The 143,769-nt window shown below is 44.5% G+C and overlaps 3 protein-coding genes and 2 long non-coding RNA genes across 13 annotated transcripts; 1 reads left to right on the top strand and 4 right to left on the bottom strand.

Annotated features, from left to right (window-relative positions):
- Nucleotides 1-38,972: 38,972 nt before the first annotated feature.
- PPM1A (protein phosphatase, Mg2+/Mn2+ dependent 1A) lies at nucleotides 38,973-79,217 on the bottom strand. Of its 3 annotated transcripts, none has more exons than XM_081864464.1 (6): nucleotides 78,631-79,213; nucleotides 56,462-57,315; nucleotides 55,368-55,485; nucleotides 48,519-48,627; nucleotides 46,495-46,552; nucleotides 38,973-41,818 (listed from the first exon to the last, which is right to left on the bottom strand). In XM_081864464.1, exons 2-6 carry the CDS (start codon nucleotides 57,293-57,295, stop codon nucleotides 41,771-41,773), a joined length of 1,167 nt encoding a protein of 388 aa, XP_081720590.1. In that variant the 5' UTR covers nucleotides 57,296-57,315; nucleotides 78,631-79,213; the 3' UTR covers nucleotides 38,973-41,770. The 3 variants fall into 3 exon arrangements, with proteins under 3 accessions (XP_081720590.1, XP_081720591.1, XP_081720592.1); XM_081864465.1 differs by having other exon boundaries at nucleotides 38,973-41,746; nucleotides 78,631-79,207; XM_081864466.1 differs by lacking the exons at nucleotides 38,973-41,818; nucleotides 46,495-46,552; nucleotides 48,519-48,627 and adding an exon at nucleotides 50,463-50,939 and having other exon boundaries at nucleotides 78,631-79,217.
- A 9,061-nt stretch (nucleotides 79,218-88,278) lies between these two features.
- On the bottom strand, nucleotides 88,279-90,357 carry LOC309345074. The gene is made up of 3 exons (XR_014157991.1): nucleotides 90,311-90,357; nucleotides 89,139-89,218; nucleotides 88,279-88,894 (listed from the first exon to the last, which is right to left on the bottom strand). It is a non-coding gene; the product is annotated as an uncharacterized lncRNA (long non-coding RNA).
- Nucleotides 90,358-92,071: 1,714 nt separating this feature from the next.
- DHRS7 (dehydrogenase/reductase 7) lies at nucleotides 92,072-116,192 on the top strand. The gene is made up of 7 exons (XM_081865104.1): nucleotides 92,072-92,249; nucleotides 102,214-102,366; nucleotides 105,474-105,580; nucleotides 106,535-106,774; nucleotides 110,280-110,402; nucleotides 112,969-113,184; nucleotides 114,344-116,192. The coding sequence occupies exons 1-7, from the start codon at nucleotides 92,114-92,116 to the stop codon at nucleotides 114,377-114,379; spliced, it is 1,011 nt and encodes a 336-aa protein (XP_081721230.1). The 5' UTR covers nucleotides 92,072-92,113; the 3' UTR covers nucleotides 114,380-116,192.
- Nucleotides 116,112-141,557, bottom strand: PCNX4 (pecanex 4). 7 transcript variants are annotated; one of them, XM_081858893.1, is made up of 12 exons: nucleotides 141,538-141,557; nucleotides 139,828-139,911; nucleotides 134,955-135,683; nucleotides 134,056-134,235; nucleotides 132,073-132,587; nucleotides 130,613-130,713; nucleotides 128,487-128,609; nucleotides 127,135-127,498; nucleotides 125,491-125,594; nucleotides 121,704-122,749; nucleotides 119,851-120,037; nucleotides 116,112-116,861 (listed from the first exon to the last, which is right to left on the bottom strand). In XM_081858893.1, the coding sequence occupies exons 3-12, from the start codon at nucleotides 135,650-135,652 to the stop codon at nucleotides 116,610-116,612; spliced, it is 3,570 nt and encodes a 1,189-aa protein (XP_081715019.1). In that variant the 5' UTR covers nucleotides 135,653-135,683; nucleotides 139,828-139,911; nucleotides 141,538-141,557; the 3' UTR covers nucleotides 116,112-116,609. The 7 variants fall into 7 exon arrangements, with proteins under 7 accessions (XP_081715019.1, XP_081715020.1, XP_081715014.1 ...); XM_081858894.1 differs by lacking the exon at nucleotides 141,538-141,557 and adding an exon at nucleotides 141,215-141,350 and having other exon boundaries at nucleotides 125,545-125,594; XM_081858888.1 differs by lacking the exon at nucleotides 141,538-141,557 and adding an exon at nucleotides 141,215-141,349.
- Nucleotides 136,265-138,576, bottom strand: LOC309337262. Its single transcript, XR_014154145.1, has 3 exons — nucleotides 138,242-138,576; nucleotides 137,422-137,890; nucleotides 136,265-137,226 (listed from the first exon to the last, which is right to left on the bottom strand). It is a non-coding gene; the product is annotated as an uncharacterized lncRNA (long non-coding RNA).
- Nucleotides 141,558-143,769: the final 2,212 nt, after the last annotated feature.

The following is a 143,769-nucleotide window of genomic DNA, read 5'->3' as shown; positions in this document are numbered from 1 at the left end:
GTTAGGGCCAAACAGCTTAAAAGTGTCAGGATGGCATGATAAGTGAGGGGCAGGGTTCCTAATCCTGACATCCATGTTCTATCTCCACTGTTGGAGGGAGTTATGCTTCTGAATACCAGCTGTCAGAAACTGCAGGAGGTGAGAGTGCTGCTGCCCTCAGGTCGTGCTTGCAGGCTTCCCACAGGCATCTGGTTGGCGACTGAGAAGAGAACACTGGGCTAGATGGGCCACTGGCCTGATCCAGCAAAGGCTCTTCTTACATAGGGTGCTTAAATGCTGGGGAGGGAGGGATGATGGCAGTAGACCACTCAAAAGCACAAGGTCTCCTCCGGTTGCATCTCTGGTGCCTCTAGCAAGAAAGAAGCCAAGTTGCAAGGATGGGGAAGATTTCTGCCTGAGACCCTGTCAGAAGAAACAAGAAGGCAGCTTCCTGTGTTCCTAAGTCTCCCCTGCCACATCTGCCTTTCCATTTGCTTTCCTCCTAGCGCTTACAGACATGTACCTAGAAGACCTAGCTGGGGGAAACGCCCCTGGACGATGGGGATACAGGAAAGATTCCAAACAGGACATAGTTTACAGTACGATGTGCAGTAAACTGTGGAGTTTGCTACAAGATGTAGTGATGACCACTAGTTTGGATGGTTTTAAAAGAGAGGAAGGGTGGTCAGAGAGTGTTAGGGACTGATGAGTGTGCCCTGGGGGAAAGGGGGCTGGAGTCTGACTCAGGAGAAGGGGCAATGGTTTATGGGGACCTGTATCAGCCAGGAGGTGAGAATCAGAGGCAGGGGAAGCTTCAGAGCTGGAGGAAGAGGCAGACCAGGTATGTGAAAGACTAAGTACTTCCCCAGCCTCTCCTGCACCACTGTCTCCCAGAACCAGGAGGGGATTGAAAAGGGAGGAGCAGAGGGAGTTTCCATGCAGGCCCAGTCTCTGGCTCCATGCTTGCAGACCGTTGGAGGAAGGTACATAAACCAGAGCATGGACCTGGGAATAGCTGCCTAGCCATTAGATTGGTGTGTGTAGATATCCAGAGCTGTAGAAGGGACGGTAAGCATTATCTTTGACAATAAATACTGTTATCAGGTAAAGGTAAAGGGACCCGTGACCGTTAAATTCAGTCACGGATGACTCTGGGGTTGCGGCGCTCATCTCGCTTTATTGGTCGAGGGAGCCGGCGTACAGCTTCCAGGTCATGTGGCCAGCATGACTAAGCCGCTTCTGGCGAACCAGAGCAGCGCACGGAAACGCTGTTTACCTTCCCGCTGGAGTGGTACCTATTTATCTACTTGCATTTTGACATGCCTTTGAACTGCTAGGTTGGCAGGAGCAGGGACCGAGCAACGGGAGCTCACCCGTCGCGGGGATTCGAACCGCTGACCTTCTGATCGACAAGTCCTAGGCTCTGTGGTTTAACCCACAGTGCCACCCGCGTCCCAAATACTGTTATAGATTTGACAAAAAATATATACTAAAAAATAGTAAATGGTAGGATTTTGATTAAACAGTATTGAAAAGAAGATTGCAGACCAGTGGGAAAATACAGGCTAAGCTTCCTTTCCAAGCCAGGGCTTCACCTGAAAAAATAGAGGTATTAACATGACAAAAGGTATTGATGAATTCTTGGGCCTGGGGTGGGTGTTTGAGGTGTCAGGAAAAGAGAGTCTTTAGAGCAAGGTGTGCTGTGAAGAAGAAAAAGAGGAAAGGGACAGATCCATCTTGGGCAGGCTGGTTGAAGGCCGGCTGGGAGAGACAGGGTGTAGTGGGGGCGGGGGCAGAGAGGCCAAAGTCTTGGGGGGAGCAAACCAGGTGCACCCTCCATGCCTGCCTCTGCCCCCACTGGTGCTTGCATGGAGACAGAGCGTGGAGCAAGCTCATCTCCTTCCATGTCCCACCCCACCCCCACTGACATGCTTGGGGGGGGGGGACTGGGCACAGAGAGTGCTGTTCACCCTCCTCGATCTGCCCTGCCTCAGCAGTGGCAGTGGCCTCTGTCCCACAGGGTGTGTGTGTATGTGTGTGCATGGCAGCAGCTTCCGTCCCTGCGGGGGGAGCACACAGCAGTATCCTTCGCCCCCCCCCCCCGTGGGGAAGCACAGCAAGAGCCTCTGTCCCCACTGGGGAGAGAAGCCTTCTTCCATTGCTGAGGGGAACAAGCCCTGTTTAAAATGACCATGTTGTAAGATCTGGACTCCCTCCATGGAGACTGAAGGTGTCAATATGTGCGTAAATCATATTTTTAAAAGCTACGGCAGTCTCCGCCGCGTCTCCAATCCACCAGTGGAGCCCAATCCCTGGGTGAGTGCCTGGAACCCCCCTGGGATCTTGATGGGAGGGGTGCCCAACTTCTGTAACACCTTTTAACTCTCCGCTATGTTCATTCATTTGGCTGGGAAGCGTCCTTGACAGACTGATTCATAGGTGAATAAATAAACCATGGCTATCATTTTGGTTGATTGTGTCCTTCCTTCCGTGGCAGGAGGCCTCTGAATACCAGTAGCTGAGAATCGCAGAGTGTTGGTGCACTTGAGTCCGGCTTGTGGGCTTCCCATCAGGATGTCTGGTTCGCCAGTGTAAGAGCAGGACTGGGCGGGCCTGATCCAGCAGCGCTGCTCTTCTCGTGTCGATAACTTTTATCATAACTTTACTTACATTTGGAATGGAAAACGGCAAAGTAAAACTACCGGGTGCTGTTTGCTGCAGGAACAACACTGCCTCTCCCTTGTGGGACACTGAAAAGAATATGGCGCTTAAGCAGAATCTCTCATTAGATCCTCTTCTGGTGGAGGATTCACAAGAGGCATGAAGCCTCCAAAGCTAATCATACTGATTTTCTCCTCATCTTCTATTGATCCTAAAAACTCTCAGATGGGAGGCAGTGAGATTCGAACGCTAATCCACTTGGATAACAGACATCCCCATATGGTTACTCACCAGCTTTGCCTTAAGCTAATCAATAATTACTCTGATGAAGAAAAACAATCTATTTTACTTTTAAAAAAACACAGAAAACAAAAAAAAACTAGGCTGGAAGGTTAGCGGTCGATCACTAGATCTTTGACAAATGCTGTTTGTGTGGTGAGCGGGTGCTTAATATTTCCCATTTATTGGAGTTTGGAATTGGAGTCTTTAGTACAGAATTCTCTTCCTCCTCCATCTCCATCATGGAGTTTTTGAGAGTGGGGTGGGATGAACACGGCTATGCCCCAAAACAGCTACTTTAAAATCTTTGATTTCCAATGCCTATGGAGCAATCTCTTGTTTCCATCCCTGGGCAGGACTGGCAAACAGAAGCAATTGGCTCAGGCTGTGGGTGAGCAAGATAATGAATCAGAATCCTCCTCGTGGGCCCACTGTTTGCTGGCCCTGGTGCTAGTGCCAGCCCTGCCTACCTGGCATGCCTCTCTGCCTCTTTCTCCACCTCCTCCCTCTAAATGTAATCCCCTTGTGGTTCATTGTATTTGCAGTGCCTGATGTTTTTATGTAAGTTTAGGCAGCATTTTTTGCCAGCTCAGCAAACCATGGGGCTGGTGCAAGTGCTCTCATGGCCCTGCTGCACAGAATGGCTTACTCTCGGGAAGGGCCATGACCCGCTTCAAATGCGGCAGGGAAGGAGGAGAGGTCCCTACCAACTCTACACTTCTATGATCCTACAATTCTGTGAGAGTCTTGCTGCTGCTGAAGCAGTGACGAGACCAAGCAAATTAGAATCAGGGAAAGGTGTGCGTGCGTACGTGCATGTGTCTATGTCTGTGTCAGTGTGTCAGTGGCATAGCATGGCTTGTCAGTGCTTGGGGCCATGGAGAGATCACTTCCTGGTTTGCATGGAGAAGCCGTTTTCACCGGAGCCCAGCAACAGAAGCGTGCACCTGTATTGAGGCAGCACTGGGTGTTGAAATTTTGCACCCCTAACAATTTTGTACCTGGGGCAACTGCCCCTGTAACTGCCCCTCCACACGCCATGCTATGCCACTGGTGAATGTGAGTGAGTGAGTGAGTGAGTGAGTGGAGAAAGGATGTTTCCACCAGCAGGGAGGATAAAAGTTGGCAAGCTCTTCAACTGACCCTGCTGACGTTTTAAACTTGCTTGTCAGTGTGAAGCAGGAAATGACCTCTCCAGACGATGAGATGGTTTGTTTTACAGGGCGGTATCCAATCATCATCAACTTTATTGCACTAGCCAAAGGCCATGGCATCATTCACAAAGGAAACCAAAAGAAAAACAACAATAACCATAAAAACATCAGACAGTGCAAATACAATGAACCATGGTCACGTCTCCTAGAAATTATTTGTTGCAGACGATATAATAGCAGGGGTTCTCAGATAGAATGTGCCAGCTTAAATGTCCGAATCACCTTTGCAATTGACCACTATTTTATCTAGTTCTTTTCTCCTGATCTTCTTAGGTGCCAATGCAATGCATATAGTGCTACTTTATAAGTTACGAAGTCATCGGTATCACTCAGCAGCCATTTCACGCCCTGTTCGAGTGTGTTCCATTCTTGAGCAGGGGTTTTATAAATCGGTCTCTTGGTTCTATATGTAGCGGGCATTGCAATAAATAGTGGTACAGGTCCTCTACACAAGGTTGCCCACACAGACAAAGTCTCTCCTTGGACTGTACTTTGCCGTACCAATGTGTCATGGAAGTGCAATCGTTTCTGCTTTCACAGCAGGACTTCCCCTGCTCTCTTTTCCTGCAAGAACCCCACACCCACCCAGTGGTGGAGGAAGCCTCTCTGGAACCCAGGGCGGGGCGCCAAGAGACAGGGCAAACCAGCCAGTGGCGCATGTGCAGCACCCATACAGACTGCACATGCGCGGTGCTCGAGCGGCAGCCCATACAGGCGCCGTGGGGGCGCCCTGGGTCACTCTACAGCTGGGGGGAGGCAGCGGGCCATTGTGGCACCCGGGGTGGAACCCCACCCCACCCCTTCATACGCCCCTGCACAAACCCCAGGTCTGCTTCACAGGTTCAGGGGAACCCTAGAACAGATTTCGCAGATGTATTCCATGAGAGCAGTTCTTATGTTGTGCAGCTTTCTGGTATCGCTACTGGATTTTGTACCGAATGCCAGGGTTTGCATGCTTGACTGCACCTTGCCTAGAGCATCTTTATTTGAGAACTGACATAACCTGGGGATTTTCAAGGTTGGCATTTGTGCCCACTGTGCCAACCAGACCCTGCCTTCTATTTCATGTCCCTTGTCGTGGAACGGTCTCTCTCGGGAGGTTCCTTCCGTGGAGGTTTTTAAGCAGAGTTTGGGTGGCCACCTGTCATGGACGCTTTAGCTGAGATCTCTGTGTTGCAGGGAGTGATGCCAGTGTGGGGTTTGTACAGCTTTCAGATACCTACCTTGTGCAGCCGCATGCGTGGAAATGTAAGCAGTGGAAGCCAGACAATAATCACAGAACTGTAGAGTTGGAAGTCCAACCCCCTTGCAATGCAGGAATCTCAAGGTTTTTGCAACAAGATGCCTTGCGCAATAGAATGCGCTTATTCTGTCTTGGTGAAGTTCTGGAACAGGAGACGGATGCACTCTCCACAGTTCCTAATTATCTAAATTCTGTTTTTTAAAAAGATGGAAAATGTAGATTTAATAGGATGCCAGTAGACAAGGAGTATCAACTAATTGGCCCATTACACAATAAATGTGTCATCATCATTAGCCAGAGGGGAAAGAAGTCTAATTGAATGAAGACTCTTGATGGCTTCATTATGTTTCTGCTAAGCCTGGCTCCCTTTCTGGGTCTTGACCAAAGAATGGATGTTTTGCAGAAGGTTTTCCCTCCCCTTTCAAAAGACAATTAAGACTGTCAGCTGTTTGCTTAGCTGACACTGAAATGATTATTGATAAGCTATTGGCTAGTCTGCTGCCTTTTAAGTGACTAATCAATTATATGTAAATAAACCTGCATATTACCAGAACCTCAGTGTAGGTGCTTTTTAAAAATATACTGAAATGGCTTAAAGTTTAAATCTTACAGTTTAAGAAACAAAAACAGACACTTTCCAGTAGAAGGAAAGACCCGTAACAAAATAACCTTAAAAAAAATAAACAAATGTCACATTTTCCTCTTTTTGCTATTAATTATCTTCAAATGCTTTAAATAGTTAATTTGGTTTTTTTAAAAATATTTTTAGTATTTCACTACTTGGAGCTTTTACTACAATCAAGTGGTATATCATTTTTGTTAATTACCGTATTTTTCGCTCTATAAAATGCACCAGACCACAAGACGCCCCTAATTTTTGGAGGAGGAAAACAAGGGAAAACATATTCTGAATCCCAGAAGCCAGAACAGCAAGAGGGATCACTGTGCAGCAAAAGCAGCGATCCCTCTTGCTGTTCTGGCTTCCGGGATAGCTGCACAGCACACACATTTCTCCTTACTTTTTAGGAGAGAAAAGGTGAGTCTTATAGAGCAAAAAATACGGTAAATGAATAGTAATAAAACTTTTATTGAAGTATCTAAATACATTTTATTAAAATTAAATGTTGTCCATGAACTCACAGCTCCACTAAATAAAACTGGGCATCAATGATTCGATTCATCTTCACCCATTATTAACTTCATTTGCCTCCCACCCATCCTCCAAGGAGACCAGGGTGACATAGATCAGGGGTCTCCAAACTAAGGCCCATGGGCCGAATAACACCCGAGGGATTTGTTTGTCCTGCCCGCAGTGACCCCAGCTGCCCGCTACCACCGCCCGCTTTTATCGGCACTGCTCTGCACGACTGCCCACTTCCAAGTTGGAGGAGCACCAGAAATAGCTTGTGTGCATGCACAAGCGTTATTTGTGCATGCGCAAACGTTATTTCCCGTGCACATCCAGGTTGGAGGAGGCCCGTGCACATGCACACAAGCTATTTCTGGTGCTCCTCTGACCTGGAAGTGCGTCGGAAATAGGGTGTGCGCACTTGTATGGGCACACGCTGCCCTGCCGCGCGATTGGCGCTGGAGACACCGGCCCGAGGCGGAGTAAGTTTGCTGACCCCTGACATAGATGGTCCTTCCTTGCCCAATTTTCTCTTCACAAGAACCTTGCAAGGTGGATTGGGCTGAGAGTGAGGGACTGGCCCAAGGTCACCCAGTGAACTTCACAGCTCAGTGGGAATTTGAACCAGCAACACTGTGCAGAACAATACCACATGCATCTGTTTCCTTCACACACACACACACACACACAGAGAGAGAGAGAGAGAGAGAGAGAGAGAGGAATTCCCCACATACTCTTTGAGAAACCAACTTGTCTAGGGTTGCATATTTCAAAAAGTAAAAACCAGGAAGACCCCAAAAAACGCCCCCAAATGCAATTTTTTGATTGACTTGCCTAAGATCCAAAGCGTCGACTTTTGGAAATTCCCCCCGTACTTCAATTCCACCTTTTTAATCCCAGTAATGTCTGGGGAAATCTGGATGTATGGCAGCCCTATACTTGTCTAAAACAGCATTGTCATTATCTAGTTTTTTTAAAAAATGTATCATTTTGCTCTGTTCTTTCAGCTATGTTTCCTGGAAAGAACCACATAGGAATTTATTTCTGGCTACTTTCGAATAACTATAGTCAGGAGGTGGGTTGTTTTTTTTAGCAGGAACTCGGGGGAACTGAGTTCACATACCTTTTAAAAATTAAATAATATATATATATTGTCTGTTGGGGCTAGGACAGATATACTCACAATGCCTGGGCCAAAGATCCACCTGTATCTGTAATCAATAAAGTTGGGGCCATTTCTACTCCAGATCATTGTCTGCTTGAGTTTATTAATCACGTCGTACATTTAGCCACCCCACCGCGACTGGGCCTGCAACAAGCGAACAAACTCTGTGGTGAGATCCTCCAGCTTTTTTCCAGAAAAAAAGCACTGACTATAGTTCAATGTTACTTTTAATCACAGAATAGATTTTTTGTGTTCTGGAAGACAAGGTGCAACCAAGAAGTGCATCAGCGAGGGCGTCCAAAATCACAAGAACACCACAAGGAGGCTGTAAATGTAAGCAGTTCATCCAAAACTTGAGCTAAACCCTAACAAAACAGTTATGACTGCAGACAAAATTTTCCTTTCCAATTACGGTTTCATACAACTTATATCCACATTTGCTAAGGGCAAAGGTCTCCTCTTGAAAGCTGAAACACTCCTCCTCTCTAATCTTAATTCCTAGGGAAACACCCAATTACTTGCTCTGTGTGTGTTTTATTACCTGTTTTCTCAGGTGGAATTTAATCACACTTCTTGACCTACCTAGTTATTTTAAAGGGGAGTTGGCCTGGGCGATAATTATCATCTTGGAGTCTTCAGTGTTTAACCTTTTGTATGCCTTAGGTGAACAGAAAATAACGCAAATGTTTTGAAGAGGTTGTGCTTCTTTTTACATTTTTATTTTAGCCAATATAGATAATGTATAAACACATAAAGCATTAAATAGACTATAGCGGGCTTCAGATTTTTAACTGGGTGCTCCTTTGGTTCTTCGCCTGGGTGCAATGTCTTGCAAAGAGCCACAACGTGTTGTGTGCACCATAGAATCTGTGGGACACTTAACGGCAAAATTCCCTGGCTCACGTTTCCCCAAACCAGCCACCCCCTGAAATTTTCACCTCTCTGAGCTTCACAATGCCATTCCATACCCTCCAACATACCACGGACCCAAAGTGGGATGTCCGTTTTTGGGTCCCAAGCTCTTGCGGGAGGAAGCCAGCTGACTCGCAACAGAGCACCGGACCCAAAAACGAGACGTGCTGGGATTCAGTCAGAAGGCAGGATGGTGCCTGCAATTCTGGGATGCCCCACTTAAATCAGGACAATTGAGGGGTATGCAGTTCTCCAGCCAAGCAGCGTGTACAAAAACACATAATCCAGGGGGAAGGGTGCATAAATGTTATGTACTGAAGTTCTCACCCTGGGCCAGCAGGGGGATACTGTAGATAGTTTTCACTCAGGTCCACATATGTAAATAAGGGATTGAAAGTGACATTCAGTGATTGGATAGTTACAGAATGTGGTTACTGTTGCATTGTAGTGGAGCTCTATATAAGCAGGCTGGCTGAACCCTTCAGCTCATTTCTGTTCTGGCCTGTGAATAAACAAGAGCTGTTTGAAGAATCGCTGTGTCGTCTGATATGTTCACCCACAACTTAACAATAAATATGGATATATCTGTGAAAACAGCAAACCCAGATGTGTTCTGTTAGTGGAAAATTGCTTTGTGAAAACTTCTAGATTAGGAAAAACTGCATGCCAAAACGTGTGTATTAGAATTCATGCTAAAATGCAGGTGGACTGTTTTATTTTACCAGTTGAAATTGATGTGGAAGTATGCAGAAATGAACATAAGATTGGAAAATCAAGAGGAACTAAAGTGCAGAGATTTGCCGATTTGTTAGTGGGGTGGGGGGTTACCTTTGCCCACCCCCTACCTGTTTTCCATTTGTGACTTGTTTGGAATTACAATCCATGCCCCTGATCTGTAAGGCCATGCAAACTATATTTTCACAGGCATGGTCTTATTTTCAGGAATCCAGTAAACGTCCGGCAGGAGGGAGTGAACAGGTGTGAGCTCACTACCTGGCATGTGTTGGTTACCCTCGACATTGCCAATGTGTGAATAGGACTTGTGATTCTAATTAGATTTTAGGGTGGAACAACTTACAGAAAAGCTACCGTGGATTATTGGAAAGGCGGTGATTAACAGGGCAGCGAGATCTTTAGCAGACACAAGGGGCATATTGCGACAATCCTATTAGGGCCTCCTCCTCATTAGATATACTTATGTCAATTAGCTGAGCAATGTAGCAGAAAGGTGAATGCAAGACTTGCTTTTTCCGTCTTTTTCTTTTTAATCAGCATAGATTTCCAGCTTTGGCCAACCACCAAGCATCAGGGACCATTAATGAACATTATCTGACACTAATATGGTGTAATTATATTAAGATGTCCAAACTGATTTAATAGTCATAAGCGCTCCCTAGTTCAGAAGCGAAATACCAGTTTTGATTTGTCTCGTTTGGTTGAAAAAAAGAGTGGGCGATTCCAAAGAAACGAGGGCCGGGACTTTAGAGAGCCGAAAGCAGCGTGAAAAAACTTTCACTTCTTGTTGGAGAACGTCAAAGGGTGGGGAGCAGGTGGCCCTCGAAACGTTGCTGAATGGCCCTTCCCTGCTGCTGCTCCACTTTGCTTTGACATAAAAATGGGCTTTGCGTGAGTCGGCGGCGTGCTCTGCCCTCTGTGTGTTGGGTTCAGAGCTCTGCTTTGAAGCGTGTGCACATGAAGCAGCTCAGCGCTGCCCCATCAACGTTTGGAAGGCAGGGAGGTCAACAGCAGATGGCGCCAGAGCCACGGATAGATGGAGCCAAAAGAATCTCTTTCTGTTCCATTTCCTTGCTGAGTTCTGTAAGCGCAACCCTGGAACTAAAGAGGAGGAGGAAGCAGGGCCAGCAGGGCCAGCCCCTAGGCTAGTTGTAAGTTGGCAGGTAGAAGGTTTGCTGAGGTTGACGAGGTTTGGGGTAGAGGTCCGCGGTTTGGCGTAGAGGTTCCTGAGCTGCTAAAGTGAGTCCCACTAGCATCTAGATCAAGGGAAGTAATAGTGCCACTGTATTCTGCTCTGGTCAGACCTCACCTGGAGTACTGTGTCCAGTTCTGGGCACCACAGTTCAAGAAGGACACGGACAAACTGGAACGGGTCCAGAGGAGGGCAACCAAAATGGTCAAAGGCCCGGAAACGATGCCTTATGAGGAACGGCTAAGGGAGCTGGGCATGTTTAGCCTGGAGAAGAGGAGGTTAAGGGGTGATATGATAGCCATGTTCAAATATATAAAAGGATGTCACATAGAGGAGGGAGAAAGGTTGTTTTCTGCTGCTCCAGAGAAGCAGACACGGAGCAATGGATCCAAACTACAAGAAAGAAGATTCCACCTAAACATTAGGAGGAACTTCCTGACAGTAAGAGCTGTTCGACAGTGGAATTTGCTGCCAAGGAGTGTGGTGGAGTCTCCTTCTTTGGAGGTCTTTAAGCAGAGGCTTGACAACCATATGTCAGGAGTGCTCTGATGGTGTTTCCTGCTTGGCAGGGGGTTGGACTCGATGGCCCTTGTGGTCTCTTCCAACTCTATGATTCTGTGATTCTATAACAAAAGGGTACAAATCTACATATACTACTTGTTAAGCCCAGAGAGGAGAAGACTGAAAGGCCCTGTGACAGCCATCTTCAAATATTTCAAGGGCCGTCACATGGAGAATGGTGCAAGCCCATTTTCTCCTGCTCTGGAGGGTAGGACCCAAACCAATGTATCCATGCTCTACCGACTGTGCTATCCACTGGATTTACATTACAAGAAAAGGAGATTCCAGCAAAACATCAGGAAAGATTTTCTGATGGTAAGAGCTGCTTGACAATGGAATGGGCGAACTCTGAAGGTGGTGGGCTCTCCTTCATGAGGGGTTTTAAGTAGAGGTTGGGTGGCCATTTGTCATGGATGCTTTAGCTGAGATTCCTGGAAGTTGGACTAGTAATAATAATAATTTATTGTTTATACCCCGCCCATCTGGCTGGGCCTCAGGGTCCCTTCCAACTCTACAATTCTATGATTTGCAACCAATCAACTTCCACCACCAAGTGTGCACCTGATCAAGCCCCTGGCTCTGTCTAGGATTCATCCTGGCCCCTTTTTTAACCACAGCTGTCAAAACTGGAAACATTTCCTTTAATTCTCACGTCGCAAAGCTTTTCGGAAGAGTTGATTGTTTTATGCCTATGTATGAGAGAGAGTCCATTCTGAAGGAAATCAGCCCTGAGTGCTCACTGGAAGGACAGATCCTGAAGCTGAGACTCCAATACTTTGGCCACCTCATGAGAAGAGAAGACTCCGTGGAAAAGACCCTGATGTTGGGAAAGATGGAGGGCACAAGGAGAAGGGGACGACAGAGGATAAGATGGTTGGACAGTGTTCTTGAAGCTACCAGCATGAGTTTGACCAAACTGAGGGGGGCAGTGGAAGACAGGAGTGCCTGGCGTGCTCTGGTCCAGGGGGTCACGAAGAGTCGGACACAACTAAACGACTAAACAACAACAAATGAGAGAGAGAGAGAGAATTTGTCTATTCCCTATTCTCCTCACTTTGCCATAAAACAAAGTTAATTACAAATGGAGGCAGAAAGGCACCCAGTTAGAGCGAACCGATGCCTGTGCTTGAGGCCATAATATATTATTCCATGATATATAGATGTCTGGAGGACTGCCTGCTGAAGGCCTGAAGGGCCCTGCCCTTGCCTCTCTCCACCTAGCTTGGGATGGGGCCTGACAGGCTTCACAAGGACTGCGGATGCTGCTCAGCAAAGAGGGCTCCTCTTTTAAATTGTTTTTCATTTTTATCTGCATCATTTTAAATGAGACCATCTTGGCTGTGAGCTCTGGAAGACCTGCACCCTGCCTTGCTGCCCCTTTCCCATCCGGCCTGGGAGAGTGGAGTTTGGACTGACTCCAGCTACAAAAACTGAGGCTGTCGAACAGATTTTTGGGCTGGAGTATTGTTTATGGGTGGGGTGAGAGAGCTTGTTGCTGTTATTGATATTATTGTTGTATCTTTACTGATACTGATACGATACGGTAATCTTTATTGTCATTGTCCCTTACTGTTATGTACTGAGTTGAATAGGATCCAAACTGCAGCAGTCTGATTGGTCCTAGAACAATAGGATCCAAAAGGCAGCAGCCTGATTGGTCCTAGAACAATAGGATTCAGAATGCAGCAGTCTGATTGGTCCTAGAACAATGCAGCAGTATGATTGGTTGGCAGGAACCACCCAATCATGCTCCAGATTGAAGGGAATCCACAACCTGATTGGCTTACAGTAGAATTCCGGAATTAGCCAATCATGTGCAGCCCATTGTGTAAATAATGTATATAAAGCAGATACTTTGAGGGGACATTCATTCATTCCTCCTCACCACTATGAGCTGAATAAAGAGCATGAAATCAACGAAATTGAAAAAAATCTACATCAGACATTCAAAAACCAACAAGCCTGCTGTCCCAGCTATCCCAGCCTGGTTAAACCCCTAAAAACTCTGATACCCCATAATTAAATACAATATACTCCCATAGAGACTACCTTAAAGGTAAAGGTAAAGGGACTCCTGACCATTAGGTCCAGTTGTGACCAACTCTGGGGTTGCGGTGCTCATCTCGCTTTATTGGCCGAGGGAGCCGGCGTACAGCTTCTGGGTCATGTGGCCAGCGTGACTAAGCCGCTTCTGACGAACCAGAGCAGTGCACGGAAACGCCGTTTACCTTCCCGCTGGAGCGGTACCTATTTATCTACTTGCACTTTGACGTGCTTTCAAACTGCTAGGTTGGCAGGAGCAGGGACCGAGCAACGGGAGATCACCCCGTCGCAGGGATTCGAACCACCAACCTTCTGATTGGCAAGTCCTAGGCTCTGTGGTTTAGCCCACAACGCCACCCGCGTCCCTAGAGACTACCTTACACTGCGTTTAAAAGCTTTAGTTTTAGATCTTATGATTTACGTGGAAATTGTTTCCATTTGTTTGTGTACTTTTGATGTGTTTTGTTTATTGTTTATGACTTCTGTTATGTTTGTAATTATGTAAATCTTGTCATGCTGTAAGCCGCCTTGAGCGTAGTTTCAACTGGCAAGGCGGCATAAAAATAAAATGATGATGATGATGATTGAGGAGAAGGAGGAATCCCTCCTTAACAGTGAGGCCTCTTCCTTAATCCCTGGTTGTGCCAGAGACAACCTCCATGCTGTTATCTGCATCTTACAGCCCTCATTCCCACTGCTTCGTTCTGCTAACTGGAGGAAGCAGGGACATCTATCCCACACAACTCCAAGTACTAATGGCCACGGAGTGGCAAAGCAATTTCTGAGTGGGCACGACCTAGTTAAAGGAATCTATAGCAGAAGAGGGCGGCAGACACCGTACGCCTGCCTGTGCAATTTTTGTCCCATAAATAATGCAGCATTCTTGTTTGCAGCTTCTATCCCCAGTACATTAAATTTACATCACCCGTCTCAAGAACTGCAGTCACACATCGGATGAGTTATTTAACTGTGGGGAGGGAGGAGGAAAAGATGACATATTTCCCTTCCCGGCTGTTGCCCCCCCCCCCTACATGAGCACAATATCATTTTACAAACATCATCAATTGACATCCTCCTCCTCATTTTTTTGTTATTGTTTCGATTTCTACTGCTTTTGCAGTGTGATCAGCACTTTATACAGTGGTAGCTCTGTTTACAGATGCTTCAGGTTACATACGCTTCAGGTTACAGACTCTGCTAACCCAGAAATAGTACCTCGGGTTAAGAACTTCGCTTCAGGATGAGAACAGAAATAGCGTGGTGGCGGCAGCGGGAGGCCCCATTAGCTAAAGTAGTACCTCAGATTAAGAACAGTTTCAGGTTAAGAACGGACCTCCAGAACGAATTAAGTTCTAAACCCGAGGTACCACTATACACTTTTTAAAGACCTCCTTCCTCCATCTTTTAGTGTGGTAGGCCCCTCTCTTTGGAACTACCCGCCTTTTGACGTCATGCAGGTAGGTGCCTTCACTGTGCAGTATCTGATGACTTCCAAAAACATTTTTGTTTGGACAAGCATACCCAGATACTGACAGGTCATAGTGGAGAGTTTTAACCAAATGTGATCCACCTGGAGCAGGAACCGGCGAGCCACTCCAGTATCCCTGCCAAGAAAACTCCATGGACAAAGACAACAGGCGTATAAAAGTTATGACGCTGGAAGATGAGCCCCTCAGGTCGGAAGGCATCCAACATGCTACTGCGGAAGAGCAGAGGACAAGTACAAGTAGATTCAGAGCTGATGAAGCGGCTGGGCCAAAGCCGAAAGGACGCTCAGTTGCGGATATGCCTGGAAGCGAAAGGAAAGTCCAATGCTGTAAAGAAGAAATGGAGGCAGTGAGAGGTTTTACTTTCTTGGGCTCCATGATCACTGCAGATGGTGACAGCAGCCACGAAATTAAAAGACACCTGCTTCTTGGGAGAAAAGCAATGACAAACCTAGACAGCATCTTAAAAAGCAGAGACATCACCTTGCCAACAAAGGTCCGTATAGTTAAAGCTATGGTTTTCCCAGTAGTGATGTATGGAAGTGAGAGCTGGACCTTAAAGAAGGCTGATCGCTGAAGAATTGATGCTTTTGAATTATTGTGCTTGAGGAGACTCTTGAGAGTCCCATGGACTGCAAGAAGATCAAACCTATCCATTCTGAAGGAAATCAGCCCTGAGTGTTCACTGGAAGGACAGATCGTGAAGCTGAGGCTCCAATACTCTGGCCTCCTCATGAGAAGAGAAGACTCCCTGATGTTGGGAAAGATGGAGGGCACAAAGAGAAGGGGACGACAGAGGACGAGATGGTTGGACAGTGTTCTTGAAGCTACTAGCATGAGTTTCACCAAACTGAGGGGGGCAGTGGAAGACAGAAATGCCTGGCGTGCTCTGGTCCATGGGGTCACGAAGAGTCGGACACGACTAAACAACTAAACAACAACAACACCCAGATGCAGTGGCGGAGGAAGGGGGCGGTCCTCCCTGGGTGTCATCTTTGAGGGGGTTGACATCGCCCCCCTGCTCCCCTGGGATGCTCGCCACTGGCAACTAGCCCTGCCCACGGGTGCACAGGATATGCACCGCTCCGGGTGCTGGAGCAGCTAGCTCCTCCTCTGCCCAGATGTTTAGAAAGCTGATGCGAGTTTTAATCTGTTTTTTTTAATCATTTTTATTGATTTTCCAACAAAAAACATCCAATTAATAAATCCAATCATAGTAATCCAATTAAAATAAAAAACTAAAATAAAAAAGACCAATTTATAATCCAAATTATAATTATCAATTTTTCAGAGCTCCCCACAGTCTGGACCTCTGAAACATATCTCCACATCTCAGTTCTGCCGCCTTTCCTCGTTGTTTCCATATTTTCCACATCTCAATTTGAACGCTTTAAAATTCTCCGTCCCTGGTTCCACGATTCTCAATCATGTCAAACATCATATATCCTTTCATCCGTCGAATACAGCTTTATTTGTGTGTGTGTGTGTGTGTGTGTGTGTGTGTGTGTACACTGTATTTTTCGCTCTATAAGACTCACTTTTTCCCTCCTAAAAAGTAAGGGGAAATGTGTGTGCGTCTTATGGAGCGAATGCAGGCTGCGCAGCTATCCCAGAAGCCAGAACAGCAAGAGGGATTGCTGCTTTCACTGCGCAGAGATCCCTCTTGCTGTTCTGGCTTCTGGGATTCAGAATATTTTTTTTCTTGTTTTCCTCCTCCAAAAACTAGGTGCGTCTTATGGTCTGGTGCATCTTATAGAGTGGAAAATACGGTATATATTTCCAACTGCCTTTTTACCAGCGCAGCTTCCTCTGACTCCATTCCAATCCGGGATGTCATCCAAGTCTGTTATCTGAAGTTTAATGACGCAGCAACTCCCAATCATTAATTGTCCAAACCTTCCTTTCGAGCTTTAATGAACCAGTACCTTCCAAGTTAATTGTTAGGCAAAACAATTGCCTTTAAGCAGAGGCTTGACGACCATATGTCAGGAGTGCTCTGATGGTGTTTCCTGCCTGGCAGGGGGTTGGACTCGATGGCCCTTGTGGTCTCTTCCAACTCTATGATTCTATGATTCTATGAAAACTGTTTGCAATATTGCAGTGTAAATAAACTGTATTCCACAAATATCAGTCATTTGGCGACTGATCAGTTTTAATCTGTTTTTAAGCTGATTGTTAGTTTAACATTAATAAACTCCAGTCATATTAACGCCTCCCTTGTTCTCTTAGGATGGCAATGGCGCCCACCGGAGAGGTGCCGGAACTGAGTTCTGGCGGGGGGGGGGGGAGCCTTGATAAACTCTTAATTTAGACTTGCTAATTTTCCTTATTAATAATGTTATTGCTTTATTTTTAAAAAACAACAACCACTTTGATAGTTGGTTTGTTTTCTCAACAAGAGGTGAATAAATTTTATGAAATAAATAAACGTTCTTGTTCCCTAAAGCAGGCATGTGCAACCCCTAGATGTTGTTGGACTCTAAATCCCATTATATCGCATTGCCAGCCTGGCATGATAGGAGTTGTAGTCAATCCACACCTGCAAGGCTGCGTGTTCCCCATCTCTGCCCTAACTCACCCCCCTCACAAGTTCTTGGGATCCTGGTCGTTGCCAGTACCCAAACAGACATGACAAATGGTTGACCACATTGTTTGACCTATAAAGACTTATTTATTTTATTCAGTAAATTTGCACACTGTCCTTCATCTGTAGATCTCTTGGGCAGTCCACAGCACAGAAATACAATGTGGGTCAGGACCTAAAAACCTCAAGGACCTCCTCTCCCCACGTGAACCAACCTGGACCCAGTGTTTGTCACCTGAGGCCCTCATATGAGTGGTCTCTCTGAGGAAGCTGAGAAGAGCGGCAACAGGAAAACGGGCCTTTTCCGTGGTGGCTCCGGACAACTGGAGTGTTATCCTCAGGGAAAGGCACACGATGACATCCATGACTGCTTTTAAGTGCCAGGAAAAAAATGTTTCTCTTCAGCCAGGCTTCTGGCCTTTAGCTCGGTTTTAGACATCGTAACCTCTTTTTAGTAGGTGGGATGTGTTAGACTGTTTTTTTCTTTTTGTTTTTAGTATACAAATGTTTGCAGCTTTTGGATCTTTTTAGTCTTATGTTGGTTTTAATAGATTTAAAGAACATGGGTGTATGCAAGGAAATTGTCCTCTCCAGATTTTAGAAGACTTCTGAAGGCAGCCCTCTTTAGGGAAGCTTTTAATGCTTAATAGGTTATTGTATTTTAGTGTTCTGTTGGAAGCCGCCCAGAGTGGCTGGGGAAACCCAGCCAGATGGGCGGGGTATAAATAATTTTTTTTTTAATTTACTATTATTTTTATTATCCTCATCAGGACTTTTGCTCGTACCAATCAATTTCCCCTCCTTCTTCTTGCATCCAACCCCATTAAAAATCTGGAGGGAGGTGAAGGGATTACTGGTAATTGAAATTGTTAAATATTGGTATAGTATTTAAGAGATTTAAATTTTTATAAAGATTCTATAAGGAAAGCAGAAAGCAGCAAGAAATATCAAGTAAAGGTATTGGAGAGGGGATCAGTGTAAATGAAAACATGAGACTTATGGTTTTGTTACATATGATTTTATTTTGGAGTTGTCTGTTGTAAAGAATGTATATTATGTGAATAAAAATAAAAATAAAAATAAATAAAAATTTGGAGGTTTGGGGGAACCCCCGGGACACATTTGGGAGTTGAACAGGGGCAGGAGAAGGAGGGAGGAGACGCAGTTGCACAAACAGCCCAATTTCACCAGGTGCAACCCTATATGTCCCTCTGCGTGTTTTGAAGATCGCTCCCCGGGGCACCCGGTGAAGTGGGCTCTAATCCACGAAAGCTTATGGCACCGCAGCTTATACCTAGTAGAAGTACAGGAAAACACAGCTGTCCTCCTTCAGCCAGAGACAGCTGCGTGCGTCTGTGCGTGTTTGTGTGTGTGAGGGACAGCCAGAACCCAGGCTGGAGTGTTTCCAGTGTTTACGCCTCTTCGCGACGGGGGATGCGTGCCGGGTGCTGGGAGACCGAGAAAGAGTGGGGAAGAAAGAGCGGCCTCAATCAGGCAGCGTTTTAAAAAAGAACATCCTTTTCACTGCGTCGTCAAACTCAATTAGAAGCAAAGGTTTTCTCTGTCAAGCTTCCTCTGCCCAGCACCACCCGAGCCGGTCCAGGCCTCCATGCGGCCTTCCCTTTTGTGGCAGAGAAAGGCGCGGAGCAGGCCGTCCGTGGGGAGCAGGGCACTGTGTACAGTGGATTCCTGTCTCCTCCATTCTGCCGGCATAATGCGTTTTGTCAGGAGAACAGGACAACATCCTGAGCAGATTTGGCGAATTAAAGAGCGCAGCAGGGGAAGGAAACTTGTTGCTAGGTGACTGACAACCGCTGCATGTCACTCCATTTTGACGCTGCCGGAGGTTCTCCTCCCCCCGCCTCCCCCTGCTTTTATCCTCTTGCTCTCCCAGCTAAGGCCTGGCCTTTTCATCGCCCTCCATAATTAACTCTGTTCAGACGATTTCTCCATTTGTCTCCCCTGTCCGCCAAGCTCAGAGGGCTTCCCAGTCGCCGTTACCTCCACCCGGAGATGCAAAAGACGTGCTCCGAGGCCTGCCGTTCTTGCACGCCCTCGCAAATGAAGACAGGGAGGCAAATTCATGGAGGAAAACAACAACAACAACAACAACAACAACAACAACAACAACAAATAATAATAATAATAATAATAATTTATTATCTATACCCCGCCCATCTGGCTGGGTCCAACCAGCCACTCTGGGCGGCTTCCAACAAAACACTAAAATACAATAACCTATTAAACATTAAAAGCTTCCCTAAACAGGGCTGCCTTCAGATGTCTTCTAAAAGTTTGGTAGTTATTTTTCTCTTTGACATCTGATGGGAGGGCGTTCCACAGGGCGGGCGCCACTACCAAGAAGGCCCTCTTCCTGGTTCCCTGTAACTTGGCTTCTTGCAGTAAGGGAACCGCCAGAAGGCCCTCGGTGCTGGATCTCAGTGTCCGGGCAGAACGATGGAGGTGGAGACGTTCCTTCAGGTATACTGGGCCAAGGCCATTTAGGGCTTTAAAGGTCAGCACCAACACTTTGAATTATGCTCGGAAACGTACTGGGAGCCAATGTAGGTCTTTCAAGACCGGTGTTATATGGTCTTGGCAGCGGCTCCCAGTCACCAGTCTAGCTGCTGCATTCTGGATTAATTGTAGTTTCCAGGTCACCTTCAAAGGTAGCCCCACATAGAGCACATTGCAGTAGTCCAAGCGGGAGATAACCAGAGCATGCACCATTCTGGCGAGACAGTCTGCAGGCAGGTAGGGTCTCAGCCTGCGTACCAGTACCAGGTGGAGTTGGTAGACAGCTGCCCTGGACACAGAATTGACCTGAGCCTCCATGGACAGCTGTGAGTCCAGAATGACTCCCAGGCTGCGCACCTGGTCCTTCAGGGGCACACTTACCCCATTCAGGACCAGGGAGTCTTCTACACCTGTCTGCCTAAGGTAAAGGTAAAGGTAAAGGTACCCCTGCCCGTACGGGCCAGTCTTGCCAGACTCAGGTTGCACCCCCATCTCGTTTAAGAGGCTGGGGGCCAGCGCTGTCCGAAGACACTTCCGGGTCACGTGGCCAGCGTGACAAGCTGCATCTGGCGAGCCAGCGCAGCACACAGAATGCCGTTTACCTTCCCGCTGGTAAGCGGTCCCTATTTATCTACTTGCACCCGGAGGTGCTTTCGAACTGCTAGGTTGGCAGGTGCTGGGACCGAACGACAGGAGTGCACCCCGCCGTGGGGATTCAAACCGCCGACCATGCGATCGGCAAGTCCTAGGCGCTGAGGTTTTACCCACAGCGCCACCCGCGTCCTGCCTGCCTACTGTCCCCCCAAAACAGTACTTCTGTCTTGTCAGGATTCAACCTCAATCTGTTAGCCGCCATCGATGGCTGGGCTCGGCCTCCACAGTAGGAGTGGAGTTGAATAACAGTTGCTGGCAAACACAGGTTTAGGGTGCTTACCTGTTCAGTGGATTCTTTTAAGTCAGAGGGTGAGGAATGCTTTCCGGACCTTGGCAACCTTCCGGGGGCCACAGCCCTGTGTTGGAGGGGGCCAGAGGCAAAGTAGGCGGAGCGACAAATGTTAATTTTAAACTTTAGCCGAAACGGACATGTTTCAGCCAGGCAAGAACCCCTCAAAGAAGGAGGAAAGTGGGGCTGGTGAGGCGTGTGGCCCGAGGCAAGAGTCCCAGAGGCCTGGCAGAGAGACTTGGAGGCCACATCTGTGTTCCGCTGTCCTCTTTTATAGCTTCGCCACATACCACCTTGGTCACTACAGATAATTAGACTAGATGATCCTTGGGATCTCTTCCAACTCTACAATTCTAAGATTTATGGCTTAATAGTGGTTTATAGATGCTCTGATTATAGTTCGGACAGATCGTGAAGCTGAGGCTCCAATACTTTGGCCACCTCATGAGAAGAGAAGACTCCCTGGAAAAGACCCTGATGTTGGGAAAGATGGAGGGCACAAGGAGAAGGGGACGACAGAGGATGAGATGGTGGGACAGTGTTCTCGAAGCTACAAACATGAGTCTGACCAAACTGCGGGAGGCAGTGGAAGACAGGAGGGCCTGGCGTGCTCTGGTCCATGGGGTCACAAAGAGTCGGACATGACTAAACAACTAAACAACAACAACAAATTTTATTAGTTTTTTAACACACCATTTTCAACAATAATTAAACATACTTTTACATCTTATTCATTTTTTTTACTTCCATCAGTCCTGTCTGAAAATTTTCCAATCTAATCTCTTAGTATGCATTTCTTATTTTCCCTATTACATTTCAAACTCATAACCAATATCTCTATCTTTTTCTACTTTGTAACACTTTGTGTATTTCTCCTTACAAAACTTCTTGTAGTCCTACTAGCGTAATTTATTGATTGCAGTTGCTCTTCAAATAATTCATATACTTCTTCCAATCTTCTGTAAATCTCTGGTCCCGCAGATTTCGAATCCTTCCTGTCATTTTGTCCAATTCTGCATAGTCCATTAATTTCGTCTGCCATTCCTCTTTCGTCGGAATTTCTTCTTGCTTCCATTTCTGGGCTAACAGTACTCTTGCCGCTGTTGTCGCATATAAGAACAATTTAACATCTTGCCTATTAATGCCTTAGCCTATAATACCAAGTAAAAATGCTTCTGGTTTTTTTTTAAGAATGTATATTTCAACATGCTCTGATCATAGCTCGGTTGGTTTGGGCGTGGTGCTGATAATGCAGAGGTTGCAGGTTCGATTCCCGTATGGGACAGCTGCGTATTCCTGCATCGCAAGGGGTTGAGCTAGATTGACTCACAGGACCCCTTTCCAATTCTACAATTGTATAATTCTAAGAAATAAATTGTCGACTTCCTTAGATGCTCCCATTTGATTTTTTTTAAAAAATAAAATAACTTGTGGAACTTTTAATTAGCGCATTGCCGCTCCGACCCCCCCCCCCGGCCCCACCCTGCGATGAGGTTTCTCAGGGGAGGATTAGCCGACGTTCAATTTTCACCAGTTTTGCTGAAAAGGTTAATAGTTCAGGGAGTGAAGTTAGTAGCAAACAGAATTCCCCATGGCTAATCCCCCCGCCTTGAAAGGCGAGGGGGCTTTTGTGCTGACAACCGAGGGGGAGGTAATGAGACTCTAGTACATTCTTAAAGCTCACTTCATTCACTCCTCCCTGAACGAGGCCAAGCAAAAATTAGAGCCTATAGGTGTTTTCCGTGGCTCTTTCACAAGCAGGCCTCCTGACACCAATTAAAGAGATTATGTCATCCGCTGAAAAGAAAAGCCATAACTTTTGTGTGCTAAAGCCCCGATTAGGGTAGACGGGGTCACCGGGCCCAACAGAATAGTGGGTGACCTTAGCTAAATTAACTTCAGAGCTCAATTCCTAATTAACTGTTTTCAATGAAAGAATGTGTAATTTCAGGCAATTGGCCACAACATTAACTGTTTTTCCAAGAAGTTGAGTAACTAGGCAAGCAGGTGGCACTTTGTTTGGACTTCCACGCAATGCAAAAGCTGCAGTCAAGGAGACGGGCAAGACAGGGGGAGCCAAAACAAATGGTTGGGGGAGGTGGGGTGGGGGAACAGCACAGGGAACAATTGGGAACGGCGGAACTCCCTGCCACTGGAAGGTAGCCGATTTTAAAAATATTCACCAGGGAAGTAGGTGACCCTGTCTAAATTACGCCCCACGAAACATTACTCACACCAAAATTGTACTTCTCCGAATTTTGCAGCGCCGTTCTGGAGACATGTGCAGAAATGCACAGGTAACACGGGTAAATAAATCGATAGATTAGTTAAAATAGCACACAAGATGTATTATAATGGGGGGGGTAGCTTTACAAAAATGTGCACGTTAGGCAAAATGGCAAAGAAATATGTGTGTATTGGGGGGATTTCGTGCTGAAATGCCCTTGAATTTTCACGAGGGCTTTTAAAAAAAATAATGCAAACTTGTGTGGAAATGTGGAGAGTGGAAGATTAGAAAATGATAAACTGAAATGGCTAGCTGCACCCCAACCTACAGGGGAGTCAGGGCTCAGCGGTATAGAAGTTGTTTTGTGTGGATAAAGCCCCAGTTTCAAACTTCCTGCACCACCCTGGATGGAACTATCAAGGCCTATGATGTTTCTTGGAAGCGAACCAGCCATATTGAATCACAATAATATCCTGCTCTATTCTTTTATTATTACATTTTTTTAAAAAAAAAAATATTTGCTTATCACATTTTAATCCATAAACATGTCTGCCTCGCCCTTCACTGCCAGTGAATCCCAAGGCTAGGTCCACCATAAGCAGATAATAAAATCACTGAGATAATGTCAAATCCCCCACGGAACAACCTGAGAGCTTTCGCTCGCTTAATCTGCTCCATCCTAATAATACAACATGATCTCATATAGTTCCACATTATTCTGCACTTGTCAGACCTCACCTGGAATTCTGTGTCCAGTTAGGGGCATCACACTATTAGAAGGGTACAGTCAAATTGGAATGGATTTAGAGGTTTACCTGGACCCTGAGATCATCGTCTGAGGCCCTCCTTCGTGTGCCTCCTGCATGTGAGGTCCAGAGGGTGGCAACATGAGAACGGGGCCTTCTCTGCAGTGGCTCCCTGTCTGAGGAATGCTCTCCCCAGGGAAGTTCGCCTGGTGCCTTCATTATACACCTTTAAGCACCAGGCAAAAGCGTTCCTCTTCCATCAGGCCTTGGGCTGCTTAACATCTTATAACCTTTTAAATGTATTCGTGGGGGAGGTTATTGGTTTGTGGGGGGAGGGTTGTTCTTGGTTTTTTTTAATGTATTTTGTGTTTTTTATCTTGTATTTTTATGTGAACCACCCTGAGATCTATGGATGAAGGGCGATATACAAAGTTAATAATCATTTTGAAAGACAGTCAGGGTATCTATGTATACGTAGGTGTACATAGATGGCTAAATGGAACCTGCATGTACAGGAGAAGGCTACCTCAGAATATCAGGTACTGGGAAGCTCCCAGAGGCACCAGACTGGCCTTTGTTTCCAACAGATTTCAGGAGCATCTGAAACGATGACCTGTGCACACCTTTGAAATGTTAGAAAGGTCAGACGTTAGTGAGTGAATTGCAAGAGAAGTTTTTTCAAGGTGTGCATCTCCTCCGACCCAGTTCCATTTCTCTAGTTGCTGGAGTATGAATTCCAAGCAGAGCTTCGTACAACTTAACTCTACAAAGGTATTTAATTTCAGAGCCATTTTTCCAAGTCCCTGAGACAAGGTATGGGAGCCTCCTAGTGTTCAGTTGCAGTTCAGTATATTAAAACACCATTCAGATGCTTATAAGCATCATTCCCCATCAATATTCCTACACAGAGAACTGGCAAATTCAGTGTTACGGGAGTTTCGAGATCATCAAAGGAAGTGTTATGCCACTCTTTCCAGTGCATTGCATCAGCGTTTTCCTTGTCACAAAAAGTCCAGCCTTTCGCAAAAGCAGGTTTGTTGCACAAAAGTTGTGGCAAGAGGTCCTATAGGCTGAATGAGCAAAAGAGCATAGGACTGGGTTCTTGTGCTAGATGTGATCTTGCTCAATACATGATTTGATAAGAAGGAGATCCTTGGGGTGGATAATTCCCCTCCCCCTCCCCCGTTTGCATTTTGCACTTCCGAAATCAAATCTGCACTTCTGAAACCAAGATGCAAACTCCAGCCCTCTAAAAATGCCACAAACCTAGACAGAAGAGTTTGCTGGGTGGATTAGCACCACCATGCTGGCTTCCTAGCAGGTGAGTCACAATTGCTTACCGGGAAATGGAGGGATGAAGTGGCAGAGAGGTAGGCAGGGTGCAAAAGCCAATTCAGTGTTATGCTAGGGCTTTTGCACCATGCTGACCTCCCTGCCTCCTGCTAAGAAAAAGGTTGCACAGTGGCTCCACCCCACCTGCTAAGCTGTTTCTGGCTAAATTAATGGAGGAGGGAGTAAACCAGGGTCGCAAGGTGATTTTGGACTACAACTCCCATCATCCCTAGCTAGCAGGACCAGTGGTCAGGGATGATAGGAACTGTAGTCCAAAAAGCAGCTGGAGACCCAAGTTTGGGAAACCCTGCTTCAAATGGATAAAACAACCCCATTACTTCTATTTTTTATGCATAATAATAATAATAATAATAATAATAATAATAATAATGGCTGTTATTGAAATATTTATCCTCTGCCTTTCCATTTTTTAAAAAAAGTGTTCCAGGTGGCTTTAAAAGTGCTAGTTTATAGCTATGCACATACATTCAGATCTCTCTTGAGGTCATTATCACAGTCATCATAACCTATTGCAGATAAAAGACACATCTTTGACTCTATAACAAACATGTGAGCAGACAAGGTCCTTGCCTTGAACGCGGCACAGTCTAACTCACAGAGACACAATATTGTCTTCGGCGTGGGAACACAGGGAGATGCTCCCACTCTCTGCCCCTGGGACATAGGCAACCAAAATCTTCACAGAGATATGCAGAGAGGTGCTGACGTGAGATCAGAATCGGTGGCATCATCAGGGCAGGAAGTCCAGGGCCCTAATCAGCAATGGGCCTCTTAAAGCACCAGAGCAGCTGACCACATTTTGGATAGCTCCGTTGGTTAGAGCAGGCTGGCGCTGATAATGCCAAGGTTGAATATTCCTGCATTGCAGGGGGTGGAACTCAACCACTCAGGGTCCCTTCCAACTCTATGAAGAAAGTGAAGCCATAAACATTCTTCTTCTTCCTCCTCCTCCTCCTCCTCCTCCTCTTCTTCTCTTCTTCGGCGATCTGTAGCTGAGTAAGATTGTCTTCCATAAACACGGTTTTAACAAGGAGTCTGTAAGTGACTGTGGAGGCCAATTCTGGATCCACACATCCTTCCACAGTGGGGACATTGGTTTCCAGGCGGGAGTTGGTCACGGTGTGGATTTTCCAAGCGTGCCTTTCTCTTAGCACTTTTCTCCCTTTTGTCCTGAGTTCGAGTGTCTTCAAAGCCCATGACAGCTTTGGTAAAGGCTGTTCTCCAACTGGAGCGCTCACAGGCCAGTGTTTCCCAATTGTTGATGTTTATACTACGTTTTTTTAGATTTGCCTTGAGACAGTCTTTAAACCTCTTTTGTTGACCACCAGCATTACACTTTCCATTTTTAAGTTCGGAATAGAGTAGTTGCTTTGGAAGACGATGATCAGGCATCCGCACAACATGACCAGAGTAAAAAAAATCACTTAACTGCAGCACTGATCCAAATCAAAGAGCTGAGACAATCCTGCATGATGCCAAGCTAATTTTTTTTTTTTTTTTTTTAAGTTGAGCATTTTCACCTACTAGGAAATTGTCTTGCCTGCTCCACGAGGCATCATCAGGGGGCAAGAATTAGAAAAATCCCAACCTATTGGGTCAAAATAATTGAAAGTGCATCTTGGAATTCCCCCTTTCTGCACTGAATTATGGGCACATAGGAAACCGTACCAGATCAGGCAAAAGAAGAAGAAGAAAAAGAAAAAGAGCAAAGATCCCAGTCCTTGGGGGACTCCACTTCCTATTTCTCTCCATTTTGAGATTTCTACTCTCCAACCTCTCCGGCCACCCATCTAATTGCCGCAGACCAGATAGCCCCAAGCAGATGACGTCGACTCCTAGGCACTAGAATCCTCCGCTGCCTGGGCTGCCAAGTGCCTCAGATGCTCAGCGACATAATGCATTGGGTCCAATTGCCACAATGGCACAGCTGAGTCGGAAGTAATAGTTGCTGATCGCGCCTCCGACTGAGCCAGAATCCCTAATAACACATGAAACAACAGCCGTGCGCACGGAAGATGCAGAGGTCAGACAGAGCCAAGGAGATGGGGGCTGGGGAGGCTCATGACAGAAAGCATTATTCTAATGGCCCTTCCTGATTAGAGTAGAACAACTGTGTCGCAGTGGCTGTTATTGCGGTTACCTGCATTGGGCCGCTCCATTTGCAACGTGTAACAGGCCCTATTTGTGCTCGCTACGGTTTGCGACAAGCTCGCACGGCCAGCTTACAACACATTTCCATTTACCCCATTGAGTCTAAACACAGCAAGCCTGCTCCCCTGGCGGCTACCTGGTAGGCCTCTTGGAAATCGCAAGCACGGCACTGACAAGGTTTACCTCTTAGGAGCATCTTCGGAACAAAAGCATTTCTAGCTCGGCCTGGAATAAAAACACCGCCGCCTTGACAAAAGAGTGTTCAGAGCAGAGGGTTGTTAGGCACAAATGGGTGTCGTTCAGCACTGGTGCGTGAGGATCGGGGGCGGGGGGGGCAAAAACACAGAAACAGACATGGATGCGCAAGTAAACTGTCCCCTTGCCCATCTTCAGTACTCACTGTTTCCTGCTCTTTAGCAGCAGGCGGAACCTTCGACTGTGACGGAAGGTCTTTCCATGCCTTCATAATAGCCAGCCCTACTCTCTCCATTAATCACAGAGTTAAGGCAATAATAATAATAATATACCACCCTTATCAAAAGTTCCCAGGGCATGATAAAAGTCTGAAAATTTATCAGGACAGGTTATTTTTTTTTGTAAATAATTTTTTATTTGGTTTTCAAAAATATAAACATATAGCAAAACCCCATTCAAAATCCAAATATCGAGATTGCTCTGAATCTCCTGGCTTCACCCCATCCCTTCCATGGGTCCTATTGGTAATATTTTCAACTGTATATCAATACTTCTCCGATTGTTTGTCTTTCTAAATTATCCATACGTTCAGTTATATTACAAGTGTGGTTAAAATCCTGCCAATGTTTCAACCTGCTTACAATGATCTCGTGTATAAATTACAAACTTTTCCCATTCTTTTTTAAAGTTGTTGTCTTCTTGATTTCTGAGCTTCCCTGTTAGTTTTGCCATTTAAGCATAGTCTCTTCCTAAGTTATTTGTTGTTTACTGTTGTAATAATTCTTTTCTCAAAATTTATCTTCTGCACCTTGAAAATAAAAACTCTATCTATATCTATCTATCATCTACAGTGGTGCCTCGCAAGACGAAATTAATCCGTTCCGTGAGGCTCTTCGTATAGCGGTTTTTTCGTCTTGCGAAGCAAGCCCATTGACAGCTTAGCGGATTAGCGCTATTAGCGGTTTAGCGGCTTTTAGCGATCAGCTGTTAAGCGGCTTATCAGCGGATCAGCTGATAAGCGGCTTAGCGGCTTAGGAAAAGGGGGGGGAGGGGAAAAAACCCGCAGGAACTCACAAGACATTTTCGTCTTGCGAAGCAAGCCCATAGGGAAATTCATTTTGCGAAGCGCCTCCAAAACGGAAAACCCTTTCGTCTAGCGGGTTTTCCGTCTTGCGAGGCATTCGTCTTGCGGGGCACCACTGTCTCTATCTATCTATCTATCTATCTCAGGGCAGTTCACAGAATAAAATACAAGATAAAACACCAGTAAATTATTAAACCAAGGCAACAAAACAATACCCCCTTCCCACAGATAAACTTAAAAGGCTGTAGGATATTAATGAGCCCAAGGCCTGGTTAAAGAGAAAAGTTTTTGCCTGGCACCTAAAAATATATAAAGGCACCAGGCGAACTCCCTGGAACTCCATAGACGAGGAGTCACTGCAGAGAAGGCCCTGTTCTTGTGTTGAAACCCTCCGGAACTCACATGGAAGAGGCACACAAAGAAGGACCTCAGAGGATGCAGGCAGAATATGGGATGTTTACACAGGGAGAGGCATAACACCAGAGTGGCCCAAGCACTCATCAGCAACAAGATGCAAACTGAGCAATTCCTGCTGGAGATGGGCAGAATCTGTTGGGATGTGAAAATGCTAAAGGAGGATGTATTTATTACAGCCGTACCTCTAGTTACGAACTTAATTCATTCCGGAGATCCGTTCTTAACCTGAAACTGTTCTTAACTGTTCTTAACTAGAGGTGTGCTCTCACTAATGGAGTCTCTTGCTGCTGCTGGGGCAAAGTTCTCAACTTGAGGTAACTCTTCCAGGTTAGCGGAGTTTGTAACCTGAAGCGTTTGTAACCTGAGGCATTTGTAATTCGAGGTACCACTGTATTGACCTTCCTTCCTCATGTTTGTGGGTTCAGCAGAGTGCCACCCCTTTGCAGCTTAAAGAGAAGCACAGATAGGCCAGTTTTAGCCTTTTACTTTAAGTAATCCAGGATGCTTTCAAGCAGACTGGGTTTTCCTCATATTTCCCCCTTAAAATAACAGTCACACAAAAGGTCTTGTAAAAAGAACATTTACCCATTCAGAATGCTTGTTGAAGAGTAACAGATACAGCACCTTTTTCAGGCAGGCTTCAAATGGTAATTCAGCCACAAAGATACTAAAGTCCAGCTTAAAATGGAAATGGAAAGAGACGGAAAGAGTAAGAGTGTGCCCAGGCAGGTAGAAGAATATATAGCTATGCCTTCCCCCATCAGGGCACAGTGGGAACGTCTCTCACAGAGTCCTCTCTAGCAGGTTTACAGGAAAACTCTGTGAGCTTCCGCTCCTATCATGTGCCTATCTGGCAAAACATAACTTGTTGGTTTGACTGCATTAAATATCCCACAGAATACCTCAAGGACTGCCTCTCCACATATGAACCAACCTGGACTTTGCAATTATCACCTGAGGCCCTCCTTTGTGTGCCTGCTCCACCAGAGGTCCAGAGGGCGGCAACACGAAAATAGGCCTTTTCTGTGTTGGCTCCCTGTTTGTGGAATGCTCTCCCCAGGGAGATTCGCCTGGTGCCTTCATTACATCTATTTCAGTGCCAGGCAAAAACGTTTCTCTTCAACCAGGCGTTCGGCTGATTAACATTCTATGGTCCTTGAAATGTATTTGTGGGAGGTGGGGTTATTGGTTTGTTTCTGGTTTAATACAGATTTTGTATTCTCATTTTGTATTTTTCTGTTGTGAATCACTCTGGGCTCTTCGGATGAAGGGCGGTATACAAATTCTGACAGCAGCAACAACAAAACAACAACAACAGGGTCAAAGCTCTAGGATAGCCGCAAGTGCTGCTGATAACAACAACAACAGCAATTCATTTATCACTTTATTTGTGAAAAGTCTTAAAGTTATCGAAGATATTTTTAAATACATGAACGTAACATTAATTAAAAGCAAAGCAAAGCAAAACAAAACATACAATGACAAGAAGTAGGGCAAGTCCTACACCATCCCACTAAAAGTTCAGCATCACAACAGAGGCTACCCATCCCTCAAAGTCCGGGTTAATAAAAAAATTATTGGACGGGCACCTAAAAATGGACAACGATGGCACCTAGCCCATTTCCCTGGGAAGAGCCTCTGCAAGTAGGGGGCCACCACCGAAAAAGCCCATTATTGTATAACTACCCTCCACACCTTCTTTGGATGAGGCAAACATGGAAGGGCCTCTGAGGAAGACTGCAGATTATAAACCATGAGTGCAGAGGGCAAGAACCCCTTGCCTTTGCGTGTCAAGACCCCACAACCACCCCCTCGTTGAAATGAAACACACAGGACACCAATATTAGGTTAATGTTATTGGGCAAATTTTGGCCACAACTTTATTGATTACAGAATGTGAGCGGTATTGGCTTAGGTATTGAATGGACCCGACTATATCTGACTCCTGCTCATTGTGCAGGGAGTCCAGTAAGAGTAAACCACCAGAAGGGTAAACCACCAACACAAGCTCCCCCAGGTGTTCCCCACGGGGTCATGTCATGGTTCTAGCCCCGCCCCGGGCTTTGGACAAGATCCACACCCCCGGATTCCTTTAATGGAATACCCTTAAGCTTGGAGGGGCAGGTGATGGCCACGCCTCCCCTCCCCTATCATAAGGTCCAACAATGCCTAACCGCAACACCTTACAAAGTTGTGACGGTTGCTACGAGGTAGGCGAAAACCCAATGGCCCCATGCCAATTTTGCCAAGTGGAAAAATTTCTACCAGGCCCCTCAATTGCAACCAACTGAGGTTCATAGCAAGGCCAAGAAGAAAAACCTGCAAAATAGGGAGGGAGGGAGATCGAAGAGGCTCCCACCTTGGCATAAATGGTCCCAACCATGCTCCCACGGATTGGCTGGCTGGTCGCTGACACGGCCGGGATCCCCCGGGCCACACGGGACTTCGTCCCCGCCCCTGGAGGAGAGTAGGTGGCCACGCGGTCCACCGCAACTCCTCCCCACGGTGTAGTGGAGCAGACTTCCTTGTCTCTAGGGTTATCCTGCTGCGGTTCAGAGAAATATCTCCATTTCTGAAGAGCTTGGTGTTTCCACTGTCGCTCAGCTGCACCCGAATTATTTAGTGGGCTGTATTTAAAGGGCTCCCCAAGCGTGTTAGCAAAACCAAACACTTCTTAGCAATAAATCAGACGCGGGCAATCCGACTTCACCACCGTTAAGTGGTGCTGCAAAGATAAGGTTCTTTAAAGGTCACGTTTTGAGAACCTCTTTTTCTTCTCCCTCCTCTTGTCAGCGGTGGTTGTTGCTCAGAAAGATCAGCGGTTCCTGACCTTGACAACAATGCCCCCGAGGGTTAGCGACAACCCCTTCTGTATCAATGCACATGGCGAGAGCCTCGTGGGGGCTGTACGCTTTTGATAGCAGGCAGCCTGGCTTTTCTTGACAACTCTCCGAGCAAAAAGATTTAATCCATCTCTCCCAATGTGAACTGGATCGCACTCCGCTGACATTAGATCCCATGCCCCAGGGAGAACCAAGCTGTGTGCTGTGTGGTTGTATTAGTGTGACTTTAATGGCTAAGCAGGGCAACCGGGCTTGACAAGAACTAAATAATACAAGCAGGGCGGGGGGGGGGAGAGTAACATGCCAAAGTCTATGGATTTCCTGGCATGCTAAAATATTGAAAGCCAACAAGACCAAAAGCTATGGGTGAGCTAGGTTTCAGCTCCTTGTTAGGATGTAAACAAGAGAAGATCTCCCCCAACCAACTCTTAGTACTGGAGGTGGTTCGCAGACACCAGGAATTATCTTATCCTCCAATAACTGCAATTTGCATTTCAAATGTGAAATGTGATTTCAGTCTGAGCACTTTAGACATCTCCTGCTTAGTTTGGAAGCGTGAAATCTCCTAAGCTGTCTAAAATTGGCTAGGAAAATATACCTTGCATGGCATCGATCAGATGCCATCAGATCAGAGTGGCTGCAGAAACCCAGCCAGAGAGGCAGGGTAGTAATAATAATAATAATAATAATAATAATAATAATAATAATAATAATTGTTATTATTATTGCTTGTTAAGTATGCCATTCCATCGCATATGCCAGATATCCAATGCCAACCACTGTACAAATACTGAATCTCCAATGGTTATTCAAGGATTTGAGAATTCAGAGGGAATTTTAAGGAGTAGATTTGGGAGCAGATTCTGGGTTGCAGCGTACAGATGGGGAAAAAAAGAGTAGTCTAAAAAGGGAGGGGGGAGAGGGAGCAGCCTGCTCAAAAGCACAGCATTGATGGAAGCAAAGTTTTCAGGGGGGTGGAGGGGCTTCTGTTCTTCATCTTCCAACACCCACCAGGTGCAACGCTAAAAAACTGGACAAAAGCAAGGAGATTTCTCAGGAAAGAAGCCAAAAGCCAAATAGTGCTAGTTCAATCAAAAGGAGACTCCCGGGTGGAATCTTTGTTCCTGCTGCATCAGATCTCGTTCCACCGCAGTCATGAATAATCACCTGGATTTTCTGCCCATCTTCGGCTCCCCTTCCCACCGACCCCATTTCAAGGAGGCAATTAATAGCACCAGGTGCAACTCTTCTGCCTCATCTCCCAGGACTTCCCCATTGTACACGGCCGAGGTCCCCACCTCCAGAATTTCTTTGCAGAAGCCTCTTTCCCTTGGTGTGGCACTTCATCTCAGAGGACCCCAGCACAATGGGAAAGGAAATTGAATGTGGCCACGCTCACAAAGGAGTTACGCTCTCCTGCCTCAGGTTCCCCCTCCCCACCCAGTGGCCCGAGGGCATGATTTGCTTCATCTAGTTGTGCCACAAAGCTGGAGTTCTTTGCTTGTTTATTTAAAAGAAAGCTGCAGTGAGAGAAAAGCACAGTGTAAACTTGCAGTCGGGTTTAATTCTTGCACAGTTAGGTTCGCCAGCAATGACCACAGCGACTAACAGCTAAATTAAGAAATCAATTTCTTATGTTGAAGATGTGCCCAGCCAGCTCGGCCAAAGGTGGTCCTTTTCGTGGTAAGGCATCTAAAACAGCACACAGCATTCCCAGTGTGGTCTCAACCATATATTTGTATAATGGCCTTACGGTATTGGCAGATTTTCCTTTCCCAATGATCCCTCGCATGGGATTCTTCTTCTTCACAGGTGCCACAGTGGATCAACATTTTCATCAAATGATCCACTACCCAGTACGTTTCCAAGCACAGTTCTAAGTGTTGGTGCTGACCGTTAAAGCCCTAAACGGCCTCGGTCCAGTATACCTGAAGGAGCATCTCCACCCTCATCGTTCTGCCAGGACACTGAGGTCCAGCGCCGAGGGCCTTCTGGCGGTTCCCTCCCTGCGAGAAGTGAGGTTACAGGGAACCAGGCAGAGGGCCTTCTCAGTGGTGGCTCCTGCCCTGTGGAACACCCTCCCATCAGATGTCAAAGAGATAAACAACTACCTGACATTTAGCAGACATTTGAAGGCAGCGCTGTATTGGGAAGTTTTTAATGTTCAACGTTTTATTGTGTTGTTAATGTTTTGTTGGGAGCCATGAGATGGGAGGATGGAAAAGGCTGTCATTATGTCTCAAGCGCTACAGGACTGCAGTGACAGCCTCCTTTGGCAAACTGACCCTTGCCACCCACTCCTCAATTATAAAAATGACATGTAGCTGCCATCATCTAATCATGCTAACCACAAGACTGCCTCACTCTTACTGAAAGAATCCCAGTATCTAGGGAAGAAGCAACATTTTAGTATTGCGTATGTCTGAGCTGGCACAGGTTGGTCAAGTGTGAATGAAACAAAGGAACGGATTCTGAATGAAAAATGAAATTTATTTCAGGAAAGCGCAGCTTACTTGGAACTAAAATTTAAAAGACCACTTTTAAAAACTGTAACAGAGAGGCATAAAAACAGAATTCTAAAACATTCCTTAGGCCAGTTTTCACCAAACTGGGACCATCCAGATGTTTTTGACTACAACTCCATCCATCCTAGGCAGTTGTGTTATATTCCTAAACCTCAGGAGGACACCAGGTTTGCAAAAGCTGCTACAGGCATTTTTCCTTCCCGTGTCCATACTTAAATCCTAGTACCTTCACAAAATTCCCAGCATGTTCCCATCTTATTTTATATTTCCCTCCCGTCTTTGAAGTGACCGCACTGGAGATGGGGAATATGGGCTCAGAAATCACACACCCTTCGATACATACCATATTTTTTGCTCTATAAGACTCACTTTTTCCCTCCTAAAAAGTAAGGGGAAATGTGTGTGCGTCTTACGGAGCGAATGCAGGCTGCGCAGCTATCCCAGAAGCCAGAACAGCAAGAGGGATTGCTGCTTTCACTGAGCAGCGATCCCTCTTGCTGTTCTGGCTTCTGAGATTCAGAATATATTTTTTCTTGTTTTCCTCCTCCAAAAACTAGGTGCATCTTGTGGTCTGGTGTGTCTTATAGAGCGAAAAATATGGTAATCTCTGAGCCCAGACCCTTCCCCTAATGGTTGTTTAACAGATGAAAGAAAGGCTGAGTCTCCTCTTTGCCCCCGAGGACTCGGGGGAAAAACTTTTCCCAAGACCTAGTCCCTCCACTCTATTCCAGAATCAATACACTGGAGAGAAAAATGCAGCCACCTGGGTTATCCAATGCATAAGATACCTTATGAAACTTACCAGTGTCCCTACAAAGATGGTTTAGGGTTCTAAACAGCACTTTGTGCTCATAGCTTTGCTTGAAAGTGGTGGATTTAAGTGGGGAAAATGACCGTTAAAGGCAAAGCATAAAAAGTGCAACAGGACTGCAGGAGAAGGGAGAAGTTGCAGCCAGATGTTCACCCGGCACACTTGCAAGTTTTTCATAACATAAAATAACCTGGAGGTCATCTTTTTTCAAATTAAAGCAAAGGCACATACAGGTAGGGAGAAAACCTAAATAATGTAACCTGCGGATGCAAAGCAAAGCAATTTGTGGTGTACAGAGCTTTACGAGAAAAAGAAGTTTATATACTGGAACTGTAAATAGAAAAGGTAAAGCAGTGCAGGTGTGCAGCTGCAGTACAGGTGTGGAAAACCTGTGTTGAATTACAACTCCCATTGTCTCTGCCCACTGACCATGCTTGCTGGGGCTGATGGGAAGTACAGCTCAGAAACAACTAAAGGTTTCCCACACCTGCCATAGTGTGCTTGGACTTGATGCTTAAGACAAATCATGCTCCTCTGGGATGCTGCTCACATGCAAAGCAGGAACAAGTGTGCTAAGCTCTCTCGTCTCCACCTCTACGAGTCTTTCAGGTGCCACAAGACCTAAGCAGACCCAAAACTAAAACAAAACCACCAGACAAGAGTATAACAAAGTTGGCTTTGGATCGCTGAAATTAAACAGGGCTTTGATGAAACTGCATGCTTTCTGACAAGCCGGAAACTGGGTAAGGGGCATGGCTACCAGGAAACAAAACTAACCAGAACACAAGAAAGAATACGGTTGTGAGATGGAGATTACATGTTAATAGCAATGATTAACCAACATTAAGGGGGGAAGTATATAGATCACAACTTAAAAAGAGCCAGTCAGGCATTAGGGCAGCCTTTGCAAATCTTGCGTGTTTTGGACTACAACTACCATCAGCAACAGGCAGCATGGTTGTAGTCCAACAAAACATCTGGAGAGCATCAGGTCAGCAAAGGATGGATTAGGGAAAGGTGGAAGTGCTAAATTGTCTGCCTCTTCCCCTCTTTCTGGAAAGCGGCAGCAGATTATGACTCACAGAGCAGAATGATGCATTTTTCTCTGCGTACCTTTTTAAAAAGTATGTTTCTCTGAATGCTGAAAATCCAGGCAAGTGGTCTATAATATCCCTAGCGTGAAACAAGGCCTTGGTCAACTAGAACAGGGGTCAGCAAACTTTTTAAGCAGGGGGCCGGTCCACTGTCCGTCAGACCTTGTGGGGTGCCGGACTATAGTTTTTTGGGGGGGAAAGAGAGAACGAATTCCTATGCCCCACAAATAACCCAGAGATGCATTTTAAATAAAAGGACACATTCTACTCATGTAAAAACACGCTGATTCCCAGACCGTCTGCGGGCTGGAATTAGGTGGTGATTGGGCCGGATCCGGCCCCTGGGCCTTAGTTTGCCTACCCATGCACTAGAAGTCTTTCTCAACCTTGGGTGCTCGGATGTTGTTGGACTACAACTCCCATCACCCCCAGATGGCAGGAACCAGTGGTCAGGGATGATGGGAGTTGTAGTCCAACATCATCTGGGGACCCAAGGTTAAGAAAGGCTGCACTAGAAGGAAGCACTACAGCCAGCTCTATAGCACCCCACAGACATGCCTGGAAACAGCTACAGCCATTTGGGCCAATGCCCTGTGGAATTAGAAAAAACAAACAAACTACTGTTTGTGGGCAGTTTTGCAGAAACGCTGATATTTGCTGATTTGCCGTTCCTGTTTTAAAGGCTTGGCTGAGAAAAAGAGTAGAGTGCATTCTGCTAGGGCATTTTAAATGGCCATCTCAGCAACATTATTTGACAGCTTCCTTAAGAGTGCATCTTGCAGGACAAATTGTTTCCCCCACCTATACCCTCTAACACCAGCCATTTCACATCATTTAGCCTTCCTCCACAGAGTGAAACCATCTCATGCCACCACTGTGGGAGAAATCATGGGGCTGTTTGATCTTAATCCACCAGATGTCCCTTTTTAAATATCTCCCTGCCCAGGGCAGTCTGCAAGCCAGTCTCTTGGCAGGCTTAGAATGCAGCACAACTGCTTCTTCCAAGGGAAGACTGGACGAAGGGCTACCAAAAAATAATTCCCTGCAGAGATCTAAAAGGGGCTTCTAATGTTTTAATGTTGTATTTTAATCTTTTTTAAATTGTATTTTAATCAACTTGTTTTTATTATTGGTTGTTAGCCGTCTTGGCTGGGGAGGGCGGAGTATAAATAAAAAAAAAATATTATTATTCAAAAAGGATTCACCTATTGCGGGAACTTCTCTCCTGCTTGATCAGTTATTACTCCAAACAATAGCCTGAGATGCGGGTTTTTTATTTTCCCCTATGTGAGGATGATGTCTTTTAAACTGAATACAAATCCACCACTGCAAATATAAAAATGCATGAAAAGACAGGGACAAGGGAGAATAACACAGGCCACACCTTGCAGTATATAGATCCTCGGGATGCCTCAGCAAACAAAATGCTGTGGCTGAAAAGCTGATTTGGAGAGGCATGCCAATCAGCAATCTTTGTGATGCAGGATCCTTCCTTTAGATCAGGTACTGAAGGTTAGCTTTCGAAAATGGTCATGATGCATAAATTTGTACTTGCACCAGCTTATTCCATGCACCACAGAATCTCAAGTCTAACATGGACTAAGAGAAATCGTAACAGCAGCCCAGTGCAGTAAACTGGACTGAGTGTGAAATCTCGGACGAGGCAGATTGGAGTTCAAGCTCCATTCTGCCATGAAGTTTGATGGGTAACTCTGGATAACTGTCATCTGTCCAAAGCTGTTCAAGAAAGAGTAAGATACAAATATTAGAATTGTGCAACGTAAGCTATGTTGCTTGGGACGCGGGTGGCGCTGTGGGTAAAACCTCAGCGCCTAGGGCTTGCTGATCGCATGGTCGGCGGTTCAAATCCCCGCAGCGGGGTGAGCTCCCGTTGTTCGGTCCCAGCTCCTGCCCACCTAGCAGTTCGAAAGCACCCCTAAGTGCAAGTAGATAAATAGGTACCACTTTATAGCGGGAAGGTAAACGGCGTTTCCATGTGCTGCGCTGGTGCCGGCTCACCAGAACAGCTTCATCATGCTGGCCACGTGACCCGGAAGTGTCGGCGGACAGCGCTGGCCCCCGGCCTCTTAAGTGAGATGGGCGCACAACCCTAGAGTCGGACACGACTGGCCCGCACAGGCAGGGGTACATTTAAGCTATGTTGCTACCCTGTACTTTGAATTCTATGAAGGAAGCACAGAACACGCTGATGACACATGGATGAAATTTTCTCCAATTCGGATTTCCAGATTGATTAAAATGACAAAAAGGAAAACCAGGCTACTGCTCTGAGCCAGTTGCATTTCTGTATTAAGCAGATATAACACTGAGTTATACCTTGGTTTTTACAGAGGGTTCTAACTCCTGAGGTTAGAAATATCTAATTCTTCTACATTTAAGTGCCTGGCTGCATGGAGCCTCCTCGCATGATGAAACTACGAATTTCAGGCACTGAACTATTTCAGTAGCTGAAACTCATTGTATACTTTTTTTTTTTTAACTGCTTAGGTGCACGTCTGAACAAACATTAACCACAGGGGGGAAATGATACCTGTAGAAATGAATGAAAGCTTGTGTTTCCAGCCCAATTTTGTTTAATGAATAGGTGGAATTGTGTAAAAAGCTACAATATAATAGGAGCTTGATATAGGCCAATGGCATAGGTCAGAACCTACGTTCTGCAAACCACAAGATGTGGAACCAACTCTAACGCATACTGAATTCAACAATGCGGCCTACTGTAAGTGTGACTTGGTATTATTAATGTTCAGAACTCACCGATAGATCTAAACTGTAATGGTCAAAGTTAAGAAAAATATACAGAGCAGTATGGACGTGAAGCAAAAAGCAGAGGAACAAAATATTAACACCTTACAGGTAAATTTGGGACCATCATATTACTTTATTTTGTCAGCAGAGGCATCCACTCCTCCCCTCCAAGTTAGGGAAATAAATAGCACACAATTCTTCAAAACTTTGCTGCATTGCCCCTGAGGTGTTATAAATTTTTTTAAAGCATTTTTTAAAAGTTGCAAAAACGAAAAGTGCCTTTTTTGCCCTTTTTTGCAGATGAATGAACAAGAGTGAGCAAGCGCCTTTGCTAGAATATGTGGTGCATTGATTATATGGATTTAATCTCATTTTGGTATACATAGAATAGCAGTGTATTTAGCAGGCATAACTAACACAGTGCTTTGACCCCTTCAAAGTGCCAAATGTAAGGGAGGGGGGCTCCACAACTGCTGTGCCTCTTTTTTACCCTGCCTCCCCCCCTTTCAACCCCTTTCTTAGCACTAGTAGAAACAGCAGAAGAATTGTGTTTTTGTATGTTTAAAGGGTACACCTGCCGTATGTTTTAAACATACGCTATGTCATTATGACATTTAAATTATTGTTTTAACATATGGCTTTCCACTTGTGATTTATAAAATATTTTAAACTTTTCAGTTTCCACAGCCTGAAGTTCTGCAAAAAAAAAAGAAAAAGAAAAAAGAACTGCACTTCAGTTTGCACAGAAAAGGGAGCAGTTATCTTACTAATCCTGGAACCACTTTAACATTCTTTACTAGCTGACCTTGTTGTATTTTAAATACAGGTCTCTGAAATAGGTTCTCGTGATCCTATACGTTTGACATCTTTATAGTCTGAACTCAACAAAACTGTACATTTTAACCATTTATTTGTATGTAGGGGGAAGGATTGGTTCTTTAACCCAAAATCGCTATAAATTTATAAATACAAATAGTGCTTAAGGTTTTTCTTCATGCTTTAACAGGGTACAAACTGGTTACAATGATGTCAAGGTTAAGCACCTCACACAAACAAGAGGAATAAAATAAAAGTGTTTGCTGGTATAATGCTATCCTTAGTTGAGACATTATTAAGTTACTTTTTCACTGTTCAACACTGTTCAACACTCCCTAACTCTGCAACAGTTTTAAGGCTATATATACACACAAATGTATATTTCCAAGTTAGGGGGGGGGGAGACAGATATAGAAAAACGCATTGTACATTGCTTCCTATAAAAAGGTATATTTTACACCTTTTTAAAAAAATTTCTAGCTACATTGCTACAACCTATTTATATATTTTGTTGATTTTCCTTTGGAGGGGGAATCTGTTGACTGAAAGGTTAAAGAAAGCTACATATTGATCATACAATATTCTCAACATAAAAAGGGACAAAATACAAGGTGCACGAAACAGTAGTTCTGCAAACACGGCTGATTTGAAAAGTTATCTTTGAATGTTCAATAGGAGAAAAGTCAAATTAGTTTTATTACTTTTATGATTTTTTTAAGAATTAAAATTTAAACTCAACAGTTAAATATTCTGAACATGCTGTATTTCAAATCTCACATACTGTTAAAACACTAGTTTTTGTTCTAAGTCAATGGGGCCATATAAAACATACCATAAAAAGTAAGATTGTCAGACTCTGACAAATGAGTTTTCATTAACAAGAGGCAAGTATAACTTCACATGATTCTCTCAAAGCAAAAATCTTGAAAGAAACTCATGGGGGGAAAATTTTCATTTCTGAAACCATATTACTCCTGCTAACTGGGGGGAAATATCCACCTGTGCCTTGGGCAACAGTCAAGAGTTTTTCCCATTTCATAAATGGGCAATTAGTTAATAAAAAATATTTATCCACATGACATCTCATTTACAAGCATTTCAAAAGACAAGGGAGAAAGTAGTTACACATATATTGTTAAATTTTGTTGTTTGTTAAATCAATCTTTATTGATATAATGGAATTCAAAGTATTTTACTTGGAACAGCAGCCAACCCAGCCAATCAGGATGATAAGAATGCTGCAGGCTTATACTAAATAAAGACATAGCCTCTTACACAACTGAAAATTAACTGAAGGTAAAGATTTTTTTAAAGGTGCAAATAATCAAGGCATTTTGACCCCCATGATCTATATTTCACTGCCATGTTGCAAGGCTGGCAAACATGTCCCATTTGTTCACTGAACTTCCCATATATTTCAATAGGATTTTTAGATCCCGCAGGAATTATTATTTTTTTAAATCGAACAACTAAAAGTTCGATGGAGAATGAACTGTTTTATCAGTTATTTTCCATACTAGAATTGCAATGATCTGCCTTTATATAAAATAGCCTTTACACAATTTCTATGTACCTCCTGAGCGCTTAGCTGGCGAGGTTGCTGCTCCCAGCAATCCAGAACCACAAATGTGAATGGAAAAGGGCTAGATTACTGTTGTTCAAAGCAACAAACCAAGCATTTAATCTAACCTTAATTGATGTAAAGCAGTTCATCATTAAATAAGCATTTTGTACAACCACAATTGCACTTTACAAAACAAAAATCATACAACATAAAATTGCTTAGAGTCCAATTTACAACATATTGGTTTCAATATCACTTTTACAGAAGTCTGTTTTGCAATAGAAAACGTAAAGGGGAAAAAAAGATCATCAGTTCCTGGGCTAGGTGTTGGGACTGCTGGTTCCAGGTGTAGTCACTTTCGCCAACACATCTTTTCCCCTTCAAGTAAGGTGGAAGATGGATGTTAGGAAGGGTCACTGTGGGTAGGGTGCAATTTCCATCAGGATGGATGTAAACTCCACAGCTTAGATGGCAGTTTTACCACATATCATCGGTTGATGCAGAGTCCTTAAAGAAAAGAGAAGGAACCCTTTAAAGTCTGGAGCGCCCAAAATTACAGCAGTTTCTGGATAATCCAGACTGAAAAGGGTAGATACGGCGATAATTTTAGGATTCGGGTGTTCTTTACATTCTGAAGAGCTTTACTCTGGGAATAGTAACTTATGAGCGTTTAACAATATAAGATACCTAGTACACAAAAGCTATTTATGTCAGCCATCCCTTGTAAATTGTTTAACATAAAAGCAGACTATTTTCAGGTGTCAAGAGTTAAACTTTCAGCTTCTGCCTTAAACTAAAAGTTATTCACACATGTTCTCCTACAGTTTTTCAGTTTTCCTACCCCATAAGGCAAGCTAGAAAGCAGGTTGCAGTGAAATCATCCTTAGAATTTAAAATCTTGGTACTCTAGACTCACATCATTAGAAGTATCTTTTTAGATGCTATTAATATAAAACAGATATTGTCCAACTGTCATTCACCTCTTTTCCTTAGTCATGTTTAAATGCTGAACAAGGCATTTCTGTGCCACATGCCAGTTCTGTGGAGATGAAGAATGGCTTGACTCACCAGATGCAAGACATCACCTGGGTACTAAAGCAAGCAGCAGCTTCAGGTGTTCAGTATCTGATGTAACTCAGCACTTCATAATCACAGTACTGATATGCAGTACTACTGCACCCTTTATTTCTGCAGATAAAGATGGATTTTTCTACTCCTCTGGCATTAAGAGATTTAAGATTTCTAGAAATGTTGAAAGTAGCTAGGGGAAATGCAAATTAAAAAATAAAGGCAAGAAATGCTTATTTTCATATAACTTTTAGTATGTTTTATGTATAACTATGCAAATTAAATTGCAGGGTTTGATATGTTTACTGAACCCAAAGGCACCTAAACATCTTGGGTTTTGTGAAAACAGGGACTCTGGCTTTAATCTCCCCCACCCCGAAATCTTCAGCTGTGCAGGACTTCAACTGTGTTTAGCTTCCCTGAACCCTAATTTTGGCTTGTCATTGTGTTGAAACCACAGTTAATAACAAACTTCGGCTAATTTAACAAACCAGCTTCATAATTTGTGGTTTGAAGTTGGCTGGATGTTCAAGCCAGTTTGCTACAAATCACGTGGTCAAGTTAAAGGCCAAAGCCTTCTTGCCTGTCCACTCAAGGAGGTGGTGTGACATGAAAACACTATCACTGTAACCACCAACTTCAAAATTACCGTATTTTTCGCCCTATAGGATGCACTTTTCCCCCTCCAAAAATGAAGGGGAAATGTGTGTGCGTCCTATGGGGCGAATGCAGGCTTTCGCTGAAGCCTGGAGAGCGAGAGGGGTCGGTGCGCACCAACCCCTCTCGCTCTCCACGCTTCAGGAAGCTCTCCGCTAGCCATGGGAGACCCAGCTCTCCCACGGCTAGCGGAGAGCTTGCCTGCACCCAGAAGCTTGGGGCGCGCTGAGCTCAGCACGCCCCAAGCTTCGGGCTTCGTGCAGCGCTCCGCTAGCTGTGGGAGAGCTGCGCGAAGTCGTGTGGCTCTCCCACGGCTAGCGGAGACCTTGCCGGCACTCAGAAGCTTGGGGTGCGCTGAGCTCAGCACGCCCCAAGCTTCGTGCAGCACTCCACTAGGCGTGGGAGAGCCGCGCGATTTACGGCTAACGGATAGCAGCCTGTTCTGTGGGCTGGGGTCGGGGGAAGCTCGGGCTTCCCCCGCCCCAGCCCCGCACCTGGGGGGGAAATAAAAATGTTTTTCTTTATTCCCCCCCCCCCAAAAAAACTAGGTGCGTCCTATGGGCTGGTGCATCCTATGGGGCGAAAAATACGGTAGTTTTTTCCCTACTCCTTGCCTTCTCTCACACAGCTGGGGGAGAGTTAACAGATTTTGCTTTCCATTTGGACCAATGTGGGATTGTTAAGCCTTCTAGCATGACAAATTGTGTTTGGCACTAGCTATGGTGGATTTCAGACAAGCAAAGTTCAAACGAGTGTTTCTAAAACAGGCTCATTTAGACGGATCACGTTGGTATGAACCACATATTTGTCTCCAAATGACATAGAAAACATTAGCTGGCTTCTGTGGTCATCTTCCCAGTCACATGGGACAGGGAGAGGAGAGTGCATGTTCCTAAATCATGTCCCTCTAAACCAGATATGGGGAACCTTTTGGCCTCCAAAGGTCACTGAATTACAACTTTCATCAACCCTGGCCATTCTTGCTAGGGCTGGTAGGAGTTGCAGTTCAGCGCTATCTGGAGGACCAAAGATTCACCATTCCTGCATACTGCACCCCAATGCAGTCAGCAACTAAGGAAGGGTGGCTATAAGAATCGCCTGGGGCACCCAGCTGCCACTTTCTAAAGAACTAAAGAACATGACTTTCTAAAGAACTAAAGAACATGACTTTGAACATGCCACTTTCTAAAGAACAAGACTTAGGCTCTTAAATCAGGTGGCATTTTTGTGTTGGTAAAATACGGCATTCTTAGTATTTTGCACGCATCTACATTTGTCAAGATGTCCTGGCTGAATAATTGTAAGCAATCATTTTGAATGTTGCTGACCTAGAAAAAGGTTATGCTATCATTCCAATTATTAACAGGATTTTCTTTACGCTTCTGAATCTTGAGGTTGCTCACTTTTGATGCTTCTGTACACAGTATACTGATGTTCAAGAGAAGCCAACTGGGAAACTGGAGATTATCTTGCACAGCAGTCAAGTCATTTCAGTTTGGTTGGCATCCTCCATACCAGAAATGACAGAAATATATCTATTTCACCTTTTAAGATATTTAAAAACCTTGTGTTGGAAGGTGGCAAATTAGAAAGGCTTCTACTATGCATAAAAAGCCCTCCAGTAGCAGACCATCCACCAAGAATCTTCTAGTGGTTTTAAGATGAGTTCTCCAAAATGGCATGTCACTCAAAAGCACAACGCATGACCAGCCCAAGCAACCTAATTTCCTCCACTGACTCCATTTTGTCTACCCAGTTACATTTAGCCTGGTGCAAAATGCAGTGAGGTTGCGCTCACCCGTGTAGTCTGAATTCAAGTACTTAATCTAGGACCCTCGTACCTATGGGACCGCCTCTCCTGGTATGCCCCGTGGAAGACCTTAAGGTCCATAAATAGCAACACTCTACAGGTCCCAGGCCCTAAGGAAGTCAGAATAGCCTCAACCAGGGCCAGGGCCTTCTCAGCACTGGCTCCGGCCTGGTGGAACACTCTGTCTCATGAGACCAGGGCCCTGCAGGATCTGATTTCTTTCCACAGGGCCTGTAAGACAGAGTTATTGCGCCTGGCCTTTGGCTTGGAATCAGCCTGATCCCCTCCCCCTCTTTCCTTTTCCTTCTGTGATGGAACCCCTATTTGGGGACTTCCCTGACTTTTTTCTGGCTCATGTAGGACCAGTCTGGATAGTTGGCCTTGGTGAAGATTTGACATTTTCTCCCCCCAAACAGTTTTTGATCAGGGCTTCCACTGAAATGAGGCTGCATTTTAAGTTGTATTTTAATCCTGTTTTTAAGTTGTATTTTAATCTATTGTTTTTATACCTGATGTTAGCCGCCCTGAGCCCAGTCTTGGCCAGGGAGAGTGGGGTATAAATAAAATTTATTATTATTGTTATTGTTATCAACATCATCATCACCATCCTGGATTTGGTTTCTCTCCTGGCTGCCAGCCTCACACCATAAGCTTGTTTCTATTGCTCTGCCCTTTATTCTCCCTTTTCTGCTTTTTCTAGCCTCTGCAACGTGCACCAAATACAGGGTGATAAGCTACCTTAGTCATACTCAAAGCAGTCTCACTGAAATCAGTGGATTTAAGTAACTGAACCCATCCATTTCAGTGGTTCTATTCCTTGTACAGCTTAGCTGAGCATCACCACTGCCATGATACAAAGAAAACCCTTCTGTAGAATTATGTACGAAAGTTATGCACTGCATTAGAAATGTGCTCCTTTGATGTAAAATAAATGAGGACTTTGATGAGACCATGCGTGGCCACAAAAATGAGTAAAAAAAACATAGTAGTTCTGAGTATTAGAGACTTCTCAACCTGTCCCCACTACCAGACAAAACAGGCACAAAAAGTCAACAGTGAAAGGTTAATGATTGTGTAGATGCCACCCATATGCATGAATGCAGAGCTAAAAATGTTTTCCTTTCAACTCCCCAAGAACCTTTCTACAAGTGGGAAGGGTAGTGTGCATGGTGAGGTGTGTTATGTGCCAAGGAAATAGCAAAAAAAGTGCAAGCACATGTTTGAGACAGAAGATGGGGTGCGTGTGAAAATGAAGCAGAAGAGTTGTGAAAATTAAGTGGTGAAACAAAAATGCCAAGATTTTCAGTGTATTAGTCACATAGCACTGCACACGGAATAATTCAATTATGAGATGGGGGGAAGCTAATGGCTTGTCCACCAATGCTGAAGCCACAGCAAGAACAAACTGGGTAGCCCAACTTGACACAACAGGCACCAATTCCACTTCTGACAGCCAAAATACATTGCCATTCACATGCAACAAAATGTTTCTTTCTGCAAGCATTTTTACAGCTACAATTCAAATGGAAGACAGCTGTGCATTGGGACTCCTAATGTCAGTGATAAACAGGTCTCACAAATCTGGATTTCTTTTTTTTGCTTTAATGAACATAATACATTTTAAGCACTGAAAAAGCAATCTTTCCATCAACTAAACTTGTGAAAATGGTCAGTAAGGACAGGCTGACGGGATGACAGGCTGGACAGCACTAATACTCACAGCATCATCATTTCTATAAGGATTCAGTCTGTTATAAACTGCTTCAATCACACTCCGTCTAAAGCAAGCAAGAAAAAAAAAAGGTTTTAAAGATCAGCATTTTCCAAAGGACAATTGTCATCTGAAAACAGATTCTCAAAACAGAAATACCTTTTAAAAAGGAAAAAAGGAAAGGAAACCCTTATTTATATATATAAAAATATGTGCCATCTTTCTGCAAACTGACATTCAAGGTAGTTTACCAGAATTCCATAAGACCGTCAACACTCATAACAGAACACACATCATTATACAGAAATAGATAAAAGCAGCAGCTTAACCATTTTAGTAGTAGCCAGTTGACTATCGACAGACCAAACTAGGTAGGACAAGCACAGCGAAACAAAACAAACACTACAGCAAATTGAACCAAATTACTGGAACTACTTACCAAAATCCCAAATAAGGAAAGCAACATTTATTTTAAAAGAATTAATCAAGTACCAGAGAATGTCAGCAGAATGAGAGGGCCAAGGACCAAAGAATAGCACAACTAGTTATCTGCACCCAGTAGGGCTTGAATTCCCAGCAGCCCCAATACAATTATTCCACTTGAAAATCCCATGCTCAAGCAACTGGGCATGTCTTGAACCAGGGTTTGAATCCCAGTACAGATGTGGATGAAATTCCCAGTAATACCCTTCAGTACAGGAAAAACTGGGGCTTCACTAAAGGCTCATCCAGACAGAAAATTCCCACAGATGGTTTGGAACTTTACTGCCAAACTAAGATGAACAGAAAGAACCCCTAACAGAGATGCAAGATTTAACACTCTCAGTTCATCTCTGGTTCAACTGTAGTCAAAATATCCTGTATCTCCGTGCCCAATAGCCTAACATCTAAAATTGTCAGAATGAAGAAAGATTTGACATTATAGCCTTGATTATGTTGTACTACTAGACCTTTTTATTTAATTATATTTTAATCCACTTTTCTACCAAAAGATAAATTCAAGAAAACTTAAGAATTAAAGACGCCTTGATTTTCTTCAAAATATTAACAGGTTAGGTTCAAAGCTACCAAATTACAAAAAAACCTAAAATTGCAACAGTTCAAAATGGAGCAGACAATAGCATTTAAACCCCATTTTGAGAAGCAGTGTCTAAGCCGCAGCCTTTCTCAACCTGTGGGTCCCCAGATGTTGTTGAACTACAACTCCCATCACCCCTAGCTAGCAAGGCCAGAGCTCAGGGATGATGGGAGTTGTAGTCCAACAACATCTGGGGACCCACAGGTTGAGAACCACTGGGAGAGATAGCTGCTTACTGAAAGGCAAACTTCCTTAGGCAGGCCTTCCATGGCCTCAGTACCAGTACAAAAAAGACCCCCACCATTTGACAGTGGATGGACAAAGGGCACAGTCTCATCAAATGATCTTATGGATGCAATGGCTTCATGTGAGAAGAAGCAATTCTTAAAGATACTCTGGTCCCAAACCATTTAGTCATAAAGCAGTGTTTGAATTGACCCCGGAAGCAGATTGGCAACTGGTGGAGCCTGCATGGTATCAGAAGTTTTGATGCGTTACCATCCGAGAAATGCAACTATGACCTTGGTGAAAATGCAATACCATAAAAACCAGCATTATACATATCAAATGAAAACTAATTTGTTTAAGCCAGTCAAAACATATAAACATAAATACCTAAACCATTAGAATCATACACTTAGAAAGATTTAAAAGCGGTAAATATTTAAGAACTTCAGTTAAAGGATGAGGCCACTCTTAAAAATAGCCTGACCTTTCTTCAGCTGTGGTATGACATAGGTTTACTTTTAATTTTAGAATCCACCTCCCAGTCTGCCACAGGGTATCACGCATGCCTTCATTTCCATGTTTAATATAATTCCAAATTTGAAAGAAAAGGTTAGGGCTAATAGTCGTAATGCCCCTTTAAAATTATTTTGGTGCCCCTCCCTTTTTAAGAGTGGCCTTATTTAAAGAATATTAAATCAACAGCAGATTTACGCAGGTGTAAACTCACTTGCTTGCCAATTCACCCCCTGGTGGAAGGTTTGGGATGCTCTCTGTTTGTAAAGTACGCATGACGTGGACTAAGTCTGGCACTCCTTCGCCCTGCTTCTTTATGATCTCTGGGAATCAGAAGTACTTTCTTTGTAAATTCAGTCCAAATGCAATTGAAAAGATTTCAACATTTTACTTTATATAAGACAGACTAAGATTTCAAAACCTTTGTCATATTGAGTATTGTATTTAGAGTGTCTCTTGTACCATAACAAAATAAGCAGGCTGGATAAAACAGTTCTACCTTGGCATCTTTGCCATGTATTTCCTACAATAAAACTTTTGGAAGCATACAATATATTAATCTCATTAGATCATTATCTAAAAATATCAATGATACTCTTGTAGTACATTGTAAGGGAGCTTGCTCTAAAAGAGCACTGAGATCTTAAGTGCTTATACTGCCTGAGAAGAAAACAAATTAGTTATAAATTGATTTCACAGAAAAATGTAACAACCATTTTTAGTAAATGAAAATGATACACTCCAACAGACCAATTTAAGAGTTTTATAAACTGAAATATGAAAACATGAGTGACATGATAGGAAACATACTATCTTGAATAAAAATAAGAGTTGTGAAACAACAAAAGATGAACTGCACAGTCTCTGTAGGGAAACAATGCTCAAACTAATTTGTGCAATACTTAAACCCCATTGTATGAATTGTTGAAATAATCAAGAATCTGATTTCAGCTGCAGCATCATTTACTTTCAAGCAGTATTTGAACACCGAATATTTGAACACTTCAAACTTCTCAATCCATCTTCAAATCAATTAACAGATAACGTGCATTATTCAGAGAACATCAGGTGCCAAGATTTTAAAATCTCATTAATGTAACAAATCATAGGTCAGATTTTCAAAAGTGTTTTAGACCACCAACTTAGGTTGTTTGTTGATTTATAAAATAGAACTATTAAAACTGACAATATTAGGATATGAATATTTGCCTTTGAACAAGTCACACCACTGGTCCATCTAACCCAGCAGCATTCTTCACTGAAAGTGGCTCTTCAAGGTCTCAAGCTCAGGTTTTTTCTACTTTCTTCCTGATAGCATTTAACTGACGACATTAGAGGGATCAAGCTTGGAAAGATTTCATTTTGCAATCCAGTAAACACCTATTATTATAATGGATGCTTTATTAGGCATACAATAGCTTTAATTAAAGTAGCAGTTTGGTATATTGGCCAGCACACTTGAGACTTCATGAAAACACCTGTAAAATGAGCTTGATGAGAAGTGCAGTTTTCTCAAAACTGCATGTAGTATCAATGTAGCACCAAAAATAAAATAAGGAATGTTGTGCTACCAAATTTAACTTTTTCAGTTTATAACAGCAGGCCACATGCAGACAATATGACACAAGAACACAGCTAGTGGAATAGGAGCACAAAAACAGATTTTCAGTAACCTTTCAGTCCCTGCAAGTTTTAGCTCAATTTGTAGGCTTAATATATAGTAGCCGATAGCAAATAGTCGGGGGAAAATCTTGACAGCTGTCAAAGTACATAGATATCAAATTTAATTCCCTATAAATGCTTCTCTCTTTTTTCCCTTTAAAGAAAGATTAGTGAATAGTGGCCAGGATCTGAAGAGCTGCTTAGGCAAAAGCAAGGGGCTTGGCACTAACCCACTGAAACCATCTATTCTCTTCTCCAAGGCCCACACGTCCATCACAAAAGCAGACTACTTGGGGAGGGGGGACAAGTTCCCTTGATATCACATTGATAGCTGCACAGTTCTATGGATCCTGGACAGTATTTCAAAGCAAATACTTTACTTTTTGTTTTGGCTAAACATTTTGAAGGTGAAGTACTAAGGTCAGAATCTGTATTTTACCACCAACTATTTATGACAAAGGCTTCTAATACTGAAACTGAATAAAGAGCAAAGATATCAGAATTATTTTGCCAAGTTCTTTTATTGTGAATTGTGAACATCTAGTATAGTCTACATCATTCTAATGCTATGTTATGTTTTGTACAAAAATAAAGGGATTAAAATTTATCTGAACTACACAGTTCAATAACCTAAAGCTACAGTACATTTAAAATACATTCTCCACTAAAATACATTTATACTCAATAGAAATATATGTACAATCCACAAATTATTTATGGCACAAATGGAACCAATCCGTTGGCCTTCATCTTGCAATATCTTTTTGTGTCCATGCATATTGTAGCTTCTCATTAACTTAAAACACTTTCTCAAACTGCAGCACAAGAAGATTAATGAAAGACAGATGAATAGTGTTGACTTCAACTGCTCTTCTCTAAAAGGAGGCTGTGGTTTTAGAAGTCTGAGAAACACTGTATTTCTATACTTGTGGGAACATGTTCTTGCATCCAAAGATCTACTTACTTCCGTCTTCTAAATGAGAGAAAATATCTATACTGAAACATGTGTTTTACTAAAGATATATAGTCTACACCGAGGTGATCACACTCAATTAATTCATTGAAACACAGACATTTAAATAGTTATAATAGTAGACATACACCTATTACAAAACGTATTTCAAAACAGTTTCCCCGACCAATCCTTAAAAGTGCTGCATCTGTGCAAGCTCCACAAAAAATAACAATAGCTTGCACCGATGGAGCAGCTTAAGGATCTTAGTAATGGAAAGTTGAGGGTTTTTGTTTTGAAGAGCTGGGCTAGTCCCACAGGGTTGGATCCAGACCTGCTGTTCCATGAAATGAAGAGCTCCCTTTCATTTGCAGAAGTGAGTTGGGTCCAGTGGAGGATCCTACTCAACAAACTGGACACTCCAATGGGGAGACAGTGGGAAGAAATTTCCATCAATTACCCCCCCCCGGCCCCATGCGGCCCCACACACTCTATTGTAGTTTTTTTGTGGCATACCAGAATGCCAATGGGGGGGGGGAGGTGAAGATCACCTCTATCTTTTTCTGCCTGCAGGAGCATACAGTGTATGGAACTGAACTCTGTGCAACTCCAGATCCAACTCGTATTTTTTGGAATAAACTTTTCAAATATGTAGTTTATATTGCAAGTTGCAGGTCGGATTAGTATTATTTACTACACAATTACAGCTGAAATTGTTTGACACTGATATAAAATAGATTAGAACAGACAGCAGAATTCAGAACTGCCGTATTTTTTTTTTCTAAACTAGTCACCAACATAGCTCCTTCGCAAAAAGAAACAAAATTGAATGGTGAAATGTAGTATTTTTCCTAGTACGTTGGGTCAAAAGTACAAGCTCTTAAGCCTGGTCGGGCTGTAAATTAAAATGTGTCCAATCTTCTCACGTGATTTACACCATTTCAGTAGCCATATAATGGTACTACTGTTTTCAGCTACCATTTTTTAAATTTCAATTTGATCTGTACAATGCAAAATTGCTTACAGACAGGCCTGTGCACAGCTTTTCTGAGGCCTGGGGCTGAAGTCTTGTTAGAATAAAGTTATAAACTCAAACAAAAAAGCAGTCAGTCCCTGGTGGGGGCCCCTGGCCAGCTTAGCTCTTACCCAGGGTCTCCCTCCCCCCCGCCCCGCCGCCGCCTTTGCATGGGCCTGCTTACAGATCTTCATTATACAGGTCCATTTTAAAATTATAATTCAAATTCCAAAAACACTAACTTAGGGCATTTTAGGGAGATTGCAGTAACAGATTATTAAGCACATTTTGAATTATTCAACAGTTACATAGTCAGTTCTATTTTCCCGTGAATTTATTCAACCAAGTAGTTCCGTTAGCGCAAGAACTGTGCAATAGAACTAGCCCCCGTGTCCCCTTCACAGCATGTTCACCTCAACCCTCCAAAACAGTTTGGGAGTCAGTACAGAGGGAGGAGTAGGGGGAAGTTCTTTTGTGCAATCAGAAAATCTTACATATACGGAACTACTTTGTTGGATGTTGCACATAACCAGAAGACACTGGGTTGTAATCCAAAACTGTATCAGAGGAAGGAAACTTGTGCCACGGATCATTCCCTCCCGCCCAAGAGCCTCAACTTGAAGGCTGGAGGACCTATCAAATTTTGCAGGCTGTGTCGTGTCCAGGGCAGCAGTATTTGAGGAAGGGGGGAATTGCCCGAAAGCTGATTCCTTTCACTGCAGCTCCAGATACAGTCTATCAAAGAGGCTTTCTGGGGGAAGAGGGTACAAGGGGCTGCAGGGGGGAAGAGGTAAAGAAAAAGATACAACTACAGTGGTGCCCCGCAAGACGAACGCCTCGCAAGACGGAAAACCCGCTAGAAGAAAGGGTTTTCCGTTTTGGAGGCGCTTCGCTAAACAAATTTCTCTATGGGGTTGCTTCGCAAGACAAAAAAATCTTGCAAGTTCCCACGGTTTTTTTTCATTCCCCCCCCTTTCCTAAGCCGCTAAGCCGCTTATCAGCTGTTCCGCTGATAAGCCGCTTAACAGCTGATCGCTAAAAGCCGCTAGACCGCTAATAGCGCTAATCCACTAAGCTGTCAATGGGCTTGCTTCGCAAGACGAAAAAACCGCTAGATGAAGAGAATCGCGGAACGGATTCTTTTCATCTTACGAGGCACCACTGTATAGAGTTGGCAGGAGACTCAAAGTTAGTTTATTCAACACTGATACCGGAAACCCATTACCAGAGAACAATGGGACATGTTGCCTTCCACTCCCAGCACACTGAATAGAAACAGGCATGTCTGAAACTTTGACAGCTTCCAGTTCAGAACCGGTCCCAAGAATGCCTAAACTGATCTTTGACACACCTCAGTTTTTAAAAGTAGGATAGGGAAATAATGCAAGAAAGCATAAATGACAACACTGTATTAACTGGCAGCTCCCTTTAAGACTGATCTTGTGGCAAATCCCCAAACTGCTTTTTGAACTCAGGAAAATTCAAATAGCAATTCAAGAGTTCCAAAGGGGACTAAACAGAAAATCTTCAAAATGCTGAGGTATATTCACACTGCCCTTTGGATCGCAGCTATGGCATCTATTCACAAATTAAAGTCTAGCTAATTCCACTTACCCAAAGAAAGAACTGTAAGGTCAAGTTTCAATTATAAACATGGATTTTGTTACACACACACACTCATCAGTGAAATGGTTTCAGTCATATGGGATGATATCAAAATAAGCTTATGCATACAAAGTGCTTCCACACTTATAGATGAGGACAGATGATTTTCCTTTCTTGCTGTAGCTCCTCCTATCTATCAAATACTGCTTGGATGCCCAAACCTTCCTAAGCAACTTTTCAGGAGGGGCAAAGAGCTGCAGTAGAACAAGCCTTTTTTTGCAAAATTCTGGTGCAGTTTTGCCACACTTTACTTTGGTTCCCAAGGATGAAAAAGTGTGGACAAACAAGAAAACACAAGTATTATTTTCTAATGCCTCTTCTCATTTAATCTATTAAATATTGATGAACATCTTACTAGGTCATTACAAACGTTAACATTCCTTGCCCCAAGTTACCTTCTGAATACTACATATGCCACAATTTGTAACATTCATGGAAAGTGACTCCAAAACATGAATATCAGTGGCCACTAACTGCAATTCTCCCAGTGTAAAGAGAATGTGCTATAATAGGAGCATAATAAAATTACATCACTACCACTACTGAGGATTTGAATAAAACTTTCAAGAGTTCAAAGTGCTTAACATTCATAATCTTGCTGTATTTCTTACAACCACCCCAAAATATTGTTCAATATTATGATCCCTCTAGTTAAAATGTAAGGGAAAGGGGGTCAAGAGTAGTAAGTTCATGGCCAAAATGAGATTGAATCAGAGACTTCCTAATATGTAGCTCAGTCTCTTAGGTACTACATGACACCAACTCTCAGTAAACAAGCCACTGAATCAATTCAAGATGACAAAATATTAAATAAACAACATTTATGTTCAGGACAATTAAGCGTCTACAGAATAAAAAAATAAAGTGCAAGAGATTTTTTAAAACTCATTCATTAATATGGCAGGCGTAAAAATATTTCATGTTAGTGCATGGGACTTATGACTTCAGAGCCTTTAAGGTGTAATCACCTTATGTTTAGGTCCATTACACTATATTATTATTATTATTATTATTATTATTATTATTATTATTATTATTACCACCACCACCACCACCATAATCAAATTTATTGGTCACTTTTTTGCCACAGGCACTCAGCAAATTCAGTTTTTTTAAATCTAATTTTTACTTAACTCAACATTCACAATAAAAAGGTTTCTTTATTTTGGAAATAAACATATATTACAACTTATAGTTTCAATACATACTTACTAAGTCCTGTTGAACATACTGGAACATCTAAGGAAACATGCACAGGATTGCACTGCACATGTTCAAAGGCACTATAATACAGTGTGAAACACCTTTCAAATTCATGCTTTAAACCAGAAACAGTTTTGAACCATATGGCACAAAATTATATGAAACGCAAAATACCAGATTAAATTATCTATGACAGTACTGATTTCAAATTTACTATTACACAAGCATAACAGATATTAATAAACTATTAATTTAAATTTGATCGTATTATTATGGCTAACTGTCTTCTCAGCAACCAGGATCAAAACTTGCTTGCAGTCTAGAATTATTGCTGGCAAAATAAATGTTATACTCAAATCTTTCTCCAGTGTAAGAAGAATTGTCAAGGACACCTATTTTGACAGGACATACTACACATATCCAAAAAGGCAAGAAAAGTACCTTTTTGAGAGGTGTAATGCTGAATGGCACTTAAGAATTTAAGAAAATGCTCATAGATGTTTAGGACTTAGCTGTTGGGCATTTGTTTAGAAATAAAATTACTTATTTTTTTTTAAAAGAGCCACCTTCTACTCTGCTTTCCAGGAACTTGTCCAGCTCTGCTTCTCTCTTCACTGCCTCTGGTAATACCTTTGGTGCATTTGGGAAACAGATCAATATCACACTCATGTTGTCTCGGCTTCCCTGGAGTGGGAGGGGTGGAGAAAAAGAAAAGAGTTTGATGAAGTTCTATTTTCCAGCATAATATTCACACAAGTCTGACAACTTTCTTTACATTAATACAAGAAAATGCTAGTAATCATAACTTTCACCAATTTCTCACTCCAACACTGAACGTAAGCAAGTATCCATTTGCTTCTATAACTCTTGTTCAACAAAGTCACTTTGTTCAAAGCTTACATGAGTTATTCTGGCTCCCCTTTTGGCAACATACAGATTGTAACTGCAATACTAGTAACACAACAAAGCACACTGAGTGATAATATTAAAGGCATAGCCTCCAACTTCTTGCATACTTTTTATGAAAGTGAAGGTTAAGGAAACAAAAGAGGAATGGGTAGTTTAGCTAAGCTACAAAATTGGCCTAAACTAGATACAACAGCTGTTGCATGTATCTTTCTTTTGACCTGCTCCCACCAAACCTCCATGATACTAATTTTAAGAAAAGTGTGGTGGTGGAGAAATATTAGTAAGTAAAGTTAGAGCTGATGTCCAATTTGGCTATGTGAGATTATTAGCTTAAAATAATTTACCAATGCACATGTTTTTCTGCAAAGAATGTGGAAAGCTGCCTTATATAATCAGATGACTGGTCCATCTCGCCTAGTATTGTTCACACTGACTGGCAGCAGCTTTCCAGGTTTTCAGACAGGAGTCTTTTCCAGCCGTACCTGGAGATGCTGAAGATTGAACCTTTGGATTGCAACATGTTAACTGCCAATGAGCTACAGTCTCTTCCCTACATACAAAATCCAGCAACCTAGTAGCAAAGCAAGTTAGATATAAGCATGTGTGTTCAATATTGGTCCCAGAGAGTCAAAAGCCAGCTAAAATTGTGAATGACAAGGTACCACTTTCAACACCAGCTGTATCCATTGTTTGCCAACACTACAACTAATCATACACATTTCAATATATCCCACATAAAACGTCTGGCTACCTTATACAAGCAGGTGTCGACTATCTCATTGCAAACTCTTTCAAGGTCATCAGTGACTTCAAGCCTTGATCTGACAAATTCACACAGCTCTTCATTTCCCATAACATCCCAGATGCCATCACAGGCCAGTATGATGAACTGATCATCATCTTCTGATCTCTCAATTTCATAAACCTCAGGCTCAGGTGAGACAAGCTGCTCTGTAGGGCCTTTCCCATGGACGCATTTGTAATCAAAGTCTCCAAGTGCTCTAGACACAGCGAGGGAGCCATTCACGCGCTGAATCATGACTGAACCACCTGCATTCTGTATACGTTCCTTCTCCAGTGGATTATTTGGTTTGTGATCTTGCGTAAAGAAATAAACCTTTCTGTTTCTACAAAGTAATCCTCTAGAATCTCCACAGTTGATAAAATAAGTGTGCTGAGGAGAAATGAGGACTCCCACAGCTGTTGACCCGCTTCTGTCCGCACCATGCTTCTTCTCAGAAAGTAGCCTCATTTGTTCATCAATTTGCAGAAAACCTGTTCTGATTCCTGTCTTTACACTCTCCACGGATGGCGAAGCTCCACGGCCTTTAAAATCATGATTGCTTGTGATGTGATCTAATAAATGCTCACAGCAGTATTTGGCAACTTGGGATCCAGCGTGTCCATCATACACAGCAAAAAAAGACCACCCGTCAAGTCCATTTGGTAAGCCAATTACAGCTGTATGCGCATCCTCCATCTCAACTCGCCAACCTTGCATGCTACTTAGCCCATAACGTAGTCCATTGCCCTGCCCTTGGGCATTGTGCTTCTCCATCTTTGGCTTATCTAAAAATGCTCCCATGATGTCTTGTCCTTTAAGATCTGCAGAGACAAAAAGATCTGCTGTTAAGCTATTTTTAAGACAGTTAGCAGTTTAATCATATGCTGAACGAACATGTTGCTTAAAGAAAACACGAACCTGAACTGCAGTGCTTACTGTACAAAACAGACAGAATATGTTTAATTAACGGGCAGCTGAACTGTTCAGCTTGTGGCTTTGTGAACTTCACTCTTGGGAATAGTTTGTGTATTATTATAAATATTTAAATTGTTACTATGCAAGAGAATGGCTTGCGCTTTATTAATGTGGCTTTTATCAAAACATCTGCAGTAAGTGTAAATAAATCAAACCACAGCTCAGACTCTTAAGAAATAAACAAAGCTCAGTGGATTCTTGGTTGCACTGTACAGTAATATTTTCAGTCACCCATTTGTATACCAACACACCAAACCCAGATTTAACTAGATCCATCTTGTCATGCACTTGGCCAGTAACCGTCATGGAAGCTACCTGGAATGGAACATCCCCAACTGGAAAGCAAAGTGTGTGTGTGTGTGTGTGTGTGTGTGTGTGTGTGTGTGTGTAGTGGTGATGGTGACTATACTGGACCAAAATCAATTTCAAGACTGTTACATTTTGCCCTGTTCCGAGATTTTTAATGAAAAGCATGCTATAAGACCCCTAAATAAATGAATACATCCATTTATTGCCCATCTATGGTGTAAAGTAATCAGTAAATACTGGGAAATCTACATAAATAATTTTCTCTTATCTTTCAGTGAGTAGATTTCAAGGCTGCTTGTCAATATCCTTCTTAAACTGTGGTACCTGGAACTGGACCAAGGCAGAATAGAGTGGTACTATTACCACCCTTGATCTGGACACTATATTTTCTGTTGATGCAACCTAGAATAGCATTAGCCTTTATTGCTGCTGCTTCACACTGTTGACTTATGTTGAACTTGTGGGTTACTAAGAACCCCTAGATCCTTTTCACATGTAAGCTAGGTATCCCTCGTCTTCTATTTGTGCAGCTGGTTATTCCTGCCTAATTTGTACTGCTACATCAACAACTGATGTGCTCCAATGGGAAAATAAGAGGAGAAAATTGACTGAACTGGGCTATGGACATAGTTGTGACAGAAGACTGTAAATCATACTTGCATCTGCTTAGCATCATTAATTTTTAGGTTTTTGTGGGTTTTGTTTGAAAGAGCACAGCTTGTACTAATCACAACAGGTAGATGGTAATGGCACACTGTTCCAGTATATCATACATCTTTAAGTGATGTTTTTCTTCGTAGATTCTCATTGTTTATTCTACCTGAATCCATTTTAGAAACAAAATCTGTATTCATGCCATAGTTACTGAAGATGAATAGTTATTGAAGAAGTTTTCCAAAGAAATCTTACATCTATTTAAAAAAGAATATATCTTATTCTTAACACATAAAGAAGTCTTTAAGCAATCATACAAATTCCACATTATATACAACACCCTAAAGTGCTATAGTGAAATAAAAGTATCCAACTATATTTCAGTCATCTGCAAATGGGGATGTGCATACAATTTCAACTAACAACTGTACTGGATTGCTTTGAAACCTCTAACATATTCTGAGTAAAGTTCACACCTTTTAGAAAAGTAAGTGTTTCGTACAAGATGGCAAAATCTGTAGCTCTCCCCTCAGAAAAAAAACAACCCTGAATGCAATGCATCATATATTCAATCAACCAGGCCGCCAAACATCTGCAAAGCCACAATATACAGTACGCTGCATTCAGCCTTAAGATCATATGTTGTGCATGCCTGGCATGGCATGGTCTCCCACACAGTGAAATATGAATGATCTTCGGATTTAACCATTCTATATAGATTCCAGGCCAGTTGTCTACATAATTAGGAAGTAACCCTGCTTGCTGGACAGAGGTAAGAACCAGAGGAATAATTGGCCACAGACCTGGGTTTGGGGATGAGAACATAGAAGAGCCCTGCTGGAGCAGAGCAAAGGCCTGTCTAGTCCAGCATCCTATTCTCACAGTGGCTAACCAGCTGTGTATGTAAAGCCTTATTTGCAACAGGAAACACTGGCTGTAGCACAGTGAGGGTAATTAAGGGACACCATTGTCATAAAGATGGAAGAACAGGAAATAGAAGAGAGAGATGAAGCAGAAATCTCTGGGGACAACAGGTTTAGACAGGGGAACGAACAAGTACCAGAGCAGGAAATGCTGCCTGAATATGCTGTTTCATGTGTCTTTTTTATTATTATTCCTGTGTTAGATCTCAGAGTGATTCTATTTGAAGAATCTTTTGTAAGCAGCTTTGGAGAGCTTCTCAGCGCTATAAAGCAGGATGTAACTATTCTGAATAATGAATATATAATACCAGGGAAATACATATGATTCTTAAGACCTGAATTTATCTATTCTGAATTGTGGAGCAAAAAAAGTATGTAATTGCTCACAGACTGTTGAAGAAATAATAATAATAATAATAATAATAATAATAATAATAATAATACCCCACCCATCTGGCTGGGTAAAAGATTTTTGATAGGTTCTTATCAAGACCCCTTTCTTTTATACCCCTCTGCTTTTTAAGGAGTCAGCAAACATATTTTAATCCCTAAGAACCAAGCCTAGACAAGGCTGATAAAGCACCAGAAATTGCAGAATTTTGGAGATGCACAAGCCACCAAGCCTAGCACTTCACTGTTCAGAGACAAGACTGCAACTTCCAAGCAAAGCATTCACTCAATATTCCCTCATATCAACTCTTTCTCATACCCAAGATTGAAACATGGCTCCATAACTAGATCTTGTATATCGTGATAGCCAGGAACATGAGCTGTGAACAGTCTCAGCTGAATTATCACCTACCTTAGAAAAGTTTTAAGCATTACCAAAATATGAGAAGAGCAGTGAATACTTGAAAGAAACCATATAAACATTCATATAACCACAGAGCACAAAGGGAAATCTTATAAAAATATGCCTCAATCCCCTATTAGCTAATATATTTATCTGTATTTTAGGTAAACAAATATGTTGAAACTGTCATTGCATTGCCGTTCACTTCCTTCCCAAAAGTCTAAAGAGGTTATCATATGAATGCAATTCCTCCAAATATAAGGGCTGGGATGCAGGTCAAATAATACATGAATGCATACTTGGCAGTCTCTTTTTATATCATCATGGGATTATTCAATAATGAAGGCCTTGTACTTCACAGACCTGCAAGACCCAGGGAGAAAGTCAGGTCTGTGCATACACAAGCCCACACACTCCTCATTTTGCAACAGGCACCCTGCAATTCTTGGGTGAATCTGCTCTGCTCCTCTGCCCCAAATCACTTAGATGTCCTAGTTTCTCCTATGGGTTACACACTGTACTTACATGAGGTTCAAGTGGAAACGAGGCAAACACATAAACGGCCAACACAATGGCACAATTCACTTGTTTCCAGGAGTCACAACTGCAACCAAGTCCACTGCATATATTTTAAGAAAGAGGGGCTTCCATCTGACCTGGTATGGTGTTCCAGAAAAGAATGATGTCATCTAGAGATTTATTTATTTGCAGGATTTTCTGTAACACTTCAATAAATGTTTCTAGTTTACAGGAGATGAGTTAGTTGCTGCACTCCTCAGGGTGGCTATTCTCCAGTCTTGGGGCCAAAAATATTTGAATTAGCAAACTATGGTTTACACTTGCCATGCAAACGAAGTGTGTAAACAAGAATCTGACCTGGTCTGCTGGGCAAACAAACCACACCTTGCTGTTCAGATTTAACAGAAAGCTATGATTTCCCACAAACCAAGACGCAGCAAATGAAGTGGAACATTGAGGAATATACGTTTGTGTGAGCAGAGGACCAGTTCCAATTAACACAAGGCTAGGGAATCTTTCCTCCTGGGACGGCTGCATCCGTTCAGGCATAAAATGTGTCAGGGGCCACATACCAGTGATGAAAGGGAGTGCCACTCCGCAGCCACACGCCCCATTCCATCAAGTCATGCTCACATGCAAGCACACCCATTCATTCATTCATTCTCTTTCACACATACCATCTATTCAATTCACACATAAGCCCCTCACTACAATTTGCACTGAGAAATAGGCTCCTATTCGTTCCAATGGATTCTCTCCCCCCCCCCCAACAAGCAGGGGGTTGATCCAGATATAAAGCCTTGCTGGGGGAGTGTAAGAGGGACTTTTATCTTTTGCCCCTTACTATGTCACAATGTAATCCAACATGGTCCCAACATTCACTCCAATGGATCATTTCTTGACAAAGCAAACAGCAAATACCAATCCTGATTAAAGCCACATCAAGGTGCATAGAGTTAAAGCCCCACTACATCCCCATGCCAGAGTCCCAATCCAAATTGGCCCACTGTGCTCAGTATTTGCTACTTTTTTGTTGCTGGTTGAGGATGAAAAGAGAGCAGTAGGGATCTCAAGGAGCGGAACCACTGTCAGGCACTATACATACTGTCTCCACAGTATATTGCTTTTTACCTTCAACAATATTTTTTCATATTTTATCATAGGTTTTTGAACTTTGTGTATCTAACAGATTGTATAGTAGTGATCCTCCTACTATCATGTTTTGTTATATATTGGGGTCAGTTATTCTGCATGTAAGTTAGTCTGAATATTATATATTATCACCAGCTAAACCAGAGCGGCTCAACTTTTCAAACCAAGTGGTTGCAAGAGTACTTCGGCATGGAACCTGGAGGCTGCACACAACTTGTTTTTTTGGGGGGGCAGGCTGAAATCTGACGTCCCCCCCAAGCCCTCACGCTGCCTTCCGAAGTTCCGAAGTGTAGATACAAGAAATGCCGTTCTTTGGGAATGATGTGCAAGGCTCTGGCAGGTTCTTAGAGCCCTCCAACCTCCTTCCAAAAGCTGGAAAAGTGCGAACTAGGCTTTGGAGAGGTAGGACGACTCTAGGACCCTGTCAAAGCTTCCATGCCTCCTTCTCAAAGCCCAGCACCTCACTTACCCACAAGGCTTTGGGATAACAACACAGGGGCTGGGGGTCAAATGTTGTTGAGGGCCATCAAAAAGGCCTTGAGGGCTGCATGTGGACCTTGGGCCATGAGTTGAACCAACCATGGCTAAACTATGACTGTTGCCTACTGCCTGCCCATAGGCAACCACCATATTACTCTTAATATTTCGAGTATATGTGGAATAGTACCAGAGTATATGGGGGGTTGCAGACAGATTGCTTGCCTTAGGGGGCTTACATTAAAAATATTTATTGTGGGGAAGATAGCAAAGGAATGGAAAAGAGAGACAAGTTTCAGAAGGGATGATGCGAACAATGGAGTTATTCAGTATTTTTAAGACTCAAAAGGGTTTATAAACTTATCTTGATACATGTTGCAAGAAAATTCTGTGATGATTTCAGAGTGTTTATATGGATTGTTTGTATTTGTATATAATGATATTCATTACTTTAGTATTTTATATAAGTAGGCGGTAAAGTTAAAACTGCTTTCACGAAATTAGTCATTAAACAAGAACTTGTAATTATAGGCAAGGAATGTTTGACCTGTGTAGCGAGGTGGGCTAATCTTTTATGTGCAGACTAGTAACTTTTTTGCCAAGGTGATTTGCAAGGCTAGGGTAAGTCAAAGGCATCATACTATCCACAAGTCACCGATAGTTTCTGCTCAACTTGACCAAACAGAAATGATATATTAAAGTGCATCACCTCTAATTATCATTAGTACTATCATGAAAATGCATCTCATTCTACTGTTGTGGTAGCAAGGTGGACTAAGTGCTTTGGGTCTATGTTCTCAGATCAAAGAACTCCTGTTCCACATATCAGAATAATACTGACTTTCCCAGCAGTTGCCTTTCAGCTAAGAAGTGTACACCAAGTTCTTCACAAGAAAGTGCACATGTACCCTTCCAAAACAATTTACTGCTTATTTCTGGGTAAACGCCAAACAAGTGGGTACATGACATGAATGAGAAATACTTTCTGGATATACAGCAGTGAGAAAAGCTTTCAAAGTAGCAGAGTCTGTTTTCAGAAACCATGTTTCCCCCATGACAAACCACATAACGTTTCCAAAGTTAACATCTGTTTGTTTATGACAACAGTTCACATGCTCTTTTAATGTAGTGCTAATTATGTCAGCGCTCAGCATTTCGACTCATACACAAATCTCCAGAAATTATTCCAGAGAGCAGGCCTCTTGAATACAGAAAAATAACCATGTTTTGCTAATTTATGAGCACTCTCATGATGTGTGATGAGATATGGGGCTACTTGTGTGTGAGCGCTTACACTCTCAGAGTCTTGTAATCAGTTTCAAAACTGTCCCTCTCCGCGCAGCCATCGGTGCATGGCTGCCTTAATCGCTGGCAGAATCCGTCAGTGGGCGTTTCCGCAATTTCCTCCAACATAAGAGTTCTTTGACAGACACTCTACGCCTTGATTTTCTACGTGACAGCTTCTTGCGCAAAGTAGGCGTCCCAAGGGGAGGTCCTGAGCTCTCCCCGCTGTTCTCACTGGAAGCGTCTCGGAGCCGTTCCTCCGACTCTGTTTCCGCTGAAACTCTCCCTCTCCCCCTGCTGGTTCCCTCCTCAGCATCCGAGGGTCTCCTAGCATCCTGGAGCCCCTCCACCACTTGGAGCTCCGATGGCAGTTCCCTGACATCCACCTCCCCTCCAGGACCCCCCCCACCCCCGTTCTCCCCCTTTCTCTGGGTGGTGAAGCTGGGAACCCCCGGAAAGAATCTCCCCCATCTTCGGATGACTCGAAAACTGCTCTCCACCTACTACTATCCCTTCTTCCCGAATAATCTTCCCCATCTGATTCTTCTTCCTCTTCCTGTCCTGATTCCGGGAACCCCTCAAACTCCTCTTCCTCGTCAGTGGTGCCGAATTGCTCCTCCCAGAACCTAGCTACGGGCTGGGGCCTCCTTGGGAACCTGCGGTGAAACTCTCCTACAATAACCTCATCCTGGACGGTTTCTGCGGGTACCCAAGCATTCTCCGACTCTGGTTCCCCTTCCCATGCCACTAAGTACTCCACCTGTGTACCCTTCCACCGAGAGTCAAGTATTTCTGCTACATGACTGCTGCACTCCCTCTCTTCTACTTGTGGTGCCGCGGGAACTTCCCCTTCTCTTCCCGCCCTTCCCTGTGTGGTGACAGTAATGACCTATGAAATACTGGATGTAGTTTCATGTTGTCTGGCAGCCTGAGCCTGATAGCCACTGGATTGACCTGTTGTGTAACTTCGAAGGGTCCCAGTCGCCTTGGCCTTAGTTTCTTGCAACCTCCCTTGAATGGTAACCCTTGTGTTGACAACCACACCCGGTCCCCCACCCTTATAGTCTCTCCTTCCCTTCTGCTCCTATCTGCCTGCCTCTTGTATTCTTCCTTAGCCCTATCTAAATTCAATTTCAGCTGTTGATGTATTGCTTCCATTTCTTCCACAAAATGTTCCGCCGCCGGTACGCTCCATCTGTCCTCCCCTTCCCCGGGAAAGGCCTTAGGGTGACACCCATAATTGGCCATGAATGGACTCATGCCCGTGGACACATTTTCTGCGTTATTGTAGGCGAACTCGGCCAGGGCTAATTTCTCTACCCAATAATTCTCTCGGTCATTTACATAACACCTCAGATATTGTTGCAAAAATACTGTTTGCCCTTTCCGCCTGCCCATTGGTTTCTGGGTGCCTGGCAGTCGAGAAATTGACCTCCACGTGCAGTAGGCTCATGAGCTTCCTCCAGAACCGGGACGTAAATTGTTTTCCTCTATCAGAGACTACCCTCAAGGGGGCGCCATGCAACCTAAAAATGTGTTTTACAAACAACCTGGTGGTTTCTTCCGCCGTTACCGCATGTGAGCAAGCTATAAAGTGGCACATCTTGGTTAACAAGTCCACTACTACCATGACCGCCGTCTTACCCTTGGATTTGGGCAAATCCGTCATAAAATCGATGGACACTGCCTGCCATGGCCGTTCTGGTGTGGGTAATGGTTCCAGCAACCCCGCCGGTGCCGCCCTCTCCCTTTTGGCTCTCTGGCAGCGGTCACACCCCCTTATATATTCTCGTACATCTTCCCTCACCTTTGGCCACCAGAACTGCCTGGTGACTAACAACATCGTCTTGTGTTGCCCAAAGTGCCCAGTGGTGGGGCTGTCGTGCAGTTGTTTGAGTACCCTACTCCTCAATTCCCCCTCTGGTATGTACAAAGCCCCCTTGTAGTACAGTGCCCCGTTTCTTTCCTCAAACCCCCTGGGGTTCTCCCCTGCTCTCCGGAGCTCTCTGAGCTTATTTTGGGCGTATTCATTGCTCTCAGTCCCCTCTACCAGTTCTCGTTGTCCCACCAGTGCTGCCCCACACACCCAGTGGTCCTCGGGTATCACATGTCTTTCTTCCGGCGCTCCCTCCCCCTCCATATATTCTGGTTTCCGGGAGAGAGCGTCCGCCCTTACGTTTTCTTCCCCCGGTACGTAGCGAATCTCAAAATGGAACTTGGAAAACTCCTGTGCCCATCGCACTTGTCTCTGGTTCAATACCCTGGCCGTTCTCCAATACTCCAGGTTCTTGTGGTCAGTGCACACCTGGACCTTGTGTTGCGCTCCTATTAGTAGATGCTGCCAGCGTCGAAATGCTTCATAGATGGCCAGCAGTTCCCTGTCGTATACCATGTAATTCCTTTCGGACTTATTCAACTTCCGCGAGAAGAAGGCACACGGCTCCAGTCGGAGGGATCCTTTCCCGGCTGGAGCAGCACCGCCCCTACCGCTCGGTCTGATGCATCGGTCTCCACCCTCATTGGTTTCTGCAGATCCACATGCAAGAGCTGTTCTTCCGAAGAGAACGCCTTCTTTAGGTGGTCAAACGCTTGCTGCGCCTCTTCCGTCCACACAAATTTCTTCTTACTGCTGAGGCAATCGGTGATGGGTGCCGTTAAATGGACAAAGTTTTTGATGAACTTCCGATAGAAATTTCCAAACCCCAAGAATCTCTGCACATCCTTCCTGGTTTGAGGTGTCTTCCATTCCAGTACCTCCTGTACTTTGCTCGGATCCATTGATAATCCCTGGTCTGACAAACGGTACCCCAGGAATTCCACCTCTCTTGTATGGAACTGGCACTTATCCAGTTTGACCCATAGCTGGTTTGCTTGTAACCGGCTTAGTACTTCCCGGACATCTCTGACATGCTGCTCCTCGTCCTCTGAGTAGACCAGCACGTCGTCTAAGAAGGCTACACAGTTCTTGTACAGCAAGGGTCCTAGAACGTGGTGCATGAAGGATTGAAAGCATGCTGAGCCCCCTTGTAATCCAAAGGGCATAACGAGATACTCGAAGGCCCCCAGTGGGGTGAACATGGTGGTTTTCCATTCGTCCCCTTCCCTCATTCGTATCAGGTTGTACGCCCCCCTTAGGTCCAGCTTGGTAAAAATCTTTCCCTTCCTAACCCTGGTCAAAATGTCGTCAATTCTGGGCATGGGAAAGGCTACTGGTTCCGACACTGAGTTGACGGCCCTAAAGTCCACTACAAGCCTGGGCTTATTAGTGTCTTTTTTGTCCACAAAAAACACTGGACTGCCCCCCACCGCTCTCGACTCCCTTATGAAACCTCTCTTTAGGTTTTTGTCTATGAATTCCCTTAACTCCTGCAGCTCTCTGTCCGACATGGTGTACAGTTCGCCCACTGGTAGCTGGGCTCCTGGGAGTAGGTTGATTTGACAGTCAAAGGGTCTATGAGGGGGTAGTCTATCTGCTTCCTTCTCACTGAAGACGTCACTCAGGTCGGCGTATTGCCGTGGTATTTCTCCCTTTTCCCCCACCTCCATCCCTGCCAGACTTGCCATGTCCAACCCAGGGTTTCCTCTTCCCTTGCAGTGCTCCAAGCAATGAGCTGACCCGAAAGAGACCGTCCGCTGGTGCCATCCCACTAGCGGGTCATGTAGCGCCAGCCAGCTCATTCCCAAGATGATGGGAGGTCCCGCTAGTGTGGCTACATGAAATGCAATGACTTCCACGTGCCTTGCCACCCTCATTGTCATAGGCACCGTCTGTTGGGTTACTTCTCCTCCCAGAAGTTCCCTCCCATCAATCGTCGTGACCTGCAAAGGACTCCGGACGGGGCGCGCGGGAAAGTTCATCTTTCACCGCTGGGGCTAGGCCTTCTTCAAACATTTGTATCGGGTCCGAAGCCAGGTCCCAACCCAGTTTGTGTATGAGCATGGTAAATTGCGCCCAATACTCTCGGACTGATTGATTTCCCTGTTTGCACGCCATCAACTGCCTGCGTACCACGCCCTATTCAATCTGGCTGGAAAACATCAAATCCATCGCGATAAAGAATTTCCTCAAGTCTTTCAAGGCGTCATTATTTGATGCCATCAGGGGTCGAACCCAGTCTCTAGCCCCTCCCTCGAGGTGTCCAATCACAAAAGCCACTCTCGCCTCCTCATCGGCAAAGTCATCATACTGCAGGTTCAGGGCATACTGCATCTCTGTCTTAAAGGCTTGGTAATTCCTTGGGTCCCCCCCAAATTTCAGCACCAACCCCGGTACCTTCCTTGCAATGGGGGTGGGTTTCCCCTGTGCATCCGGAGCTCTCCTTTCATCGAGCCGCGCCGTTAGCAGAGCCAGCTGGCGTTCCAAATCTCTGTTTCTCTCCTCCAGAGTTGGTCCTCCTCCAGCTCCTCCCGCTCCTCCGGCTCCTGTTGGGTTGCTCATGACGCCTTCCTTCGCACAAGTAGCGTCAGGGACTGACGGATTGCTGTGATGAGATATGGGGCTACTTGTGTGTGAGCGCTTACACTCTCAGAGTCTTGTAATCAGTTTCAAAACTGTCCCTCTCCGCGCAGCCATCGGTGCATGGCTGCCTTAATCGCTGGCAGAATCCGTCAGTGGGCGTTTCCGCAATTTCCTCCAACATAAGAGTTCTTTGACAGACACTCTACGCCTTGATTTTCTACGTGACAGCTTCCTGTGCAAAGTAGGCATCCCAAGGGGAGGTCCTGAGCTCTCCCCGCTGTTCTCACTGGAAGCGTCTCGGAGCCGTTCCTCCGACTCTGTTTCCGCTGAAACTCTCCCTCTCCCCCTGCTGGTTCCCTCCTCAGCATCCGAGGGTCTCCTAGCATCCTGGAGCCCCTCCACCACTTGGAGCTCCGATGGCAGTTCCCTGACATGATGGATAAAGTGTTGGGATACTGCCAGGGAGACAAAGGCCATCATGGCCCCCAAGCCGCCTCCGGACGTCCATCGATCTCCCGTAGACAACGCTCTATCAGCAGATAATGCACAGCGAAAAATGCACGCAGGAGAGCATTATTTACAACTTTATTCAGCGTTGGTCAGAAGAGAAAACATGACTGCCTGCTTCAATGTCTCAGGCACAGAGAGAAATGAAAGCAAAGACACAACAGAAACATCCTGTGAACAGGAATTACGCAGGCTGTGACACAAACATCCTGCTCCCTTTTAAGGTGGAACGGAAATATCCTAACATAAAGTACCCAACAAGTACCACCAATGGTACTGAAATGTATATGACAGAGACCCAAATATTTTCAGTGTTGCACACCATGCTATAAAGTGAAGTGATGACAAATTGTTATAAAGGGTATAGCAATGACTGCATGCATGCTTTCGGGAGGCACCCAACATCAAAAGAATAAATATAGCCTTCTAAAAGCATACTAAGACAGGAAAGCATAGGAATAGATTGTTAATGTCATCACAGTACAAGATCAACAGGACGTCTTAACAACTTTGTTCAAGTGCAAAAGTGTAAGTATATAACAAACACCTAGATAAGTGGCCAATAAAGTGGCAAAAGTTAGATTCTGAACTAGCTAGTAAGTTCTGGAAACTCAAATGTCAGTTGACTATCTGAAGCAAACATATATTCTGTGTATGTGGTAGTCATGTTTGTAGCCCCTGAAGGCTTGAGGCTCAGGTGGCCTTGGTGGCATGGAGTGCCTTCCATCAGCTTCAACTGGTGCCCAACTGCACCCCTATCTGAACAGGGAAAGCCTAACTTCTATCATCTATGCTCTAGTAACCTCTAGGTTAGATTACTGCAATGTGTTATACGTGGGGCTGCCTCTAATGATGGTTTGGAAACTAGGTGGTGCAAAATTCAGTGGCCAAGCTGCTCACCAGGGAAAGTCAAATTGAGCATATAACATCAATTCTGGCCCAACTGCATTGGCTGCCAATTAGTGACCATTAGTTTCTGGGCCCAATTCAGAGTGCTGGTTTTGACCTATAAAACCTTAAATGGCTGAGGACCACAATACCTCAAAGACTGCCTCTTCCCATTTGAACCAACCTGGACACTGTGATCATCATCTGAGGCCCTCCATCACGAGGTCATGAAGGTGGCAACATGAGAGCCAGCCTTTTCTGCAGTGGCTCCCTGCTTGTGGAAGCCTCTCCCCAGGGAGGCTTGCTTGGCATTTTCATTACGTATATTTAGGCACTAGGCAAAAATGCATTTTTAAATTGTAAACCACTCTGTGATCCTCAGATGAAGGGTGGCATAGAAATTTAGTGAGTAGGTAAGTAGCCTCCCTAGCCTCCAGGGGTGGGGATGGTAGAAATTAATTGATTGATTGACTGACTGACAGTCTGTGTTGGGAAACATGTCCTGATGCTCTATAGATTTTTAAAAAGCAAGGGCTCCAATGTTTTCTTCCTACCTCAAGCATGGTAAATCCAAGCCATTCACCTTAGGATAGGGGGAACTTAATGTATTCTTCCCAAAGTTCTGGTGGTTTCCTGCCTCTTAGAATGGAAGAATGGTGCTTCTTGCCCTGACATTATCATGTTCTAATACCCCTTACAGAGTCCTGCATGCTTTCCTAACGGCAGCCCCTTTCCCCCTTTGCTTACAAATAGAAGGGACTTGAATCATGAAATAACATACCTACTCCCACCAGGGCACCTAGCAAAGGAATAGAATTTAAATGTGTAGATGCAGATACCAAGGATAAACAAATGAAGAAGGCCTTCTCTTCTGGATATACGCTTCTTCAAGTTTGGATATACACTTCTTCAAGTTCTCTTCAACATTCTGGTTTTTGCTATCTGCATCATAAGGCCTGCTGTCAATTTTAGATTGTTCACCCACTGCATGGGTGGCCATCACCTAGATTTTTTTTAAATTGTATGGTCTGCAGTCGCACTCCTCTGTTCCATCAGCCTGAGCAATCTTTCAGCACATGTCCTGCAGATGTGCCTTTTAACTTCAGACTTCTATGATTGTTTTTTGTCCCAAGCATAATCTTCAACCTGCTCTGTTTCTCTAACTTGTCTTAGCTAAATTCATCTTCAGTCTTACTTCTTTTATTCTTAATTTAGTTTAGTTAATTTAGTGGGCACCGGTCCTGCCCCTGGGGCATAGGGCAGATCGGACTGAACCCAAGGGGGCGCTAAGTTGTTGTTTTTTCCTGAAAAGGGGGTGGTAGGCCAAATAAGTTTGGGAACCTCTGGTTTAGTTCTTCCAGGATTTATTTTAGCTATTATGACTGTATCATCAACATATCGTAGATCCTCTGTTAACATTAATTCCCCTTTCTGGCCAATAAAGCTTTTAAAACACATCTTTCAAGGCAAGTGTAAATTAGCTCAGGTGATAAGTTATCTCCTTGTCTTATGCCTCCTTTCAAATGTACTGGATTGGTATTTATATGGAAATGATAAGTTGCTGCTGCCTTGTCTGCTATTTCTTGTAGTAGCTGGTTGCATCTGATTATCAATTCTGCAATTTTGTAATGGCCACTGTAATGCCCAGGTTTCAATAGTATCAAAGTCTTTTTCCTAGTCAATGAATCCAACATATATAGGTATAGTCGTCACATTTTTCTATCAACATTTTCATGGTTAATAGATTATCTGCTGTAGAATATGCTGCCAAACTCAGTGTTCAAAACTCCCATTGTTCTAGGCCAGGCATAGGCAAACCTGGCCCTCCAGACGTTTTGGGACTATAACTCCCATCATCCCTGACCACTGGTCCTGTTAGATAGGGATGATGGGAGTTGTAGTCCCAAAACTTCTGGAGGGCCGAGTTTGGGGATGCCTGTTCTAAGGCACATTTTGCAACAGGGAATTTTTTTTGGGGGGGGGTCACCTTGAAACAAATATAACATTCTGATATAAAAGTGAATCACTGTGTTTTATAGTTATTGATCCAGAAAGGCATATAATACCAGTCTTTTGTGTACTTAAGTCAGTGCAACTTCACACATGTGTAACAGTTAAAATATGTGCAGCAATACTTGGATGAAAGCCAAAGCTGCTTATGTAAAAGCATGAAAACACATTTGCTGAGTTTTGCAAAGCAAACATAAAGGAGATAAAGAAGTAATATATTACTTTACCTAGCTTGGCTCAATCTTATCCAACTGAGGAAAGTTTCAGAGACTCGCAGAATTGTAGAGATGGAAGGGACCCTTATCCAATCCAACCCAATGCAGAGCAAGAACCTCAACTAAAGCATCCATGACAGATGGCCATCCAATCTATGCTTTAAAACCTCCTATGTTGATATTTGATATTTAACTAAATTGTAGGTGCTGACAAGATACCCAAATTCATTTTAATTTATACTAGCTTTTTATTGAGACAGCATTTCAATTTCAAACTGATCTTATAACCACAAGGAGGTACTTTTGTTCAAAGTTTATTAAACTAGTGTTCTCTGTTCCAAGGAAACTTTTATCTGTTCATATTTGACACCACATTTCATTTCCAAAGTATCTTCTGAATACTAGCCTTTGTAAAAATTCAGGTGCAAAGCAAAGTATAGGCTCAAGGAATCAGGAGGAATAAATGGGCTATGTGGGGAAGAAAAAAGATCAGCATTAAAGGCAAAGACCAAAGATGGAGGATGTGTCCCTAGTTTGCAATCAACGTTCAAGTGATATTTCTGATTGACTGCTTTACGGGGTCAGGGAAATCCTTTTTGGGTGAAGCAGGGCTCAAGCTGGCAAGTCTTCTCTCATGTCTGGGTTAAAGCTACAGCTACTGATTACCTTGGGATGCTCAGGTGCCCTTTAGATGTAGCAATGTGGTTAGCTACTTTCCCATGAAGTGATCCCACATGGATGGGATAATGCAACCATATACTGTAGATAGGGCTAATCATTGAGTCTTCACCACAGCACTGAATTCCAAGACCCACATGATAAGCCACACTGCCATATCATTCAGACACAGCTCCTAGATATCATGTCACCTAAAGGAGAAACAGCCCCAGATACTCTATGTAGACTTGAAATAGAGACAAAAGCTTACTAAAATTCAAAAGCAAGCACCAATTACTGAAAAGAACAAAGGCTCTGGGATCCATCTGCTTTTCACAAATGTGCTACTTAAGTTATCAGTGTTATACTGTCTTGCTTAATTTAGTATTCCAGAAACAGAAATATGAGAGGTCTGACCTTATGACTATTTTCCTAAAGAATTAGCATCACTGTACTGGCATCAAGAAACAAATGCTTTAATTCATTGGGATAATGAACATACCCAGGACATCAGGGCATGCAACTGGGTGAGAAACAATGCTCTCATCATTAACATGTTGCCTTCTAAGCGGTAGTACCGACTAAATAGGAGTACCTGATAAAACTGATGGAATGCATGGATTGAATAACAGAAGCAGGAAAATGAATTAAAATGAAATTAGATATAGGGGGAATTTAAAGGGGGATTGAGCTTTTTGAATATGCAGTTAGATAAAGAAAACTAAAATGAACCATGGAAAAAGGGGAAGGGAAGTAATGAAATGCTCTTATGTAATCTGTTGTTTGTTGTAAAAGAGAAAATGATAAATAAAATACTATTAAAAATGTTGCTTTCTAGCCATCATGGAGCCAGCTACATCAAAAGAAACCTAAGTTGTTATAGGTGTCAGTACCCATTCAGAATGGCATAACAAAGCACAAAACAGACAAACAACCCTACTTACCTCCCACACAGCACACTGCGGTGGCTACAGCAGTACACCATTATTGCAAGTCTTTACATCAATAAAACTCGATTTAAGTGGTATTTCCCCCCAAAAAAACCCTGAACTATGCAATGCATGCAACACCACCTCAAAAAGTACCCATGGCTGCCATTTCTTATGAAAGCTGCCACCCTATTTTTACCTGGAAGTCCCACTGACGTTCACCTTAGTTCATATGTATAGGTTTGCACTGTAAAGCAGGAAACATTTCTGTACTGCATTCTTTGCTGCCAAAGCTGTGTCCAAAGCAGTGAACATATAAAAATAATTAGTGTGATTACATCAGTAAAATAATTTTAAACACTATCAACAGCAATTCAAACAGTTTTAAAAAAGGATCTACAACAGCATCCATAATGTGAGCCACTGTGGTATACACCAGAGAACTGGACTTTGGTTAGAGTGTTTTAGGTTCATATCCCTACTCAGATAAGAAATTTCCTGGGTGACTTAAGTTATCTCTCAGCCTAACATATCTCATTGGCCAGATATAAGATCTTATTTATTATTTAAAGTACATTGTTTGGAATCAATATGAGGCAGCTCACAAAAGATCCAAACACAAAATGATAATATAAAAAAAATTACAAAAGAAAATATTAAGAGCTAAAACAGCAGCAGAAATAGACATCCAATCACTAGTTAGCACTAAATAGCCTTGCGAAGGTCAAAGACTCTAAACCAACCATTAAAACACCAGAGAAATGGCCAAAGACACTGCCCAAAGATAAAGATGTCAGGCCATCACACTAAAGCAAGAAGCTGCGACAAAACTGATGATGATGCCAAAGCTAGATAAGATCGTGACTATGTAAGGGCTTCTTAAAGCAACCAATGCTTTGAACTCTGTCCAGATTTAGGCAACCAATGAAGCTGAGCCAAAGTAAGAGGAAAACACTCTACGCAGCTTGCTCTTCACTGCATTCTGCAACAGCTTCCAGAATAACATTTTACAGTTTGCATGTTTAAAACTGTTTTTCAAAAATTAATTCTTTGGGATATATCCAATGAACACAGGAAGCTTCCTTATAGAGAGTCTAATCACTGGTGCATCTAGTACAGTACTATCTACAGGTGGCAGTCATTTGAAGTCTGAGAAATAAGGTCGTTGACAGATCTGCCACCTAAGCATTTTAATAGGAGAAGCCATGGACCAGATGTAGGGTCTTCTACATATGACTCATCTGCCCTACCCACAAAATAAGGCCTTTCTAAAGATTTATAATGTAGTTTCATAGCATTTAACCAACTTTGGTTTTCTAATATAAATCTATTAGAATTTTATAGAAATATAATCTCAAACCTGACAAATAATCTACTAAAATTACTGATTACTAGACTGATGAAGGTACTGAAGTAAATCTAAAATTCTGAGCTCAGTCACTAATCCCCACAAAAAGTAGAAAGTGGACTTGGTTTCCGTTCTCACCAGATTAGGAACCCAGTTCTATACTTCCTTGCTCTACTGGTCAAACTCCTTCCCTCCAATGCAGCACGATTCCCAATCTTGATACAGAACTGCTTACAGCAGGCACCCCTAACCTGCGGCCCTCCAGATGTTTTGGCCTACAACTCCCATGATCCCTAGCTAACAGGACCAGTGGTCAGGGATGATGGGAATTGTAGTCCAAAACATTTGAAGGGCCGAATGTTGGGGATGCCTGGCTTAGAGGTTAGTGGTTTCCACATTAAGGAACATTTGAACCACTTCCCTCACTTTCCTCACATCATTTGTTGAAGCTGCTATCATATATATATATTGCATTATATTAATAATTAATTTGTTTTAAGGTGTAAAAAAGGGGGAGGTGCTGCAACCGACTAACATAGTGACCCCTCTAGAACTTTTTACCATGACACATGTACACACAGATGGGTAGACTCACTGTTAAACTTTGAACTAATCTGAAGGCTAGTGGAGAAGATGAATGAGGACAAAGCCCAAAGAATGAATAAAAATGAGCGCCATTAGAGCAGCGTTTCTCCATCTTGGGTCTCCAGCTGTTGTTGAACGACAACTCCTATCATCACTGACCACTGGTCCTGCTAGCTGGGGATGATGGGAGTTGTGATCCATCAACATCTTGAGACCCAAATTTGAGAAACACTGAACAAGAGTTGGTCTTAGACGTGAGAAAGAGGAGTCCCCACAGCAGTGTCACAATGTGGCTTTCAATATAGTCACTATCTTAGTTCCTCAACCACAAAATGGAAAGATTTTTCTAACGTAGGTAGTTCCTTAAGCACACTAGAGAATGTGAGGACTCTTTATAGTAAAACGTGGGGTGGAATTCTATGCTGCAGGTCTGGACCTTGTTCCACAAACACAACAATTTAGCCTAAGACAATTATCACTTAATCCTTAATATAGTATATGGAAGAGAAGTCAGTAGGATTTGATTGCCATACAGTTGCTTTATAACAGGGAGTGAAAAGCATACGAGCTTTCAACCATAATAAGCAAAGGCTCTCATAGGGGTTCCGGCAATAAGCCCAGCTCCAGTGGGTGGAAAGTGGTATGATGAGAGTTCTTAAACTATTTTGCCATGTTTAGTATTAGTCTCTAGCTGTCATCTGCATGTATAAATATTCCACCCATCTGGCTCTTGAAAGAAAGCAGAGCCCCAGAGGAAGATTACCTGGCTACGCTATATCCTCACATATTCCCTATATTCTACCAAACTGTGCTTCTAAGCACAGTACTCATTTCTACTATTTACACAGCTTTATAAAGGGAAAGAAAATATGACAGCTCAACTACTTCCATTAGGGCTCTTCTGAGGCTCACTCTTCTGAGGAGTGAAATCTTACCTTCACTCTTAGGGACTGACAACGCCTTAACAGCACAAGCACTGCAGCACTGTCTGCAGACTAAGGGAAAATATGCTAGGTCACATTTTTAAACATCATTATAACAGTAGTAATTGAAGAGTCTTTTCAACTTCTTTTTCAACCTGAGAACTCAAAACACATGTGAGGAAAATGTCTGTCTACTAGGTTATGGTAATAAGCAGTGCTTTTTTTCTGGGGGGGACGCAGGGGTAGGCATACCCCTAAACATTTTGTGAATCTAAGTTTGGCCTCATTGAGGGGCAGTATTTCAATATGAGTAGAAAAATGAGTACCCCTAAGCACTTTTTTTAAGAGAAAAAGCACTAGTAATAAGAAACTGCTTTCTCCATGTTCCTGTTAAAGCAGATACCTGCTTTAACAAAACACATGTTTGCAGAGTGATTCCTCAATAAGCTGAAGAGATTAAATTCTTGTCTGTGAGGAAATCACATACTCTAATTAGTACATCATAAGATGGACAATCATCACACTGAAGTAACTATGCAACTTGCTGTTTTCTACAAAATCTGAATCCTAAACCCAAAATCTGTGTTTTTAAAAATTATCCCCTTTTATAGAATTATAAAACGATCTGTATTTTAAACTACAAGCACCAGAAAGGTGTATTCTTATCAAATTACTTAAACACAAGACTGCATAATGGATCCAAAACTTAACAACCAAGTCACAGCTTTTGTGGCTCCCCCGCCCCCCTTTATAGCTAAGAAATGTCTCATGAAATCTGGGGGTGAGAAGGCTAAGCAAAATTTACACTGATCAGGAGATGGGCTTCTGTGTCATATATATGCCCCTCCCCAACTACTAAAAGCAGAACACAACAAATATATGCAAACCTGCTTGTGTTGCATAATACACACACACGCACACACACACAGGCTACAGAATTCATAGTTGCTTGGTGCAGAATCTGGAATATTTTTAGCACGAAATAGACAGAGCCAAAATCATAACATGCACCATAAATAACTATAGCATCACTGTTCTGTAAAAAAAAAAAATACTTTGCAGACTTGAAAAAAATATAATAAATTACCTTTTGCATTTCAATGGGCAATAGTACAGGCCTCTGAAAACAGCATCTCACACCCACTTCCACTATTCAAAGTATCACAAGAAGCGGCATATTTACATAACCCTTTTTTGTTTGGGTTCATTTCCCTTTCCCACACCTTTTTTTTCTTCTAAAAGAGACAGCAATAGCTGTGTGTGTAGGAAGGCAATCACTGAGGCAGACTGCTTCATAAATATTGCACATCTCAAAGTATATACCTAGCAAAGTGGATGATGCAGCAGGGTGGGGCGCTTTATAAATAGACTCATTTATTAATGGTTCTCTGTGAATGATAGCAGAATGCTTTGCAGCAGGAGGAGAATGTGTGCTTATAACCATTATTAATAAATCCTGGCAGACAGCAAGCTTTTTCGCCCACCACCATCCCTCCAGGGGAAGATACAGACATCCAGCTACGTCATCACCGGATTGGGTTGGCATGAACAATGAACACAGAGGAATTCAATCCCAAACATTTGGCCGCCTTCTACACACACACACACACACACACACACACCCCTAAAACCTTTCTCTCCGTTTCAGATTGCGGTGCTAAATAAATAAGTTCTGCCAAAATCAAAGAGTCTTCTTCCCTCCCACAAGGAAACGCGTAAAGACTTGCCTGTCAGATTTAGCACCCTGTATATACTAAAGACTCAGCATATTAGGGTGTTTAAAATAACCTGAAGAAAAGAGCATGGTTTTGGCTTAGGAATAACAGAATCAGAGTTGGAAGGGCCTCCGAGGGCCACCTAGTCCAACCCCCTACAATGCAGGAATCTTCAGCCCAACCTGGGGCTCGAACCAACGACTCAGAGAGCAAGAGTCTGACTTACTTACTTTTAAGGCCTCCCAAATTCACACCCACCCACATACATACATACATACATATACTAGTGAGAAAAAGTGGGGGTGGAATTAACTGGCCAACACCAGGAACTGAAGACATTTAAGTCTCTCTCAGCTACCCTGGTTCCTTTCCCGCTCTGCTGCCGCCTTAACCCCCCACTCCCAAGCCCCCGTGCAGGATTTCCGACTGTAAGCTCCTAGGGGCAGATCCGCGCACGGAAACATCCGAGTCCCAGAGCCAGTTTGCCACCGTCTCTGCCCCACCCCCAGCAGCTCGGGTTTTAAAATGCCAGCTGCTGGCGGCGGGGGGGGGGGGAAAGAGGGGGGGTCCGGGTCCGCCGGATCTTTTGAGGAGGATTACAACACAGAGAGAGAGAGAGAGAGAGAGACGCCTCATCCTCGACGACACGCAGGCCGGGCGCCTCCTCGCCCTTCCTCCCCACTGGCTTCCAGGCCCAAGATCCAGGCGGCGGTGGCGGTGGCGGCCTCCTCCTCCTCCTCCTGGGCCTTTCTCTCTCCCTCCACCCGGGCGCACCCGAGGCCTCCCCTCAGCCACCCTCGGGGCCTCCACTTACCCTACGGGAGAGGGGGCTCTGAGTGGGCGCTCCGAAGCGGCGCAGGGAGGAGGCCTGAGCCAGACCGGGCCGAGCCGGCGAAAGCGGCCTCTCTCGCCTCAGTTCATTCAGACGGGGCGAGACGATGGCGGCGGTGGCGGCGGCGGCGACTGCGGCGAAGGCAGCCGCGGCCGCTGTTTGTGCTGCTCCTCCTGGCTGGCCCTAGCGGGGAGCCGAGCGCTCATCTCGCCCGGCCTCCCCGTCGCCCACCCCTCCCCTCCCGCGCCGCACGCGGGTCTCCCCTCTTCCCCTCGCGGCGGCCACAACGGCGCCTCACGCGGCGCTTCCCCGTCTTTCCGCACCCCACCAGCACCCGCCTCAACTCCGCTTCAATTCCCTCAGGCGGGCGGGCGGGCGGGCGGGCAACCGGAGCAAAGGGTCGCGCACGCGCAAAGAGAACCACCCAGCGCGCGAGGGAGAGGGGGAGGAGGACGACGTCAGCGCGGAGCGGAGAAGACGCCGAAAGCGCGAGCTCGCCTCGCCACACCGCGCGTGCGCGGGCTGAGTCGGCTATATAACAAGGCAGGGGAGGCACGCCCGCGAGAGAGAGAGAGAGAGAGAGAGAGGTGGGGGGGAAAGGAACTCTCCCGCCGGCCTCCTATGCCTGGCCTGCGTACGTGCCGTGCGTGCGTGCACGCGCAGTTGTCTCTCCCCACCCCCCCTACTAAACACGCAAGCACGCACGCCGGCTCGAGCTTGCGCTCCCTGAGCGGCCAATGGGCGCGCGGATTTCTAGCCTTTTGCCCCGCCTCTCCCCTCCGTCCGTCCAACCCCAAGCCCGCGTCTCCTTGAGTAGCAGCTTTCGACGGTCGTTGGTCGTTTTTTCCCTTTGGTACCGCCGGCTGTGGCGCAGCGCGCGGCGAGAGCCCGGATGTTGGGGCTGGCTGAGGAGGGAGGCGAGGCGGAGTTGTTTGCTGAGGCCGGGTGGTTATTACATCACCTTCGTCCCTCAGCGGGCCTTCGTCTTCTCTCAGGGCTGAGGGAAGCTCTGGAAATAGAGAGAGAAAGCGGCCAGGCAGACGCAGCCCACCATGCCCATCACACTCTTATGTTATTAATAGTATTAGTATTGTATTTACTGGTTCTGGTGAAATAAATTTATGGCGGGGGCGGGAATAGCAACCGAAACATTCGCTGCTGTTTACATAATACACGCCGATTTCCCGCCCACCCTGGAGTGAGGGTGCAGCGCCTTGGTCGTGTTTTCTTCGCTACGCGGACACGCTTGCACACAAAAATCCCCGATAAAACGTTACTGTAGCCTCTTCCACAGCTTCTGGTAGAGGGAAAAACGGGAATATTTGTTCCTGGGGTGCGGGTGGAGATTTAAAACACGGTAGACCTCCACCAGAATAAGCAGCCCTACAGAGCAGGTCAGAAATAGGAAAAGGTAAAAGTGATTTAGGAGGAAAAGCAGCAGGAGCAGAACCACTGCCCAGGAAGGTAGAATAAATAATAGTAATAGTAATAACAAAATAAAAAAAATCCTTCCAGTAGCACCTTAAAGACCAACTGAGTTAGTTCTAGGTATGAGCTTTCGTGTGCATGTATCTGAAGAAGAAGTGTGCATGCACACGAAAGCTCATACCTAGAACTAACTTAGTTGGTCTTTAAGGTGCTACTGGAAGGATTTTTTTTATTTTGTTTTGACTATGGCAGACCAACACGGCTACCTATCAGTAATAGTAATAATACAGGCATATACAGTACATGTGAAAGTATCAGGAGACCCCACTAACTACAAGTGAATTTTATTTTATTTTTTGCCTTAGCGTAGGAGAACTAATGTACCTCAAATCCAGAGGACCACAAGTGGAGTTTGTTTATCTAAAAGATTTACCCCTCACTTTTCCTATAAATAGTAAAAGGTGTGACTAAAGTCATCACTTGAAACAGTTAAAATTGCTAATTACCGAAGTCAGCACAGCATAAAACAGCATTCAAAAACAGGGGTGCCGACTTATAAAAAATATTGGGGGGGCGGGGGCCCATACCGACTTATAAAAAATATTGGGGGGGCCCAAGACCTCCAAACCGCTGCTGCTGGGGGAACGAAAGGGGCGAGCCCCGACCTTAAGTGAACCTGTGAGGGCCCGCCCTTTGCGGCAGCCGATTGGCTGCCGCCGTGGGCGGTGAATATTAATGAGCTAGGGGGAATCCCTGCTTGCCCCGCGAGATTGTTGATGGGTCGAGAGCCCGCAACCCCACCCCCTCTCTAGATCGGGAGTGGCTTTGTTTTAACTCATTACTGAATGTATTTTAAAAGGTAACTATCGTCAAACAAGGAAAATAAAAAATACCAACATAATTTTGTGATTTTACAAAGCATAATATAACTAATAATTTTCTTAAATTGTTGGGGGGGCAGAGCCCCCCCAAACGAATTTTTGAGGGGGCTCGGGCCCCCTCAGGCCCCATGGAGTCGGCGCCTATGTTCAAAAAGCATCTGCAGGAGACAGAGCGATGCCTACAAATAAGCAGCTCATCTTGAGCCAGCTATTAAATCCAGATGTTAGAAGCCAAAAGCCTTTGAGGGGGGTATTTTGTCATCCACCAAAATTTATAGGGGGAGCCGAGACAAACTTCCCTCAGGAGGGATTTTCAGAGCTGTGTACACAACTATAGACAAGGTCTATTTTTTGTTTCAGCCAATAATGCCCAAATCTTAATGGCTACCAACCCTAATAGCAGGGCCGGCCCAAGACATTTCGGCGCCTGAGGTGAATGAACCACAAAATGGCATCCTTCCTTGCCACCAGGGAACAAAGGGTGAGTGGTGAATTTGCATTGGGATTTGCTGCACTTCTGGATTCTGCTACCTGAGGTGGTCGCTTTACCTTGCCTCTTGGGTGGGCCGGCCCTGCCTGATGCCTGTCTTCTACCTCCACTGGCAGAGGCTGTATGCTTTCAAATAGCAGGTGCTGGGAACTGCAAGAGGAGCGAGTTGCTGCTGCACTCAGGTCCTGCTTGCAGGCTTCTGATAGGCATCTGGTTGGCTGCTGTAAGAACAGCAGCCTTTGGTTTACAGTGGTATCACAGTACTTTGAATGTTTGGTGTGAAAGTGGCCCCAGTGAGACCCTAATTTGGAGTAAGATTTGAATCGTGAACTTCCAAGCTCTGGATGTATGTCAACAGAGAACATGAATGAGCTCTTTACACATTTCCTCCAGGGGGAAAGGAGAATGTTTCAACCATAGTCCTAAATTATTGGCAGGACTAGTTATACTAGTATTGCCAAAACATAAGAAAAACACAGATCTCCTCTGGTATCTGTGTGTGGATGCATATGAAAGAGATTAAGCACTGTTCAATAATATTGTTTCCTTCCCATTAAAACAGCCATGTACGGCTCTGATTTCAGAAGTCCCCAAGCGCAGATAATATTATGGACGTTCCTTTTCTAAACTTGCCTGCTCTGGAGAACTCTTCAAAAGAGGAGGACAGACTTTTACAACTCTACTATCTTTTAAAAGATTGGTGGCTGTGGGGCCTATAAGCTCCATGCTGCTGTTGCAATGCCAGCTGTGTTGCAGTCAGCAGCAGAACTAGTCGCTCAGACACCTGGAGCGATGCACATGCCAGGGGGCGGGGCAATCCACCTGGGGGTTCAATCAGCCTGGTAGCAATCCGCCCGAGGGGTGATTGGGGCAGCGGTGATCTGCCCAGAGAGAATTTTGTCACCCCACCTCTGGGATGACACCCAGGGCGCACCCCCCCTTCCTACGCCCCTGGTTGCAGTCATGACAGATACTTCTGCAAACGTCTCAGATGCATTGGCTAAAATAGGGTGAAATTATTGAGCAGAATGTGGGCAACTGCAACGGAGGAGGCACACTGACATCGTACTCCAAGGCTATGGAACCTCCAGCCTGTGGATCAGCCAGTGAATTAGCCCACAAGGTCATTGCCCCCCCCCCACTTCCACTTGTCACTCACCTGATGTCATGGGGTGGTATAAGCTGATCAGCAAGTGGTCGGGGTAAGTCCTGCTGGGTGCTCCCATACCCCCACCCTGTGTGTCTGCTTTGACAGGTGCTGGGATTGTCCACCTATCAGTCATAGAATCATAGAATTGTAGAGTTGGAAGGGACACCACAGGTCATCTTGTCCAACCCACTACAATACAGGAATCTCAACAGGATCACAGAATCATTGAATTGTAGAGTTTTATGGGGCCAAATTGTATCACTTGATATCATCCAGACATCAGGTGATTGATTGATAGGTAGGTGGGGCCCCAAACCTGTCAAAATTGGCTCACAGGCTGGGAAGAGATAAATATCTGCCCCACTGACTTTCTGCCATATCCTAAACCTCAGGAGTGGGGAACCTCATGCTCTAGAGATCAAATACAGCTACCCAGACATCTCTATCTGGCCCTTGGTCCTTTTCCTGGGTCAAGCCTTCTCCTAAAGGCCAGTTCCCAGGCTACACCTCACACCAGCTCTGCTCCAAACCCTTCACGAGTCCTTTGGTGTGGAAACAATAGACGCTTAAATTCTGAAAATGCCTCTTGCTTGCCTGGATGTGTGTATGTGAAGCCTCTGGTTTTTGTATTGCTGGAATGTAACCTACTGTTCAAAACTAATAGTCACATCTGTTGCTGTGCCCCTTTACCTCTGGCTATGACAAACCTAAACGGCATCTTAAAAAGTAGAGACATCACCTTGCCGACAGAGGTCCGTATAGTTAAAGCTGTGGTTTTCCCAGTAGTGACGTATGGAAATGAGAGCTGGACCATAAAGAAGGCTGAACGCCGAAGAACTGATGCTTTTGAATTATGGTGATGGAGGAGACTCGTGAGAGTCCCACGGACTGCAAGAAGATCAAACCTATCCATTCTGAAGGAAATCAGCCCTGAGGGCTCACTGGAAGGACAGATCGTGAAGCTGAGGCTCCAATACTTTGGCCACCTCATGAGAAGAGAAGACTCCCTGGAAAAGACCCTGATGCTGGGAAAGATGGAGGGCACAAGGAGAAGGAGATGACAGAGGACAAGATGGTTGGACAGAGTTCTTGAAGCTACCAGCATGAGTTTGACCAAGCTGCAGGAGGCAGTGGAAGACAGGAGTGCCTGGCGTGCTCTGGTCCATGGGGTCACGAAGAGTCGGACACGACTAAATGACTAAACAACAACAACAAATGCCCACCATGGACATGTGCCCCTCAGGAAGTTGCCCATACAAGAATGTGGCCTCAAGCTGAAAAATGTTCCCTGTCAGTACTATACTCCTTTAGTGCTTTACATTCTCTGGCAACGGTGCAAGTTTACACCAAACTTAGCTCCAGAAATTTGCCACCCATTGCCTGGAAACTTCCAGTAGGAGTCATTATTATTACATAAATTTCTTCAACACTTTACATTCCAAACAATCTAAAAGAAAATAAAAACCAAATCCAGTAAAACATAGTTTCAGGACATTAGCCAAAAGAAAGGTCAAGTACCTTAGAAAAGACTACCAAAATAGAGATCAACTACAAAACAAACAAACTACATCTCAATATACAATATAAAAATCAAATACATTATAAAGGAATCTCAAAACAATATACAAAGTGTAGGTAAAAATAAAAGAATACACGAAACAGAGCCCAAACACAAAAAGTAAATAAATCTAAAAATGACATACAGAATAAACATCAAATACAGTACAAATTATTAATAATCAGTATTTTTAAAAAGTTTTAAAATAGCATTATACTATTAAATCAGTGACTCACAGAGAAACTAACCAATCACTGTAAAATGAAGACAGCTGACCAGATGCAACATTGGAATTGAAGTAAATAGTTGCAATTTTTCTCTCTCCCCCCCCCCCAAACCTTCATTGTACAATAGAAACTGTGATTTTATATACGGTATTTATAAAGTTGTTATTGTATCCATTTCATTCACTCCTGATTATTATTTTTTTACATCATTATCAAATGCTCATAGTGTTGAACTTATATTATTCTGTTATTGTCCGTCTCCTATATTGCTTTTGTTGTTCAATAAGAAATTTATTTATCTCTTCATCTCTTCTGACAAGAACTTCAGGCCACTGAGAACTACTCAGTCACTGTGAGGAGGGGGGGAAATGAAGGAATGGCATGTCGGTTACCTTGGTTTGACACTTCTCAGAGGATTATGAATACTGCAATTTTGCAAATGATAAGGGAGGAACCGTAGAGATTTAGAGTGAAAGGAGACAATTAATTTACTAGGTGCTGTTGCAACTCTGCTTGCAGAACATGTGCCTGGCTTCCTAGAATGCAGTCTCTTGAGGCATCATCAGGCAAAAGCTGTGGGGGGGTTTTGAGGGGGGCGGTGCTTTTTAACATTACTGATTTCCTTGCATAGTTGAAATCATTAGGCCAACTGCAAAACACTTAAAGGGCTTGGAACTTCTCATGAAATGGAAGTTTTTAGCACAAGAGACTTGTTGGTAAACTTCAGGAGCCTTAGTGAGACCAGGATTCCACTCTCATCTCACCTGTTTGAATACTGATGATACTGATGGCCACAGTGAGTGAGCTGGCAACAATTTGGGCCACAACTGACTGGCAGATGTGAGCCAACTAACGTCTGCTGCTGTTCTTGCAGCTTCCAATCACTCACAGCACAAATCTGAACATTTGCTGCTGCCAAATGACTTTGCATGTTCTTCATGCTGTCTTTGACTCATGAGCAAATCAAAATATCTTTGAGCCAATGTGTGTGCAGATGAGAATGTCGGAATACACAACTGTGAAATGTTTATAGAAAACTTGAATCTTACAAAAAATTATTGACTAGAATCTGTCTCTAGTTGCTTCCTTCAGCGTTGCTAAAGGAATTAAAGCAGATGTTCCACATGGCACTTTAAGATCACAGTATGTTTTAAATCAATGAGGATGGACTATGCCGAAGTTCCCTAGTCCAATCCCAGGCACCTCCAGGCAGGGCTTGGAATAAATGTCTAAATGAGACCATGGCAAGCTGAGAACAGCAAAAGCAAGGTGATTTCTCCCACTCCAGACAGGTTCATTCTCAGGGCAAGTACGGAGATAACCAGTGAAGCTCACCACAAATGGTATTTTTATCTAAACAGGTGACTATATATATTTTTTGTTTTTCTCAAACAGAATCTGTTCCGAGTGTCAACAGAAACCCTGTCTTGAAGGAGAAGTTACAGTTGTCTTTTTAAAGAGACAGCAGCTCACAGCTCCAGTGTCACATGAGTCGGGTTCCACTTGCATAACAGAACTTGCCCCTTCCTTCCCCTAGTAGCCCTCTGTGCTCCCTCAAATCTGCAGCAGAGGGTATCTCAACCCTGGCCAGAATGGATCAAACAGAGGACTGCTGGGGGTGGGGAGATAGTTGGAGAGTTGGAAAGGACTCATAGTGTTAAGTTGTGGGTGAACATATCAGACGACACAGCGATTCTTCAAACAGCTCTTGTTTATTCACAGGCCAGAACAGAACTGAAGGGTTCAGCCAGCCTGCTTATATAGAGCTCCACTACAGCGCAACAGTAACCACTTTCTGTAACTATCCAATCACTGAACGTCACTTTCAATCCCTTATTTGCATATGTGGGCCTGAGTGAAAACTATCTACAGTATCCCCCTGCAGGCCCAGGGTGAGAACTTCAGTATATAACACAAAGGGTCCTCTAGTCCAATTCTATGCAGTGCATAGAAAGACGGCTGGATACAACCCAGTAAGATGACAACAACACATTAAAATAAAATCTCATGTACTTATGTTATTTTTGTATCAGATGTTAGAGGAAGTCTAGTACCTCTGGTGGGGGACACGTCATCCTCTAGTTTCCAGGCACAATTCAAAGTGCTGGTTTTGACCTATAAAGCCTTAAATGGCTCAGGACTGCAATACTTGCCTCTCTCCATATAAACCATCCCAGACTCTGCATTCATCATCAGAGGCCCTTCTTCGTGTGCCTCCTCGATGTGAGGTCTGGAGGGTAGGTAGCAGCACAAGAACAGGTCTTGTCTGTAGTGGCTCCCTGTTCATGGAATGCTCCCTCCAGGGAGGTTTGCCTGGCACCTTCATTATATATATTTTAGGCACCAGGCAAAAACATTCCTCTCCAACCATGCCTTTGACAGAACAATCTTCTACAACCTTTTTACATTTGTCTGTGGGAAGGTGGTGCTTATTATTTTGCTGTTTTGCTTTACTTATTTACTTGTTTTTGTCCTGTATTTTATTTTGTGAACCGTCCTGAGATCTTATGATGAAGGGTGGTATATAAATCTAATAACTAAATATTAGTTTGTTGACATTTGGTCCTCACCCTGCGCTCAGCTCTCACCTGTGGCTACTAGAAGGTGCCAGCATGTGACAGCGGCTACACCCTGGGAAATCGTCCAAGAATCATTGCTTATTTAATCGTTACACACTTCGATGGTATGTACAACCTCTGTATCTTCTAATGCTTGATAATGCTTAATAATGTATGAATTCTATATTTTTAGTCATGATATAACAGATTTATATTTGTAATTTCTACATGTCAAATAGTAATCATTGTATTATCAGGTGCCTATATTTATATTATCTAGAACTATTAACAGCTGAGGAAGCCCTTTGGGGCGAAATAAGGAAATATCCAGAAACCTTGTTCTGCCTACCCAGCTGCCTGGGCCAGCCTGCCTGTGTCTGCTACCTATAGGTAGCCAACCTCATCAGCTGTATTGTCCGTGACATTCCGGGATAAAGGTAAAGGTAAAGGAATCCCTGACCATTAGGTCCAGTCATGGACGACTCTGGGATTGCGGCGCTCATCTCGCTTTAATGGCCAAGGGGGCCGGCGTACAGCTTCTGGGTCATGTGGCCAGCATGAGTAAGCCGCTTCTGGCGAACCAGAGCAGCGCATGGAAACACCGTTTACCTTCCTGCCGGAGCGGTACCTATTTATCTACTTGCACTTCGTGCTTTCGAACTCCTAGGTTGGCAGGAGCAGGGACCGAGCAACGGGAGCTCACCCCATCGTGGGGATTCGAACCGCCGACCTTCTGATCGGCAAGCCCTAGGCTCTGTGGTTTAACCCACAGCGCCACCCGCGTCCCTTGACAATCCGGGGACCTTTCCTTAATCACATTCGAGGACTGTGTAATGCTAGAATGTATTAAGAAAGGAAGAAATATATCTGCATTGGATTTAATTAAATAGGTTCTATACCTTAAGGATTGTATATTGTGTACATCCTGGACTTGATTCATATGTTAGGAAGTAACAGGAGAGGAAAGGCATAAGGTGTTGGATCAACCTGGCTTAAACAGGTTCTGTTATCCCTTCTGTCAAGGTCATGCTGACTGTTACTTTAGAATTGCTAGATTCCCTGCCACACCGCCACTTTCTGGCGAAGCAAACATGGAAACTTGTGATACACAGAAGATAATTAAACTCTCATGATTCCTCTCTCACGCATGTATGGCTTGGATGCATAATGTTTTGTGCTCTGCTGCAGAATGCCCAGTAGAGGGCGCACAAGTTAACCAGCAGAACATGACCCCAACGCCTACATCATTGGCCAAGACCAGGAATTTGGATCCTATTGTTTGCCAAACCAGTTGCTTGTTCTTCTTTAGGTGTTGGGAATTTCTCCTTTGCAGGATTATGTAGGTGTAGGATTGTGCCCCCCAAGAAAGGAGGCAACAACTGCTGGTAGATAAAGGAGTGTCTGCATCATCGCAGTTCAGCCCAGACTTCCCTCCCTGTGAGAAGTGAGGTTACAGGGAACCAGGCAGAGGGCCTTCTTGGCAGTGGTGCCTGCCCTGTGGAACACCCTCCTGTCAGACGCCAGATAAACATCTATCTGAATTTTAGAAGAAATCTGAAGGCAGCCCTGTTTTAATGGTTGATGTCTTATTGTGATTTTATATTTGTTGGAAACCACCCAGAGTGGCTGGGGCAACCCAGTCAGATGAGCAGGGTACAAATAATTGTTTTACTATTACTACTACTTCCTGTGGAAATCATGAAACCTTTTTGTATTACAGATGTTCCCGGGGCAAGCTGATTTTCCTGCTTTCGTTCATTGCAGCACATTAAGAACTAAGCTTTAATTATGGCATAGGAGTTTATGCATTAGGCTGTGGGCTCTGGTTCAGGAAGGATTATGAATGCAGTATCAAAAAATTGTTTGCCTTGAAGGTGGCACAAGACTCTTTCGTTTCTGAAACTTGCTGCATGCTTTTATCTCATACTGGGTCTGAGCCAATGTTGATCCTATTCTGAAAACAGTGGTACCTTGGGTTACATACGCTTCAGGTTACATACGCTTCAGGTTACAGACTCCGCTAACCCAGAAATAGTGCTTCAGGATAAGAACTATGCTTCAGGATAAGAACAGAAATCATGCTCCAGGGGCGCGGCGGCAGCGGGAGGCCCCATTAGCTAAAGTGGTGCTTCAGGTTAAGAGCAGCTTCAGGTTAAGAACAGACCTCTGGAACAAATTAAGTACTTAACCTGAGGTACCACTGTAGAAACATTAAAATGAATGGACATGACTGCTGTTGGCATCTGTCAGCCTCAGAAGACAATGAAAGTTACAGCACCTGCTCAAAACAAAATAAAAAAATTCCTTCCAGTAGCACCTTAAAGACCAACTGAGTTAGTTCTAGGTATGAGCTTTCGTGTGCATGCACACTTCTTCAGATACACTGAAACAGAAGTCACCGGACCTTTCTATATAGTGAGAAGGTGGGGAGGGGTATTACTCAGAAGGGTGGTGGGAATGGGTGATTGACAGATAGCTGCGATGAGCCTGTTGACGACTCTTAACGACTGCAATAGGTCTAACAGGAAAAAGCAAGGGGTGAGAAGGTGAAAAATGGCTTTGTCATGTATAATGAGATAAGAATCCAATGTCTTTGTTCAAACCAGGTCTCTCCATAGTTTTAAGTTTGGTGATAAGTTGCAATTCAGCAGCTTCTCTTTCCAGTCTATTTCTGAAATTCCTTTGTAATAGAACAGCTACTTTGAGATCTTGTATAGAATGTCCTGGGAGATTGAAGTGTTCTCCTACTGGTTTTTCTGTCTTGTGGTTCCTGATGTCGGATTTATGTCCGTTTATTCTTTGGCGTAAGGTCTGGCCTGTTTGTCCAATATAGAGAGCTGAAGGACACTGTTGGCATTTTATGGCATACACAATGTTAGACGATGAGCAATTAAATAGTCCCGAGATGGTATGTGTGATGTTGTTGGGGCCAGTAATGGTGTTGTCCGGGTGTATGTGGCAGCAAAGTTGGCATCTGGGTTTATTGCAGGCTCTGGTGCCAGTGTCCGTGTTAGGTCTGGTTGTAGTATTATTGTGGGTTAGGAGTTGTTCTCACCCTTCTTGTAGTATTCTCACCCCTTGCTTTTTCCTGTTAGACCTATTGCAGTCGTTAAGAGTCGTCAACAGGCTCATCGCAGCTATCTGTCAATCACCCATTCCCACCACCCTTCTGAGTAATACCCCTCCCCACCTTCTCACTATATAGAAAGGTCCGGTGACTTCTGTTTCAGTGTATCTGAAGAAGTGTGCATGCACACGAAAGCTCATACCTAGAACTAACTCAGTTGGTCTTTAAGGTGCTACTGGAAGGAATTTTTTTATTTTGTTTTGACCATGGCAGACCAACACGGCTACCTATCTGTAACAGCACCTGCTGTAAGACATGTTTTGTTGCAGGTGGGGCAGGTGAAGGCATCTTAATCCTAGTACCAGTAATTTCAATGCTGCTGCTTAATCCTAGTACCAGTAATTTCAATGGTCTACTGACTGGAATTCCAGTTGCTGCAACAGATTACAATTATGAGAAGCAATATTATCTTAAACCACATCTTTTCCATTGAGAAACCTTGGAACACAGATTATTTTGTTCATCAGGAACTCTCAGTCATTTAATAACTTTTGCATACTCTATATCTCGTGCTTTGGAGAGGGGTGGGTAGGATAAAAAAATAATTCAAATGTATCTTTCCAAAAAAAAGATAACAAACTCATTTTTTTCACAACACCGTGGTGGTTAAATTAGCAAAATCTCAAAAAGGAAATAGTACTCCTGTCAATTCCTTATCCTTTAATGCATTCATGTTATGCTGAGCAGTTTATAGTGAGACAAGAGCTTGGGTGGTATTTCAAATTTCTTTGGGGGCAGGCAGCAATAAACACTGAATGAAACCAAAGCAGCAAACTACAGCCAAGACAATTGCGTATGGGAAGCCAGTATTTTGCCTGGACCCACAATAACAAGTTCGGCTAGTTGTGTGGAGGAGTGTAACCAGTGGCCTCCAAGAGTAATTATTCTGTACCCTTCTAGAGAAACAACCTCCAAGGGTTGTAGAAAGCAACAGGGTGCTGGATGCAACGAGTTAAAGATTAACAGTATTAACTTTTAGTTTCCAGGGAGAACCTACTGAAAGCAAGCTTGGGGAGAGCAAAAGAACATCTCTTCTGCGCAGAGAATTGCCCGTGCTGGAAGGGGCCCAGCAGAAGGATGCTTGTAGATGCAATTTAAGTGTCTTTAAAATTGTTGAAAACAACATGGGCATCATCTGGTACCACAGCCCCTAGAATTACCAATATATGAACATAGGGAAGTCACCAAGTTTATTGTTCTAGCCAAAAGCCATTAACATAAGCCATGGGTGGCCATCAACGCTTTGTGGTCCCTTTTCTTCATCCTGACTCTTCCAACAGTGGATGCTCACATGCGCGCTGATATTCCGAGAGCGAGAAAAACATTTCTGACAGCAAGAGCTGTTCGACAGTGGAACGGTCTCCCTGGAGAGGTGGCGAACTCTCCTTCCTTGGAGGTTTGTAAGCAGAGGTTGGATGATCATCCGTCATGGGTGCTTTAGCTGAAATTCCTGCTTTGCAAGGGGGTTGGACTAGCCTAGAAGACCCTTCCAAGTCTCAGTTACAGATAGGTAGCCGTGTTGGTCTGCCATAGTCAAAACAAAACAAATTCCTTCCAGTAGCACCTTAAAGACCAACTAAGTCAGTTCTTGGTATGAGCTTTCGTGTGCATGCACACTTCTTCAGATACACAGAAGTGAAGAAGTGTGCATGCACACGAAAGCTCATACCAAGAACTGACTTAGTTGGTCTTTAAGGTGCTACTGGAAGGAATTTGTTTTGTTTTTCCTTCCAAGTCTATGATTCTATGTTGTGAAAGCCACAGGAACAGGCCAAGCCGGGCTCCTTCCCTGGGCAGTTGGAAACCTTCCACGCCTCCAGCCTCTGCACAGAATGCCGCGCGCAACGAAGGGGGCGGTAGCCACTTTCTTGGAGAGAACCGCGCGCGGCAACTCCACCCCTCCGGGGACGGCTCAGCCCTGTATGGGGCCTCTTCGGAGCCACGGCCACTCCCTGCTGGCAGAGAAGGGCGGCCCTCCTCGCCTGGCCCCGTCCCCTCTGCCTCTTAAGGGCGGCGGCGGCTGCCTGTCGCGCGCTCTTTCTCGCCATGGTGTGCTGGGGTCTCGTTTGCGCCCTGGCGGCGGGCGGCCTCCTGATCTACCTGATCGTCGAGCTCGCCATCTGGCTCCGAGCTGACAGCGACCTCACCGTGCTGGCGGCGGAATGGTGGGGCAAGAAGCCGGGTAAGCGGCGCGCCCCGGGCCCGCAGCGCTCTGGTTCTCTCCCCGGAGCGCGCGTTGCGCTGCTCCTCCTCTTTCGCCTTCTTCGCTTCCCCTCTCCGTGTGGGACGTGGCAGGACGTGTCCAAACCCTTCTCCATCCCTGAACGCAGAGAGCTGCCCTGCTCGGAGTCAGGGGTAGCCAACGTGGTGCCCTCCTGGATGGCCTGGGTCAGAATGATCAACGGGGAGCGATTTTGCGCGCTGGAGTTGGGCAACATCTGGAGCGCACCAGGATATGGCTACCTCCGTCTGCGCGAACTTGCAGCGCCTCTCTGCAGGGAAGCTCTCCAAATACACCTGTTTTTAAGCTCTGGGTAGCAAAGCACAGATTTACAAGTTCACGTGTATGCCTGCCCTGTGAGCATCCGTATGTGCAATTGCCCAGAAGTGTTGCTCCCTTGTAGGGGAGGGAGTGGAACAGGTTCGGTTTGTAAACTTGTCAACTTTCAGCAGCTAGGTATAAACCCTGCTACCTGGGGCTGGTGGGAGGTGCAGTCGGGAACTAATTTGGCAAAAGCTGGCTTGCCTACAGCAATTTTCTAGGCAGATTTTTTTTGAGATTAAGTTGGGCAATATGGGTGTGGCCTTTCATCTGGAAAGCAACTGAAAGGAAGCCTAATGGCTATGATAGAGAAACTGGTTTAGCAATCAAGGACTAATTAAGACTCTGGGCAACACTGGGCAATAAAAATTTGTTTGCGCCACACGGAATTTTTTTTAAAATAAGAAACACCTTGGAAAACAAGAAGAAACAACTCCCAGTGGCACTTGATTTTGAAAAGATATCTATTCATATTCGGCAAATATTTTATATTTTGATTTGCCCCGAAGGGAAATGCCTTTATGCACATAGCCGCTAACACTGTCCAAGTCACCCTTCGTCAGTTGCTGCATTTGCTGCTTTAAAAAAATCTGGGCAACCTGCAATCTTGCCTAGCTTGCAATCTTGCCTTGTCTTTTCCGCACAGCAACCAGCAACAGAGGAAACAATTGGTGCAGCCACAGGACTGGAAAGGGTTTGGTTTCATAGTGTGAGATCAGGTTTTGGGATAGGCCTGTGTGTTTGAGCTTGCTGTCAGGTGAATCACAGAGTTGGAAGGGACCACGAGGGTAAATCTGGTCCTATTGGGGTCATCTAGTCCAACCCCCTGAGATGCAGGTATCTTTTTGCCCAAAGCAAGGCTCAAACCCACGACCCTGAGATTAAGAGTCTCATGCTCTACTGTCTGAGCTATGTGAGTAGTGAAGTGTGTTTCTGTGAAATCAAACCACCCCATAGCCTGATTCAATACATGGCTTACTCAGAATTAAGCCCCACTGTTCTAAATTAGAAGGCTTTGTGTGTTCATCCTGTGTGTATACATGTGTATCTTAAAAACAAACCAAACCATTCCGCAGCAGAGTAGCTGCTTCCACCATGTAGTCCAGGGGTAGGGAAACTTGGTGTCACCCGGATGTTGCTGAACTCCAACTCCCATCAGCCCCAACCCACATAGCCAGTGGTCAGGAACGATGGGAAATGTAGTGTGGCGCTGTGGGTTAAACCACACAGCCTAGGACTTGCTGATCAGAAGGTCGGCGGTTCGAATCCCCACAACAGGGTGAGCTCCCGTTGATCGGTCCCTGCTCCTGCCAACCTAGCAGTTCGAAAGCACGTCAAAGTGCAAGTAGATAAATAGGTACCGCTTCAGCGGGAAAGTAAACGGCGTTTCCGTGTGCTGCTCTGGTTTGCCAGAAGCGGCTTAGTCATGCTGACCACATGACCTGGAAGCTGTATGCCGGCTCCCTCGGCCAATAAAGCGAGATGAGCGCCGCAACCCCAGAGTCGGACACAACTGGACCTAATGGTCAGGGGTCCCTTTACCTTTACCTTAATATCTGGAGGGCCATTGGTTCCCCAGCTCTGATGCAGTTTGTTCACTGTACAGTGGTACCTTGGGTTACAGTCGCTTCAGTTACAGACTCTGCTAACCCAAAAATAGTGCTTCAGGTTAAGAACTTTGCTTCAGGATAAGAACAGAAATCGGGCTCTGGCGGTGCAGCAGCAGCAGGAGGCCCCATTAGCTAAAATGGTGCTTCAGGTTAAGAACAGTTTCAGGTTAAGAACGGACCTCCGGAATGAATTAAGTTCTTAACCAGAGGTACCACTCATTTCAACAACATGGATTTAAAAAGACAGAGTCTAGCAGTGAAAGAGAAATGTCCGAAATTCGGGTGATGGCTAACCCTGAATAACTACTGTCCTCCATTCCTGGACTTGGGGTAGAATTCAGAGTAGCCCTAGCAGCCTTTCTCAAACTTGGGTCCTCAGCTGTTGTTGGCTACAGCTCCCATAATCCCTGACCACTGGTACTACTAGCTAAGGATGATGGGAATTGGAGTCCAGCAAAAACTGGGGACCCAAGTTTGTGAAACACTGCAAGGAGATTGCTTTCTCAACGTGAGCTATTCTGCTTGCCTGATGGAACAATCTCCCCTTTCCTTCCCCAGCTATTTAGGGGTTTTTTCCCGATCCTCCAGAGCAGATTTGGGGGGAGGTAGGAGGGCGTGCAGGGGGAGGAGAGGGGAAAAGCCATGTTGCACTAGTGGGAGTCCTTGTTCTGTTTTCTGCTAACGGAAATGACTAGTTGAATCTGGCTCATGGTTACTATTTTAGTCACAACCCCTACGAAAAAGGAATCTACACTCCAGTACTGGAAAGAAAAATGTATATGGAGAAAGCACGTTTTTATGGACCTTTAATCAATTGGTTGTATGTACATTTAAGGGATAATAACCCGTTCCTTTCCAGGAGGGTTAAATAGGTAAAAAAAGATAAAATATTATATTGCTATTGTGCACGTTTTAACGTTATTGAAAAACATACTCAAAAGTAAGACCTATTGCATTCAATGCGAGTTACTCAAAGGCAAATTGGGTTAGGATTTCAGCCTAAGGGGGGAAATCTGGAAACACAAAAAGTGATTGTTGGAGCCAAAGGAACAGCGTATGCCAGACAATTTGCAAACATCTGTGAAGGGGAAATGCTTGCATGTGTGCTTCTTGGCAGCTGTTGCCGTGCTGGAAAATTCTGCTACCATCTTGCACAACTCAGAACCCTCCAAGCTGAATGCAGCTCGGAAATTGCATCCTGTCTAGGCAGGGGCATTCCTAGTCACTTGACAGAGTTGGGTGCAGGCCCACAGATCTGCGTGTGCTGATTTAGATATGCATTTATGCCCACTTACGCAGATTTTCAGAGAGGAAATCCCAACTCTGGCTCTTAGACCTCACTCTGAATTACCGTACAGTGGTGCCCCGCAAGACGAACGCCTCGTAAGCCGGAAAACCCGCTAGACGAAAGGGTTTTCCGTTTTGGAGGCGCTTCGCAAAACGAATTTCCCTATGGGCTTGCTTCGCAAGACGAAATGTCTTGCGAGTTCCGGCAGGTTTTTTCCCCTTTCCCCCCCTTTTCCTAAGCCCCTAGGCCGCTTATCAGCTGATCCGCTAAAAGCCGCTAAACCGCTAATAGCGCTAATCCGCTAAGCTTTCAATGGGCTTGCTTCGCAAGATGAAAAAACCGCTATACGAAGAGCCTCACGGAACGGATTAATTTCGTCTAGCGAGGCACCACTGTATTTTTCGCCCCATAGGGTGCACCTAGTTTTGAGGGGGGGAAATAAAGGGAAAAAATTATTCCCCCCCCCCGGCGCGGGGCTGGGGCGGGGGAAGACCAAGCTTCCCCCAACCCCAGCCCCCAGAACAGGCTGCTATCCGCAAGCCTAGGGAGCCATGTGGGAACTCCTGCGGGCTCCCCAGGCTTGCGGATAGCTTCCTGCGCACCGACGCCTCTCACTCTCCAGGCTTCAGCGAAAGCCTGCATTTGCCCCATAGGACACACACACATTTCCCCTTCATTTTTGGAGGGGAAAAAGTGCGTCCTATAGGGCGAAAAATACGGTACATAGGGTGTCAGCAGGAATTTTGCAGGTCCTGGTGCTAAAGGCATAAGACAGAACTCTGCTGAATCAGCCCAAAGGCCATCTGATCTGGGATTCTGTTCAAAAAGATGCAGCTGTAAACTGGCGGAAGTTGCTACACCCCTCAGTTTATTTTGGTTGCTCTTTGCTTTTCCAACGCTACAATATTCTTTTGGAGGTATGGTGACCAGAACTGTACACACAAGTACAACTGCAAGTGTGAAGCTGATCTTTCTTAGGGACAAGTTACTGTACAACTTTTTTGCTAGAAGACCAGCAGTTCTGCATTTGAGTTAAGAACTCCTTCCGTGGATGATTTGTTCCCTTTTAATTTCTCAATAAGGCCTAGAACATCATTTCCCGTCATCACCTTTTGCCTCTGTCCCTTAGGCTCTCTTCTTGAGAAAGTTAGCTTAGGTAAGGGATCTGCCCTACATCTCTCCCTGTGAAGACAGATGCAAATACCACGTTGGCCCGAATATAAGCCGCGCCTGCAAATAAGCCACACCTTTAAAATTCAAGGGGGGGGGGGAGAATAAAAAAAGACAATACCTGAATATAAGCCGCTCCCTTAAAATTGGGTTACAGGCTGAAAATTGCTGCGGTTGGTAGAATTGTAACTCCGAGCCAGTTTTTGTAAGGTCGCGAATTTAAGCCACACTTTAACTTTTCATAGTTGGAATTTGGGGGGGGGGGAGGTGCAGCTTCTATTCAGGCCAATACGGTAATTCATTCAGGTTCTCTGAAGTCTCCTTCTAACTCCCTTTTGGTCCAAAGATCCAACTGCCTAGCTGGTTTCCTAATGCATTAAATGTGTGTGTTTAGTGGTGCTCCTTAAATTTATTTATTGCCTCCCTTAGTATCCGTGGCCATTTCTGCAGCAATTTGTGTTCCTTGCCTCTACCAGCTTCCTTGACTCTATTCATTAACCTTGCTGGCATCTGCTTGGCCCTGGTGGTAGCTTTCCTGATCTCTGCAACTAATGCGGGGTGGAAAACTGCTGGAGAATAGGGAAATCAGCAAAAAAAAACCAACCTTCCATTTTGTTTGTGGGTGCCTCTATTGGATCAAAAGCCTTTCCGCATTCAGTCAAATGCCCCTCATTCAGAGGGGAGAATGTGTTGTCTTGGTATCTGTTACTTGGGTATGTTCCTTCTACATTGGCTCTTGTAACCCATAGCTAACAATGTCCCTCTGATTCGTCTAACCCAGCCTCCCCCAATCTTTCACCCTCCAGATGTTCTGGGCTCCATTCTTATGTGCGCTGAACCAGACGGAGCAATTGCAGAAACCGCCTCCTTATGGCGGGCTGGCTGTTGAGCTCTTTGCTTTTAAAAAGCAGTCGCAACGTGCTTGTCTTTATGACGGTTGGATTGTAAATTGTAGACGGAAGGAGATTGCGGCCTTCTGGGGGAACAGTACCACAGAGGGCTGGGCCACCTAACGTCAGGGCTAGACCCCCATCCTCTTGCAAAAATAATCCCGAAATGCAGTTGCACTGCAACTCTCAGATCTGTACTGCAGGCTTACATTGGCCGTGTATCAGTTTCACTAATACTTTCCACCAAAGGATAGGCAATTGCAGTTGGGTGAAGTGAGAGCTGGGCCATAAAGAAGGCTGGTCGCCGAATAATTGATGCTTTTGAATTATGATGCTGGAGGAGACTCTTGAGAGTCCCATGGACTGCAAGAAGATCAAACCTATCCAATCTGAAGGAAATCAGCCCTGAGGGCTCACTGGAAGGACAGATCGTGAAGCTGAGGCTCCAACACTTTGGCCACCTCATGAGAAGAGAAGACTCCCTGGAAAAGACCCTGATGTTGGGAAAGATGGAGGGCACAAGGAGAAGGGGACGACAGAGGACGAGATGGTTGGACAGTGTTCTTGAAGCTACGAACATGAGTTTGACCAAACTGCGGGAGGCAGTGGAAGACAGGAGGGCCTGGTGTGCTCTGGTCCAGGGGGTCACGAAGAGTCGGACATTCTGACAGCTGTCACATTCTGACAGCTTCTGGGAGCCACAGGTGAGACCTGAGTGCAAAAGGGGGACCAAAGGTGGACAAAATACCCCAAAAGATCATGATATGTCCTCCACCAGAGGTACTAGCCTTTTCCTTACACCCCAAACACCAGAATAGGCCATCAGATACCCTCAAACATATCCTGAATACATCTCTTCCACCTTGAAATTTCTCCGCTGGGTGTCAAGGGCCTTTGTGCAAATACAGTTGCATCTAATCTTAATTGCCCAAGGGCCAATGAGGACATCACATAATCACAGCATTTGTTTTGTAAGCGGCAGCCCAGACAGGGGAGTAAGGGGCAAGAATTAACCCTTTCTCTCCCAGCTGCCATCGCCTCTTTGAATTTTTGCCTTTCCAGGGACTATCCCTTTGGCGGCAATGGAAGCTTCCCGTGAAATGCAGGGAGAGAGAACTATGTTTCTCCTCCGAACTCCCTACGATCCCCTCCTGCAGCTGCTCTTTACATAAACTAAAAAGTGTGCACGTTCTATTTATTTATTTATAAAAAATATTTGTATACCGCTGCCTCATTTTTTAAAAAAATTGAAGCGGTTTACAGCAATAACAACATGAAACTGTGCAATAAAAATGCCATTAAATAGTAAAAAAAACCAAACATCCATTAACCATTGCAGAAGGATGTAGTATTTACTGCCTTCATGGACCTGGCAGAATAGAAATATTTCCAGCAGGCATTTAAAAGTTGGCACAGAAGGTGTCTGCTGAATCTCCATTGGCAGGATGTTTGACATGACACTAAAGACCCTGTTTCTTGTTGCAAAATGAGTCTCATCGGCTTGGGGAACAACCAACAACAGCGCTCCTGCAAATGATCTCAGACGGACGCAGTTTTGCTTTGATTCCTGCATTGGAGGGGGTTGGACTAGATGGCCCTCGGAGTCGCTTCCAACTCTACGATTCTGTGAACCTCACAGGCTATATTGCTCTTTCAAAAAAAAAAAGTGCTTCCTCCATGTAAAAAAAACTCCAAAATGTCCTTTTATACCAGAAGGGGATGAGTTCTACAGTGGTACCTCGGGTTAAGTACTTAATTCGTTCCGGAGGTCCGTACTTAACCTGAAACTGTTCTTAACCTGAAGCACCATTTTAGCTAATAGGGCCTCCCACTGCTGCTGCGCCGCTGGACAATTTCTGTTCTCATCCTGAAGCGAAGTTCTTAACCTGAAGCATATGTAACCCGAGGTACCACTGTACTACTATATATTTCCATCAGAGAAATGTTATGCAACCCCCGAGCCAAGGAGATAAGTAACTATACAACCTTTAGAAGATATCTCAAGGCAGTCATGTACAGTGGTACCTCGGGTTAAGTACTTAATTTGTTCCGGAGGTTCGTACTTAACCTGAAACTGTTCTTAACCTGAAGCACCACTTTAGCTAATGGGGCCTTCCGCTGCCGCTGTGCCACCACCGCGCAATTTCTGTTCTCATCCTGAAGCAAAGTTCTTAACCTGAAGTGTATGTAACCCGAGGTACCACTGTACTACTATATATTTCCATCAGAGAAATGTTATGTGACCCCCGAGCCAAGGAGATAAGTAACTATACAACCTTTAGAAGATATCTCAAGGCAGTCGGAGGTCCGTACTTAACCTGAAACTGTTCTTAACCTGAAGCACCACTTTAGCTAATGGGGCTTCCCGCTGCTGCCGCGCCACCAGAGCACGATTTCTGTTCTCATCCTGAAGCAAAGTTCTTAACCTGAAGCACTATTTCTGGGTTAGCAGAGTCTGTAACCTGAAGCGTATAACCTGAGGCGTATGTAACCCGAGGTACCACTGTATAGTCTTCTCTTCAGGGTGAAGGGTTTAGGTCACAAGCAGGGTTTTTGTGTGTGTGTGTGTGTGTGGGTGGGTGTGTGGGTGGGAAATGTGGGCCGACTCCTTGTCTCTGGAGTGCAGTCCATGGCTGTGCAAACGGCGTTTCGTTCGCCTTCAGACCTATGTGAAACAACTGAGAGAGCAAACACCTACATGGTATCTGTTGCTAAAGAGAAGCCCAGGATGAAGAAAGTGATTTAGCAAGGAATCCCTTTGTTTGCCTTGTCACTTGCAATTTCTGAGAATTTGGTGAGCACAGAGTTCTTTCTGTTGATGCAGCAAGGGAGCTTCGTTTGTGCAAGAACACAGAAGTTTATGTTGCGTGGAGTTGACTTTCTTCCGTTGCCTACAGATAAACTGGATCTTGCTTGGCCAAAACCACCTTATTCATTCATTCATGTATCTATCATCTATCTATCTATCTATCTATCTATCTATCTATCTATCTATCTATCTATGAATGAAACATATCCTGCTTGCTTCCTGGGGCTCTCAGGGCAGCTAAGAAGCCATGATACAAAAAACAGCACTTCAACAATAAATTATAAGGTATTTCCCAAAGAATGAAATCCCCCTATAAAGAATGAAAATCTCAAATTGGAAAGCATGTGTGTGCCTGCTAATGAAAAAAAGAGTTTGTGGCACGTTTAAAAGACAAAAAAAGTTGCAGTTTAAACCACGGGTAGCCCATGTGTGATGTCCTCAGATGTTCCTGAGCTAAAACTTGCATCATCCCTGACCAGTGGCCATGTTGGCTGAAGGGATTGTAACATCCAGCAACATCAAGTCAGCAGCACATGGGCAACGTCTTGTGGAAGCATTTATGGTGTAGATCAGGGGCAACTGACATAGTGCCCTTCAGATGTTGCTTGACTACAAAGCCCATCATCCTTTTGACTACAACACCCATCATCCTTGGCCATTGGCCCTGCTGGATGGGGCTGGTAGGAGTTGGGAGTCCACACTGGCTACCCCTGGTCTAGATGAAGTAGACAGTAGCCCATGGAAACTGATTTATATCATAAGTCTGTTAAGTCACAAGACTCCTTGTTGTTTTTCCTAAACCAGTCTAGGGAGTTTGCCCTAAAGAACAAAACTGCCTTAGCAAAAACAAACACTTGCTGCCTGCCGAAAAAACCAGCCTGTACCTGAATCAACTGATTCAAGTAACAAGGAAAGAGATTCCAACTAAACACGAGGAAGGACTTTCTGACAGTAAGAGCTGTTTGGCAGTGGAACAGACTCCCATGAGAGGTGGTAGACTCTCCTTCCTTGGAGGTTTTTAAGCAGAGGTTGGATGGTCATCTGTCCTGGAGGCTTTTAGCTGAGATTCCTTTCATTGCAGGGGTTGGACTAGATGACCCCCAGGAATCCCTTCCAACTCTACAAATCTATGATTCTGTGTTGCTACCTTCCAACCTCAATATTTATTAGTATTCTTCCTAGGGATAGTGAGTGCAATGATCTAAATTTGTATCTTTGTGTGTGTGTGCTTCTTTTTTCATTTAATTGTATTATTTGTATTTTATTTCTTTAATATGTTGCTGAAATGTGTTGATATTATTTTTAAACAATAACAATAATAATTTATTTCTACCCTACCCATCTGACTGGATTTCCCAGCCACTCTGGGAGGCTTTCAACAGAACATTAAAAAACACAATACAGCATTAAACATTAAAAACTTCCCTAAGCAGGGCTGATGTCTTCTAGTCAGGTAGTTGTTTATTTCCTTGACATCTGATGGGAGGGCATTCTACAGCACGGATGCCACCACTGAGAAGGCCCTCTGCCTGCTTCCCTGTAACCTCACTTCTTGCAGTGAGGGAACCATCAGAAGGCCCTCAGAGGAGGACCTCAGTATCCAGGCTGAACAACGTGGGTAGAGATTCTCCTTTAGGTATACTGGGACGAATATATATATATATATATATATATATATATATATATATATATATAGTGTGTATGCACCCACCCCTATTTATATACAGTGCTTCTGCGTGTGTGCGACTGCCAAAACCCGGAAGTAAGCACCCACCAACCAAAGTTTACCTGAAGAAGAGACACCCCATTAAATTACTGCATGCCTTCCTTCTGACAGAAAAGGAGCTGCCTGGGAAAGTTGTCTGGGTGACGGGAGCCTCCAGCGGAATCGGCGAGGAGATGGCTTACCAGCTGGCAAAGATCGGCTCGCCACTTGCGCTCTCGGCGAGAAGGGAGAACGAGCTGGAGAGAGTGAAAAAGAAGTGCATCGGTAGGATTTCGTTATCTTGAAAGCTTGTCTTTTATTTTGCTTTTAGAATATCTGTGCCTGCAATCCCCCGCTGCAAGTGGGAAACCGTATTCTATGCATGGCAGAGGGTTGGTCTAGATGATCCGTTGGGTCCTTTCCAACGCACCTGCCCATCAAGCATCATCATAAGCTGTTATGTCAAAGTTGGCCCACTGGCTTTCTCACCCCTGCCCTGGGCCACCGTTTCCTGTACGCCTGTGCATGATAAAAGCACCAAAAGAATCCCGTTTTGCCCATCTTAATGCCCAAGGTTGGTGGGGATGGAAGTTTGCTTCCACGTCCAGATATTGGTTAGGCGCAGGGCTTTTTTCCAGCCAAAACATGCTAGAGCTCAGTTCCGGCACGTCTCAGGTAGGTGCCATTGCAGCTGAAGAAGGAGGCATTCATTGTGAATTCCGGCACCTCTTTTTCTAGAAAAATAGCACTCGGTTAGGGTTTTAAACACAAACGCAAGCATATTGAATTGTGCCTGGAAGCAAACTGGCAGCCAGCGCAGATAAGGCCTCCCCTTGAAAATTCTTAGGATTTGCCTTGCCCCTGAATATTAATCCAAAATTTGGGGGGCATTCTCATCCCACTTCTCCCCTGAAACATATAAAAAAAAATTGGGGGGGGGGTGTGAATACAGCAAGCCTGCAACTTACACACAATTAACTTGTGTGCATTCAGCTTTATGTGCTTGGCAATAAAATAAAAAGGGGGCAGAAATAGGGTGGGCATGCAGGGAAAAAGGCCTTCAGCAATCCCACCTCTCTTTGCACCCAATGTGTTTTGACTCTATGCAATTTTGGTTATAGGCACAATCCGTTCCCCCTGAGTAAGTTGGGGGGCTTCCTGTACTTTAACCCAGAATGATGGTTTAACTGCTGGGGAGCCAGTGTGGTGTAGTGGTTAAGAGCGGTAGTCTCCTAATCTGGGGAACCGGGTTCGCGTCTCCGCTCCTCCACATGCAGCTGCTGGGTGACCTTGGGCCAGTCACACTTCTGTGAAGTCTCTCAGCCCCACTCACCTCACAGAGTGTTTGTTGTGGGGGAGGAAGGGAAAGGAGAATGTTAGCCGCTTTGAGACTCCTTAAAGGGAGTGAAAGGCGGGATATCAAATCCAAACTCTTCTCTTCTTCTTCTTCTTTTAACTGGCAACCAAATGGTTTAAATGTTCCATCCACTGAACCCTTGTTGAGCTTGAGCTAAGCAGCGATGTTGCCTAGTTGTTCTGCTGATTCAACACACCCTTTGTTCCTCCCACTCACCTTCCCCCATTATTAAAGCATTGCCAGGTGGGGGAGAGGTTGTCAGCTACTTCTAACAGTGGCATCTTGCCACAAAACGGGGGTTATTGTTTCCAAGGTCACAGTGATGGGCAGTTTATCTGTGGCAAGGGTTGTAGTCTTGCAGTGCCAGAGCCGCTTTTGCAAACCAAGCACAGCCCACGTCATATTTGCTCAACAAATGAAGGAAACAAGGTCCATGACAGTTTTGCTTATGGACAGCATTTAGGGATTTAATCATTAACAAGTCCTATTAGATGTTGTCCAGGGCTCCTGGATTCCAGTGTGTAACCGATGGAAAGGAGAGATTAAGGTCAAATGGGTAGACAGCATTTGAACATCACAGGGGTCATTTTGCTTGCAAAAATACGGGGTCCCTGCATTAGTTTTCATGATTATCCATTAACTACGCAGTTTACAATCATTTGTTCTCTTTGGGAGGGGAGGGGAGGCTGGCCTTGAAGCAATGTAGAGCATTAAAAAAAAAGCAGAGCTGATCAAAGGGTTCCTTCATGTGCCCGCCAACCCATTTGCAAACCCTGAAAATAGTTGCGTACAGTTCAGTATAGAAATAAATTGAGAAACCTTTGAAGGCTGATTACCGTATTTTTCGCTCCATAAGACGCCCTTTTTCCCTCCTAAAAAATAAGGGGAAATGTGTGTGCGTCTTATGGAGCGAATGCAGGGGGGAGGCAGGCAGGAAAAGGCCCCAAGAGCCGCACACAAGCTCCGTGTGGCTCTTGTGGGCTTTTCCCCAGGAGTGAGAAGGGACTGACGTGGCCAGTCAATCCCTTCTCCCTCCTCATAGAAAAGCCCGCAGGAGCCGCACGCTCCTTAAAGGGTGCGTGGCTCCTGTGGGCTTTTGCGGGAGGTGGGGGAATGGTCATAGTCGCGCGCAGCCTCTTCCGCCAGAGAGGCTGTACATGGCTAAAGAAGCCAAGACAGCCAGCGGGATCCATCCCGCTGGCTGTCTTGGCTTGTGCCATATCCACGCACAGCCTCTCCGGCCGGGAGAGGCTGCGCGCGACTATGGCAATTCCCCCACCTCCCACAAAAGCCCACAGGAGCCGCGCACCCTTTAAGGAGTGCGTGGCTCCTGCGGGCTTTTCTACGAGGAGGGAGAAGGGACTGACTGGCCGCGTCAGTCCCTTCTCCCTCCTGGGGAAAAGCCCACAAGAGCTGCGCGGAGCTTGTGTGCGGCTCTTGGGGCCTTTTCCTGCCTGCCTCCCCCCTGCATTCGCTCCATAAGACGCACACACATTTCCCCTTACTTTTTAGGAGGGAAAAGGGGCGTCTTATGGAGCAAAAAATACGGTAGGTGCGCCTTATGGTCCGGTGCGCCTTATGGAGTGAAAAATGTGGGTATGTTTTCAGATGGGGGGGGGGAGGAGCTTTAATACTAAACACCCAAGGACTCCTTTCCTGCAGAAAACTAAACCAATATACTAAAGTGTATTAATTTAACCAGTGTATCTTTTGCATTCCCAAGTCATGTTACAGCTTTTTGGAATTTGAAAGCTGGAAAATTTAACACGCCTTTCTGTCCTGGTCATCATTTGGACAGTGCAGAGCTGGTTTGACCAATAATTTAAGGCCGCTCCCAATGTTAGCATGACCTGCCAGAGGTCATGTGCAATCTGCATGGTGATTCTGTGCAACACAGGCCATGTGAGCGCCTCTTGCATCCCAAGATCTGTGGGGCTAATGAAACAGAAGAGGAAGGGTTGTTTACCACTGTTTCTAAATGGCTCCTCTTCTTCCTTATTTCCCCTCCCCGGCTTAAAAAAATAAACACATTTAGAGATCAGCAGCCTCACTGACAAGGATATCCTCATTGTGCCGCTTGACTTGACTGACAGGAGTGCCCACGAAGCGGCGACAAAAACTGTCCTGAAGCATTTTGGAAAGGTAAGTCGGGCTTTCCTTGGTGGAATGCTTAGGGGGAGGGAGGAATTGCAGGGGCACCTGCCTTGGGCGCAGTTTGCAAAGGGGTAGAAAATGGGCGTCAAAGGTCATTTGTTATAAAGTGTGGAGCAGTTTGGCATTCTTCAAGCTGGTGCATGAAATGCCAGCTCTTCATGAGATATCCAAAATTGGTTTTAAAAGCTGTCGTAAGCGGCATGAGGGGGCTTCTGTTCTGGAAATTCAAACCCAAAGCCCCTTTCGGCACATGGAACTAGTCATGCTGTTGGGATCCTGAGTTCAGTTTAAAAATAATAAAAGTATTTATATCCGGTACAGTGGTACCTCTGGTTACGAATTTAATTCATTCCGGAGGTCTGTTCTTAACCTGAGCTACCGCTTTAGCTAATGGGGCCTCCTGCTGCCGCTGCACTGCCAGTACGCGATTTCTGTTCTCATCCGAAAGTTCTTAACCCGAGGTACTACTTCCGGGTTAGCGGAGTCTGTAACCTGAAGTGTTTGTAACCCGAGGTACCACTTTTTTTATATATCAGAATTTGCAAGCAGTGTACATTAAAGCGCTCTGACGCCTTGTGGAAAAAAGAAAGTAACTTTTGTAGTTAGGAAAGTGAAGATGCTCATTGCTGTTTTACCTCCCTGCCAAAAAACCAGAACAAATGCTCTGTTAAGTGCAGATACAGCCTAACCTTCATGCAAGCTTTGCGCAAAGAAATCAGAATGAATGCTCAATAAATAAGTCTTCGGGACAACCCCTAGGATTACCTAATTCAGCATGCTTATTTTCCTTTTACTTAGTAAAACAAAGCTGAAAAATTTGCAACTTTGCAATTGGTACCTGTCTTTTGAAATGGGGAATTCCCCACAGAAAAATAAAGTTTTGGGGGTTTCCCCACCCTGTATCCCTGCAAATGCTTAACTTTCCCTCTCTTGTTCCCAAAGATCGACGTCTTGGTGAACAACGGCGGCCGTTCCCAGCGCTCCCTCTATGTAGACACGTCCGTCGATGTCTACAAGGCTATCATGGAGCTCAACTACATTGGCACTATCTCCCTAACGAAATACGTCCTGGACCACATGATACAGAGGAAACAGGGGAAGATTGTCACCATCAGCAGCGTGATGGGCATCATGGGAGCCCCCTTGGCCACTGGCTATTGCGCCAGTAAACATGCCTTGCAGGTAAGGGTTCTCTTCCGACCTTCGACTGCTCACGGCTTGTATCGGAGACTCTTGCCTTTGCCATGGACTCACTAGGTGGCCTTCGGCAAATGACTCTCTCACAGACTTGATGCCCCCCCTCCCCAGTGGCATACGGTCAGTGGACTAGGCTAGTCCCCTTGGTACCTCCTTCCCCAAGCCCAGGAAGCTTCTGCCCAGCTTAGAGAGGGAGGTGCGATGCTCATGCGTGCAACATAATAATAATAATAATATTTTATATATATCCCGCCCTCCCCAGCTGAAGCCGGGCTCTGAGCAGCTAACAACAATAGAAGTAACACAGCATTCTAAAATCAATTCATTCTAAAACCAATTCAAAATCAAATTAATGGCAACCATTGGCCTAGAGTTCTGTGAGGATTACCAAAGGAGGGGGTCAGACTGTGCCTTGGCCAAAGGCCTGGTGGAACAGCTCTGTCTTGCAGGCCCTGCAGAAAGATGTGAAGTCCCGCAGGGCCCTAGTCTCTTGTGACAGAACGTTCCACCAGATCGGGGCCATGGCCAAAAAAGCCCTGGCTCTGGTTGAGGCCAGCCTAACCTCCCTGTGGCCTGGGACCTCCAAGATGTTTTCGTTTGAAGACCGTAAGGTCCTCTGTGGGACATACCGGGAGAGGCGGTCCCCGCCCCACAATCACCTTGGCAAGCTGGTGCCTCTGGCCCTAACTGTTCCCCTGTGAACATTTTACCGCCCTGCCCCAAACCGTGATAGATGAGACAACCGTGGTTTGTAAGGAACACAGGGAGCTGACTTATACCAACCTAGTACTGTCCACCCTGGCAGGCAAGGAATCTCCAAGGTTTCACACAGGGGTTTTCTCCCAGCCCTACGTCCAAAGATGTTGGGGATTAAATTTGAGACCTTCTACATGCACAGAAGATGCTTGGCCACTGAGCTATAGCTCTTGGTGCATCCCAGTGCAGGTTATCAAGTCAAGTTTTATTGCGGCAAAAGCCAGTGACACAGAACACCACAAGATCATACAAAACGAAATCAGCAACAGCATCAAGAAGAAAAAAAAAAAAAAGAAAGAAAATTATTACGCAAGGGAGCTTCGCAGTGTGCCGTTCAACAAAAGAGATTTACGCTTCCTGATTGCTAAAGTGCAAAATTTGGCCACCTCATATGATATTGAGCTTGAGGAATCTTCCAGAAGGTATTTTCGTAGAATTTCGGGGGAGGATTCCAAATAATGTTGAAGGGGTATAAATTTTGATAAAAGTGGCAAAATAAGTTGAGCTCGTTCTTCACTATAGAATTCGCAAAATAGAAGGATGTGAGTGACAGATTCTACCTTATTAGACATACAGGGGCAGAGACGCGCATGCATTGGTACCCGCGTAAATTTGCCGTACAGCACTGCTGAGGGCATTGTCTCAAAGCGGGCTCTGGAGAAAGCCCATCTATAAGCTTCGTTAGTGATGTTAGTTAAGTAAGGGGCAGCTGAAAAATTAGACCAAGCTTTTAAAGATCTATACGTCTCCGGGAGTAGGGCGTCTTCTTGTTGTAATTCAACTTCGTAGAGTCTCTGAGTGATAATTACTTTAGCCTTGTTCAGAGTTCCAATAAGAAGATTTTCAGGGTTTAGGCCAATTTGTTTGATCTTGTTAGTTATTTGCATAAGCCAAGGAGGATAGGGAACTGCAGCCAGGAAGTAAGGTAACAGTCCCTTAGGGTTGTAATGGATTTTCAACCAGAGGGATATTGCTTGCTCCCAGACTTTTAATTCCACTCTGGGCAGTCCTGCCTCTTGCCTTAAGACTGCATTAGGTGTACACTTTGGGGTAGCAAATAATGATCTTAAGAATTTTGATTGTACTGTTTCAAGGGTCTTGAGGTTGGTAGAAGGGCTAATTTGAGAGCCATACAGGAGTTGGGCTAACGATTTTGCCTGGAAAACTTTAAGGGCCATCGGGAGGAAGCCAGCTCCTTTCCTTCTGAATAATCTAAGGATGGCATTTGCACTTCTTCCTGCTGATATAGCTGATGTGGTCAGGTGTGTTGACAATTTGGCATTATAAGAGAACGTAATGCCTAGGTATTGGAAGATCTTAGTCTGTTCAATGGCGTTTCCCTTTACGCTCCAATTATCTTTCCTGAAGGAGCGGTTAAAATGTACAATTTTGGTTTTGGCAAAGTTAATTGTTAACAGCTCAGTGTTACATTGGTCACTAAACTTTCCTAAGGAACGTTTCAAGCCCACTTTGGTTTGAGAGAGAAGAACAGCGTCATCCGCATACATTAAAACTGGTACTTTTCTGCCGTTAGAGAACACGGGGGGATGGGTTTCGATTTCACGGCAACATGTGACCAGGGAGTTAACATAGATGTTAAATAAAAATGGGGCTAATAGACATCCTTGTCTGACTCCTCTATGGACTGGGATTTCTCTAGAGAGTCTGCCGTCCTGTGCGACTCTTATCTGGAGGGTATTGTTCTCATGAAGCTTGATCATCAGAAGTAATAACCTTCTGTTAATACCCATATTGGCCAATTTGGCCCAGAGCCTACCCCTGGATACAGAATCAAATGCTGCCTTTAGGTCCACAAAGGCCGCATACAATGACTTTTTCCAATGTTTCACATACTTATAAACAAAATAATCTAACACTAAGCAGTGATCAATGGTGGAACGTCCAGATGTAAATCCTGCTTGTTCAATTTCTAGCAAATCATTATGGTCTAACCATTCACACAATTTTAGGCATAGGTGTTTTGTATAAAGTTTGCAGATCACATTCAGAAGACTAATTGGTCTATAATTAGATGGATCAGAGGGGTTGCCCTTTTTAAATATAGGAACAATTATAGCCAGTCCCCAATCTTTAGGGATTTCGGTTGTCTTATCTATATATGAGAATAGATTTGCAAGAACCGGGGCCCACCAGTTTATTTGCGCTTTCAGAAGTTCAGCAACAATGAAATCACTTCCTGGGGCTTTGCCAGATTTCATTTGTAGAATTAACGAAGTGATTTCAGTTTCAGATGTTGGGGGCCATGGGGTATCATTATCTAAAGGGATGTTAAGTAGCGCAGGAGGTCGATGTTCCCTAAACAGCAGGTTATCTAAGAGATTCCGTTCTGTTTGAGCTTGGGGGAAGAAAGCTGGTACAGTGGTGCCCCGCAAGACGAACGCCTCGCAAGACGGAAAACCCGCTAGACGAAAGAGTTTTCCGTTTTGGAGGCGCTTCGCAAAATGAATTTCCCTATGGGCTTCACAAGACGAAATGTCTTGCGAGTTCCTGCGGGTTTTTCCCCCTTTCCCCCCTTTTCCTAAGCTGCTAAGCCGCTTATCAGCTGATCCGCTAAAAGCCGCTAAACCGCTAATAGCGCTAATCCGCTAAGCTGTCAATGGGCTTGCTTCACAAGATGAAAAAACCGCTATACGAAGAGCCTCACGGAACGGATTAATTTCGTCTTGCGAGGCACCACTGTACTTTTAACTGTCAGGCTCTTGTTGTTTCCCAGGGTTTCTTCAACTCTCTCCGACCTGAACTCACTGATTATCCTGGGATAAGTATAATTAACATCTGCCCGGGGCCTGTGCAGTCACAGATCATACAAAACGTCTTCACTGAAGATATTGCAAAGGTAAGAGAGGTTGAGGTGATTAAAGGACTGTGTTAACTGGGATTAGAAGAGGCCGTGAAATCAAAGAAATCTGCTGTGTGCAGAGTTGGATATCACCTAGAGTTGTCACTAAATATTTATAAAGCTAGTTTATTAAGTAGTTTAACCTAAAAGCCTCATTGAACTGAATAGGACTAACCTCTGAGCAGACATGGTTAGGATTGCACCGCAAAACGTTATTCCTCATAAATTAGTAACTCACCGCTTATTAATCGAAGCCAGAACAACAACAACAAAATCACACAAGGTTCTTCATGAATGGATTCCAGTCTCTAGGTGGCTTCATATTATCCTCCTTGGAAGCACAATGGAAATAAAATATTTTTTAAAAAAAGACCCGCAGCATCTTGTCTGACACCTTCCAGGTAAAGAAGGTACAGCCGTCCTGGGACTGTACCACTTCAGGACACGGGTGGGGCAATCATGTCTCCGAATGCTCCCCCACATTTCCCCCCCAAAGGTGCCTACACATATAGGAAACTTGCAAGTCTAGAACAAGCTTAGTCTAGCCAATGCGATGCTCTCCAAATACAACTCCATGCTAGGGGGAGTTTTGTGTTTTTGTCAAGTGTTCTGTGCGGTGCTGAATTTTGTGTCCCATCTATGTTTTTTTTTTTTTTTAAAAGGAGTGGGTTTTGAAAGGCCAAACACAGTAGCCTTCACAGGGGCAACTCTGGTTTGCCGCTTGCACAGATCTTCTTTTGTCTCGCTGGCTATTCTGTAATCCTCTGGCATGGCCAAACTCTTATGTAGTCATAGCCCGTAAATCCAAATTGCTCTGGCTGGCCTCTCATCCACTTTTGTTTTTTAAAAGCAAGAAACTTTCAGGCTGCAAAGCTGCTTCTTCTTAAAATGCAACGGAGCACCAATCGCTCGCAGTGACTGAATTTATGATTAATGTGCCGGAACACTGTCCAGATAAGTAGGCCTGAAAGAGTTCGTACCAAGCCTTTTCAGACAATAATATCTCAGCTCAAATAAGCCAGGACATTGTTAAGGTAGCTTTGTGGCCTACTCAAGCTGCTCATAAGATAGTGATCCAGTTTAGGGGAACAGCTTTTTCTATTAACTCGGAGTCACACAATCTAGGCCTCTTTCCTCATAAGCCCCTGCCCCAAACTCAGCATAATTCTTCCCATGAATACTTGACACCCCTTTCGGCTGTCCAGAAATCTCCCCGGCTTTTAGGCCCCAGGTCTCCACACTGCGCCCCCCTCCCACTAAGGCAGGGATGGGAACACAGAGATTATGGGAGTTGGGAGTACAACAATGTCTAAGGCATCAGAGATTCCTTAACCGTGTCCTAGGGGTTGCCTTCAAAGATACATCACACACACAGGCTTTGTTAGAAAGATGAACAAGCCTTGCTGAGCAAGCACACAGCCCCTTTGTTTACGATGGGAACATAAAAACCAGATCTTTGCTTACTAAGATGAGAGATTGTTTGTTTTATAAAGATTTACATTCCGCCCCTCACCATTAGCGATCTCAGGGCAGGTCAAAACAATTTAAGACGCAAAGAAAGCAAAAAAGTACACTTAAACAATCATACCAGTCCATCTATTAAACACGACAAAGATAAGATTGTCCAAATGTGGTCACTGTAATAAATTCATCGGGTGTACTGTGAGTCATTGCTTGATTAAAACGCAGCATAAATGGGCAAGGGCAAAATGCCACATTTTCTACTCTTAGCACAGATACAGCCTTCTGAAAGTGGACTGGCATATTGAACTGTGTCCCTTTTACGCTGATATGGTTGTATCAATGCCTCCACCTTGGGGGCAGCATGGGCCAATTCCCATCCAGCTCACCTGCCTCCTAGCTCACACCTGGCACAGGTGTGCCAAACCTATCTGGCCTGGCCAGTTAGATCTTACACTGTAAGGGGGGCGGGAATTATAATTTATCTTAAAAACCACTGTAAACAGTTAAAACGGTTAGTAGGATTGGAATAACACTTGCAGTTTACTGGTGAATTTTGGACAAAATGGAGATGTAAAATATTTGGATAATTATAAAAGATGCAGGAGGAAATGACTAACAATAGGACCCACAAAGGGGAGGAGGGATGTTCAGGAGATTCTATGGAATCTTGCTTTTAAGTTTAATGTTGTATATGTGGTTGTAAAACGGCAATCTGAAAAATCAAATAACGTATTTTTTGCTCTATAAGACTCACTTTTTCCCTCCTAAAAAGTAAGGGGAAATGTGTGTGTGTGTTATGGAGCGAATGCAGGCTGCCCAGCTAACCCAGAAGCCAGAACAGCAAGAGGGATTGCTGCTTTCACTGAGCAGCGATCCCTCTTGCTGTTCTGGCTTCTGAGATTCAGAATATTTTTTTTCTTGTTTTCCTCCTCCAAAAACTAGATGCATCTTATGGTCTGGTGCGTCTTATAGAGCAAAAAATACGGCAAATAATTAAAAAAGAAAGATCTTATGCGGCAAACCACTCTGTGATCCTCGGGAGATAGAATGCTCCCTCTCCAGCTTACTCTCTTCCCTAACGCCCTGCTTTCCCATCCAGGCAAATGCAAACGTTGGGGATCAGTCTCACAAAATGGAAACCAGCCGTTGCGTGCGACTAACATTGATCAGCATGGCTAACGATATAAAGGAAGCCTGGGTCAGCGACCATCCATACCTGGCAGTCTGTTACCTCTGGCAATACACACCTACCTGGGCATGGTGGTTGTTGAACCGCCTAGGGAAGAAGCGAATTGAGAATTTCAAAAGAGGAGAGGTACGTCCTTCAAGCAAAAGCTGCTCTTATGTTCCGTTATCACTCTAGCCCAGGGTTTCGCAAACTTGGGTCTCCTCCTGCTGTTTTCGGACTACAAGTCCCATCACCCCTGGCCACTAGGGATGTTGGGACTTCATCCCTGGCCTAAGGATGATGGGACTTGTAGTCCAGCAACAGCTAGAGATACCCAAGATTGGGAAACTGCTCTAGCCTATTCAGCCAGAAAAAAATGTGTGTTGAAGCGCTTTGAAGGCTGAGTGGCGTATGACCCCGTCTTCATTTGCCCCCTTGCAATGCATTGTCTCAACCCACTTTGTGGGCTGCTTGTGTTCATCTTCTATATGGGCCAAAGTGTTCAGATCAGCCTGTTTTTATTGGAGGGTTTTAAAATGAGAAATAAGCAGGATCTGGTTTCATGCTGTTTGCCAGAAGAGGTGGAAGAAGCAAGATCAGAACAAAAGGCATCCTCTCACATCTCTGCCTTTGCAATATTCATTCAGGTTCCCAGAGTGTATTTTCAAAAGCTGTATGGGGAGGAAGAGGGGAGGGGCAAGTAGTGGCAAAAGCTCTGGCCCAACTCTTTGGATCCTTCCTCAAATTATGCTCTCTTAATCCCATGATGCATTAAAGCTGTTAGGCAGTGAAAGTGGTCCTCTTTCCTACAGCCCAGTTGGAGGAGTGTTAAAAAAATGTTTTTGTTCTCTGTAACCCACCCAACTGATTGGGTTGCCCCAGGCACTCTGGGTGGCTTCCAACAAATATAAAAGCATAATAACATTTTAAATATTTAATCAAACATTAAAAACTTCCCTATGCAGGGCTGTCTTCAGGTGCCTTCTAAAAGCTGTAGATAGATAATTTATTACGATCAGAGACCAGCTTATAAAAGCTGTATATTTATCTCCTTGGCATCTGATGGGAGGGTATTCCACGGGGTGAGCGCCACTGCTGAGAAGGCCCTCTGTCTGGTTCCCTGTAACCTCACTTCTTGCAGTCAGGGAACCACCAGAAGGCCCTCGGAAGTGGACCTCAGTGTCCGCGCTGAACAATGGGGGTGGAGATGCTTCTTCAGGTATACAGGGCCTCTCCTTCGGGTATACTTAAGTATAAATGAAATTAAGAGCAGTCTGGACTAAGTTGTGCTTTTTGTTCATTGCAGGACGCTGATATTTCTTACTACAAAAAATCTTCTTAAAGGAGCATTACGTTCTCCTTTTCACCAATACCAGCATAAGGAGGAGGAAGAACCCCTGCTTTAAGTACACATTCTTTTTTGAGGATAAGGAATGACGTTATAATACGTAACCCATACCTGTTCCACTATAGTCTCTTGAATAAAAAATGATTTTATAACGCTTGTTGATACTGTAGTGTGGTTAGCCACCAAAAACCTTTACTACCTGGCCTTTCATGGTGCTATCTTCTGCTGTGTGCTAGGGGGACCATTCAAATCTACACCCCATCCCAGTGTCTTCTCAGGCCCTGCCTTAATGTCTTTAGTGACTCATTTACTGTTTTTGCATCTTGCTTCATTTCAAGACCTCAGGATACGAAAAAGAATGTTAATATATGCAGGTGTCTCTCTCTCCAAACAATGCACTCTCAGGAAAACGTTTGTTAGGCGAGCGCTTGCATAAAGTCAGCCATTTCCATTGATTCCTATGGGGAAATTTCTAATGTGTTCCTGACCATGGAATTTTCACCTCAAAATGATTGGAGGGGGCAGGGACACTGGAAAACCCTCTGAAAGCTTGCGAAAGGCAAACAAGGAAGGGGGGTGGGAAAGCTCTCTCTAGTTGTCCAATCCCCCTTCCTGCCTTGTTCTGGTGAAATGGCTGCTATCTACCCCAGCAAAACACAAATAAGTAAGGCCCATTTAAGGCTGCTTATTTGTTTAAACAGGTCTGGCTGTTTGGATATCTGAATCTGCAGTGTGTATAATGAGGTTTGGGTACTAATTCCTTGTTTTTAGATGATTTTTTGCATAACAAGCGTTTGGATAGTGGGACCTGCAGGTACACAAAAAGGACCAAGCTTTTATCTACCACCTCCATTCTCTTACTGAATGCTACTAAGACAGTGCTGTGTTCTTAAAGTGGTTTTCGCTATATTTACATTTATAAAGAAAAGTACTTTGGCAGCAGTTAGATCTAATGTTGACTTTTAGCCTGGCTTTCTCCCGTGTGGCGACGAGATCCGAAGCTGCTTCAAATTAAAAAGATTAATTCAAATGAACCTTAAACATGGCTTGATTATAGTTAGTAAAAACTTGGATTATAGTTAGCAAAAACAAAGGTTCACAAGCTTACGCATTGAAGCTGGCTTCTTTCTGCTTTTCATCATCAAGGCTAGCCGTTCAAACAACGCGGCAAGCTGCTGTTAATTAGAAGCAGAAATTTCAGAGCTCCTTTCTGTGGGTGTGCAGGAAGGAAGGGGGAGGAGAGAGATTGCATGAAAGGGGGCGGGTGGTTTGGGTTGCCTTTGAAGCCTCCTTTGTGCTTTGGCTTAAATGGGACACCTAGTAAGTCTCATGCCAAAATGTAAGTGGAAGAGCAGGATGGGAAGATACTGAAAGTTAAAGGACAATTCAAACTAATGCTAAAACGAAGCAAAACGAGGTCGGAAGGCCTTTTCTACCCCTCAGAAATCCAGATGTTCAGTTCCATGTTCTACAGCAGTCATTCTAAAGCACTCTGAGGCAGGAAATATTACATGAGATTTGTTTTTTCACCTTGCAGGGTACAGGTAAAAACATGGGTTTCAAACCTCTCCTTGCTTATAGGAATTTTGGTCCCAATGATTTCAGTGTTATCTAGAGATGGGCACATTAGCAGAGCAAGCTTTTCCACTTGCCAGGCTTATTGCACCATGAGACTGTTTGCACCAAAGTAAGAGTATCCGACTTGCTATATTTGAAAAGAACTCGCTGCAGGCTGAACAGATGTATTATTGAGTGTTTCTTCAAGTATTGCTTTGACAATGCAAATAAAGCTATACAATATAAACAAGTGATAAAATCCAAGTGTGGTCTTTCAAAATCGGGGGGGAAAGCTTTCATCCTATGTACATTTTTGTACTAACCTGTGGTTTCAAAGTACGTAAGCTGTGACCTGCCTTCTAATGCAAGTCACCTGTCAAGCTACTGATTTTTCATTTAAAAAAACAACAACCTCGCAGAATACATCAATGAGCTTACTGCCTGCTTTTAAGTCTTCTCCCAGCATCTCCCTCCATCAGCCCAACAAGGATCAGAGGTTCAGACATCACTGGGGCTGAAAGAGACACGTTCATAATATTCCTGCCAAAAAAACCCGGCCTCTTCTGCTGCCACTGACATCTTTGGCAACTTAAGTTTTCCTTGCTGCAAGAGTCAAGAAAATTAATGCAGTTTTTCTTTAGGAAACCAAAGGGCCAAGGGTCAAGTTCTAGAGCAAAGGTACATGGAGAGGTTCACAGGAATAAACTGGGTAGCCCAGCGGAGGATCTGCTGCTTGTATGGTCAGGTTCCTCAAGAGGACAGGATGAGCTTGGATACTGTAGCGTTCCTCGTCGTCGTTGGTGGCGTAGAGCAGCTCCCAAGAAAGGTTTGCCCACTGCCCTCTAACAGCTTCGCTGTTCAGTTTCCCCACTTGCACTAGGAATTCCTGAAGGGTGAGGACTCTGCTGGTATAAACTCCCTGAAAGACAAGGCACATACAGTTATACCTCAGATTACAGATGCTTTGGGTTGCGCACCACGTTACTTCTGGGTTTTGGCGCTTGCGCCAAAACACGAAATTGCACTTTGCGCATGCGCACAATCGCAACCCATGCGTGCGCAGACGCGGCACTGCAGGTTGCGAACAATGCAGGTTGCGAATGTACCTCCCACACGGATCACATTTGCAACCCGAGCGTCCACTGTATGTGGGAAATCAGCGCTCTTGTGTATTGCTGACAGCAGATTCTGACCCATCAGAGGCTTGTCGTTGGAATGGGGAGGAAGGCCAATCAAATATTCTAGAGTTTAGGGTGGGGGACACTTCAAAGTAGTGTGGGAGATGGTGACGGGGTTGCAGAATGAAGGACCATAGCTCAACGGTAGAGCATCTGCTTTGCATGCAGAAGGCCGCTCGTTCAACTCCCAAGATCTCTAGGTAGTGTTGCGAATGTCAAACCCTGGAGAGCCACTTCTAGTCGGTGTACACACTACTGAGCTAGGCAGACCAAACTCTATATAAAGCATTAATAATAATAATAATAATAATAATAATAATAATAATAATAATAAATTATTTATACCCCACCCATCTGGCTGGGTTTCCCCAGCCACTCTGGGTGGCTCCCAATCGAATATTAAAAAAAAATTAAACATTACTAAACCCTAAACAGGACTGCCTTCAGATGTCTTTTAAAAGTAGGAGAGTTGCTTATTTCCTTGACATCTGATGGGAGGGTGTTCCACAGGGCAGGCGCCACTACTGAGAAGGCCCTCTGCCTGGTTCCCTGTAACCTCACTTCTCATAGTGAGGAAACCGCCAGAAGGCCCTCAGTGCTGGATCTCTGTGTCTGCGTTGAAAAATGGGGGTGGACACTCTCTTTCAGGTATACTGGGCCAAGGCCGTTTAGGGCTTTAAAGGTCAGCACCAACACTTTCAATTGTGCTCGGAAACCACCTGCTCAATCACCTTGGCCCAAGAATGGAAGATTTACTGGGCAATAATTGGCCAGGTCTAAAGATGTTTTTTTAAAAAAGTGGTTTAATGACTGCCTCTTTCAGCGGGTCTGGGAAGGCTCTCCCGCAGAGAGAAGCATTCACCACCCTGCAGACCCCATCGCCCAGCCCTTCCTGGCTCGCTTTTATTAGCCAGGATGGGCAAGGATCAAGGAGACAGGTGGTTGGTTTCACTCGTCCAAGCAGCCTGCCCACATCCTCAGAGGTAACAGATTGGAATTGATCCCATATAACATAACTAGACAGGACTCCAGCACTCTCCTGCCCCAGCCCTGCTCCCACAGTGGAGTCTACCTCCTTCCGAATCTGAGCAACTTTATCTGCAAAAAACTTTGCAAAAGCATTGCAGGAGATCTTGGGGTCCCGGCCAGGCTCTGGTGTTGAAGGTGGTTCCGATAGATTGCGAACCACCTGAAAGAGTCTCCTGCTGCTGTTTTCTGCAGTTGCAATAGAGGCAGTGAAGAAGGTCCTCTTCACCGTCGCCATTTGGTAGGCTCAACGTTGAGCTCTAACCTGTGTCCAGTCCGATTCAGAATGAGTTTTCTGCCACCGGCGCTCTAGCCATCTCAACAGTTGTTTCATCACCCTCATCTCCAGGGAAAACCATGGAGCAATCGGAGGGCGCTTCAGAGCCAGACAGTCAAAAGCCCTGGTTAACTCTGCATTCTGGTGGGTCACCAGGAAAACAGCTGAAAGGCCATCAACATGAGATAAAACACCCCCTACCACTCTCTGGAAGCCATTTGGATCTATTAAGTGGTGGGGGCAGACCATCCAAATCAGTCCCACCTCCCTGCAGAGGGGAAGGGTCATGGAGAAGTCCAGTTGCACCAGGAAGTGATCTGACTATGGCACTTCTTTTGTTTTGCTTTTACTTAGTGCCAGATCACCAACATCCATAGAGGTGAACACCAGGTCTAAGGCATGTCCACAGCTATGAGATGGGCCAAACTTATTTAGGGAGAGCCCCATGGAGGCCATGCTTTCCACAATGTCCCAATCAGCCCCTTGTAAGTTCATGTTGGCATGGATGTTAAAATCCCCTAGGTAGGACAACCAAATTAGGTGTCTCCAGGAGCACATCCACCACGACCTGAAGCAGCTCAGGCAGGGAATCCTTGGTGCAGCAGGGGGGTTGGTACACCAAAAGGAATTCTGTACTGCCCCTATTGCCCAACTTCCAGAACATGCACTCAGAAAACTGGGTCTTCCCAATAGGACACCTGGTGCAAACTAGTGATTTTCTAAAAATCACTGCAACACACACACACACACCTCGCCCACATGACCTGGATTGCTGTGGGTAAGAGAAACCTGGTGGACAAGCAGCGGCAAGGACAGGCCCATCTGCTTCATCCAACCAAGTCACTGTCACACATGCCAGGTCAAGTTCTCCATCCACAATCATGTCATGGGTGGCAGTGGTCTTATTCATCATTGACCTGGCATTGCACAGCAACACTTTCAGGTCATGTGGGTTTCCCTTGCTGAATTCAGTATCCTTCAGGTCAGGACCAGACCCAGAGGCAGGGATGGTCCTCAAACAACGACTAAGCCTGCCTCCTTGGTAATGACATAGTCCTACGTTCCTAACAATGAGCGTGTCCCTACCCACTCCACAGATGGAAACATCTGCTGAGTCAAAGTGCCCTTCAGAAGCAGAGGAACATCCTTGGATACAAGCCAAGGCCATAAAATACCTTACAAGGTTATTCACTGAGTAAAGAAATTGGTTGTTTCATGCCTCCAAGCCAGTTACAACAGCCAAATCATAGTTTTGGATTCAATTAAAGGATTCGTTGTCCAATAACTACATCTAATTCAAGCACATTGATTGGGTCTAAAAAGTTCTTTTGAACTGTTTTTAATTAACACTCCTTAAAAAAAAAAAAAAGCAACATTCTTGTGCCTTGCAGCAAAATTCATGCATGAAAAACAGAAAAGCCACTTACCATATTAGGGTCATGCCCCAAGGAAAAAAGATATGGCTTTTCTCGTAAAACAGCTTGTTGCCACTTTTCTTCAGACACCAGTCCAATGTACCAGTCGTTCTCATATTCTTCAAGACAGCTTAGCAGCTCTTTGAAACTTTCCACTGGTCCCAGACTTGCTTGGTCAACCAAAAGCTTAACTGTGTATCTGCAAGATAAACCATGTAAGGACCAGTGCACAATGTGTAGCTACATAAGAAAGAATGCCTATAACGACACCCTGGGAACACTCGTGTGTGGCTGAAGCCACAGCTAGATTTGCCTAGGATTAATTATGAGCATAACATGCATTAATCACACAATAAGGTTATGTCTGCATCTGCTGATTTGGGGAGCAAATTACTTGCGTGTAGCTCATTCAGCCTTCATGGTTTCCCTATCCTGTCTGGCCAGTAGTTCCTGCAAAAACCCTTTAAACGCTCTTTGGCTAGACTGCACATTAGATGGTAAGAGGGCTGCTGGATCAAAACCAATTTTCGAAGAAATATATTACAGCTTTCTATCCAAGCAGCCACAGAGGGCGATTGCAGCTGCTCTGCCACACATGGCTTGACCAACTCATTTACTGAATGGTTCTGTTTTAAGTAAAAGAAAAAAGACACCCTTCAGCATGCAGTCCATTCTATAACTTTTCCTGATTAGCATTCTTACTCATGGCTTCTTAAAATGTAAAAGCCAGAGCCTCTTGAGAACAGGTCATGAGCCTTTTAACGATGCCCTTGTGACTTCAGAGTCCCACCTCACTCAAAGAATACTGGAATCATGTACATTTCCCCAAGAGACACACCCTTGGTTTTTATCTCCAGTGCACAGTCTAGATTTATGCAGTCCATGGTGTCCCCAGTAAAGAAATGCACATTCTTTTAAGGTTTGCTCAAGACTGTATGTACTGACCAGGAAATGTGCACAAGTGTTTCTTCATGGACAGATTATGTGCATTCTCTATAACCCATGCTGAACGTGCAGAGTGGCACATTAGTGATTCGGCTCATAATACTATTACTCTCTCTCTCTCTCTGTATGTTTGTATGTGAATGCACAACTTTATAGTAGGGGTGGCTAAGGCCCAGTCTGGAGGCCCAATGCAACCCAAATCCATTTTTCCTGCTCCCCCAAAAACCCCATTTTTGGAGGTAAAAGAAAAAACAATGTAATAACACAGAGAGGGGGCAATGGAGTCCAGTACCCAATGCAGAAGCAAATCACCCCATCCCCAGTCACTGTTTATTGAATTCACATCCTGCTCTTCCTCCCAAAGGAGGCCAGGAAGGCAAACAAGTGATAAACATAAGATACCTTGGAAACAATTGCAATACAGATAACAGGCCGAGTTCAAGGTGTTACTATTAGTATATAAAGCCCAGTCCTTGCTGGACTGGTCATGTTGTGCGGATGCCTGATTATAGTCTTCCAAAGCAACTACTCTATTCCAAACTTAAAAATGGAAAGTGTAATGCTCTACTTGGAAAAAAAGAGGGTAAAACTACAGAAGGTAAAAGCGGAAATCTCTCATAGGAGCTGTAAGGCATGGCCTAATTGAGATACAGAAGGCTGAAAGTGCTGAGCTCAAGAAAGTGGAAAATGCAGTTGTTTGGAACTTAGAAGAACAGACTGCAAGACCGTGCTTGGAGAAGCATAGGGCTGTAAATATTATGTTTTAATTCATCTATAAGTTTCTGCAAGTAAAGATTTTGAATGTTAAAGTCTGGTCATTTGTTTTAATTTCCGATAAAGGGTGCCAGTCCTAAATATGATTTGAGCTTCTTAGCTGCGCTTTTGCTGCCCTTATTTCAACAGTTTATTGCCACGGTTACCTGAACACTTTTAGGGCCAACTGAAACAGCTCCTGCTTTGCCACCAGCCAGTCCAAACAGACCGACCAGGGGAGGCCTCCATTGTAGGCTCTGAATATGTGGCCAGGCGAGGGAAGAACATCGTCTAACCCAAACACGGCAATGTAGCAGGACAGGGCACACTTGACGTACAAGTCTTTCAAAGCAGCATCTTTAATGATGTCCTCGAGTAAACTTGAAGGGTTTTCCTTCAAGTGGAAGAAGTCCAGCTGGCGAAGTACAAAATGGTACCAGTCTTCCGGGAACTTCTGCTTCATTTCATAAAGTTTGGCCACAGGTAAGGGTACAGTTCTCCACTCTTCGGGAATGCTTAACAGCTCAGAATAAGAGTTGCTAAACTTAACAGGGGGCAAATCCACCAAGCCCCATTTTCCCCCAGTGTCTACAGCAGGAAGACCAAGGACAACAGGTTTGTAGAGTTTATTGACACTGGGTGCCTCTGGCAGTTCGGTGTCTCTGGTGTGTATTTCGACTGAACCTGGGAGAGAAAAGAAGGGCCTTGGTGTGCTTCCTCGTGATGCCATTTTGGGTCCTTTTTTGCTGGGTTCATCATCAAAAAGGTTGCTGTCGTCAGTCCACTCATCTATTGATTCCACACTGAGGTGGTCATCATTTTTCCAGGAGTCTGGACTTTCTATTGCCTTGCTTAAAACTTCAGGTGGCTCCACTGAAGGCGACTTATGCTTGGATTTGGGTGTTCTTTCATGTGTTCTGTGCGTTTCTGATTTCTTATAGCAGTATTGGACTAGCACCCATAAGAGGTTTTTCAGAAAATCGTCTTTCAACTGCCTCCGGTTGTCAGGCGAGTCAATAATTCCAGACAACACGTTCCTGGCATCTGAATAGAGCTTCACAGGAAGAACACAACAAGGTGTTAAAATATTTAAAAAGTGATGGTTGAGGGAGAGGATCTTCCTGTGCTCCTCGTGTTCGAAGGCTGTCTCAAACATTTCATCTACTTTGTGAGCTTCAGCGGTATGGCAGGAGGTTTCCTGCAATTCTAACCCCTGAAAATCAAACAGACAAAAAGAAAAAAGGTAAAAAAAGCCCTGACTAGGTATCCAAGTACACAAAGCCCTGATTAGGTATCCAAGTACACAAAGCTCAGTTTAGATGGTCATCACAATCATAGTTTTTGCAGGCCCACTTCAAGCCATCATTTTAAGGGTAGTGCTAACCAAAAATCACCTGATTTGGACATCACAACAAACATATGGATGGAGTAGGGATGGGGAACCCATAGCGCTCCCAATACTAAAACTCCCATCAGCCCAGCCAGCATATCCAAAGGTCAAGAACTGTGGGAATTTAGTGCCACAACATCTGGAGGGCTACAGGCTCCCTCGCTATGTAGCCCTTCAGCTTTAATGGGAGACAGAAAGCAATGTCTTACAGCAAGATCATCTGCATGAATATCAGCTTTCTGTTTTTTTGTTGTTTTTTTTGCCTGATAAAGAGCAGTTTAAAGATATTTATTAAAATTTTACAAAAAAAAAAGAAACACATGGCAACAACAAAAATGAAGAAAAACGAACATCAAAAATACACATAAAAAAGAAAAAAGAAAAATACAAAAGAATAAATTTACACCAATCTAAAAAGAAAAAGAAAATCTCCGACTTTTAAATTCATACTTAATTAACCTTCTTTCTTGACTTCCTCACGCCTCCCTTTTTTGTGTTCCTCTTTACCCAATCAAATACAGCAAATCCTTACCCTCTTTCAAAACTCATTTCTAGTTATTAGAATCATTCTATTATGTCTCCGATCTTTCCTCCTTTTATTTTAAACACCTTTAACATATTATTTACTTTTGACATAATATAGCTTTAGTCTTTCACCCTTTTTCTGTTACATTTTTGCATACTTTTCAAAACTATGTCACTAATGCCATGAATATCAGCTTTCTGAGCCTGCAAACTCTGCATCATCATCAGTGTTTATTGTTATTAGTTCAATTGTTAAGTTTTTATGACTAATTCTACTTTTTATACACCTTGGGTACTCTCAGTGGAAAGATGGGGAAAAACACACACATGCACACAGTGAGTTCAGTTGGCAGAGTTCTTATCACTTTGGAATAGAAAGGTGCCAATTCATGATTTCTACATGGGTCTGGTTTAGATCTGCTTTTAAATAAGCCACATGCTCATTAAGAACAGCTTAGTTTATGAACAACTTGGAGAGATTATTAAGATAGAGAAGGGGTGAGTGCTGTGTGGTCAAAAGACTCCTACTCTATGAACTATATAGGGATGCTTAAGAGAAAGAGGAAAAAGAGGTGCAGCACTAGAGAGCAAGAATGGTGTGTTTTTCTACCTCAGGGCAAAACTGGGATAGTAGCAATGGGGTGTGTACTGAAATTGAGTGAGCAAGCATGTGTGGCTGCTTCTCTGTCACCCCCCCCCACTGCTGAGCATTTGTGCAGGCTACTCACCTGCCCCAGCTGCAAGTGCACGCATGTGAGCATGAGCTGGCATGCAACCCTCCAAAGGGTGGTGGCCATTGGGCGGAAAAAGGTTAGCCACCCCTGCCTTGGGTTGGCATCCATCTGTCTTGAGAGACAATGGAGTATGCATCCGGGGTTGAAATCAAACAGCTACGTTAGCAGCACCGAAGCGACCTCCCTGGGGTGCAAGCCTGGGCTGCCCAGACGACAAGACCCCTCCTCTCGGCCTCGCTGATGTAGCCCAAAGGAAAGCAGAGCAAGACGTTTGACACCAGCTTAGCTGCAGGAGTCCCCAGAAGGAGGCATACAAGGCACCATCCAACTGTCGTAGCTCCTGAGCCTTTGCTTCTCCCGAAGATATCCTGCAAGAGTGGGGATTTACTGCAACATTTTGTTGCTGGTCGTACTCATAAAAACTTGCTTCATTCTTTCCCTTGAACTGGGATGTTTTTGGGGGTGGGGAGTGGGGTGGGGTGAGTCTCCTGTTAGCTCCTTTTTTTTGCACTTCTGCAAAACTTTAGGTTTTCCCAAGCTGGTACATATGTCCCCTCCTGTGCATGGATTTGGCTATTTTCAGCTATGTATGCAACACCACACGCCTCTAAACATTGGAAACAGAGGGGCAGGGCAGTAGAGAGATGGTCAGAAGGCAACACAGCGATATTCAATCTAAAACTTGCTAGCAAGAACAGTTTCCGAGTTACAGAAAGGCTAAGCAGCTTTCTGAATGAATCAGACACCTTGGGCTGGATTCAGACTTGCCATTCTGGGAGCAGAAGCACAGACACCCACCACAGGCTCCCCTTACAGCAGCTTTCGCCAAGCCGGGCCCCTCCACATGTGCTGGATTGCAACTCCCATCAGCACCAAGCAGCATTTTGTAGTCCAAAACATGTGGAGCACAAGTTTTGGGAAGGCTGTGCTATAGGAAGAGGGGTGTTTTTGGCCAGTTTTCCTTCCCACCCACATTACAGCCCCCAACGCTACTTCCCAGGCTGTTCTGAAGGGGCCCTCAACCCTCCACGGAGGTCCTGCAGAAGGAAGAGGGAAATTGTCACAAGGTTCTTCTTATCTTCCTCAAGGGATTGGATAGTCTTGTGAAAAAAATCTGCCCCCAGATAGTCTGAATCCAATGCCCACACATGTAGCGTGTTTTCTTTTTTTAACTTTACCCCTCCTTGGGTCACTCTAGCAGATAGTTCGCGCACCATGAAAATTAGAGCAACTTCTACTGACTGCCGGGGGGGGGGGAGCTACTCCTCTGCCACAATGGTACCAGGTAGGCTTAGCAATAGTCACCTTGATATTAAGACAACAATAAGTGAAGCCTCTTTCTAACACAAGGATCCATACCAGTCTGTCTTGGAATCGGCACAGGTAGTGAGAGCCAGGTGAGCAGAGCCCTTTTGAAAAAGACACACATACACAAAGAATTAATTTTTGCTGCAGGACTGCTGAACGGCATTTTGGAAGGGACCCTGAGGGACATCTAGGTCAACTGCCTGCAATGCAGGAATCAAGGCAATGGTTGTTATATTCACAGAAAAGTGGGGTTAAAGTAACAAACTAAATACATCAGACTACATCATAGCCATAATCCTGAAATTGCTTACTGAATCTCAGCTGTACATGACTGCAGCTATCACACTGACATGCACAGTTTCTACAAAGACACAGCTGCATGTGGTTACTATTTCCCTTTTTTATATATTAAAAAAAGGTACAGTGAGAAAAATAAAAGGACAAACCCTGACCCAAATGGCAATCCTCAAAAATAATGGAGAGATGGGGAAATTGTTGTGTCGACAGGTTACAAACAGATTCTAGCTATGGACGTTTGGAGACACATGGATGTCATGAGTTTCTGTTGAGGTTTTCTGCTTTGAATTGGTTGTTTCCATTAGTGGATACAGTGGTGCCGAACAGATCAACAAAATCTCACCCTTAATGATTACAGGAAAGGGCTGCCACACTAGCAGCAATTGTTGAGGAGAGACTTTTGGTAGACAAAGCTCTTGCAGTCACCCCAGCATGGGAGAGAGGAATCGGCTCTGCACAACTGTTCGTGCACAACTATTATTTGCAACTACACTCTTAAAGAGAACATTACTGAATCGAACCAAACCTATTTTGTCGTAGAAGCAAAACTACTTCCCCCACATAACTGCAGGGGTTTGAGATGTGTCAGATGTCGGCTGACTGCATACCACTGATTACTAAATTATCTCAGCTGGCGCAGTTAAAACTACGGAGTTTCAGAATAAAGCAAGTGCAATCTAAGAAACCTGCCATTACATTAGTTAAAATTTAAAATAGCCTTTTCTATCCTGCTGAGCTAATAGAGTGCATTCTCTTGCTAACATTTTTGTAAAGGTTTCCTTAATTGTGCATAGCTGCCAAAACTGATAAAATACGCCTTAACCTTAAAACATAAAGTGATATCCTGCCAAGACGTGTCTAGTCAAGGCCTCGCCCATTAAAGACCAGGTAATTTTTTTCCTGATAATTAATTTTTAAAATCATTTAAATCCCCAAGGCATACATGCCCTAGCACAGCACTCTCCAATGTGAGCCAAAGAGGTTTCCTACTGCATTTCTCCCCTTACCTTTGAAAATGTCTAACAGAGATCCCCACCCATCAACCCTAGTAACAAAGAATAGTCTTCTTACATTGCACCTGCTTTTTGTATCCATTTACTGATATGAGAAAATCATTTTCCAGATCTGGTAACCACTATGGGACTGAACCATACCCTACATACCCAGAAGCCTCCATTCAGCTGTAGCAGCCTTTAGAGGCCACAGCTGCTACAATCAACTGGAGGCTTCTGAGTATAAAAGGTCCGATTCAAACTGGCCTCATAGCCATGTAGTCAGGTCAGTTTTCAGCACATGATAAAATGTGATCTAATGAGTGACAAAGTTGTTTTGAAGCTTACTTACCCAGGCTACCATTGGACAGTGCTGACTGCAATGCAGTAGTCAAACTTGGAATCATTTGCTGATAATATATGGTGTCAGGACATATGCAGGCCGTCACACCCACAGGTCCCGGCCAACTTCGGATAGGTCTTGGAAAGCCAATCAGAAATATTGGGAGACTGAAAAGGGGCAGCAAGGGGGAAGACAGAAGTGCAGATAGCAATATGAGGGTCAGTACAACTGGAAAGAAGACAATGTTGAGTGTAATCAGGGTAGCAGTGGACTTCCGGCGTTGCTTTTTCTCTGTCCATGATGTCAAGAGAACAGTAAGTGCAAACTGCAGTTTTGAAACAAACTGAAACAGTCGATTCCGGATTATTCCGACCTAGCAGGACAGAAATAGCATATCATTTTTTCTTTAAATTGTTGGCTCTTCTACAGCACTTTGTATTGCTAAAGTTGTTGGAATGCCCTCAGAATATAATTATCAAGCTTGAATTGGTTGTCACATGGTTTTCTGACCCTAACTCTGGTTTGAATCAAAATAGGAGTCTATTTGGGAAGGAATAGGGGAGGGCTGAAGGGCAATAGCACGTTTCATAAGATTTTTAATTATTATTATTACATACCACTTAATCCCAAAACAGGCTTCTAAATGTCTTAAAAGAATAAAATGATGCAAGTGTTAAAATACAATTTTACAAATAAAAACAAACAAACTTTCATACATGTAGTAGTTTGAAAGCCCAAAATGGTCCAAAACATGGCTGCAATGCTAATTGGGAGTATGTAGGTCAGATCAAATACCATCTGTCTGGGTTATCAATTTATCTTAAGAGCTACTCTGTATGGCCTGGGACCAGAGTATCTTAAGAACCACCCCACACTCACATGAGTCTGCTGCAGTGCCACAACAGAGAAATCTCTGTACAAGGTTTTCTGCTTTCAATTTTTTGGCGTCCACTGGGGGTGGGGGAAAGGCATGAGGCACGGGACCTTTTAAGTGGTGGCACCTGCTACAGAAATTTTCCCTGGCCCAACTACTGCTTGCCTTTTGGTGAGCAGCTAGGACTTAACCTTCTCCAAGAGGCAGGTCTGACCTTTTAAAAACAGGTTTTGACAGTGCCATTGTTTGATACCAACTCTGACTTGTTGTTCTTGACTTGTTTATTTTTTAATTGGCCTTTTAATAATTTGCTTTAATTTCTGCTTACTTGCTTCACCACCTTGGGATATATACCTATACCTATACCTATACATATACACATACACATATATTTGCTTTCGTAGATTTTCACGGGTACATATACATATATATATATGAAAGGAGGAATAGAAATGCTGAAGGAAGCTACAAATAAAATCAGACTTACCAGCAAGAGCCTGATTCCCGTATCAATGCTTCTATTCCACCAAAGATCAGTATTGAACACCAGCAACTGCACAGTTGACACCACCACCATATCCAACAAAGCATGCTCTGTATCCTGCCATACCTGGAACAGAGATTACTTAAATGACTCACAATATGTTCATCTCACTCTTGATCTGAAGTTTAATACTTAAAATAAAAAGGGCTATATTCAACGCTGCAGCTCCATCCATGCAACGGAATTCTGTGTGTACCACAGAACTGTGCCTTCCTCACTTGTATTCTACAGCCCCCTCGTACACCCTCAAAATCTGCTCTGGAGACCTAACAGAGGAGATTTTGGAGGTACGTGGAAGCACATGGGGACGAGAGGAAATGGAGGCCCATTAATAGTAATAATTTACCCTACCCATTTGACTGGGTTGCCCCAGCCACTCTGGGCGACTTTCAACATAATATAAAAACTTTCAACATAATATAAAAACACAAGTGAACATCTAGCATTGAAAGCTTCCTGATACAGGGCTGCCTTCAGATGTCTTCTAAAACTCAAGATAGTTATTTTCCCCCTTAACATCCCCTGGTATCTAATGGGAGGGCGTTCCACGGGGCAGGTACCACTACCAAGAAGGCCCTTTGCCAGGTTCCCTGTAACTTTTTGCAGTGAGGGAACGGCCAGAAGGCCCTCAGAACTGGAACACTGTTCATGCAGTGTTGTATACAACCCAAAGCTGTTATTCCTCTGTTGTTGTTTTGCAGGAGTTTCTCATATGTTTTTGGGTGCCTGACCACCAAAGATCTATTCAAGTGTCTTTTTTTTTTTTTAATGCTGCCTAAAATTTGCTGGTCTTTCCTCTGTTTGCCATTTTTATCCCATACAGTAATTCTCATATTATTATAGAAGTTAAAAAATAAAAGGGTAAAGGACTCCTGGACGGTTAAGTCATGTCAAAGGTGACTATGGGGTTGCAGCGCTCATCTTGCTTTCAGGCCGAGGGAGCTGGCGTTTGTCCACAGACATCTTTCCGGGCCATGTGGCCAGCATAACTCAATCGCTTCTGGCGCAACAGAACACCGTGACGGTAACCAGAGCTCACTGAAATGCTGTTTACCTTCCCATCACAGCGGTACCTATTTATCTACTTGCACTGACGTGCTTTTGAACTGCTAGGTTGTAGAAGTACTGCCTTAGGCTAAGAACAACATGTGCAGTCCACCATGTGCTTGTTTTGTGTGACTTGCTCTAATTCCAAGAATCAGGTTTTCAATTAATCTGGAACATTTACTCAGGTCCTGAGGAAAATAAAATGGGATTGGGCAATAGAGCATTGGCAGAGTCAGACAAACAGAGCCCATAACGGAGAGCAAGAAATTACTCGCACAAGCTGCTCCCACTGCCAGCTTTTTTCGTATCTCTCTCAGAATTCAAAGTTCAGACCGTATAATTCCCCCATGTTCTCAACAGCACATCCAAAATGGTGATAAACAGTGTGGGGGGGGGGGAGCGGAGAGAGAGAGGGGAGAAGAGAAAGAAAAAAGTAGCAATAAACTCAAACTTGGCAAGCTGAATTCTGCACTAGATAACTCCATACAAGACCATGGCAATATTCCAGACACAAAATACATCTAGATTTAAACACGGCACATCAAACCAGTAAGCTAGAGTGAACCTTGGCTAATAATAGGAAAAGCACTTTATAAATAGTGCTCTATTAATGCTTTCCAAGTAGTCAAAATACTTTGCATGCATTATCTCAGTAATCCATACAAACAACGTTAAAGCTGGCCAGTCTTTTACCCTCCACAATACAGGATGGTATCTGCGGCAGAGAGCAATCCCTTGCCTAAATCCAAACAACGACCAACAATGACTTAGGTCAATGTTACCTAAGAACTCTTTAACTAGAGATACTTAAAATTTAAACTTGGGGCAGTGAACATACAAGTCACATTGTCTACCACCAGATTACGTGGGTCAAAATCCCTTATTATGAATAAATATCCCCTTTCAGGAACTGGAAAATGTAATTCTCACATCCATTTGTTATTCTATCTTCCCTAAAAAGTAAGTGCTTTTCTTCCATGTGCTTTTTTTTAAAACTTTTTAACAAAATACTTAAAAGTTACCATTCTAAAGCCTCTTGAGAATCCAATGGAAACATATACAGATGGAAGATGATGCAGAGAATTGTCTAGGGAAAGAAACGCTATCATAGCAAATGGAGACACTGAAATTACAAGAGAAAAGAAATTATGCACAATGTTTTTCCTTATACAAGAAGTATATACATAAGGGGCATGCTTCAGAACAGAGATTTTGCAACCATGATCTACAGAGTTTTGTCTATTTGGGATTCAGGCGGCAGCAATGAATGCTTCATTTACTAAAACAGAGTTCAACACAGTGCACTTAAATTTGTGCATGCAGGTAAAAGTGGAATTATATACGTAATGATTATCAGGCCTTTAAAAATCTTTTACACTGATGTTATGTGGCTCTCAAGTGGCTGACGTTCTCTAGCTGACTCTCACTGGTCCCAAGATCTTATGAAAGGCCCAGATTGGCTTTTATCTCTGGCAAAAATGCAAGGTGTCTACAGGATAGGTGTCTATGTTCTAACATCTCTTCAAAATTGAGAGGGCAGACATTCATCCCTCATTAGAAAATGCTTAACTGCAACCTTAGTGTTGTGCTAACAGTTTTGACTTTTAATAACTGGTTCTTACTTTGTTTTAATGTCAAGCAATTTTATGTTTCATTTTGTAAGCTGTTTTGAAAATCTTATTGCAAGGGGCATTGACATAATGTCTTTGTCACTTTCTGAAGTCAGTGTAATCCAGTAGCCGTTTTGTATAATGAGACTGATCTGCCAATTGCTAGAGAAGTGATATACTATACAGAAAAAAATTATAACAAGTTTTTTATTCAGCAAATTGGGGAGAGGGGGAGAGAAGGGATGTTCTGAAACATTTGAAATCAGTTGTAACATGTCAAATTAGATATCCCAATCAATTGCCTTTGATATTAAAACCTATTGTTTTTCATTGCTTCATATGCCTTAAATTCTACAGTTCTGTGCTAGATAATGGCCAATTCAATTCTTCTACTGTATTCCGAAATTCAGTACACCAGCTAAATTGTATTTTATTTGAATGACTAATTTAGGTAGAGAATCAGATATTATCTCCTAAATGCCTTCTTCTAGATTGGCACTGGGTTAGCGGACCCTTGGTGCTCTAGATATAGTGGGGACTCGCTTCACTCAACATGGCAAATAGTTAAGGATGATGGGAGTTGTAGTCTAGCAACATCTAGCGGGCCACAGGTTTCTCACTCCTGCTTTAGAATCTAAGAATTACCATTAAATCGAAGCTTATTTTTAAGTGAGAACTCAGCAATTCAGTATATTCCACAGAATGTGGCATTTATAAAAGAACACTTATTCAGTAAGCCCTAAGATCATTAAGATTTAAATGCCTTGGCTCCACTTAATGTGGGTTATTTTGGAATGTACGTGTAGAACATTTCATGATCTTTCTTCGGTCTCCAGCTTATACATAATACAGAAGGCTGCAGGCTCTCTTACCTACAGCTAGCAAAATCCTTCTGAGCACACCAATTTTCTTAAGCCTCTTTTGTTTCTCCACAAATACATTCGCAGTCATGACATCCTTTGGATAAAACGGGTTTCGCAACATTCCGAACAGGTACACGGCCTGAATCTGTCCAAGAATCCACGTCGCAAGGAGCAATGCCATCAGCAAATAGCTCACAACAGCCTGGAGGCTGGTTTTAGAAAACGCCTGAGGACCCAGGAAGGAGTGCAACAGGCCAGCTTCCAGGAGAGCCAGAGTCAATGCAGTCAAATAGAAAACAAATTCCCGCCATCCAAACTGGGTCCCACAACAGCCAGGTGCCTTTGTAAACTTGTCGGAGGCTAAGAATTTGATCATAGTGCACTTGAATGCAAACCCAATTTCTCTTAAGTTAAGACTCAATGCAAATCCAAATCCAGTCATGAAGAGGATGACACCAAGCGTGCTGGGGATGAAATAAGAGGCAACAGCTGTTCCCACAGAAATCAAAAACATGAATAGCAGCCTAGAAAGGGGAGAAAAAAGATTTGTTTGGTTAGGAAGAAGTCATAAATGACATCTGGAGAGTTGGGTCTATTTTCATTTTGGGAAGAGCCATACAGTGGTACCTCGGGTTACATACGCTTCAGGTTACAGACTCTGCTAACCCAGAAATAGTGCTTCAGGTTAAGAACTTTGCTTCAGGATGAGAACAGAAATCGTGCTCCGGTGGCGTGGCAGCAGCTGGAGGCACCATTAGCTAAAGTGGTGTTTCAAGTTAAGAACAGTTTCAGGTTAAGAACGGACCTCCGGAACGAATTAAGTACCGTATTTTTTGCTCTATAAGACTCACTTTTTCCCTCCTAAAAAGTAAGGGGAAATGTGTGTGCATCTTATGGAGCGAATGCAGGCTGCGCAGCTATCTCAGAAGCCAGAACAGCAAGGGGAATCACTGCTTTTGTTGCGCAGCGATCCCTCTTGTTGTTCTGGCTTCTGAGATTCAGAATATTTTTTTGTTTGTTTTCCTTCTCCAAAAACTAGGTGCGTCTTATGGTCTGGTACGTCTTATAGTGCGAAAAATATGGTACTTAACCTGAGGTACCACTGTACTTCAGTGGCAGAGCATGTGCCTTGCATACAGAAGTTCCCAGGTTCAATACCTGGCGTCTGCAGGTAGAGCTTGGAGAGACTCCCTGTCTGAAACTCTGGACAGTCTCTGGCAGTAAGTGTAGACAATGCTGAGCTAGATGGGCCAGAGCGTCTGTATAAGGCAGCTTCACGTGTTCATACCTTTCCATTCTACCACAAGCAGATCCAAGGATCAGCTTCTTCACCTACTGTGATTTTCAAAAGGATGCTCCTGGTCCTATACACAATGTGATGACAACGCGGCATACTGGAAGTTTGAGTTGAGCATCATATTAGCAATTCATCTCCTACGCAGTTTTGCAAACTGTCTGGAGGGTTTGCGAAACTTGCTTTGAAGCCTGTGTGTAGTTTAGGGATATGCTTCTGCTGAACTGCATGTTTTTTTTAAAAAAATAAAGAATATATTGGCACCCCAGAACCTAATAAACTTATGAGAGCATAAATTATCTTAGACTGGAGTTCACTTCAACAGATATGCAAAATGTTAACCTAAATCGGCAGATACGGTTGCAGAGGGTGAGGAATTTGAAGGAATGAATTCAGGAGGATGCAAAATGCAGGCCATTTCTTTCAAACGTCACTGTTTACAGTTCCATTAGGATAATGCTTCCTGCATCCGATTAAGAGGACTCTAGTTCATGAAAGGTTAAGCTTTAATACATGTCTTCGCCTTTAAGATGCCACAAAGTAAGTTGTTTTCGCTGCAACAGATTACTACTATTTGTTCATTGCTTTTACAAAACAAAAATATTAAAATGCAGAATTTACCATGCATTTAAAAACCCATAAAGCAGAATGAAACTGAAGAGGAATAAATGTGTATTCTTATGCCAAACAATGATTACCTTGTGTTACTTGACATGGGTGAACCGCCTAGACCAAGCTCCAACACTTGTTCCATTCCCCAGAGAAAAAGTGCGTCCAGTGGGGGCAAAATTCCCAGAGTCCACAAGAATGGCAAACACAAAAACACAACGTGCAAAATCTGGTTTGCCAGTTTTAAAGCTGGAACATCAGCAATGAATCTGGACAAAAAATGGAAATATGTATTATTTCTGTGACAGAAGACAGGCTTTTTACATCCAGTCGCATTGCCCTGCCCACCATTTTGCTGAAGAGTTTTTGAGCCCTCTTACGGATTGTTTCAATATATGTAACTAAATACAAATGTTTACAGAAAGATGTTGCACAAGATGGACCAGTAAAAAGTACTGATTTGTTTAAAAGATTATAACCTGGTGTCAGGGAACTGCCATCAGGGCCGGAGGGAGAGAGCGGGCTCCGGAGGGGTCTCAGAGAGCGTCCCGGGATGGGGAGAGGCAGCCCATCTTCTGGGGAAGAGAATCAGCGTAGCACCAGTGGAGAAGGGGGGCAGATGGGGGAATCGGTGAGGCAGTCCCATGACTCCTTGCCAGGGACCAGCGGGGAGAGTAAGGGTCCTCCGCTGCCTACACCCTCCTTGCGCAGAAGGCTTCCGCGCAGGGAGAGTAGGAGGAGATTAGGCGTCAAAGAGCTTCTTTGCTGGAAGAAGTTCAAGAAACGCCCACTGACGGATTCTGCCAGCAATTGAGACAGCCACGGGTGAGTGGCTGTCCGGACAGAAAAGGTTCACTCAGGCAACCCAGCCAGGTGTTGCACCGGTTTGCACACGAGCAACCCCTAGAACCATTACACCTGGCTTCCACAGCAAAAAATAAATTAAAATCTTCTAAGGCAGTCACTGCTGTGGACAGCACATTTTTACCTGTGAGTGAGGTCCACTGCGAAGAAGACAAAAATGTAGAAAGGTCTCATCAGAGGAACAATTTCGTAAGTGTCTAGTGCTTGGTAAGTAGCTGTCTCTGAAGCAGTATTGACAATTAAGGAGTACTCCCCAATGCAGACCGTCACCCAACCAAAGACAAAGATCATAACAGTTCCTCCAATGTTACCTCCATACAATGAGGCGATTCTATTAGGTAGAAGGTACCAAGTTCCTAAGCCACACAGCACCCCAGCGAGAAGTGAGTGAAAGATGATGTTAACTATGTATTTCTTGCCTGGAATAATAAATTTGACTGTCTCTGAGCCCAGACAACTAGAGAACTCCCATTCATCTTCATCCGTTAGGGTACTGTGAGTATGCACTCTTTCCACCGAAGCCGTTTTCTGTTTTGCATACAGGCTTGCTGCCTGGACAGTAACAGCTGCACCTAGCATGAGTCCTCCAGAGACAGCAGCTGTAGAATAGTCTTGCAGAATACTTAGTTGGTAGAGCAGCGTCCCCACACCTCCCAGAAGACATGGTAGCAGGAAGAGAAGAATCTGGTTCACGTAGACATAAAGAGGCGCAGGGTGTCCCAATTTAAATCGAGGGCCGCCCAAAACAGTCTGTGGAAAACGTTTCAGGAGGAATTCTTGTTTGTGGTCGTTCAGCAGAGGAACATCTGGGCCCATTCTCATTCACTCAGACCTTGAATGAATCTCATTTTCTCTGAAGAGGATAAAGGGACAAAAGGAAAATTTTACTAATAAGAGTGCCATTCTAAATACAGTGGTACCTCAGGTTACATACGCTTCAGGTTACATACGCTTCGGGTTACAGACTCCGCTAACCCAGAAATAGTGCTTCAGGTTAATAACTTTGCTTCAGGATGAGAACGGAAATCGTGCGCGGCGGCAGCAGGAGGCCCCATTAGCTAAAGTGGTGCTTCAGGTTAAGAACAGTTTCAGGTTAAATATGGATCTCCGGAACGAATTAAGTACTTAACCCGAGGTACCACTGTATTAATAATAAAACAGCATTTCTCAAAAAAAATTAAAGTGAAAGCCCCATTCTAAAAACCAGATTCTCCATAACCCTGATTGGAGCAACTTTAGGTCAAATAACCATCCCCTGGGGGGGGGGGGACCATTGGGCATATTCTACCAGCTTCTAACTCCCTGTAGTGCTTCTTGCTCAACCTCCCCTCGCGCACCCCCCCCCCTGTTTCCTGGGGTGTGGCCGCTGTCATATAATCATAGAGTCCTAGAGTTGGAAGGGATCCTGTGATAGGAATTTTCACAAGGGTCATCTAGTCAAACCCGCTGCAATGCAGGAATCTCGTCTAAAGCATCCATTACAGATAGCCCTCCAACCTGTGCTTGAAAAACTCCCAAGGAAGGAGAAACTACAACCTCTTGAAGGAGGCTGTTCCACTGTCACATGCTGGCAGTTTCTGGGAGCCACAGGTGAGAGCTGGTAGCACTTGGGAAGATGCTCAACTAAAACTTCCATCATCCCCCAATTATAGAACATGCTGAGTGCAGCTCATGGGATCTGGAGTCCAAAAACATCTGAAGGACCACAGGTACCCCACCGCTGCTTTAGGGGAACTGTTCTGTATATTTATAATTGCATAACTGACATTACTATCCAGCAGGCCATGCAGTATCGGCGGAACAACATGCAAGCACAGAGCGGTTTCAGTGGTTTCAAGCATGACCACAAATCAAGACATCATTATCTGATGCAGAGGGGAGCCTTCTTCCCAGAAGCGTCTCACTACATGAGCTCTCTCCTGGTCAACTGCAACATTACATCTGCTTTTTCTTCTGGTATCTGTGGCCATAGAACAAGAAGCACTAACCTAGACACTCCTTAAACCTCACCTGCCTTGCGTTGCTTAAGGGCAGCCTGCTTCATTTTAAATTATCTTTTATTACTAGCAAGAGGGGGGGAAAGCAAAGTGATTTTTCAAATCTTCCTACTATAATATTTAATACCTTTAAGTGTCTTGGTAATCAGCATCCATTATCTTCTGCTTGGGAACTACCACAGGATTTACAAAATAAAGGCATTGTTGCCTGTTACGAACTATGGACACAGGCCTTTCTGAATCACTACCATGTACCACTGCCAGTCATCTTACCCCACTGATTAGTGGTTTTCATCCCCAGCTGGTCAGTAATAAAATTTAAATTGCTGCACGCAGCTAAATTGTCTTAAGAGAGAACACATACTTTAGAGCAGAAGTGAAGAACTTAAAGATGCTGGACTTCAACAGCCTTGGAGGATCTAGATTCAGGTAGGTAGCCATATTGGTCTGACGCAGTCGAGATATTTGTCCAGTAGCACATTAGAGACCAACTAAGTTTGTTCTTGGTATAAGCTTTCGTGTGCATGCACACTTCTTCAGTGTTTCAGTATATCTGAAGAAGTGTGCATGCACACGAAAGCTTATACCAAGAACAAACTTAGTTAGCCCCAGATGAGAAATTCAGCTTTTCCATCCTAGTTTTTCATGATGCCTTACTACTCTTAGGCTTGCTTAGCAGGTAGAAGAGAGCAACAGAATGGGAATACAGGTAACCCACCATTTATGCAAGGGGCACCATGTGTTTAATTGAAACTGCATATATTTGAAACACCATTGTAAAATCCTGCAAACACCCCGCTCAGCCCCCACGCTATTCTGGTCCTTTACTTTCTCAGGGCACTTCCAGTACAATGCATGTGTGCTCAATACACACGTATTGAGCGTGTGTAAATGGATAATTGCCTGTAATAGAACACCACACCAGAAAACCGTTGGTGAACTCGTGCCAAGGAATAAAATTCTGTGGAATCTCCTGTGAAAACGATCTCGGGCGCCCAGGCCAGGAAGGATGCCCAAGTCCTTCTGAGAGAACCAGTGTCAGACTAGATGAACTAAGGCAAGACTTACCGTATTTTTCGCTCTATAGGACACACTTTCCCCCCTCCAAAAATGAAGGGGAAATGTGTGTGCGTCCTATGCAGCGAATGCAGGCTTCAGGAAGCTATCTGCAAGCAGCCTGCAGCACGAAGCCCGGGGAGAGCAGCACTGCAAGCTCCGGGAGCGGCGGTGAGGTTGCATGCAATCTCGTCACCGCTCCCGGACCTGTTTTGGGGGCTGGGGTCAGGGGAAGCTCGGGCTTCCCTCGCCCCAGCCCCACGGCTAAAAACGAAGCCAAGACAGCGAGCGGGATCCATCCCCCCCTATAAACTAGGTGAGCCCTATAGTCAGGTGCACCCTATGGAGTGAAAAATACAGTAGTATAAGACGCCTTCCAATATGGGCCCAAGATGTTGGCAAATCAGAAGCAGGTCTGGCTTAAAAGCACCTCTGGAATGTGTGCTTAGATGACGGGTGCTTGCTGGTGGAGCCATATGTTCAGGCTGTAGTGACTGGCAACAGGGCCTTCAGCATGTTTGCACCAGCATTACGGAAGTCTGTCCCTTGGTTATTCAACAGGGACTTGATATACTCTGTGCTTTGTAAGAGGATGATTTTATATTGCGTATGTTTATAATGCTCTTGTTCACTGGCTAGATAGCATCAGGCAGTGCTATTTTTCTAGAAAAACAGGTGCCAGAACTCACCATGAGTTGTCCTTTTATTATGGCAGTTCCCCTGTACACACCTGTGTACGTATGCCTAATGACATAAATGAGGACAAAAATAAAGTTTCTTGCTAATACCCGAAGATGCTACTACACTGGAACCTCGGTTGTCGAACATAATCCATTCCAGAAAATTGTTCCGACTTCTGAAATGTTCGACAACTGAGGAGCAATGGGTGGTTGGCAAAATCCATCGAAAAAATGGAGAAACGTGCCACGGAAGCCGTTTGACTTCTGAGGCATGTTCAAATATGGAAGCATTCACTTCTGGGTTGTTGGCGTTCAAAAGCTGAAACGTTCTACTTCTGAAGCATTCAACAACCAAGGTTCCGCTGTAATTGCACTTCCTTTGACAGCATTTATACTAAAATGTGTCAACGCCTCATGTGGAAGAGGCAGGTATAATGAAGTTTGCTGCACAGTGGAAGCTAGACCCCATTGCGTCGCACACTAGCCCTGTTGCAAATACTGGAGAACCAGTCAGTGATTTAATTGCTCCCAATACATTAATAACTGCACAAGAGTGTGTGTCCACACATACAGTTGTTCTGTACCAAAAGGTGCAAACCCAGATATTGGAAGAAGCCGGATTATGAACAAAAAGTGGAAGCCTAGCTTTTAATTCAAGCTCAGGTTCAGTTGAGGTTAAGTGACTGTTTATAAGCTAGAATGTAGGCGTATTTATCAATTAAATGTTAAAACATCAGCTTTCAGTTCTTTATAAACTAGAATGTAAGCCTAACTAAGTGTACACTGAGACACGCAGAAAGGCACATGTGGGAATCACACATATAAAATATAAACTTCAAGTATGAAAAACTAAAGCCAATTTTCAAGCAAAGAGGCTTCTTGCAACTCATCTTACAGGTGGCATTTGGGGGTGGATGGAGGGAAGTTTATGCCAATTCATCAAAAAGATTAGAGTGGCTTTAAAGGGGATTCAAATTCACGGGGATTCAGAATCAAACACTTTACCCACCTGCACCACAGTACGACTGCCAACTTATCAGGCTTTATTTATTTTTATGCTCCCTACTTCTGTGTCTGTTTCAGCAGCCTGATTTGCAGAAATCTGCAAATACGGAATGTTTTGCTATTCGCTCACCCCCATTTCTTGCGCAACAAGCTAATGTTAAAAAGCACAGGGTACAATGGCCAATTAAGAGTTGGCAACCCTAACCAAGAGACATGGTTAGGTCAACAGAGGTCAACTCCACAGCAGAAACCAACATACCTGGGGGAGGTTACATTTCAGAGGCAGAAAAGAACTGCAGGCTTGCTGGCTGGACGAAACAACCCTTTAAAGAGAATCCGTAGCCTTAAAAAAAGAAGAAAACAAGTTATAAAGCAGAGCAATTAACAAGATCCGTTCTCCCTCACCCACCATCACTTGGCAACTGCAGAGGAACTAACAAACACAGAATAGGCACAATACACACCCACAACTCTACCTTTTGATGGTTTCTATAGTGAAAGGGTCAAGTTGTCATAGCAAGGCCAGGAGCCTCATGCCAAAGCAAGGCAAAGGGGCTGAGCAAGAGCCTGACCCTGGCTGGCAGCAGCCCAGGAGCTACATAGCAAAGTGAGGCAAATGGATTGAGCAACAGCCCGACTCAGGCTGGCAGCAGCAACAGCCCAGGAGCTGCATAGCAAAGGCAAGAGGCTGAGCAAGAGCCTGACCCTGGCTGGCAGCAGCAGCCCAAGAGCCACATACAAAAGCAAAAAAAGGGGGTTGAGCAAGAGCTGGACACTGGCTCGCAGCCGCAGCAGCTGCATAGCAAAGGCAGGAGCTGAGCCAGAGCCAGAGCCTGGCTGGCAACCGCCTAGGAGCCACATACCAAATAAAGGCAAAGGGGCTGAGGAGCCAGACCCTGGCTGGCAGCAACCCCAACAAGCAGCTGCCCGGGAGCCACATACCAAAACAAGGCAAAGGGGCTGTGCTTGAGCCAGACTCTGGCTGGCAGCAGCAGCCCAGGAGCTGCATGGCAAAGCAAGGGCTGAACAAGTGTGAAACCCTGGCCGGCAGCCACCACCCAGGAGCCACATACAAAAGCAGAGCAAGGGGCTGAGCAGGAGGAGCCCGACCCTGGCTGGCAGCAACACGCCGAGGCAAGGCAGGGGCTGAGCAAGAGCCAGACCCCGGCTGGCAGCAGCAGCGGGACCAGCAAGCGCCTCCCTCCCTCTCCCCGCCGGAAAAAAACCCCAAACGAGCTGCTTTTCGGGCGGAGCAGAGGCTGAGAGAAGGCGAAAATACAACCACACAGCGAGTCCCGTGGCCAGTTTAAAAAACACGTTTATTATTACGGCAAAAGCCTTTCATGCTTAGCCGGGTGGGCCGAGAAGGGAGAAGAAGCCCCAAAGGCGGGAAACCTGACAGGAAGGCGAAGAAGAAGGGAGCCTGTGGAGGAGCCTTCCCTTCCCTTCTTCGCGCCTTTTTCTCCTCAGGGCCGCCGCCGCCGCCGCCGCCATTTTGGCCCCGGGAAAGCGGAGGAAGGAGAGCGCGCGACATAGGTCTCCTCTGAGGGTAGGGAGCGGCCGTCGCCGACCCCGCGGGGACCCGCACCTCCTCCTCCTCTTCCCCCCGATATCGATCAAGAGATATCGATCCATCGCCCACTCACCCAGCCGAGGGAGCCCGCCCTTCTCCTCCTTCGCCCTCCCCGGGAGCCTGAGGGGAGGGGAGGAAAAGATATTCCTATTTCTCTCTCTGCTTATTTATTTATTTTCTCCCTCTCTGAATTCTGCTCCTTCCTGAGGAGGTTGCGGGGCTGGGAAATGGCGTCTTCTTCTTCTTCTTCGGCGGCGGCGATGGCCGGCCGTGGCGCCTCCCCTTCCCTCTCCCCTCCTCTCTCCCTTCTTCCAGGGGGAATCAAAAAGGGGGGAAGAAAAGAAAGGAAAAGGAAAGGAAAAAAGGGGCTGCTTTGTTAACCACAGGCTCTCTCACCTGGCGAATCGCAAAAGGGCGAGGGGGGTGCAGAGGAAGACGAAGAGAGGCAGGCGGGCAGCTGGCAAAACCCCATTATTATTATTATTATTATTATTATTATTACTACTCCTCTTACTATTACTATTATTATACCGTTTTATATTTTCAAGGGGGGAAATATATTATTATTACCCCGCCCATCTGGCTGGATCTATACCCTCCAGCATTTATCCAATGAAAATAGGGACGTCCCATTCCATAATAATTTTTCATTTTATTTCTATACAGCTTTATATTTTCAGGGAGGGAAATCTCTTATTATTATTAATATCTTGCCCATCTGGCTGGGTCCATACCCTCCAGCATTTCTCCGATGAAAATAGGGACGTCCCATTCCATTGTTATTATTCATTTCATTTCTATGCCGCTTTATACTTTAAAGACAAAAATCTAGTATTATTTATTTATTTATTTATTTCTATACCACTTTATATTTTCCGGGGGGGGGGGAATTTATTATTATTATTACCCTGCCCATCTGGCTGGATCTGTACCCTCCAGCATTTATCCAATGAAAATAGGGATGTCCCATTCCATTCTTATTCATTTCATTTCTATACCTCTTTATATTTTTATGATGATGATGATTTATACATACATACCCCACACACATCTTACTGGGCTGCCCCAAGCACTCTGGGCAGCTTCCAACATACAGTTGTGCCCCGCAAGACGAAAAACTCGCTAGACGAAAGAGTTTTCCGCTTTTGAGGTGCTTCGCAAGACAAATTTCCCTATGGGCTTGCTTTGCAAGATGAAAATATCTTGCCGCTAATAGCCGTGCTTCGCAAGACGAAAAATTCGCTAGACGAAAAAACTCGCAGAACGAATTAATTTCGTCTTGCGAGGCACCACTGTATATAAAAACATAATAAAAAAGGGAACATTTTAAAAAATCTTCCCACTATAGGATTGCCTTGAGGGTCAGATAACGCCATACCCTCCAACATTTCTCAGATGAAAATAGGGCTGTCCTAAGGAAAAGCAGGACATTCCAGGATGAAATCAGAAACCTGTAAGTCAGGGACATCCCTGGAAAATAGGTCTCCCCAGGTACTCTGGGTGGCTTCCAGCACATATGAAAACACCATCACTGTTTCTATTTCTATTTTTAATTTATAAATTTATATTTATATATGTTGGCAGTGCTGCTCTTGTGACCCATATTAGATCATCCCACGACCCAAATAGTGGGTCCTGGCCCCTCAGCCGAAGTTCACTGCTTTCCACTATTATTACAGTGGTGCCTCGCAAGACGAAATTAATTCGTTCCGCAAGTTTTTTCTTCTTGCGAGTTTTTCGTCTTGCGAAGCACGGTTTCCCATAGGAATGCATTGAAAATCAATCAATGCGTTCCTATGGAGACCGTCCGGGGACAGAGGGGAAGCACCGCACACCTTCCCCTCTGTCCCTGGACCTGTTTAAAGCAAGGGGCGGCGGGGAGAAGATTGCTTCTCCCCGTTGCCTGCCCCACAATCTCCGGGGACAGAGGGGAAGCGCGTTGCCGCCCCTTGGTTCAAAAGGGGTCCGGGGACAGAGGGGAATGCGCGTGCCTTCCCCTCTGTCCCCGGAGATTGCGGGGCTGGCAACAGTGAGAAGCGATCTTCTCCCCGCTGCCCCTTGCTTCAAAAGAGGTCTGGGGACAGCGGGGAAGACGCGCTGCGCTTCCCCGCTATCCCCGGAGCTTGCAGGGCAAGCTTCGTTTTGCGAAGCAAGCCCATAGGGAGATGCATCTTGTGAAGCGGCTAAGAAAACAAAAAACTCCTTCGTCTAGCGAGTTTTTCGTCTTCCGAGGCGTTTGTCTTGCGGGGCAACACTGTATTAATATTTATTAAATTTATTTACTGCCCTTTGCCAGAAGACCACAGAGCAGTTTACAACACACAACACAAATGTAACTAACGTTGTCAGAGTTGCCTCCAGGTCCCAGCTCACAGAGGACCAACGCTAGCCAGTAATAACGTATAAAAGTCTTTATTGAAGATTAGTTTCCATTTCCAAACCGCAGCGTGCAACTCTACGTCTTAGATCTTAGACCGGCGAAGCTCCATCTGAGTCTCCGCCTCCTAGACACCAGTTTAAGACTCTAGCCTTACTCCACCTCTTCCGTTGTTCTTTCCTCCTCTGGGTCCTTCTGCCCCCTGGGGTTTCCTCCTTTCTGGACTCTTCTGACGCTGACCCCCCTGAGTC

This window comes from Podarcis erhardii, assembly GCF_964252035.2.
Source record: "Podarcis erhardii genome assembly, chromosome: 1".
Taxonomy (NCBI): domain Eukaryota; kingdom Metazoa; phylum Chordata; class Lepidosauria; order Squamata; family Lacertidae; genus Podarcis; species Podarcis erhardii.
Note: the sequence above shows the minus strand (reverse complement) of the source record. Positions and strands in the feature narration are given on the sequence as shown.

Excerpts from the sequence above, each read along its gene's own strand:
- PCNX4 (XM_081858893.1), bottom strand. The coding sequence starts at position 135,652 with ATGAGAATGGGCCCAGATGTTCCTCTGCTGAACGACCACAAACAAGAA. Across the intron at positions 134,236-134,954 it reads GCAGTGGACCTCACTCACAG|ATTCATTGCTGATGTTCCAG; the intron begins GTAAAAATGTGC and ends TTTTTTGTCCAG. Across the intron at positions 128,610-130,612 it reads TCTCAAGAGGCTTTAGAATG|GTATGGCAGGATACAGAGCA; the intron begins GTAACTTTTAAG and ends TCTCTGTTCCAG.
- PPM1A (XM_081864464.1), bottom strand. The coding sequence starts at position 57,295 with ATGGGAGCATTTTTAGATAAGCCAAAGATGGAGAAGCACAATGCCCAA. Across the intron at positions 55,486-56,461 it reads TCGACACCTGCTTGTATAAG|GGAAGCCGAGACAACATGAG; the intron begins GTAGCCAGACGT and ends CTCCCACTCCAG. Across the intron at positions 46,553-48,518 it reads GGGGGTGAATTGGCAAGCAA|ACGGAGTGTGATTGAAGCAG; the intron begins GTGAGTTTACAC and ends TGCTTGCTTTAG.
- DHRS7 (XM_081865104.1), top strand. The coding sequence starts at position 92,114 with ATGGTGTGCTGGGGTCTCGTTTGCGCCCTGGCGGCGGGCGGCCTCCTG. Across the intron at positions 110,403-112,968 it reads TCACTGAAGATATTGCAAAG|GCAAATGCAAACGTTGGGGA; the intron begins GTAAGAGAGGTT and ends TTTCCCATCCAG. Across the intron at positions 113,185-114,343 it reads AGAATTTCAAAAGAGGAGAG|GACGCTGATATTTCTTACTA; the intron begins GTACGTCCTTCA and ends TGTTCATTGCAG.